Genomic DNA, 130749 nt, shown 5'->3' with positions numbered 1-130749 from the left:
TGTTTATGTTGCTGTGTGTGTACACATGTGCATGTGTGTTGTGCTTTGCATGTCTGTATGCTTGAGTGTGTGTGTGTGAGCTGCATATGTTAGAGCCTGTACATATGTTCTGCTTTTTTTCCTGACAGCAGCCTGCACAGTGGGTGTGGGGCCCGCGGCCTCCCTGCCCCTACAAGTCAATCCCCAAACATGGGGGATCCCACAGCAGCAGAGCCTCCCGCCTGGCACCACAGGCTGGGGAGCTAGCCCTGACGGGGGTCACATGGAATATGCAGCCTTTGGCCAGGACACCCCCTCTCAGCCCCCAGCCTGAGTGGGGGGTCCCCTTTTCATGCTCCCCTATGATGAGGGGTGAGGTGGGTGCTGAGTGGCAGGCCTGCCCTGCAGAGAAGCCTGCCCTGCGGAGAAGCCTGCCCTGCTGAGAAGCCTTCCCTGAGGAGAAGCCTGCCCTGTGGATAAACCTGCCCTGAGGAGAAGCCTGCCCTGAGGAGGATCCTGCCCTGTGGAGGGGCCTGCCCTGTGGAGGGGCCTGTCCTGAGGAGGAGCCTGCCCTGTGGAGGAGCCTGCCCTGAGGAGGAGCCTGCCCAACCACTGAGCCACGCCTGACTGGGCTCTTTGGTCTCTTAATTCAGAACAGTTCTCTTGCCTTTTTAAATTTGGTTTGTGGGCACATCCTCAGAATTGGGTAGATCTCTCCAGTGTTCCATTCTGTGTCCTTTTTGGGAGTCCCATCATGTTCATTTGTCTCATTACTATTGGTGTGACTTTTTACCTTTTGGGAGCTGCTATGTGAGGGCAGGGTCAGGCAAGGGTCAGCCCTGAGACTTGATCTGCAAGGGCAGTTTGGACCAGATTTGCATTTTGGAAAGTGGAGAATGGAGGGAAGGAGGGTAAAATTAGAGGCCACAGGATCTCCTTCCCTGATGAAGGTGTGGGCCGTGATACAGACGTATCTCTGCCCTGGGGCACAGGGCAGATCACGGCACCCTGCAGAGCAGATCAGGGCACTGGGAGGAGGCCAGGATTTGGTCAGGGCAGAGACCATTGGGAGATACTCAGGTTGGCAGACGTGTGGAGCTTCTCTCTCAAGATTTGGGGTTGTTGTGGAGCGGATGCGAGTGAATGACCACTGGAGCCCAGACCAAATTAAAATTTAGGGAGCCTTTATTAGCCGGGCGGCCGGGCCACCTGGCGACTGCTCTGCCATTCTCCATGCAGGGAGACCAGCGAGCAGCAGCGACCCTTTGTGTAGGACCGCTTTTAAGCACATTAACCACATCCGGTTTTTGCAGAACAAGTAACCCAAGACAAAACAGTTTTTCCCAAGCAACGTCAGGATCATGCCAATGACGACCATGTTATTCACAGGGTCATCCTGTTCTTCAGAAAGCTGACAGTGTTCTGTGAAAGAAGGCCTACGTGCTGGGAAGGGGCCATGAGACCATATCTCAAGGCTTGGCCTGGTTTCAGCACTGACATCTCTATCTGGGGCATAGTCCACGGCCTCAGTAGTGCTCAAAAATTCCCACTCTCCAACATTCCCCACTGGTTTTATGTACATGAGTCAAATCGTTGACTCTTTTGGGTCATTGTTGGCGAGGGAATTATATTGACCCATGAGGACTATAAGCTTGATAGAATTAATTCTCTGCTGAATAAAGTCAGTGGGCCTGTTTATAAGATAAGGGCCCAGAATGAGGGCCAGGACTAATCTTTAGAGGGTCCGAAGAGTTCTGGACTCTCTATTTTGCCTGGGCCATCTTAAGCTGGGTGTGATGAAGTCACGTTGGGATCCCGTCGACCTTGATGCTGTGGGGGTGGTCCTTTCCAGGTAGGAGTCAGTCAGAGTCACCAGGGTGGAAGGATGGACCGGATATGCTTCTGGACTGCTTTCTGGGTAGACTGTGAAGCCTGTAAGAACTTGAGTAAAGATTGGTTATGGATTTATTGGGTTTCCATGTAAGCTGGTGAGGTGGGTAGGTCAGGGTTTTTGGAAGAGTCACTAGAATCTGTCAAGGCCCTACCGGTTTTGGGGGCAGCCTCCTGGGCTGCTTCATCTGCAGCCTTGTTCCCTCTCGCTTCTGGGGAGTCCCCTTGTCTCATATAGGTAGAGATGGAAAGACTTAATTACATCTGGTAGTGCTAGTTGGCCCATCGTCCTTGCTCTGCTCATATCTGTCTAACTGCCTAATATATTACCTCAAGGATCCTGGCTCTGAATTCTTTTAGGGAAAATGGACGTCGTTAGGCTCTTCTAGCTACTTCCTGTTGAGGTGGGTCAGAAGTTTCTCTCAGAGCCAAGAGATCCTTGCTGTCTGTCAGAGGGACAATGAGGCCTGGGCACAGAAGGAGGTGGGCTTGTGACCTGGCGGAGACAAACTGTAACAAATGGTCTGGTGGAAGGGAAAGAAAACCCTTCAGTTTTAATAACTAATATTGAAGTAGAATTTTTCTCCTCAAAATTACCCCCATGTTTATCAAAAGAGCCAAATCAAGACTAATTTATCTAGTGTATTTAATTTGGCCTGATTGTTTGCATAAACATAACAAGAATGGTAACTGACTACCTTTGCCAGAATTTCATGATTGAATCTTAATATGCCCCATAGGGCCAGGAAGCCAAGCCATCCAGCTGCCATCAGGCCTGCCTGTAGTATCTGCTGAGTTAGGTGAATCCCTCACCTGCAGTGGCTCTACCCGGGCCCATGCCCTAGGCTTCAAGGCCCATCTCAGCCCTCCTACTCGTCGCGGCTCAGAGTGCGTGGGGGTCCCGCAGGGATGCAGAGGCGCCCTTATTGCTCCCCTTGTACTCTGACCAACCGCCAGTGATGGTAGAGTATGGGCCTGATGCTCCAGCACCAGCTATTTTCAGGGCTTTCTCCCTGGCACTCTTATTGGCTTCAAGTCTTCAGAGTTCAGGCAGGGCTCTCTAAAACATGATACTCCAGTCAAAGTTTCTGATTAATAAAACCACTATTGGAAACCGGTCTTATTGAATTTATGCAAAGAAATGTATTGCCATGATTTATTTATTATTGCCCAATTCCGGAGGAATTGTATAAGGAGAAAAATATACTGACCTGCTTTAAGATAGAATTTTTCTTGACAGTACTTTTTGTGGACTTTCCAAAATAATATTTTCTGAATGTATTATAACAAACAGTAACTGTATTCCTTATTCTTTGAAACCTCAATCCTTTAATGAATCCTAAAAACTAAACAGCCAGAATTTCTTAGATCAACATTTATGACTTAGACCTTCTGTGATAAAACTAAGAGCTGGTAAAAATATTTCCTTTTGAGAGACAGATATTTTTAACTTAAACTAGTTGTCAGCCTTAAAGATATTATATCTTAAAGTTCCTTTGCTGAATATTCCAACACCGCCCAAGAAGTACCCAGTAACCCCACCCTGCCAGGCTCGGACAGTGAGATTTTCTTTATGTGTATTGAAAGGGTTAAAGAGAAGAAAACAGGCAGAGGAAGATCCACTGTGTTTTGCCAGCAGAGTTCAGATAAGCAAGAAACCAAGGACGCCAGCAGAGCTGGTTGTACCCAGTAAAATCAACAAAAACCTATCTCTCCCTGCTCTCCCCCTTTTCTGCATTAACCATTTACTCTGTCCTTAGCAGGGGAAATAAGGCAAGCGGTCTGAGATTCTGTATAACCAGGCTTTTTACACTTAAGAAACTGCTGCTCTCCCTCCCAGATTTCACTGCTTTACTCCAAGGTCCCAGAGGATCTCAACCTTCACCACTTCTGATATCTCTAAACATTCTCTGTCCCCCAGCCTAGGGCTTCTCTATCTCAGCAGGCTGAGAGTGAATTCTACTACCTCTACCCTTTCTACACCTGCTCCGGAGAAGTTTTAACCCAACAAGCCTTTGCTTAAACTTCTCTGGAGTGACAATCTTCACAAATTAACCCTAGAATTCCAAAATTTCAATTTAATACAGCAAATTCACAAATCAGAGCAAACTGAAACTCTTACCTATACAAACATAGACAGAAATTTTTATTACTAAGTGGGCTGATTCCCTCTCTGACAGAGAACAAAAGACTCTGAGAAAAAGGTGTCTCAGCAGCTGCTAAAGTCTTTTGCATTCCGTCACAGCAGGTCCGCCCTATCTTTAAACAAATTAAACAACAGAAAGAGATAACAAATACTCTCACACCTACATTTATACACCAGACAGTCTGAGTTTTTGACCTAGGGGAGGTGATCAAGCTCCCCCTTCCACTCACTGGGATATGGGAAAGTTGGCCATTCCCGCTCACAGAATTTCTGTAAATCAAAAGCATTAACGGAGGCTCTGTAATCATCCGATCGCCGATTGAATTCCTGAAAATTTTTCAAAAAACATTGCAGGGGAGTACAGACAGAAGCAGACTGACCCATTCTGATGATAGAGGCAATTAGACCACAATAACACAAAATAACAAAGACAATGACAACCAACAGGATCTCCGGGCACCGTCGTGCACCGGGATCTGGTCTCCGAAGTTGCGCTGCGTCCAGCCTTCCAGAGACCCCAGATGGGCGCCCACAGAACAGAACCAGAAATAAGTTTCTTACCGGTAAGAACCAGATCCAGGTGGCTCCAATCAGAGTCAATCAGGAAATTTAGCAGGCAGGGTTTTCGACCTCTACCAGTCCCGGGGCTGAGGAACGTCTCTCAGAGATCTCCCCCAGGGTCGGAGAGTCCGGGGACCCCAGTGGGCTCTGGTCACAGGACCAGTCAAAGGCTGGTTATCTCGCTGGGGCATCTCCAAATGTTGTGGAGCGGATGCGAGTGAATGACCACTGGAGCCCAGACCAAATTAAAATTTAGGGAGCCTTTATTAGCCGGGCGGCCGGGCCACCTGGCGACTGCTCTGCCATTCTCCACGCAGGGAGACCAGCGAGCAGCAGCGACCCTTTGTGTAGGACCGCTTTTAAGCACATTAACCACATCCGGTTTTTGCAGAACAAGTAACCCAAGACAAAACAGTTTTTCCCAAGCAACGTCAGGATCATGCCAATGACGACCATGTTATTCACAGGGTCATCCTGTTCTTCAGAAAGCTGACAGTGTTCTGTGAAATAAGGCCTACGTGCTGGGAAGGGGCCATGAGACCATATCTCAAGGCTTGGCCTGGTTTCAGCACTGACATCTCTATCTGGGGCATAGTCCACGGCCTCAGTAGTGCTCAAAAATTCCCAGTCTCTAACAGGGTCTCAGGGCAGAGAGGGCAACATCGTGATGGCTACACATGAGCTCCCTTCCCAGCAGTGGGGTTGCCAAGACTCACTGCCCCATGGTGTAATGGCCTCTTTAGTGAGAAGATATCCTCAGACTGAAAGATGAATTAGCCAACTTCATAGAATATAATGGAATTTATTATAGGGTAATTTTCTTATGCGAAGATTAGGGCTGAAGCAGACAGAGGACCTAGCAGTTTTGTGCAAATTATACAACCCCCCCTCTTTCCCAAGACACCTGTTACTGCACTGTTTTTATAATATAACTCAGGTACTAATGATTGTCAAGACAAAGGGACAAATAATGCAGTGGCACCAGGAGCCATCCCTCCTGGTGGTTGACACTGTCACCATTTTGATATATATTTTGGTAGTCGACCTGGCCATTACTAACAAAAGTGTTTGTGGTTACATTTTAGGGAATACAGATAATCATTAACTAGAAGGCTTTGATATGCTTACTAAAGACAGGTTGGTCAAAAGCCACAGCATGAAAGGACACGAAAATGAAGATGGTGTTTGTTCACACCTACATCTATGCAACGGATTCTCTCCTCTCCCCTCCCATGTGACAGTGCTCAGCCTTTCTGTTCCTTCAGCCTCAGCTATATTAACATGGCTGACATCCCCTCCTCAGTCCTCCTCCTCCACCCATGTGAGTGGCATCTCTTGGTTCTACTCTTGCCCTGATGGCTGCCGCTCCTCATTCTGGGTTCCCTCTTCTTTCCAGCTTTCTTACATGGCCCACCTCCTCTCCCTTCCTGGGTGGTCTCATGCGGTTTGGTGGCTTTACCTACTGCCTTAGGGTCCTGGGGTTGCCATAACCAAGCCCTGCTCACTGGTGGATGAAAACACAGGAATGGATTCTCTCAGGGTCCTGGGGGCCAGACCTGAAATCAAGGTGTTGAGGGGCCACACTTCCTCTGAAGGCTCAGGCCTCCTACCACCTGGTGGCTGCGTGTTCTTGGCTTACGGCAGCATTGCTCCAATCTCTGTCTCCAGTTTACATAGCTTTCCCCTCAGCTACATCTCAGGTCCTTTTCTCCCTCCTCTTTTTTAAAAATAATTTTTAAAATACGTTTTTTTATTGATTTTTTTAGAGAGAGATGAAAGGAGAGGGGGAGAGAGAGAAGCATCGATGAGAGAAAAACATTGATTGTCTACCTCCTGCATGCCCCCTTACTGGGGATCGAGCCTGCAACCTGGGCATGTACCCTGACTGGGAATTGAACAGTGACCTCTTGAAGCATGGGATGACGCTCAACCAACTGAACCACACCGCTGGGCTTCTCCCCCCTCTTAAAGGATATCAGTCATGGGATCCTGAGCCTCCCTACAAACCAGGATGATCTCATCTCAAGATCCTTAATAATCACATCTGTAAAGACCCTGTTCCAGATAAGGTCCCATTCACAGGGCCTGGGGGTAGGATGGGTGTATCTTGGAGGGCACAGTGTGACCCCCTTTGCACATCTAAACCATACCCTGATGATTACTGAGTTTATATTTCTTGGATTTCTGAGAAGCATCTCACACCTAAAATGTCCTGACTTGCTTTCTCTTCCCAGGCCATAGAACCTGTTCCTCACCATCTGCTCTTTACCGGGACATGCAGCTCTGCTCTGCTAGTTGCTCAGGTGGGAACTTTGGACGCTTCCTTGACCCGCTCCCACACCCAACCCCAGGCCTTCTGCAAACCCTGTGCTCTCAGTCCCCCTTGTCCACATGGCCCCCTGCCTGTCCATGGCAGTACTTCCCCACCCTCTGTGTGTTCCCCAGTCACGTAGCCTGTCCTTCACAGTCAGAGGGACCCTCCTAAGACATAAGTCAAGTCACCCTTCTGCTCAGACCTTCCCAGGAACACCAGTCTTCACTACGGCCCATGAGTCTGTGTGAGCTGGTTCCGTGTCTCCCACTCCCTTACCTTCACTCCTCCTTCACCACTCTGCTCAGGCACATCAGCTGACCCATGTTTCTCCCAGGCACTATCAGTAGCCCTGCCCCCAGTCATTCTCTATCCCCACCTGGTTTTCTTCCTCTCAACATTTCTGACACTTACCTGTGTGTTGCCAGGAAAACAAACCATTATTCGCATCTCCGTATTATACATACAGATGTTAGAAGCGTGCCGGCTCAGCCTCCCTGACCACACCTTTGTCATTCCAGCCTGAGTTCCAGTCTCCCTGTCTCAGCCGCCCCGATCAAGTCATTGGGGTCTCAGTACCAGTATCTTCTCAGAGAGCCTGCCCTGTCACACGTCAGGGAGCCCCTTCACTCATCTCTGTTCTGACACCCTGTGTGCTGCCTGACCTTCCTCGTGTTTATGGTCCCGCAGCCCCTGGCCTTGTCTGCCAGGAAATCAGGTCCTCCCTAGAACAGTGTCCTTCCTGCATGTTTAGACATTCACTAGACACTTGGGCAAATGAATGAGTAAATCCAAATGACTGAAAAGTATGATAGCAAGTCAGGCCCTGTGTAAGAATAAATGTGATCGCCAAGTAGGGTGATGCTGAGTAGGATTTGGCGTAAGGAGAGGTTTTTTTTTTCCCATATAAAAACATGTATTTAAAAAATTACATGGATGTTGTGGAGTAGGGAGGGCAAAAAATGCACTGCAATTGTTAACTGATGCTTTTCTGCTTTTATTTAGGGGAGTCAAAATTACTAGCAATCTTGGTATTATTTAGAAAATAATTTGAACATATATTAAATGAATAATATACTAAAATTGAACCAGCAATCTCACGGAAGTTGAACTATTAATATGCAAAGCATTGCTTGTATTGCTTTGGCTGAGCTGTATGTGGGGTAGGTTTACTCTGCCTCCTCTTTCTGTGCAGTCAGTGTAAGAACACAGCCTATGGCCCTGGCCTGGTAGCTCAGTTGGTTAGAGTGTCGTCCTGATATGCCAAGGTTGCAGGTTCGACCTTGGTTCAGGGCACATGCAAGAAGCAACCAATGAATACATAAATAAGTGGAACAGCAAAATTGATGTTTCTCTCCCTTCTTCTCTCTAAAAGATAAAAAATAAAAAGAACACAGTCTGTGGTAAGCACCAGGAGGCCTAGGAATTTGCCATTTTTATGTCAGTGTTAGCAGGGCCAGTGATGAACCTGCAACCCAGGTACTTGCCCTTGACCGGGAATCAAACCTGTGACCCTTCGGTGTGTGGGCTGGAACTCTAACCACTGAACCACCAGCCAAGGCTGTGAGTGTGGTTTCTTCTTTTAAATATACACTGAGTGGCCAGATTATTATGATCTCTGAACACATAATAATCTGGCTATTCAGTGTGTGTGTGTGTGTGTGTGTGTGTGTGTGTATTAGAGGCCCAGTGCATGAATTCGTGCATGGATGGGGTCCGGCAGCCTAGCCAGGGGGAGGGGACATGGGTGGTTGGCTGGCCTGCCTCCTGGTTGAACATCTGGTCAAGGGGACAATTTGCATATTAGCCTTTTATTATATAGGACTAGTAGCCCGGTGCACGAAATTCGTGCACATTGAAAGGGAATTAATTAGATGAAATATTTTAATATTGCTATTTGCCCTTTATAATAAAAGTGTGAGAGATAAAAGGAAATGAGTACAATGTATATGAAAATAATACATAAATTTATTAATAAGTAAACAATAACAAAATGATATAACAATAACAAACTGATATAACAATAACAAACTCGTAATATAAAAACAACATTGATGCAAATAATGATTGATAAAGTGATTAAACTTATTCTAATACTCCCTGTATACCACATTAAGAGTAAAAACACTTTCAGAGTGCTTGACTAATTTCCCTTGAGATAAAGTATTAACAACTTTAACTTTAATGTAACATGCTCTTTGAACTCAAGAGAAAGCAACAGCCGTAACTGGTTTGGCTCAGTGGATAGAGCGTCGCCCTGTGGACTGAAAGATTCCAGATTCGATTCCGGTCAAGGGCATGTACCTTGATTGCAGGCACATCCCCCGTAGGAGGTGTGCAGGAGGCAGCTGATCGATATTTCTCTCTCATCGATGTTCCTAACTATCTATCCCTCTCCCTTCTTCTCTGTAAAAAAAATAAATAAAATATTTTTTTAAAATACTTTCAAAAAAGAGAGAGAGAAAGCAACATATAACTGATCAATGCCAAAAATGGGTTCAGGTAGGAATATTCCTACTCTGTCTAGAGTTTGTCCTTGTGATTTATTAAGAGTCATCACAAATGCTGGCATAACAGGAAAATATCTTCGAATTAATTTAAATGGGTGGCCAGTGTCAGATGGGGACAAATCAATTCTTGGAATCAGAACAATCTCTCCCTCTGCAGATCCTGTTAATATTTCAGCTTTGATAATGTTAGGTCGCAATCTTTTGATAATAAATCTGGTACCATTACAAAGACCCCATTTACTATTAAGATTTCTCAATAGCATGATGATTGCACCCACTTTCAATTTTAATTTATGACACGGCATTCCAGAAGGAGTAATACTATTAAGAAATTTGATGGGAAAATTTTCCTTTTCAGCATCATCTGTTGAGTCAATGGAATCATCACTCAAATAGGCGTGAAAATCTCCATCAAGTATATCCAAAATTTCTTCATTTAATTTTTGAACGTGCTCATTTTTTGAACAAAGAATTGCATGTTTATATATATTTTAATATTATCTATATATATATACTATTTCCAAAGGTGGCTTTAATAATAGATCCATTAAAAATCATTTCATGGGGAATTTCAATAATATCCATTCCTAAATGAAAACTGCTATCAAGTTTGCCATCTCCAAGTTTTACTAACCATTCACTATAAGCAGAATCCTCTGATCTCATATTTGTTTTAAGAGACAACTGTCTGAAGCATCCCCAAACACTACAGTACTTTAAAACTTATTTGTACTATGGCCAATCGTATAGCATGGCAACACAAAAATCCCCTCTGAAAAGAACTTTCCCACCAAATGCAACATTCAAATTAGCGCCAGCGAGAGCTTATGGCACGTGTGCGAGTCAAAGTTTATTTTTATATTTCCAGTGCGTCATATGTACCGGTTGGTCGGACGGATGGACAAATGTCGGTCACTTAGCCTTTTATCTATACAGATTATAAGTCATGATTTTAACTTTTTAAAAAATGATCCTTTAATACCTCCAAAGCACAATGAATAAGAATCTGAAGGTTTATGTGGCTTCTATTTGGTTTCTAGGACAAAGTTCTTTCCTTTACCCACCACTCACTTCTCTCCTTTTACTCTTGAATGTTAATTTCAACATAATTTTTGTAACACCTCTTGAAAAGGATCCCACCAAGTTTTTGATAGTCCACATGATAAAACTTACAGAATAATACAGCATGAGACTTTCATTCTCTCACTAAGTTCTTCATATAACTGTAATTCCTCAGCCTCTAAAGAATGAAAAAGGAAAATAAAAGTGCCTTCTCTCATTCCAAGGCCTTTCTCAGTCAGGCAACCACAAAAAGAAAGAATGAGCCTACAATTCATGTCATGTAATCTCTATCAGGCATAATTCAAATCAAATCCCATCATGCAAAGTCTGGGATAATTAAAATGTATAAGAGAACAGTGGTGACCTGGGGGAGAACTTATGAAACCTTGTCTCCTGCTTTTGCTGACTATTCTTTTCGTTATGCTAGACTCCAAGTCCCTATCGGGGACTTGGTCAGGCGGCTGTGGGTGCTAACCCACGCCACCTGGATTCGTGATCCGGGACCTGGGCAGGCAGCTGCGGGTGCTAACCCATGCCGCCTGCCATGGTCCGTGATCCATGATCGTGGACCTGGGCAGCCTGCTGCAGGCATTAACCCACGCTGCATGCCCTGGTCCATGATCCCTGATAAGGGCTTTGAGTCAGCTGCCACTGGCGATGGCTGACTCGAAGCCCTTATCCGGGACCTGGTCAGGCGGCTGTGGGCGCTAACCCACGCTGCCTGCCCTCGTCCGAGATCGGTGATGGCGGACCTGGGCAGGCAGCTACGGGCGCTAACCCATGCCGCCTTCCCTGGTCCGTGATCCCTGATCGTGGACCTGGGCAGGCGGCTGCAGGCCTTAACCCACGTCGCCTGCCCGGTCCGCGATCAGTGATGGCGGACCCGGGCAGGCGGCTGCGGGCCTTAACCCACGCCGCCTGCCCTGGTCCATGATCCCTGATAGAGGCTCGAAGCCCTTATCCGGGACCTGGTCAGGCGGCTGCAGGCGCTAACCCATGCCAACTGCCCTGGTCCATGATCGGTGATGGCAGACCTGGTCAGCCGGCTGCCGGAGCTAACCGTCTGCTCCAGTCCACCATCATGGCTTGGATCTCACTGGCATGGGTGCTGCCCTTTCCCCCGCCATCTTTGCTGGTTTAACATGTATATTTGCTCCTGATTGCCTGGTGGGCGTGGCTGGTGGGAGTGGCTTATGGGTGTCGCGAAGGTGCGGTCAATTTGCATATTACTGTTTTATTAGATAGGATATACACTGAGTGGCCAGATTATTATGATCTCTGAACGCATAATAATCTGGCCACTCAGTGTATACAGGCAGTCCCCAGGTTACGAAGGACTCGACTTATGTCGTTTCGTGGTTATGTCACCATCTCCCAATTATTTATATAAAAAAAAAAAAGTTCCGTCATTTCAGCGTATGTACATATGTGCTTTATGTTTTTTATTATTTACCACAAGTAAAGGTCAGGAATTGTTATCTCTCTTTTAATTTTTTTTTACTGTTTCACTTTATTACTGCTATGTATGTGCTCCATGTAGTGATGTAGGTGCTTATGTAGGTGGGTTCCAACTTATTGCGAAAATCAATCGAGTTACATTGCGCCGTAGGAACGGATCTCAGCCATAACCTGAGGACTGACTGTATTGATTTCAGAGAGGAAGGGAGAGGGAGAGAAAGATAGACACATCAGTGATGAGAAAGAACCATTAATTCGCTACTTCTTGCACACCCCCTCCTGGCATGTGCTCTGACCAGGAATTGAATTGTGACCTCCTTATTTATAGGTAGACACTCAACCACTGAGCCACACTGGCTGGGATGTGGGTGGCTTCTTGACAGCCCTCCCACTGTCTGTAAGTTGTAGTTTTACGTGAAGCTACCCTGGTGTTTTATGTTCTGTGACCTGAGGAATTGGGAAGGAGGGGCTGACTGAGTCCTGTGCAGCCTCTCTTGGGACACCTGAGGTTTGGGGAATGCTCTGTGTGCTTCCAGTGGGGCCATTCCCTTTTTTCTCAGGAGCTTGGGAGCTGGTTTCCATTGAAGACATTCAGCTCTGTCTTCGCTTCCCACCTACCTCATACTCAGGAGGAGGAACAGAATGCCCCTGCCAGGAGCTCTCTTCTCACCCTCCTTGAAGATTTTATTTGTTTGTTTGTTTTTGTTAATCCTCACACCTGAGGATATTTTTTTTCATTGATATTTAGAGTGGGAGGAAGGAAAGGGGAGAGACAGAGAGAGAAACTTTGATGTGAGAGAGACACATCAGTTGGTTGCCTCCTGCACACACCCCGACCAGAGATGGAGCCTGCAACCGAGGTACGTGACTGAAAGGGCAGAGCAGGACAGCACAAAATGTACTGTACCCTCCATCCCGTGTAACTATGTATATGACTCCTTTTTCTTAGAAAACCGCGAGAATATAACAGTTGCATAAACCTGCCAATAGGAATATAGAGAAGTAGACTCAGTCCAAATTAGGCAATCTCTGTAACCCACGTCACTTCCCTAAGCCCACCCAAATGACCAACCCTTTATAACCTACCGCTCTCCCGGGGTTCGCTCTCTTTGGTCTCACTGCTATGCCAGAAAGAGGCCGGGAGCCAAACCCGGGTTTGAATAAAAACTCTTTGCTTTTGCATCGGAGAAAAGGCTCCCTGGTGGTTGATTATTGGGGACCCTGAACTCTGGGCATAACATTTGGGGGCTCGCCCGGGGTTCCCCAATACCCACGAGGGACCCGATCCGAAGAGTCTGACTGCTGACTGACCGCGGTAAGTGTCTGTATTGTCTGTTCTGTGCAAGCTCGCTTCTGAAGCCAAGTCTGAAGTGCCCAAAAACGGTCTAAGTGGACGCACAGGTGGACCTTGGGTAGGAGGGTCAGAGGACGCTCTGATTCTCCATCTGGAGGGGCGTAAAAAACCCCCGTCTGGAGGGGAGTGGCTTCCCCTCAAACCTCTGGGACGACGCAGGTCGCTCCCACTGGTTGGCACACGGCCATCGTCCAGCTGTTCCTGGGTGTCTTTGTCTGTTTGGTTTCTGTGTCTTTCTGTGTACTTCTGTGGACTTACTGGATGGACATTATGGGACAGACTCAGTCCACTCCAAGTGAGTGGAAAGGGGAGCTTAATTCTCCCCCCCACAACCCCCGGAGGCCATAGAGCTTCCTCAGGCAAATTAATCAGGTGACTGTTTAAACTCTGGTAAATTTCTAGTAGGAGTCAAAAACTCAGACTGTTTGGTATATAAATATAAATGTGAAAGTATTTGTTATCTCTTTCTGTTGTTTAATTTATTTAAAGATAGGGTGGACCTGCTGTGGCAGAATACAAAGGTCTTTAGCAGCTGCTGAGACACCTTTTCCTCAGAGTCCTTTGTTCTCCGTCAGAGAGGGAATCAGCCCACTTAGATTATAAAAATTCCTCTGTTTGTATAAATGAAGGTTTCAGTTTGCTCTGATTTGTGAATTTACTGTATTAAATTAAATTTTAAAGTCCTAGGGTTGATTTAAAAGTATCCATTTATAACATTTCAAAGAACAAAAGAACTTTTATTTATAGCTTCCTTATCTCTTTTGGTGCTGGGAGACTCCCAGCTAACAGCTTCACAGGGCGGAGAGATTTACAGGCCCTGTCCCTGCCTGTGACATCATAGTCCAACGTGGAACTAAGGCTGAAGTTACTATTAACTCTTTATAGACCCCGTTAACTGTTTGTTTAACTGTTTTCAGTTATTAGGATCCTCATAGAGGACACAACCTGATCTTTCCCTTCCTCTCTCATTCTGATTCTAATAGCATCTGTAACTGGATTAAAAATCTTTTCTTTCAGGAGGCCATCCAGGCTTTCAGCTCACAAGAAATCTCCTCCTGCGAGAGGAGAGAGGGACCCCCCAGAAGGGGCTGGAGGCTCTCCCTCTCAACAGGTGTTTGTTTTGTGTTTTGTCATGTTGGTATCAGGACTGTTTGTTTTGTCTTTTTGTCTTATATTTTCTGTCATAATTGGGCCCTATATGTATATATTATTTGTTGAGTTTTGATTTGTCAAGGTTTTGTCAGTTTGTTATCAGTTTGTTAAAATCCTCTTAGAGGAAATTGAGTAGTTCTTCCCTTCCTGTTTAACCTTTGACTGTGTGATTGGATTACTGAGGGGTTTTTTTGGTTTTTTTTAAGGACATATTCTTATATATATATATATATATATATATATATATATATATATATATATTATTGATTTTTTACAGAGAGGAAGAGAGAGGGATAGAGAGTTAGAAACATCGATCAGCTGCCTCCTGCACAACCCCCACTGGGGATGTGCCCGCAACCAAGGTACATGCCCTTGACCGGAATCGAACCTGGGACCCTTCAGTCCGCAGGCCGACGCTCTATCCACTGAGCCAAACCGGTTTTGGCGGATTACTGAGCTTTTATCAAGGTTCTGCCTCTCCTGAAATAACGCTCTATGTGTAACCTGTCCCTCCCCAAGCCGGACTGCAGGATGACTTTTCCTTCAACACACTGGTCCCGCCCACTGGCCTATGGCAGAAGCCAGAAAAAGCGACGATAGGAAAGGGAGGCCCCCATCAGGGGACTTAGAGGCAGTGTTCCTGTTATCTGCTTAGATCCCAAGAATGTAAGAATACTTATTTACTGAAATGATATAAGGACAGATGTTTGTTTGATATTTTGTTGTCTGCCTGGTTATAATTATTTGTTCATATATAGAAGTCTGTAAAAAGAAATAAAAAACATTTAATTTGTTTAAGGCTGAGTGCTCTGACGGGTAGCAACCCCCCCGAGTGGCCACTGGGATTCTTTTTTTCCCAGGGGTGTTTTCTCTCCGTCAGAGGGGGAATCGGTCTGCCTAACAACATTTCTGTCTATATTTATTAATTTGAAGATATAAAGTTATAACAATTGTAGTCCAAAGAGATTTAAAGCAGGGACCACATTCTAAAATTAACTATAAGAAGGAAGCTGGAGCTGGCAAAGTCACCAACTCTGCCCAAGCTCAAAACCTAAATGAATCTTATTTCTGACACCTGCCACCACCCAGTCTTAATCAGTGGTGGAGGAACGGTCTCAGAAGTGTTTGTCTCAATTGGCCATTAAGTTTGATGTGATTAATGTACATTGTAAAACCTTTAAAAGAAAAGGAAAATATTTTGTAGGCCACTTGGTCCTTGTGTGTGTGTGTGTGTGGCAACTCTTAAGTTATAATTTTGAAATCAGTAATTTTTAATAGAAACACACTCAAGCAGAGTGGCTTTTCAGAAAGGTCAGGGAGTCTGATTACAGTGTAGGGGTCACCGGTTCCCCCATGCCACCTTCGTTAGCAGGAGGCAAGCGCTTTTCCCAGTGGGAACAGAGAGTGGACTGCCGGATGAAAACGCCTCGGTGGGACCTGCGCCGCGCTCCCTGCCTCCGCCCACCCGGTGTCCATCCCCTCCAGGGGTTGTTTTAAGTGGCTAGAGGCAGCAGCGAGGAGGGAAATTCCCTTGTGACCCCCTCCGCCCCAATGAGACCCAAGAACCCTTGGCGACTCCTTGGACACTTTTCACCGTGTTCTGTTAGGGGGCTTAAAGGCGGCAGCTAGAAATTCCCCTTTCCAGGTTTATCAGAATCTGAGATTCTTATCTGTAGGAAAAATATGACAGTTTGAAATTCAAGCGGCTGGGCCTGCCCCCTTCTCCCTCTGCCTTTTCTAAATATTTTAAAATAATAGAAGGTTTGAGGCATGGTTATACATTTTTAAAGGATATAGAAGAAGGTTTAAAGGCTAATTTAAAATTGTAAAATTTGTAAAGGTTTGTATATGTAGTAAGAAGGAGAACAGAGAAATGTTAGAAGGAAGAAAAAGCCAGCAGCAAATAGGAAGGAATTAATATGCCTATTGTAAGAAGCAGAGGCACTGGAAGAGAAAATGTCCTGGCTGGTTAGCTAGAGAAGCAGAAAGGGGAGACTCAGACTCCAAGGGTCTTTAAGTTAGAGGAAAAGGACTGACAGGACCGGGGTTCCTTTCCATTAAGCCCCCACGGTAACCTTACAAGTGGGGGGCAAACCTGTTAGTTTCCTGGTAGACACTAGAGCAGCCTATTCAGTCTTGACAGAGCCGATGGGACCCGTAACCTCTAAGAAGACAGCAGTCCAGGAAGCCACCGGACAAACTGCCTGTTTTCCTTAGACATCAAAAAGGACTATGGAGGCCGAAACCGGTTTGGCTCAGTGGATAGAGCGTCAGCCTGCGGACTCAAGGGTCCCAGGTTCAATTCCGGTCAAGGGCATGTACCTTGGTTGCAGGCACATCCCCAGTAGGAGGTGTGCAGGAGGCAGCTGATCGATGTTTCTCTCTCATCGATGTTTCTAACTCTCTATCCCTCTCTCTTCCTCTCTGTAAAAAATCAATAAAATATTTTTTTAAAAAAAAAAAAAGGACTATGGACCTCGGAAAGAACACGGTAACTCATTCATTTCTGGTCATGCCAGAATGCCCGTACCCCCTGTGTAAATGTGACCTCCTACAGAAACTATTTGGACTGCCATCATATCCTTTGAGGGGGACGGAGCGGGAATTCTTAGGGGCAGTTGGATACTACAACCTGTGGATACCGGGGCGGAGATTGCTAAACCTCTAGACTCAAGTACTGGGGGAACGCAGCCGCTGAACTGGACCGAAGTAGAACAATGGGCCTTTGAGGAGCTAAAGAAGGCTCTCATCTCAGCACCTGCCCTAGCCTTACCAGACGTCAGGAAGCCCTTCCACCTCCACGTGAGTGGGGTAAGAGGCATTGCCAAAGGGGTTCTCACTCAGACTCAAAGTCCCTGGAAGAGACCTGTTGCCTATCTGTTTAAGAGGCTAGACCCCGTGGCAGCAGGGTGGCCAGCGTGCCTCTGGGCAGTGGCCACCACAGCATTGCTGGTAAAGAAGGCAGATAAGCAGATTCTGGGCCAGGAACTAGCCCTGACAACACCCCATGGTGTGGAGGCCCTCCTTCGAGGTGCTCTGGAGAGATAAATATCAAACACCAAGATCACCCAGTGCCAAGCTCTTCTCCTGGACCAGCCCTGCGTCCGGTTCCATAAGACACTGGCCATCAACCCTGCCAGCCTGCTTCCAGATGATGACCCAGAGGAACCCATTCATGACTGCACGGAGGTAACAGATGCAGTACAAATGGCTCGCCCAGACCTGACAGATGCCCCACTATCATCACCAGACAAGGTACTGTTCACGGTTGGGAGCAGTTATGTTCAGGATGGCATCCGATATGCAGCGGTAGTCACCCTGGGCCGCACCATTTGGGTACAGTCCCTGAATAGGGGAACCACGGCACAAAAAGTCGAACTTTTGGCCTTAATCCAGGCCCTCCGATGGGGACACAGTGCCATCCACCGGAAAAGAGGGTTACCAACTGCAGTGAAAAAAGACATTAAAAATAAGGAAAAAATTTTAGCCTTATTAGAGGTCATCTGGCTCCCAAGGGCAGTAGCAATGGTGCACTGCAAAGGACATCAGAAAGGGAAGACAATTGAAGCCAGAGAAAATAGAGCCACAGACCAAACTGCCAAGGAAGCCGCCCAAAAACCAGTGGGGCCTTTACAAGTTTTAGTAACCCTGCCGGACCTGGACCTACGCAGACCCCCTCTTACACCAAATAAGAGGAGGAATTGGCAGAACAGAAGCAAGCCATTGAAGGACCGGATGGTTAGTAGACCCTACCAGGTGACAGACTGTTGGTCCCAGAGGCTCTAGGTCGGACGTTAGTTACCCAGTTACACCAGGCTACCCACTTGGCGTCACCAAGACTTCTGAACTTCTGCAAGGCAGGTACTCTTAGATAAAATAATTAAAAGCATAGTCACTAGAAGTACAGTTTGTGCACAGATAAATACTAAGCAAGGTAAGAAGGTCCCCCTTGGAAATTCAGGCCCCAGGGAAATTCCCCAGGAGAGCATTAGGGGGTAGATTTCCAAGAAATTAAGCCACCAGCATCAGAGTACAAGTACATGCTAGCTCTCATAGACACCTTCTCGGGTTGGGTTGAAGCATACCCCACTAGGACAGAAACTACCTCTATAGTTGCTAGGATATTATACCTAGATTCAGGCTGCCAGTAGTCATAGGATCAGATAACAGCCCCGCCTTTGTAGCCAAGATATCTCAAAATATAGCTCAAGCCTTAGGACAGGCATGAGCAAGACTCAAAAAAAGAATTTAACTAAATTTATCCTAGAAACCGGTGAAAACTGGACCAACCTCCTGCCCTTCAACCTCTTATGGGCCAGGTGTACCCTCTACCAGTAGGGGTTTCCCCCTTTTAGAGATCATATGTGATAGACCTCCCCCCGCCACTTCCTTTCCAGGGTCAGGGAGAAACTGAAAGCTGGAATTCATAACCATTCCCTTACTCAAGTCCTTACAGGCTCTGCAGTATACCCAGAGAGCCACCCATAAGCTTGTTCGTGATGCTCTGCCAGTGCCCACCGCGGACCCTGTACATCCCTTCCAGCCCAGGGAGTCGGTGTGGGTAAAGAAATTCACTGCCCAAGGACTCACCCCAACCTGATAGGGACACTACACTGTTATCCTGAGCACGCCCACAGCTATTAAAGTAGACGGCGTCCAGACCTGGCTACACCACTCCCAGCTCCTGCACCAGGAAACGGCCTGGATCCTGGCAACCACCCGTGAGATCCCTAGCCTGGGCTCCATGAAGGCCAGGAGGAAACTCGACACCTGCAGGAGGGGAACTGGACTTCAGTGTGGACAGTACTTTTGGGGAATGTAGTACTAGAGGCCTTAGCTAGAAATAGGAGACAAAGTAGAAATGCAAACCGTCTCATGATTGAGCCGGGTGTCCCAAGACAAGGGGGGAATGAAAGGGCAGAGCAGGACAGCACAAAATGTACTGTACCCTCCATCCCGTGTAACTATGTATATGACTCCTTTTTCTTAGAAAACCGCGAGAATATAACAGTTGCATAAACCTGCCAATAGGAATATAGAGAAGTAGACTCAGTCCAAATTAGGCAATCTCTGTAACCCACGTCACTTCCCTAAGCCCACCCAAATGACCAACCCTTTATAACCTACCGCACTCCTGGGGTTCGCTCTCTTTGGTCTCACTGCTATGCCAGAAAGAGGCCGGGAGCCAAACCCGGGTTTGAATAAAGACTCTTGGCTTTTGCATCGGAGAAAAGGCTCCCTGGTGGTTGATTATTGGGGACCCTGAACTCTGGGCATAACAGTGACCTTGACCAGAATCGAACTCGGGACTCTGCAGTCCATGAGCTGATGTTCTATCCACTGAACCAAACCGGTTAGGGCCTCCTAAAGCAGTAGTCACCAGCCTTTCGGACCTCATGGACCACAGATTGGCGACCACTGTTCTAGAGGATTTAGTGAATACGACCAATCGATCAAATCTGGGTAGGGTCAACTCACCGCAGGAAGTCACAGCCCCCCCATTGGTGAGGCTCCAAGTGGCTTCTGGTGGGCGGTTAACCTGAGTCTGGCCACCCCAGCCTTGCTGACTCTCGTGTCTTTTCCTTGGTGACCAGTTTTTGGTTTAGTTGCCGTTGCTTTTGTTTGCTTTTGTAGGTCTTAAAATCTTTTTAAGTGCTTTTTGCTTCTTATAGGAATTGAGGTAGAGAATTCTGTTTCAGCCTGCTCTTTTCACCTGTAAGTCCTTTGATATTTCCAAGTGACTAATCTAATGATGACTCCTCCCCTCTCCTTGCTGAGGCCTGACCTTAACACCCCCCTTCCTCATTGCCTGGCACTCAGATCCCAGGTGCCCCTGCAACCTCCCCTAGTGCACTCACCTCGGCCTTCTTTACTCCTGGGCACCTCTCTGCCCTGTGGCCCTGGCTCTTCCCTTCACTTTTCCTCCCACCTCCCTCGGGCAGCAGCTTGGAGAGCTCCTTCCTGTTCTGCAGATCTTTGCCTGCATCACCCCTTTCTTCGAAGACTCCTGCCTGCCCTAGTTACTTACCACTGCAACTTTCTCTGATCTTCTCTCCTTCCCAGCAATGATCACCTTCTGACATATTCTGTTAAGTGATAGTCTTCTGTGCTTACCCCTGTCTGTCTTCCTCCCTGTCTGCCCTGATGCAGCGAGTATGCAGTGCAGTGCCAGGCACAGTGGGGAGGGATGGGTAGGTGAAGGGTAGCGAACCCCTTGATTGTAATAGCTAAGCACTTCCCCACGACACAGAAAACTCTTTGAAAACATTATTTTTTTTTATTTTTAGAAAGAGGAAGGGAGAGAGAGACAGACATTGATCTGTTTCACCCATTTATGCACTCATTGGTTGATTTTTCTATGTGCCCTGATTGGGGATCGAACTATAACCTTAGCTTATTAGAATGACACTCTTAACTAACTGGGCTTCCTGGCCAAGGCGAGTGTGGAAGCCCCTTTCATGTCCCGCGTGTTTCAGGGTTCCCGTTCAGGTCCGGTTTCTGGAGAAGGCCGCACTCAAAATGAAAAGAGACTGGGAAAGAGTTAATTTAGGTAAATGGGGGGCCAGGCGGGAGTCCACCTCTAGCGGGAGGACTACCGCTGCTCTGGCCTTTGCCATCCCTTTTATTGGGGTTCTGAGATACAACCATATCCTTTAGGCAGGTAATTCCAGTAACAGGCAGATTATCTTATCAACAAGGATTTACATGATTATTTGGTGGGGAAGTTGCCTCAGTTACCATGTCTCAGTTAGGTAGGGAGTGGTTGGCTCTGACCTTTAGCTTCAAGATTGACCAGCCTTCCTGGATTCCCTTTTCACATTTAACTACCAAGTGACAATGTTCGGTTTCCGGCATCTCCCCTCAATTCCTTCCTTTAAAAAATCTTGCATTTACAGACCAGAAATAAACATATAAGAACAAAATATGTTTGAGTCCCAATTTTAATATCCAAAAGTTCTGAGTCCAAGTTTCAATGTCCAAAAGTTTCTCAAGTGTACATGTCAGCAATGATATCTGCATGGTGGACAAACCGCGGCGATGCAGGTCCGACCTCTGTGGTTTGGTCCTGGGCAACCTGCAGCAACGCACAGCTGCTGACTGCTAGTATGGCAAGGCATCGTCGGCGTCTTCCATCTCTGGACTATTTCTCCTCTTGTCTTCATGGCTGGATCATTCCTGTTAATTCCTCTCTATTACAGGAATCCACATGGTCTTAGAGTTGTTTTCTGAAAATATACAAACATATTCTCGACCAAAAGTTAATAAAGGAATCTTTTCTATAAATTTTTCTTGGGATCCTTATTATTTTTTGCCCAAACAATTTTCCTTTGGCTTATTTTGACACCATGTATGCTTTTCATGGGTGTCCTGCTGTATGAGAATTAATTTTCAAAGTAAAAAATTTTTTCTAGATGTAATTTACTTACAGGATATTTTTTCTTACATGGTATTTTTCCACTATCCCCCCTTTTTTATTTAATTTTTTAGGAGGCTTTTGGAAAATTTTTATAATGCAGTCTTGATAACTTTAAATTTTTTTACAAAAATATGACTGCTTTAGGTTCATTGCATGTTAAGCAATTTTACCATGAAATGAACTACCAATAGAAATTTTGGTTAATACTTTAGGAACAGCTTTTTGTACAATTAAATTTTCTTGAATATTCACTTATTTCTTTTTAGCCAATTTAAATTAATCTGAAAACGTGACTATTTTACTGTCAAATTTAATACTCTAACAACAATCTTAGTTTACCCTGTAAATATTAATGGAAAGGATTATTTGCATCCTTGAGAAATCCCTGAGCATTCCTGGATTTAGGCTGGATTTAGATATAGGGCAGCTGCTGTCAGCCACGTCTCTGTTGCCTGGGTCCTGGTCTGAGCTGGGCCACGTCTCTTTCTGTTATCTGGATCCTGATCTGAGCTGGGCCAAGTCTCTGTATGTTGCCTGGGTCCCGATCTGAGCTGGCATGGGAAATGGGAAGCAGCCATGGGGCAGGAGACCTCCCTCAGAAGGGGTGAGTGTTCAAGCCCCTGCAATGTTGGGGGGGGGAGGTGAGGATCTGTGCCCCACCTCTGTTGACCCCCAAGTTCTCTCCTGATGGCCCCTCTATGACTGTGCCTGTCTTAGGTTGTTCCTCCCTTGAGGAATCTTACCCGTCTTTGGCTAACCAGCCATCCTCCGGGGCCAAGCAGGGTGATGTGAGGTTCAGTTCTGTCTCCTTGGTAGCCTATGCCCCCGTGGCCTCCATGCCCAGCACCTGTCTTGGGATCCCCTCGCCGGCTGGCGGGGTCCTGGCACTGATCACATATCTTGGGGAACCCACGTTTCTTCCCCAGGGAGGGCCCAGCTCATGCCACTGGGCGAAACAGATCCATGGTACCAGCCACCATGAGGCTTCAACCTCAGCATGAACAGAAAGCTCAGGCAACAGCCGTGGGCAATTGGATTGTGAGAAGAGGGTCCCTCTTGGCCAAAACGGCAAGAAGGGCCAATATAGAATGCTCAAGTGCCTTCCCAGGGGGCCTTCCACACAGTGGAAGGGATTAAATCCTTTCATGTCCTTATTAAATTGCTGCCAAACATTCAAAAAATTAGATTTTTAAGTTTGTTTGGGATAATTGTACAATATGCTGTTGTAAAACATCAAAAATTATAATGACATTGTAGAAAAATATTATGTAAGGATATTCTTTGCTCTAGGCCATGGCAATTCAATTTCAAACTGGCTGTCAATTTCTTTTTGTATAGACAAAGGTCTTAGTTACATTTTCTGCACCCCTCTTTAATTTTACACACAAAGGGGCAGTGTTTTGATTTTGTGTCATACAAAAGGGAAGCGGGGTGGCGACACCTGTGTAATTATACTTCCTTGCCCCACCCATTTTCCTCCTGGATGATCAAGGTGTTTGGTATTATTGGTGACTACATTAGTCAGGGGATCAGCCCACGTAAGGGGTCTTATCCATGAAGGGTCAGGAACATAAGTCCAAAACACTTCCACATTTGTCCCAGGTAATATTACCGTACAGCATGGCAAGAAAGACGTTCTCAGGCGTCAGGCGTCTGTACCGTCTTCTTTACCATGCCCCAGGTGCTCTCCGGGCTGTTTGTTGTCCGGCTCGTTCTCCTCCTGCTTCTCATCTTCAGTGGACTGCTTGGAGTCGCTGCCCTCTGTGGCTGTGGTAGTTGATTATCTGCAGCTGCATGGTATGACTCCAGGCGCAAAGTCCTCATTAGTCTGGCTAGTTTCTCTCTTGGATCCCTGTTGCAGTTTAATATTTCTAGCAGGAATCCACACGCGTTTGGAAAAATTTTCTGGGAATATACAAGCATACCCTCTGCCAAAGGTTAATAATGGATCAGGTCCCTTCCATAAACCAGATTCGGGATCCTTCCATTTAACTAGACCATTTTCTTTTGTTTTATTCTGGCACCAATGTAGTTCCACAGGTGTCCTTCCTTCATCACCACAAGTGAAAAAATTTAAAGTAATTAAGGCTTGGTGCAGCCTACCCGCAGGTGATTTCTCCATTATCCCCCCTTTTTGTTTTTCAAGTTGGGATTTTAGCCGCTGATGCTATCGTTCAATAATGGCCTGTCCTTGGGAATTATATGGTATTCCTGTAATATGCTGAATTTTCCACCTTTTACAAAATTCCTGGAATTGACAACTTGCGTAAGCAGGCCCATTATCAGTTTTAATAATTTTTGGAACTCCCATGATGGAAAAAGCAGCTAGGCAATGATTAATAACCTGTTTTGCCGTTTCTCCTGTAGATGCAGTAGCCCATAGGACTTTTGAAAAGGTATCTACAGAGACATGTAATGCCCCAAGGTGTCCAAAGGGATTATAATGCGTTACATCCATTTAGTTTTAATAATTTTTGGAATTCCCATGACGGCATACTGACCAGTCATACTTCTGTACAAAGAATTGAACTAGAAGCTATTAAGGCTGCATTGCAGGATTCCCAAGAGCCTCTTAATATTGTCTCTGATTCCTTTTATGCTGCGAACTTAGTGAATAGAATTGAAACTGCTCGGTTGAAATGGCTTAGTGACCAAAGTTTATTTTTACTATTCAAACAAGTTCAGCAGATTGTACAACAGAGACAATATCCGTTTTATATCACTCACATCAGGGCTCATAGTGTCTTACCTGGTCCTTTAACAAAAGGAAATGCACAGGCTGATCAATTGGTTGCTTTATTAAAAGAAGCCTTAGAATCTCATCAGCTTTTACATCAGCCTGCCAAAATGCTGTCTAAACAATTCTCAATTACTCGACAACAGGCAAAACAGATTATTAAGGAATGTCCAACTTGCATGTTACATCTACCTCAAGGGCCTAATACAGGAGTCAACCCCAGAGGTTTGCTAAGAGACCATATCTGGCAAATGGATGTAACACATTATAATTCCTTTGGACGCCTTGGGGCATTACATGTCTCTGCAGATACCTTTTCAAAAGTAATATGGGCTACTGCATCTACAGGAGAAACAGCAAAACAGGTTATTAATCATTGCCTAGCGGCTTTTCATTTAGCTGAAAACCTTGATTATAATTTAATAAGCTAATTTTTTAAGTAATTAAAGTAGGTATCTTCATTTAAAAAATAAAGCAAATTTACGTCTGAATTCACAAGCCGCATATGTTGCCCCGCCTCTAGCTTAATTAAAAATGCAAGCGGCTACATAAAGTTAGGATTCAATTATTTATAAAAATATTGGCTTCTCGCCGAGACCGGTTTGGCCCAGTGGATAGAGCGTCGGCCTGCGGACTCAAGGGTCCCGGGTTCGATTCCGGTCAAGGGCATGTGCCTTGGTTGCGGGCACATCCCCAGTGGGGGGTGTGCAGGAGGCGGCTGATCGATGTTTCTCTCTCATCGATGTTTCTGACTCTCTATCCCACTCTCTTCCTCTCTGTAAAAAAAAAAAGAAAGAAAGAAAGAAAGAAAGAAAGAAAGAAAGAAAGAAAAATATTGGCTTCTCAAACAAAAAACATTGGCTTCTCATGTAATTTATATGAGACCTTGATTATATTTTATTTTATTATTTTTTTAATAAATCTTTATTGTTCAGATTATTACAATTGTTTCTCCTTTTTTTCCCCCATATCTCCCCATCACCCGGTTCCCTCCCCCCGCCCGTTGTCCTTATCCATAGGTGTATGATTTTTGTCCAGTCTCTTCCCATACCCCCCACACAGACACCCCTTTCCCCCTAAGAATTATCAATCCACTCCCATTCTATGCCTCTGATTCTATTATGTTCACCAGTTTATTCTGTTCCTCAGATTTTTAATTCACTTGATTTTTAGAATCACTTGTTGATAGATATGTATTTGTTGTTCATAATTTTTATCTTTACTTTTTTCTTCTTTTTCCTCTTTTTAAAGAATACCTTTTAGCATTTCATATAATACTGGTTTGGTGGTGATGAACTCCTTTAGCTTTTTCTTATCTGTGAAGCTCTTTATCTGCCCTTCAATTCTGAATGATAACTTTGCTGGGTAGAGTAGTCTTGGTTGTAGGTTCTTGCTATTCATCACTTTGAATATTTCTTGCCATTCCCGTCTGGCCTGCATAGTTTCTGTTGAGAAATCAGCTGACAGTCGTATGGGTGCTCCCTTGTAGGTAACTAACTGTTTTTCTCTTGCTGCTTGTAAGATTCTCTCTTTGTCTTTTGCCCTTGGCATTTTAATTATGATGTGTCTTGGTGTGGTCCTCTTTGGATTCCTCTTGTTTGGGGTTCTGTGTGCTTCCTGAACTTGTAAGTCTATTTCTTTCACCAGGTGGGGGAAGTTTTCTGTCATTATTTCTTCAAATAGGTTTTCAGTATCTTGCTCTCTCTCTTCTGGCACCCCAAAAATTCGGATATTGGTATGCTTAAAGCCATCCCGGAGGCTCCTTATGCTATCCTCACACTTTTGGATTCTTCTTTCTTTCCGCCTCTCTGGTTGGGTGTTTTTTTCTTCCTCATATTCCAGATCTTTGGTTTGACTCTATGGGTGCGGTGGTCTACTCTGTATATTCTTTATTTCAGACAGTGTATGCATAATTTCTGACTGGTCCTTTTCCATTTTTTTGGTATTCTCATTTAGGTCCTTGAAGGTCTCTTCAAGTTTCTCAGCGGTTTTTAGAAGATTCTTGAGTAACCTTATAAATATGGTTCTGAACACTGTGTCGTCCATTAGTTTGCTTTCATCTATCTCTCCTACTTGTGACATACTTCGATGTCTCCACATTTTGGCTGCCTCCCTGTGTTGATGGAGTGGCTTTGTGTGGTCGGTGACCTATAGGGGCCAGTAGCTCAGCTTCCCCAATCACCCTAGGTGGTCGCTCTTGGTACTCCCCTTTGTGGGCTGAGTGGAAAGTCTTGGTGTAGTTAAAAGCCCTGATTGCTGTTGGTACACTGGGAGGAATTGACCTCCGGTCCAATTGGTTGTGAGGGCCTGCTGTGTCTATAACGGAAGAATTGCTGTGCTGGAGACACAGTAGGGCTTTGGTGCTCACTGAGTCTGCCTCTTGAATGTGTCCCTTATGAGAGTGGTTGAAATCTGGTGTCATCCACACCGACAGAAAAGTCACTCTCACTCTCCGACCGATGACCGAGAGTCCTGTAGGCGTCTGGGTCCCCCACGTGTCCCCAGAAACTGGAGTTCAGAGTGGTTGGGATTGTTGGTATCACTGGCGGGAGTTGATCTCCAAGCCAGTTGGCTGTGAGGATCAGCAGTGTCTCCGCTGGGAGAGCTTCTGTGCTCAGCTTGGATGGGGCGGAGTCTCAGGGTGGCGCAGACAAGCTTTGGTTTCCCATCTGCTCCGCCCTAAGAGGGGCGGTTTCTCCGTGCCCGAATTAATGGCTGCATGCCTCTGAGAGAAGGCAGCTTTCGAGCCTCTCCCACTGCCTAACAGACCAGTTTCTCCCTAGCTGGGGCTTGATTTCAGTGCAGACCGGAGGTTTTGTTTTTCTCCCAAATGAGAAATCCAGCCACTGGGAGGGCTGTGCTCAGCTTGGATGGGGCGGAGTCTCAGAATGGCACAGACAAACTTGGTTTCCGTCTGCGCCGCCCTAAGAGGTGCCCTAATCAATGGCTGCGCGCCTCTGAGAGAAGGCAGCTTTCGAGCCTCGCCCGCTGCCAAACAGACCAGTTTCTTCCCAACCACAGCTGGATTTCAGTGCAGTCGGGAGGTTTTGTTTCTCTCCCAAATGAGAAAGCTAGCCATGCAGCGTCTGCTGCCCTCCCTCTTCGCGCGCTGCGAGCAAGCCTGCCACATATTCAGCCGCCTGCCCTTTCCACGCTCACGGATCTCCGCACCTCCACAGCTCCTGAGGCTTAGCGTCCCCCTCTCTTTTTTTCTCTAGTTGTAGGTTTTCCACTCTGCCAGCTTTCCGATGGTTCTGGATGGTGTGCACTCTGTTTTCCAGTTGTAGTTTCAAAATTGTTGTGGTAGGGAACAATTAGGTGTTTACCTTATGCCGCCATCTTGGTTTCTCCTTGACCTTGATTATATTTTAAAACGTCTAATTTATAAAGTAACTTAAGTAGGTATCTTTAATTAAAAAAGGCAAAGAAACTTATTCAGTAAACTTATTTGATACTTTATTGGTCTGATCTAAAAGCATACTTTTCGCATTCTTGAAATTCTACTGCTGTTGAAAATTTTGGCTATATTTAAGAAATATTGTTTTTTGCCCTTTTTTATAGGCGAAAACTTTCAAAACAAGTAAAATATATTAATTAATTTTTATTTGATAAAGCTTTCCATGCGATTTCAAGTATCAATCGGTTTAATTTAAAAAAATATTTTTTAAGAGAGAATAGACTTTTGTAACATTTTGGGGCCCGTGAAATGTCTAAAAGTTACTCTCAGTCTTGAAATACACTTGGAAAGATCAAACGTATAATATATAATATATACATATATGATTTAAAGATTATATACTTAAATTATCTTAAAGAATATCAATTACATTTAAACTGTATCACAGAATTAATCCTTCTTTTTAAATCAGACCAATAAGTAACATTTATTGAATTCCTAATCATCAGAGAAAACACAACATTTTATTTTCTCAAAAATTAAGTTGCTATACTCTAGGCATTTAGTTACCACATTTACATCATATCTCCCAGTTCAATCTGAACCTTAACCTTTCAGAGCCTGCAAGTCAAATATTTGCAGTTCTTGGATTAATAACACCTTTATAGTTTTAAGAATAAATTTTAAAATCTAATGATTAACTTTAAACCATGTTTTTTCTGCCCTGGGAAACTGAGAAGCAAACTCTCAGCCATTCATAAATAAATTTGACTACTTCCTGGTGGTTACTTGCCTCTGGCGGGAAATTTCAAAAGAGCTACTTTAGATGCCTTGGGAAACTAGCCTGTATTTCTTTCCCTGGTTCATATCAGCCATTTTTAAGGCCAAAACAGTCTCAGGTTTTTATTCTGTACACAGCAAAAGGTCAAGTTCAGCTCAAAACTATGTGCACTCGTTTTTAAACTGGCCTTTTCCCTTTACATGTGCACGGAAATCCCGGATGCATTTATGAATTTATAAAAGCTTTAAGTCATTAGCTGGAAAAAAAGTTTCAGCAACAGATCTGGCAGAATTTCTTTTCATGCTTAAAAGATAGACAGATCTTAAATTTTTTCATTCTTTTTTGCTTTCCAAAGTAATAACTAACACCCAATTTGGCCAAGATTTGCATATCCCTGTGAGTTCTTTTATAATTTTTAAACAAAGCATTGAGTAAGTAATCTCATTGCAGGCAAGTAGATAGCCTTGCCCTCTTCTGCCACCTTTGAATTTCTCTGCACCAGAGGCGGTTTCAGCAGTGGAGTCCCACTTCCTATTACAGACTTCAGACTCCAAATATCAATCAAGATTCCAATTTGAACAAGAAACCACATTCTTTAAGCATGCAAACCAAAAAGTCTATAATAGAGTTTACTTTATATTTATAACCTAATTCTTCCCCATTAGCCTGGCTGAAAAAGACGTTCCCTCCCTACTTACAGATTGCGACTCTGCAGCTGGCCGTGGGCTTTTGAGTGTGGTGAATTTCCCTCACCTTTTTCCAGTGAATTTTCCACACCTTTTCTCGGTGTATTTTTCCTCCTTCGCTCTAGGCGAAAACTATCATATCCTCCGTGTGGGCGCCAGATGTGGGAGCCGCTTTCACGTCCCACGTGTTTCAGGGTTCCCGTTCAGGTCCGGTTTCTGGAGAAGGCCACACTCAAAATGAAAAGAGACTGGGAAAGAGTTAATTTGGGTAAATGGGGGGCCAGGCGGGAGTCCACCTCTAGCGGGAGGACTGCCGCAGCTCTGGCCTTTGCCATCCCTTTTATTGGGGTTCTGAGATACACCCATGTCCTTTAGGCAGGAAATTTCAGTAACAGGCAGATTATCTTATCAACAAGGATTTACATGATTATTTGGTGGGGAAGTTGCCTCAGTTACCATTGTCTCAATTAGGTAGGGAGTGGTTGGCTCTGACCTTTAGCTTCAAGGTTGACCAGCCTTCCCGGATTCCCTTTTCACATTTAACTACCAAGTTACAATGTTCGGTTTCCGGCAGGCGAGAACATAAGCACTTAATATTATTCATATACCAAATTTATTTAACCATTCCTGTGAGGTTGAACATTTATTGTTTCACAGTCATTACAAAAGAAACCTTGAAATAAATCTCTTAAGGGTTTTTTATAATACTGTCAGATTTCCCCCCCAAAAAAGACTGTGTTTGAGTGGGCATTAGTGTGTTGCTTTAGTGTTTTGTTTTGTTTTTTTAAGAGAGAAGAACAATTTCCCAAGTATACTGTGCCATTTAAAGGCACCAGAATGGCCCTAGCCGGTTTGGCTCAGTGGATAGAGCATCGGCTTACAGACTGAAGGGTCCCGGGTTCGATTCTGGCCAAGGGCACATGCCTGGGTTGCGGGCTCGATCCCCAATAGGGGGTGTGCAGGAGGCAGCTGATCAATGATTCTCATCATTGATGTTTCTATCTCTCTATCCCTCTCCCTTCCTCTCTGAAATCAATAAAGAAATATATTTTAAAGGCACCAGAATGGAATTGTCACTCTGGACTATTGGAGAGCTGGACCTGAGGACTGCTTCCTTGGCCACAGCCCTGGGTGTCAGGGAGGGATCACGTTGGGGCTCTCCCGTCCCCTGGGGATGAGCCCCCACCCCAGTGCACCCAACAGGCTGCTTCCTTGAGGCCAGAGGCATGGCAGCCAGGGCTGCGCAGGGGTGGGAGGTAATCTGCTCATGGGTAATTACAAGTTTACTGCGGCAGTTTTGTTTTATATTTTTGTAAACTGAATTGTTTACGTTTAAGAATTTAAATACTTTTTACCTAACTTACAAACATCGCTAGTTTAAAGCAATGTAAATGATAGTATCTTAAAGACTTCCTCTTATATTTAATACTATTTCTTTAAACACAGCTGGTTTTTATTTCCTGAATAGAGTGACTTTTTAAAAGAATTATAGTTTATGTATTCCTGAAGTTTAAGCATAGACAGGGGAGAATTTCAGGCCTGTCAGAGATATGTAGCATATTGGATATGAGTTGTTTTTATGACAAGAAAAGCTTGGACAATTTTGTTTACTCTTCTCTTACTGCAGTATTATCCAGCATGAGGCTATACGGCAGGCGGGCAGACAGTAAGATTGCATATGGACCAATTCCCTTCAGGAATGTCTGGTTATTATGATTTTGAAAATCATAAGCATTTCACATATATCAGTCCTCTTTGTTTTTAAGTGATTTGGAAATTTGACCTTTGGCCTTTTATTAAACATTCAATTAGAAAGGAGTTTGTGGGTGGTATTTGTATTGTTACCAATCACACAGCTGGCGGTTACCCTGCCCATTGCATTCCTGTTTGATAATAGAACACTTACTAGCAGTTTGTTTCTTGTTTAGTAACAAAAAGTATCCTCTTCCTTTCACAGATACAAGTAGTAACAGAGTTAAAAACGGAGCAAGATCCCAACTGCTCTGAACCTGATGTGGAAGGAGTGAGCCCGCCTCCTGTGGGGTCCCAGACACCGATGGATGCAGACAAGCAGGCCATTTATAGGTAGCGAAGAGATGTGAAGCATGTGGGTTTTAAGAGGAATAATGAGAGTAGAAAACCTTGTTAAAGGGAACGTTAGGGCTATTAGCTAGGCAGAGTAAGATATGATGTGGTAAGTACTGGGGTGAAGATTTTCTCAGATTACGATGTTATTTCTAATATCTTTCTTTAAAAAAAGTTTTGTAACATAAATCACATTTTCGTTCACCTTGTAAAAAATAATAGTCAGGCCCAGATGATTTTACTGAGGCACACCGGCCAGACATGATGAATTTTCTTATGCTGTTTGCTTTTGGACGATGACAAAAAGGTAACTAAATTATGCAGGAAATAGAATAAATCCCTCAGGCTTGGTTCAGAAATCTTCTGGCTCTCTCGCTGTTGAGCACCAGCCCAGGCATCCTGCAGACAAGTCCACTCGGGCCCCCATGCCAAGGCGGAGGGCTGTTTTTGCCAAATGAGAGAATTCTCACACATAAAACTTTGGTGAGCAAATGCCTGAATCCCACCACCTGACAGAATCCCCCCATATCTCGTAGGGAAACAGCCCTTCAGGAGACATCACAACCCCACGGGCCTTGGCACCAGTTACGTGGAAATGTTCCAGGGAGCCTCACGTCTGTATAGAGAGTAAGCTAGTCATTGGCATTACCACCCAAGCTCAGAAATGGAAAAAACCTTAAGGCCCAAGTCAGGGCTTGATGCCTAGTGCCCTTCAGCAATGTGAATTTCCACCTGGAGCCCAGCCCAGCCAAGGACATACTCACTGCCTGCACTCAGGAGCTTGTGCAGCTGGGCAGACAAACAAGACTGCCTGATATTGCGCAAGAGAGCACAACAGAAGTAGAAACCGCTCTAGAGAGATGCTCTGCATAGCACTTCAGAGAGGGGGCATTTGATCTGGGTTTTGAAGGATGAATAGGAGTTTACCAAAGAGTGGATAAGTGACTTGTACACTCCCAGGCAACCAGGGAGAGCGGCAGTGAGGATGGGGCGGGGTTAGGGTAGACGCACACACCATCACACTGCTGCAGGATCTCCTCGGCCGTGCTGTCGTAGTGAGTCACGGGGTTGTTGATGTTGCGGTACTGCACGGAGAGAGCAAAGGGCAGTGAGAGGAAGTCAGAGACCCTGAAATGGCAGCAGGCACAGGGCATCGGGCAGTTTTAGGAGCCTCAGCAGACACAAAACATTAAACCCAGCTCTTCAGATGTGAATTTCTGAACTAACCCAGGAGCGAAATAAGTGAGACAGAAGAGCGTCCAGTGAAAAAGGCTTTTACACCTTCCGAGGGCCTCCAGGGTCCTCAGCCGAAGGCACGCCCACCCAGTGCGATGAACTGAGGCGCTGGCCGCACGCTGGAGGTTCCCCAACTGGGAGAAGCCCAGGACATGAGCCACCACTGTCAGTCCTCTCGGCAGCCCCCATTCCTGCTGCAAACGTGGCACCACCCCACCCCCGACACCCCCAGGAGCGCCCCCCTGGTCCACACTCAATGCACATTCACCCCAGGCCCCGAGCCTCACCTGGTCCAGGATGTGAGAATTGGGGATCTCATTCTTCAGCCTCCACGCCACCCCCACATGTGACTCGGGCGAGTCGAACCTGGCGTTGGTGGGTGTCCTCACAATCTCGGCCCCCAGGGCCCGCAGGACGTCTACCTGCAGAGCAACATCGAGCCTTGACCCCCCGCCGGGCCTCCCGGGCTGGGGGAGGGGTCCTGGGAGACAGGCCCCCACCGACCTACCTTCTCCATGCTCATCTTCTCTGGCATCACGATGATGCAGCGGTAGCCCTTCACCGCGGCCGCCAGGGCCAGCCCGATCCCTGCGAAGCACATGGTGAGCCCCGGGCACCCGCAGCCTGGTCTAGGCTGCCAGAGACCAGCCCCGAGGGCCCACGGAGCGGGCACTACAGGGTTCCCCCAAGCCCCACAGCCCCCTCTGTCCTCAGGGAGGAGAGAGAATGCGGAGACGAGCTAAAAGGGCGTGTGCTCACAGGGAAGGAAAGCCAGGGCGCAAACACAAACTCAATTCCTCCAGCCTCTGCTGGTGCCCACGGCTCCATGTGGGGCCGGGAACCGTAGCAGGAAGAGCAAACACTGTGGGCTGCGGGTGGGCACCCCGGTCCTTCCAGGAAAGGGAGATGGCCCTGGGGGCAGGCAGAGACCAGCACTCCCTGGTCACAAAGGGGTCAGGGCCACTGTCCAGAGGGCAGGGGTTCGAGCCGAAGAGGATTACTGTGGAGTCGTAAGACCCGACGGAATTTGCCCGACTGGGCTTCAGGCTTGCTGGGGACCAAGCACCCCTCCTTCTGTCTGGTTCCTCCCTTTGCAACAGGGGAGTCTGTCCTATGCCTGTCCCTCCACTGTATTTTGGAATCCCATGACCCGCCAGGTTTCGCAGGCTCACAGCTGGAGGAACCTGCCAGGAGGACTCGCCCCCACCCCTGATGGAGAGGAGACCTGGGCCTGCAGAGATGCTGCTGGAAGGAGCGGATTTGTTGGGGCCACTGGGATGACTTGCATGTGAGAAGGGCATGGATGCGGGGGCCAGGTGGCACGGTTAGGGGCTGAACTGTATCCTCGGAAATTCCTACACTGAAGTCCAACCCCCATCATCTCAGAAAGCAGCTGTGCTTGGGGGTGGTCTTTGAAGCGTGGAGTAAGGTTAAGTGAGGTCACGGGGTGGTTCCTAATCCGTAGACAGGTGTCCCCGGAATAAGAGAGGAGGACACAGACACGTGGAGAGGGGCGGCCGCGTGAGGACGCAGGGAGACAGCGTCCACACGCCAAGGAGAGGCCGCAGGAGGAACCAGCCCTGCAAACCCCTGACCCGGCCTCAACCCCCAGGAGGGGAGGGAGCTGGCGTGCTGGCTAAGCCGCCCTTGGAGCTATCTGTTAGGGCAGCCGGAGGGATCTAAGGTAAGGTGACCAGATTTTAACATTGGTAAAGCGGGACACCATTGACCAGGGGGCGGGGTTCTTGATTAAAAATTTGGTCTATATGGAGCAACAAAAATTTTCATAGAACGCAAAAATAGTAAAATTATATTATAAATTATTATATACATATTGCTTAAAAACACAGTAAGTAGGTACATAATTACATGAACATATTTTATTGTTAGTTTATAAATTAAATTAATTTGATTATTATAAAGTAACTACATTTTAAAAATTATTTTAATTTTAATCCTATATTTCTTTCTAAATAATAACAATACTAACTTGTATTATTTTTCCTCTGAATTTGCCGTAACGTAAGTCGTAAGTGTCACTTTCAAAGCCGGCGCTAGACTTCTTGCCGCCACTATAAAATATAAATAATACGAGTACTGTCTGCTAAATTCAAGAAAATTTATGTAGTAACCCTGCCCTGTGGAGGAGCCTGCCCTGAGGAGAAGCCTTCTCTGTGGAGAAGCCTGCCTTTGGAGTAAGCCTGTCCTGGGGAGAAGCCTGCTCTGTGGAGGAGCCTGCCCTGCAGAGGAGGCTGCCCTGCTAGAAGCCTGCCCTGCAGAGGAGCATGCCCTGAGGAGAAGCTGCCCTGTGGAGAAGCCTGTCCTGTGAAGGAGCCTGCCCTGCAGAGGAGCTTGCCCTGCTGAGGAGGTTGCCATGAGGAGAAGCCTGCCCTGAGGAGAAGCCTGCCCTGAGGAGAAGCCTGCCCAGTGGAGGATCCTGTCCTGTGGAGAAGCCTATCCTGTGGAGAAGCCTCCCTTGCAGAGAAGCCTGCCCTGTGGAAGAGGCTGCCCTGTGGAGGATCCTGCCCTGTGGAGGAGCCAACCCTGAGGAGAAGCCTACCCTGCGGAAGAGGCTGCCCTGCAGAGAAGCCTTATCTATGGAGTAACCCTGCCCTGAAGAGGAGCCTGCCCTGTGGAGAAGCCTGCCCTGAGGAGAAGCCTGCCTGCGGAGGAGCCTGCCCTGAGGAGGAGCCTACCCTGTGGAGGAGCCTGCTTTGCAGAAGAGGCTGCCCTGAGGAGATGCCTGCCCTGCAGAGGAGCCTGCCCTGTGGAGGAGCCTGCCCTGCGGAGGAGCCTGCCCTGAGGAGGAGCCTGCCCTGTGGAAGAGGCTGCCCTGTGGAGGAGCCTGCCCCGAAGAGAAGCCTGCCCTGAGGAGAAGCCTGTCCTGGGGAGGAGCTTGCCCTGCGAGGATCCTGCCCTGTGGAGAAGCCTGCCTTGTGGAGGAGCCTGCCCTGCGGAGGAGCCTGCCCTGTGGAAGAGCCTGCCCTGCAGAAGAGGCTCCCCTGAGGAGAAGCCTGCCCTGAGGAGAAGCCTGCCCTGCGGAGGAGCCTGCCCTGAGGAGGAGCCTACCCTGTGGAGGAGCCTGCTTTGCAGAAGAGGCTGCCCTGAGGAGATGCCTGCCCTGCAGAGGAGCCTGCCCTGTGGAGGAGCCTGCCCTGCGGAGGAGCCTGCCCTGAGGAGGAGCCTACCCTGAGGAGGAGCCTGCCTGTGGAGAAGCCTGCCCTGCGGAGAAGCCTGCCCTGTGGAGAAGCCTGCCCTGCGGAGGAGCCTGCCCTGCGGAGGAGCCTGCCCTGTGGAAGAGCCTGCCCTGCAGAAGAGGCTCCCCTGAGGAGAAGCCTGCCCTGAGGAGAAGCCTGCCCCGTGGAGAAGCCTGCCCTGTGGAGGAGCCTGCCCTGTGGAAGAGGCTGCCCTGTGGAGGAGCCTGCCCTGCGGAGGAGCCTGCCCTGTGGAGGAGCCTGCCCTGAGGAGAAGCCTGCCCTGCGGAGGAGCCTGCCCTAAGGAGGAGCCTGCCCTGCGGAGCAGCCTGCCCTGAGGAGGAGCCTGCCCTAAGGAGGAGCCTGCCCTACGGAGGAGCCTGCCCTGTGGAGGAAGCTGCCCTGTGGAGGAGCCTGACCTGCGGAAGAGCCTGCCCTGTGGAGGAGCCTGCCCCGTGGAGGAGCCTGCCCTGTGGAGAAGCCTGCCCTGTGGAGGAGCCTGCCCCGTGGAGGAGCCTGCCCTGTGGAGAAGCCTGCCCTGAGGAGAAGCCTGCCCCGTGGAGGAGCCTGCCCTGTGGAGAAGCCTGCCCCGTGGAGGAGCCTGCCCTGAGGAGGAGCCTGCCCTGTGGAGAAGCCTGCCCCGTGGAGAAGCCTGCCCCGTGGAGGAGCCTGCCCTGTGGAGGAGCCTGCCCTGCGGAGGAGCCTGCCCTGCGGAGAAGCCTGCCCTGAGGAGAAGCCTGCCCCGTGGAGGAGCCTGCCCCGTGGAGGAGCCTGCCCCGCGGAGGAGCCTGCCCCGCGGAGGAGCCTGCCCTGTGGAGGAGCCTGCCCTGAGGAGAAGCCTGCCCTGAGGAGAAGCCTGCCCTTTGGAGGAGCCTGTCCTGTGGAGGAGCCTGCCCTGTGGAGGAGCCTGCCCTGTGGAGGAGCCTGCCCTGAGGAGAAGCCTGCCCTGCGGAGGAGCCTGCCCTGAGGAGAAGCCTGCCCCGTGGAGGAGCCTACCCTGTGGAAGAGGCTGCCCTGTGGAGGAGCCTGCCCTGCGGAAGAGCCTGCCCTGTGGAGAAGCCTGCCCCGTTGAGAAGACTGCCCTGTGGAGGAGCCTGCCCTGTGGAGAAGCCTGCCCCGTTGAGAAGCCTGCCCTGAGGAGAAGCCTGCCCTGTGAAGGAGCCTGCCCTGTGGAGGAGCCTGCCCTGCGGAGGAGCCTGCCCTGTGGAGAAGCCTGCCCTGAGGAGAAGCCTGCCCTGTGGAGGAGCCTGCCCTGAGGAGAAGCCTGCCCCGTGGAAGAGGCTGCCCTGTGGAGGAGCCTGCCCTGCGGAGGAGCCTGCCCTGAGGAGGAGCCTGCCCTGTGGAGGAGCCTGCCCCGTGGAAGAGGCTGCCCTGTGGAGGAGCCTGCCCTGTGGAGGAGCCTGCCCTGAGGAGAAGCCTGCCCTGTGGAGGAGCCTGCCCCGTGGAGGAGCCTGCCCTGCGGAAAAGCCTGCCCTGTGGAGGAGCCTGCCCTGTGGAGGAGCCTGCCCTGCGGAGAAGCACTCCTGCGGAGGAGACTGCCCTGTGGCTGAGCCTGCCTGCGGAGGAGGCTGCACTGCCCTGAGGTTGTCTGTCCCGGCCTGCCCCTCAGCACCTGGGCTCCTTTCCCTCTCTCACTGCATCTAACATGTGTGCACAGCCTCTGGGGCTCAGCCCGCTCCAGGATGGACACGTGCAACATCGGGCTGGCAGGATATTTGAAACGTAACACTGCTGTCTGTGTTAGGCTCTGGGGCTGCCTGCCAGGGCTGATTCCCCGCCCCGCCCTGCCCTGCCCCGCCCTGCCCTGCCCTGCCCTGCCCTGCCCTGCCCTGCCCTGCCCTGCCCAGCCCCACACAGGCCTCTGAGGACAGGACAGACAGGAAGCTGCTCTGAGCGTTCCCAGGAGAGGCAGGGAGGGTGTTGTCCTCCGTCCTCTGGCACAGGGAGCCCTGGGGGAGCCTAGCACAGTGCTGATCTGCCAGAAGGGACTCCTCCTTTTTCAAATGATTTTACAAACAAGTAAAGGGAACACAAACTGCTCGTTGTAAGGAAATACCACTGGCTCCCTGTGCGGCTCTCTGTGTCTCCCTGCTCCAGTCTCCAGTGCTGGACCCCACTCCCGGGGGTCAGGGTGCGTCCCCCAGAGCTCCGCATCTCCAGCCCGGCCGCAGCAACCAGGCCCTCTGCAGATGTGTGCTGCTCAGCTTCCCACTGTCTGGACCATGAAGGTGACCTCAGTGACGGGCTCAATGTCTGCTGCCTGCTGGGTGTGTGGGTGGCCAAGGCAAGGACTCTGCTGCCACCTGGTGGTGAGTGTTGGAATCGCATGTGGTTATCTGCGCTGGTCACTTGCTCGCAAGTCCAGTCCACCACCCTCATGAACTGGGGAGGACGGCAATATGATCCTCAGGAACAGGGGTCCTCAAACTTTTTAAACAGGACAGTTCACTGTCCCTCAGACCGTTGGAGGTCCGGACTATAGTTTAAAAAAAACTATGAACAAATTCCTATGCACACTGCACATATCTTATTTTGAAGTAAAAAAACAAAACGGCAAAAACACCCGCATGCGGCCCGCAGGCCGTAGTTTGAGGATGCCTGCTCAGGAGGGTTGATAAATATGCCCGAGGGGTTGAGTCCTGCTTTGGGGTCAGGCAGATGGGGTGGGTCCTGGCCAGGCCATCGCCAGTGGGGAACACCAGACAAGGGACTCAGCCCTGAAATCTGGATCTCCCCCCTAACAGCTGAGCCCCATGCAGGCTTCTGGGGGGGCTAAGTGGGGGTACCAGGCTCCAATGTGATTGGCAGAGCAGCTGGCACACAGTAGGTGTGCAGTGAATGTTTTCCTACTACTGCTGCTTAAAGTGGTAACGAGGGTCCAGCAGGTGTTATGGCTCTTTCTTGCTCCAAAACCCGTGACTCCATTCAAGTCTCATCTTGGGTGGGAGGAGAGAGTGACCCTGGGATCAGAGAGGCAGCTTCAGAGAGACCTCTGCCTGCTCATTCCTGTGCCCAGAGAGGCGGCCACTGCTTTCCAGAATCTCCCAGGTTTGCTGGCCACAGGCATCACCTGGGGATTACTAAGAACACAGACTCCTGGCCTCCAGCCCTGCACACTTCCATCCGGGGGTCCGGGTGGGGCCTGTGAATCTGTATTTATAAGCACTCTGGGAGGGTCACAAGGGCCAGCGGTTTTGGGGGAGACTGGCCACCCTCATCTTTAAGGTTTTTGTAGTGGGAACAGCCAGGTACCCAAGAGTGGGTGGGGCCTGGCTCTGGTGGCCTAGGCCTGTCTGGGGTGCCCCTGAGGGGAGAGTGACAGAGATGGACGAGGTGAGGGTGAGCGAGGGCCGGCCAGCGGAGACCCGGCAGCAGCAGGTGTGCAGGCTCTGAACCCGCCCAGGGGATGCGCCCCAGGTCTCACAGGTAGACTAGCTGAGCTGAAGGAGGAGGGGGAGGGTGCAGACAGTCCTCTGGGTTCTTCCTGCAACAGCCCGAGGCCTGATGTTGGGCAGGAACCTCTGATGGTGTCAGACTGCCCCCTGGAGCTGGAAGGGCCAATGTGTGGGTCTGAGGAAGTCGGGGATCATTCCAGGATGGGGGGCTATCTTGGCTCCCCTGCCTGGGCTGGGCCCCGGCACTCCCTGCAAATCCCCAGGGAGCGTGATCCAGGATCTGTGAGCCTAGCGCCACTGTCACCAGAGGCCCAGTGTCTTCAGGCCCGCAGCAGTCAGCTCAGCCCCCGCACAAATACACAGGCGGGGCCTTACACAGCAGAAGTGTGTGGCCTCCCAGTCTGGAAGCTGGAAGTCCAAGACCAAGGTGTCTGCAGGGCTGGTTCCCCTGAGGCCTCTCGCCTTCAATTGCAGTTGGCTGTTTCCTCCCTGTGTCCTCACCTGGTCGTACCTCTGTGTGTGACTTTGTCCTAACCTCTTCTTATAGGGACACCCACCTGTTGGAACAGGGTCCACCTAGTGACCTTCATTTAACTGGAACCATCTCCAAATACAGCCACACCCTGAGGTGCTTAGGGCCTCAATGGGGGACACAGCTCAGCCATGACAAGGCCTAAGCAAGGACTGCAGTGACCACAGGACCACGGGCACCTAAGGACAGCTCGGTTATGGCTGCAGCCGCACCCAACAGGACCCCGAGCCCCTACTTTGGGTTCGATGACACGTCAGGCTGCGCAAAAGTGACAGCGTCTCTAAGGACAGCCGGTCTGAGGAGACTCGGGAGGAGCGAGGAGCTCAGAGACTCCGGCCCAGCCCCAATGCAGAGGCCACTTTTGCCTCCCACACGAGGCTCCCCATGTTCTTTGTGGGTATGGATTAACTGGCAGGAGTGGGGGGCCTTCCTGCAGGAAGGAGGGGTGGGTGGGGTAGGAGGAATCTGGGGAAACTCCCACAGGGGTGAGGGCCCTTCTTTGGATGGGGGCCAAGCCCAGAGTGATAGAGACACAGGGGTGTGTGCATGTGTGCGTGTGTGTCTGTGTGTGTGCATTGCTCTCCACTTAAAATGACAGCACACTGATGCGTGTGGAAAGGAATCACTTTGGGAAATTTTTTTTTCGTGTGTCCTCCCTTCTGGGGGTCTAGTTTGTATCAAAAAGAGGGGCACCGCCCGAGGGCAGTCCCCTGGGCTCCCCGGGAGAGGACCCTTTACCCGGCCTGACCAAAGAGGCAGAGTCCATCCGGCCACAATGTCTGCTGTCCCATCTGGCCACACACCTCAGCCTCTCTGTGGTCACTGCACCTGCCAGGGCCCCTGGCTGAGCCACCCCTGCCCTGAGGCTGTGGGCCCCAGGCCTTGTCTCGTGGCCACCTTAGGGAGTCAGGTGAACACTGAGCTCCTGCTCCTGGTGAGGGCGCTCAGCTCTGGTCTCCCCACACCCCCAAAGACCCCGAGCCTTTTTCAGGGGGAGGAGGCAGTGGGGTGGTGCCTCCCCTGGGGGAGCCAGGGCCTGGTGCCAAATAGAGGTGGATGCGTCCTGCCACGCCGGATGCTGTTTCTCATCCCTTAGGAATCCAGGGGGTAGGATCCCTAAAGCTCATCCCAGGGGAGCCCGGAGAGCAGCCCTCGGGGCGGGCATGGGGCGGGGCAGAGGGCAAGGCCCCGCCTGGCACCCAGTTCCCAGGAGCCCAGGGGACAGAGCCTCCCAGCTTCTTCCCTCCCCGCATTCTGAAAACCTCTCCCTCCTGTGAAGCCAGGCAGGGACTGGAAGCAGGAAGTGACAGGTCCCTTAGAAATGAGACAGAACAGGAACAGGTGAGTCATGTCCTCCCCCTCACACCCCCGCTCTGCGCTGTGTCGCCCCTTCTCCACGACTCCCCCCTCTGCCCGCACGGAGACAGCAGGGCCACCAGGCGGCGGGTGCTGTGTCACCTGCTCTTTATTGACTGCCACAGGCTGCCCTGTCAGGGGTGCCAGACGCCCAGGGGCGGAGTGCAGGGGGGAAGGAGGAGGGAGGGCGGTCTGAGAGAAGCGGGCTGCTGAGGGCCGGGCACACGGGCCTTCACGGGTCGGCCCCTGGGGGCCGGGGACACGTGGCAGGCCCACGCCGGGCCCTGACGCGGGTGCCCGCTGCCGCGGTCAGATGCGCCTGGCTGGGAGGCACCCGGGGATGGCCGGCACGGCGGTTCTCTGGCCTCCGTCAGCCGAGGCGGCCTGCGTCCCCCAGGAGGACGGGCACTTGTCTAACGGAGCTGGGATGGCTGTCACTCCCACCAACTGGCCGGTGTTGGGATCTGGGTCACCCTGAGGTCGCAGCACCTCCGACCGAGGTCCCAAACCCTCCAGGCTACGGTCTCAAACCCTCACTCCCTCGGAGAAGAGGAGAAGGAAACGAGAAAGAGGAAAGCGAAGGAAGACAAAGGCCCCGTTTCTGGGGCTCCCCATGGATGGTCGCAGGGGCAGCAGCGGGTGGCAGGGGCGCGAGGCCCAGCTCAGGACGAGGGGGCAGAGCCGGGTTTCTCCTCCCGCGACACGGGGATCGCTCGGTCGCTGTGGCCCGCATCCCCAGCAGATGCGACCTTGGGACCAGAGAAGGTCAGCATGCCGTCGGCAGACAGGGAGCAGGAGAGAGCCGACTGGTCCACGTTGGAAGGCAGGCGGTAGCGGCGGTGGAACTCGCGGGAGATGTAGCCATGGTCGTCCTGGGGGGCGAGGCGGGCACCGTCAGGGAGGCCACCAGCCCCTACCGCGGGGGCAGCAGCCCCACAGGGAGTAGGGCCTCCTGGACAGCACGAGGGTCAAGCCCATGGCCTCTCCCAGGCAGAGCGGGGAGGCGGGGCTCCTGCTGAGATCCGCCTACCCCCACCCCATCCCCTCCATCCCCCCAACCCCCATCTCCTCCACCCCCGCCTCCCTCCACAATGGTCCTGCCTGCCCAGGCCCTTCACTGCCAAGGAGTTGGCTCTAACTAACTTCTCTCTGAAATCTCATGACTGATCTGCTCCTGCCCCGGGTCAGGTATCCCTGTCCCTGTGACCCCACAGGCTGCTCGGGCTCAGGGTCCCTGGATCCACCTGAGGGTCAGAAAGCCCCAGCTAAGCACAGGAACCCACTCTCCTAGGCGCGCTAGCCCACATTCGGCCCCTGGGCCCCGTCCCTCCTCCAGGTGGGAAGGCTGAGAGCCCTCCGGGGAGGAGCATCCTGGGCTGAGCTGGCTAAACAAGTGGCATGGACAGTGGCCACCCCCCCCCCCCCCCCCCGCAACACCCACGGCTCCTCCAGACATCGACGGAACCCCTGGTCTCTGACCCCGGCCACGAGAAGCTGGCGCTGCCAGCATGGTGCCCGCAGGCCCCCCGTCCTGTCCACTTCACGTGGGGACAGTGCATGCCTGTGACCGCCCGTGGGCCTTCCCAGCTCTGCCGGAGACCCTGCCCCCCCCCCCCCAGCTCCAGTGCCCAGGCGCCCTTACACCCCAGCCCGCCTTGGCTGCAGGACTGGGCAGGCCAAGGGCCTCCCTGAGCCTGGCCGTGCCACCAGCCAACTCAAGATAATGGGGCGCTGGTCGTGAAGGGCTGCCGAGAGGTGACCGTGTAAACACACACAAAGCGTCTGCAGCACCGACGAGTGCCAGCTACGCTGTCGTCACCACTCGCCCTCCAAAGCTGGGCGCGTGACAAAACCTGAGCCCGCCAGCTTGGTGCTCGGCATTTCAGCGGGTCGTCCTAACCCCACCCCATCCACAGGTGGTCTGGAGGGAGCAGGACAGCCCCAGGCCTTCGCCAGGCTGCTGGGCCTGCGAGGGCTCAGATCCCCGCCCCCACTGGGCGGCAGCTAGGCTGAGGAGGAGGGACGCCCCCCCGCCCCCCGGAGAAGCCTGGATCCCGGAGCCCTGGGGCGGCCCTCTCACGGCTCGGGGCTCGGCCTCACCTGCCTCTCGCTGTGCTTGCCGTGGATCTCCACGAAGTCCTCCTGCACCTTCACGGTAAGGTCCTCCGGGGAGAAGTGCTTCACGTCCAGGAAGATGGCAAACTTGTCCCGGTCGGATCGGACCTGGAACCCAAACGCCCGTGTGGGTCTCCCTGGGCTGAGGCTCAGGGAGGGGAGTTGCTGCTGTGGTCCCTGCCGGGCCGGCCAGAGTGGCCAGGGTGGAGTGGCCGGCGGCTCCGCCCCCAACCATCAGGACAGAAACTGCGGGTCACAGCTCTGGCCTCTCCTTAGACACACGCAGGGGACCAGTGACCGAGGCTGTGTGGACACTCGGCTGACAGCCAGGCCTGGTGCAAGGAGTGGTGTCTGTGGATGTCTGGTTGGTAGCGAGCCCACTGGCTGGTTGCAGCCGAGCATCTGTTGTAGGATGGATGGCTGGTTGGCTAGTGGTTGGCTGGCTGTTGTTGGTTGGGTAAGGTTGGTTGTTGGCTGGCTGTTGTTGGTTGGGTAAGGTTGGTTGTTGGTTGGCTGGCTGGCTGGTTGGGTAAGGTTGGTTGTTGGTTGGCTGGCTGGCTGGTTGGGTAAGGTTGGTTGTTGGTTGGCTGGCTGGCTGGTTGGTTTGGGTAAGGTTGGTTGTTGGCTGGCTGGCTGGGCGGGTGGACCTAGCACCTGGACTAAAGCTGCATAAGGTAGAAAGGCCCAGGGCCCTGTCCTTTCCCATTGACTGGCCGCGCCCAACAGCCCACGAGGTGGCTGCCACCTGCACTCAGAACCTGTGTTTAGGCTGTTCTGGCCGCTGGGGTAGATCCGCGTGTGTCAGCTCTGGGCAGGCCTGCGTTCAACCAGGGTGAGGAGTGCCCAGCCCTCCGGCCACTTAAGGCCCCTGGAATCGCTTGGCCTGGCCCTGCTACTAGTAAGGCATCAGGGGTGAGTTAATGAAATGTCTGACCCAATAGAGCAGCTCATTTTTAAGTTGATCATTCCGTATGGCCACGAGTGATGTTATAAATACCCAATGGCCCTTGGCATTGGCAGGAGGAAGGTCCCTCCCCTGGCTTAGAGGGTGGGCAGACCTGGCACCCAGCACTCGGGGCCTGGGGTCCGTCTCAGGGAGGGAAGACGGGTGGCTCTCGCTGCCTTGGGCACCTGGGCAGGTGCGGGATGAGCCCACTCTCCACCTCTCCGCTGGCCGACCCGGGCTTCCCGTAGGCCCTCCGCTCGGGACCTGGGCAGCCCCCACACCCAGGCTTCTGCTGCTGACCACACAGCTCGCGTCGGCCATCGAACTTGCCTTGGTGGGGTTGCTCTTGGGGCTTCCAGCATGTGGTTGGTGCATTACAAACCACATATGGGTCATGAGCTGATGGAGGAAAAGACAGCGGTCGGGCCCAGGCAGGCTCCCTCTCGACCCCTCCCCAGAGGCACCGGAGGCTCTGCTGTAGGGGAACTGGGGCGAGGGGGAAAGTGGCCCCGCAGCTGTCGCCAGGCACTCCACACAGTAGGAGAGAGCTCGCAGCTCCGGGGCAGCCCTCAGAAACCCCAGCCGCTGCTCCTCCGGGCACCACACCCGGCCCTCCCCGGCCAGCCCTCACCTCGGAGATGCCGGAGTCCAGCGCGGTGCGGAACAGGGACTGGCGGTAGTAGGGGCTGACGGTGGAGGACAGGAAGGGCAGCAGGTCGCACTCGAAGAGGCCCTCGCCGAAAAACTGGTCGAAGAGGCGGCTGGGGAGGAAGGGGCCCAGGGCGCGCCTGAGCCAGGGGTGCTGGATGGCGATGTCCATGGTGGGCGTCGGGGCTGCAGGACCCGGGACTCAGCAGGGCCTCTGGGCAGCGCAGTGGGGAGCCGGGCGCGGGCCCTGCCTATATACACGCCCGGGACAGGATGCAGGCGTCAGGGGATTCGTCCGAAAGCGTGAGCTCAGGAGGGAGGCTGCCCAGTCAGCAGAAACGGGGCCTGGCTGAGAGCCCGCCACTCCCAGCCGGGCGCTGACCGCCACTCCCAGCAGCTCTCCTAGCGGCTCTCGGCCACCCCTCCTCGTCTGGGGGACAGTGAAGGCTCATCCCTCCCCCCGGATGCATTCCTGCTGTCTGCCTACGTGGTCCTGTGTGGTCATGGCCACCCTCCCTGTGGGCGCTCAGACCCGTGTCACAGACGAGGAAACTAAGACACAAGGCTAGACACGTGGCCCCCAACCCCACAGCTACCAGGTGAGGGCACACTGATTGTCAAAACAGAATTACCTCGCCCGAGCCAGTTTGGCTCAGTGGATGAAGCGTCAGCCTGAGGACTGAAGGATCCCGGGTTTGATTCTGGTCAAGGGCATGTACCTTGGTTGCAGGCACAACCCCAGTAGAGGGTGTGCAGGAGGCAGCTGATCAACGTTTCTCTATCATCGATGTTTCTAACTATCTATCCCTCTCCCTTCCTCTCCGTAAAAAAATCAATAAATTTTTTTAAAAAACCAGAATCACCTCTATTCTTCCTGCTAACAAAATTGATGCACATCTGTAGTTGTGAAATTTGTCATTTCTGTCTCAGGAAAGACAGAAAATACCGAGCAGTGAACAGGCCTGTCATTCCGGCACTGGGGGGCCCTGTCGTGGGGTCTGTGTGCATCCAGACGGGCCGGCAAGTTCACTGTTATGAACATGGAACAGCCCTGGACCTTCCCCCGTGGGTTCACCCTGGTGTCGACCCTGCTGCTGTGTCCTTCCTGGGCACGCCGTCCCTTCAAGCAGGCGCCCCGTCCGGCCTGCCACCGTCGTGCGGGCACAGTGATCGGCAAGGCCTGCTCCTTCTTGGCTTCTCTCCTGTGGCCTGTCCGCTTATCGCTCCCCCGAGGGGACCTGCCACCCCTCAGTTTTTAGACGTTTGATGTGTCCCAGGGTTAAGGCTTTTGGAGTTCGTAGGTAGCGTGGCCTCTGGGGAGCGCTGTACTCACTCACACCCACCCACAGCAAAGGAGAATGCCGTTCCCACCCCCGCGAGCGTGGTGATGGGCAATCAGATGGTGAGAAGTTTCTTATTCATCTTTGTGCCTCCCCAGTCAAACCATGTGTGTGGGACGCACGCACCCCCACAGGCACCCTCACAGCCACCCCCACAGCCACCCTCGCGGACCGTCCCACTCGCAGTGTCTCCGAGCCCCGCTCAGCCTGCCCTCAGCAGCTTGGCCTTCTGCAGCCGGGCGCTGACCCTGGCCCCTCACACAAAGGCCGCGATGTGCTTGGTCTGCAGGATTCCCGTGAGGCCAGCAGTCTGCCGCGCAGGCACAAAGCCCAGCACCTGATTTTCCGCTCCAGGGCGCAGCAGGGCTCCGGCAAATCCGCACTGTGTGGGCGACGGGCATTGCTGTGAGTCAGCAGGAATGCATTCAGCTCACCGACTCAGTGAGGTCGGCGGGCTGCCTGCACAGCCCACTGCCAACCCTGCCACGACCCACCATGTCCTGGAAGCCGGCCATGGCCTGCCAGCCCCTTCCATCTATCTTTCATCTATCTATCTATCTATCTATCTATCTATCTATCTATCTATCTATCTATCTATCTATATCTATCTATCATCTATCTATCTATCTATCTATCTATCTATCTATCTATCTATCGTCTGTCTATCCATCTGTCTATCATCTATCTATCTATCTATCTATCTATCTATCTATCGTCTGTCTATCCATCTGTCTATCATCTGCATATTCACCATTTATCTATTTATCTGTCATCTAGATAACTAGCTGTCATCTGACCTCCTTCTTTGAGAAACTCGGTCTTTGTTCTTGGCCTTCCGCTGATGGACTGAGGCGCACCCGCCACACAGATTATGGCGAGGAATCTGCTTTCCTTGGAGTCGCTGACTTACACACACACCTTCTCATACACACACCTTCACACGGCAGCATCTAGATCAGTGTTCGACCACACAGCCGGGCCCCACGGCCCAGCCACGGTGACACGTAACATTAGCCGTCACTCCTGGGGGCCCTCGTTGCTGTGCTCAAAGCCGTGGGGACGGTGAGTGCTAGAGCTGAGGACAGGCCCCCTTACGTTACAGCTGCTGAGAAATCGCCGGAACCCACAGCAGCTGCAGAGAGATGACGGTGGTTTCCGGAGTCGGTGTCTGTCAGGGACTCTGTCAGCTTACACCTGGTCTCAAACAGGTGTCAACCTGCTGGAGCTGGAAGCTGTCCGGAGACTCCCGTGTGAGGAGGAGAAACACAAGCGGCTCTGACGTCTGGAGCCAACCTGGCCCTCATGACCAGACCCAGTGGGTTCCCTGGGATGAAACCTCCGAGATGCAAGCCCAGACAAGGCTGGTCCGGACATGATGGAAGGAGGCATAGCTGGGCCGCTGGTATTGTGTCCAAGCCCAGGTCGCTGTGCACTCACAAACCCCGCCCACCTCCTCCCTTGCTAATGACGACCCACACTTCTGCTTTACCCAAAAACTTGCCACCATCCACGTCAGGTCCCCCAAACGTCTCTCCATGTTGCTAAGTCCAGCGTCTGTTCTCAGGCCTCTCCTGGTCTGGCCCCTGTGCAGCTGACCAGCTGGTCACTCCCCCTCCTCAACGTGCCATCTCCACCAGGCTTCTAGGGCCCATGGTGTCCTGCTCCTCCTCCCACCTCAAAGCTCCCTCCTCAGGCTCTTCTCCTAGTCCCAGCCATCAATATCGGGGCGCCCCAGGGATCAGTGCTTGCACCCCTCTCCTTTCTATCCACACTCCTGCCAGGTCAATCTCATCAAGTTGAATTCTCCAAATGCTGCTGGATTTTGCGCTCCGCCATGTGTGTCTGCCTGGGGTGTTTGTTATGTAGCATTACCACAGCAATAGCTGACTGATACACAAGGACTTCCTCCCATGACATTTCACATCCTCCTTCCCTGTTTTAAGTTTATTCCCTAACATGCATTATACTTACTGTCTGCCTTCCCTACCAAGAGGTAAGCTCCATGAAGACAGCAACTGTTTTGTTCACCACCAGATCTCTGACACTCCACAGAAGGAGGCATTGAACAAATACGATTGGATGGGTGACTAAATGGATGTGATGGGTCTGACATAAAAGTCCTGGGTGCAATGGGAGCCTATAGGGGAGTCATTAACCAGGCCCTCGAGGTCAGGGTGGGCTTTCCAGAGGAAGCAACAGCAATCTCAGGCGGCCTCAGGACCAACCAAGAGGAGGGTCCTAGAGATTATTCCTGTCACCAAAGTGGGTAAAGCCACTGGAAGAGGTAGGAGTGGGTGATAGTCATAAGGAGAAGGGGAAACAAAATGATCCATGTACATTATCAAGGCTCATTCATCAGGCCATCAGCACAGCGGAATAGTTCTTTCCCATGAGTCTGCCTCTCAAGCCACTTCTGTGTAAATACTGATGTAACTACATTTTTATTAAGCAGCTACTATGTGCTATGCTAATTGAACACAACTACAAAAAAGGCAGCTCCTGCCTTCGGAGAGCCTATAGCCCCAGAGGAGGCAGACTGTCAGGGAGAAACAGAAGCAATAACAGAGACAGGACGAGACAGAGAGGTGGGTGCCGGGTCCACTCTGCAGGGCGGGCCAGTGGGCCAGGAGCTCAGGCTGGGTCCACGCTGCAGGCTTGAGGCAGAATTCCTTCTTCCCCAGAAAAACTTGGGTTTTGCTTTTAAGACCTTTTTCTCTTTTTTAAAAAAAATGTATTTTTTTTAATTTAAGAAAGGAAGGGAGAGGGATAGAGAAAGAGAAACATCAATGAATGATGAAAGAAAATCTTTGGTTGGTGGCTTCCTGCACTCCCCCTCCTGGAAAATCGAACCTGCAGCCCGGACATGTGCCCTGACCAGGAATCAAACCATGACCTCCTAATTCATAGGTCGACGCTCAATCATTGAGCCACACTGGCTGGGCTTAAGACCTTTTTGGCAGATTGAATGAGGCCCATCCAAAGCACCTAGATTCGTCACTTTCACTTAAAGATGGTAGATGTGCCGAAACCGGTTTGGCTCGGTGGATAGAGCGTTGGTCTGCGGACTGAAAGGTCCCAGGTTCGAGTCCGGTCAAGGGCATGTACCTTGGTTGCGGGCACATCCCCGGTAGGGAGTGTGCAGGAGGCAGCTGGTCGATGTTTCTCTCTCATCGATGTTTCTAGCTCTCTATCCCTCTCCCTTCCTCTCTGTAAAAAAATCAATAAAATATATTTTAAAAAAATAAAGATGGTAGATGTTAACTACATCTACACAAGAGCTTCCCAGCAAACCCAGCTGATTGATTGAACCACTGGGGATGGTATAGCCTGATCCTCCCGTGGTGGTGATGGCCACACAGCAATGTGACTGCACTTAGTGCACAGAACAGTACACTAAAAAGGGTAAAACACTGCATTTCATGTCATGCATATTTTACCACAGTTTTGAAAAGTGACCATCACAGCTCTGATCCATGAGTGTGGATGCCTGGGGACCGCCCAGGACGCGTGGACAAACTCACCAGGAGGCCCGGAAGACGCCCTCGCACCAGGGAGGGCTGTGGCTAAAGTTGGTTGCATGTTGCAAATCTCACTTTGGAACAACTGCTGATCTGTTTTCAGGAAACACGGCGACGGGTGCCGGGTGCCGTAGCCCCACGTGTCCCCATCTTCCCCTCACACACAGCCACAGCTGGGATGGTTTCTGGCTCTCCTTCCCATGTTTAACCAGCTGTTCAGCAGACTTATGCCCCCTCCAAGACTGTGCCCTCATCCTCCGAACCCTCAGATGCTGCCTTATAGGGCAGGAGGGACTTGGCGGTGGGCCCAGTGTCATCAGGGAGTCATTCTCAGGAAAAGGGGGAGGCAGGAGGAGGTGATGAGGGAAATAGAAAACAAAGGCCAGAGTCCTGCTAGGCCAGGAATGTGGGCGGAGTCTAGAAGCTGGACAAGGTGGGGTTGTCCCCTAGAGCCCCCAGAAGGAATGCAATCCTGGAAACACCTTGATGTGAGCCCATTTGGGACATCTGACCTCCACTGTAAGGCAATAATTGTGTTTGTTTTAAACGCTAAATTTGAGGCAATTTGTCACAGCAGCCATGGGGAACTGATGCACTGTGTGCGACATGATGTTAATTCAGACCCCGCGCCAGCCCCACCACCTGAGCCAACGTCCCTGTCTGCAGGGCTGCGGCTTGGCGGGAAGGGACCTCGGTCACCCTGAGGGTCTGTCCCCAGAACCGGAGGAAGCACAGTCGGGGTGCTCTCCACCCGCCTCATGAAGGCCACGGTAGCTCTGCAAATCATCGAGGTGGATTGAAAAGGCGGTCGGACCACAATGCAGCCTAAGCTGAGGACGTGCAGAATCACTGACACCATCTAAACTGGGGCCAAACCTGTCGGTGAACCCGGTCCGCTCCGGCGGCCTGGCGCTGCCTCGCTGCTCTGCCGGGCACAGCTCAGCAGTCATCACACTGCCCTGGGACACGGAGGGGTGCATGCTGCCAGCAACTAGACGTTTGTGTCCCCCCCCCCTCCCCCGATGTTCACTTGGAGACACACAGAGCTCCCTCGTCCCGTCATCATGTGAGGACACAGTGAGAACATGGTCCTCCATGAACCCGAAGCGGGCTCTCACCAGACACCGAATCAGCAGCCACCTCGATGCGGATTTCCAGCCTCCAGAACTGGGAGAAACCCAGGCTTCAGATCTATTGACACAACAGCTGACCACGCACTGTCGCCTTTGTGGGACCGCAGCTCACAGACATGCCTCTCTCTCTCTCCCTCTCCCTAGGAGCCGATGGAGATGCCATGTGCAAGTGCACAAATATGCCCAGGCGTTGCCTTGGGAACCCCGCATAGGGAGCCTGCGATCGGGCTTGCTATCAAGTAAGGTCCCAGACAGCACCTCTACCACTCAAATTCCCAGAAGCGGAAGTGCTGAATCAGATCCTCGGGTTCAGGCGAAAGGAGAAGTGCAGCTTCCTCCCAGCCCTGCCAGTGAATTCATGTAAGATTTTCTTTTGCCCTGGATGCTCTGTCTCAGTGGACAGAGCGGGGGACTGCAGACTGAAGTGTCCCAGGTTCGATTCCGGTCAAGGGCATGTGCCTGGGTTGTGGGCTCGCCCCCCGGGGGGTGACCTGCAGGAGGCAGCTGATCAATGATTCATCATTGATGTTTCCTTCTCCCTTCCTCTCTGAAATCAATAAAAATATGTTAAATAAATAAGAAAAGAAAAATGTTCTCTTGTTCCTCTCGGGGACTGCACAGGCGAACGTCTCTAAACCTGGTTTGACCCGCGTGATGAATCCTTCATGTGTCGAGATAGACAAGATCACCTCCAAGACTTCTTAGGGCAGTGATGGTGAACCTATGACACGGGTGTCAGCACCGACACGCGTAGCCATTTCTGATGACACGAGGCCGCTGAGGCGGCCGCATGCCGAGGATGAAACATTTGCTCCAAGACTCTAGTCGCAAATGTTTCATCCTCCCCTATTAGACACTCTGTGCCGGAGGTCTGTAGGCCAAAACAACAGAAGTCCGGCACAGAGCATCTAGTTCTGGGACTTCCGGTTAAGCCGGGATCTTTGCCCTCACTTCCGCCGGCAGAGCAGGGAGCAGCGGAACGCAGCAGGGGACGCATCTCTGGGGGCCCTGCCATTACCAGTAACCAAATAACAGTTAACCACAGCAACCATTATCTACTGTTCTGGGGTGTCATGGATTTCTAATCCATCATTACTGAGATAAGTGAGGGGGAGGCTGGGAGAGGTGAGGGTTTGTGGCGTGCTATGGGTGCCGTTTCCCGCCATTAGAAATAGCAGCAGCCATTTTAATTCACATAAGGAACACTATCTTGCTCCATAGTGCAGACTCCATTTCACCACTATTACTGTTGTGCATCCTTATTAACCCCTATTTCTGCTTATTAACCCTGCCCTTTCCTAAAAGACAGTTATATGCACCATTTTGTGGTTAGTTAGGCTAGTTAACCCCTAATTGCCTGCAGGCCTAACAAGCTATCTATAATTCTATCTTCTGTCACTGCCCCCCTGATGGAGAACCCAAAAAATAAAAAACTAAGGTTAAGTAAAGGAAGTGGTAGTAGCAGTGGCCGACCCTTTCAAGAGACATGGACCGAGATGTATGGCTTTATAGAAAAAAATGGCAGATCATTTTGCGTTCTATGTACTGAAACGGTAGTAAGCAGAACGTGGAATGTAAATAGACATTTTGAAACTAATCATTCCCAGCTCTTGGAAAAAAGTGAGGATGAAAGGAAGGAATACATTTCCAGGCAGCTACACCTTTATAAGAGCCAATCTAATTCCATCCTTAAATTTATGAAAGGCTCTACAAATTTAACATCTGCAAGTTTGAGCATTGCTCACTCTATAGCTCAGCATGGAAAAGCGCTCAGTGAGGGAGAATTTATTAAAGAAACTCTCCTAAGATGTGCACCAGTTCTATTTCACGATATGCAGAATAAAGATGCAATTATTAAGAGAATATCTGAGTTACCACTCAGTAGAAATATCATAAAAGACCGAATAATGAGACTGAACACAAACGTACAACATCAATTAAAGAGAGACATAAGGAAGTGTAAATATTTTTCGATCTCTCTTGATGAAACTACTAATGTCACATCACATGCTCAGTTGGCCATTATTGGTCGATATTCTGATGGTCTCACAATGAGAGAAGAGTTGATAAAGTTAGTATCAGTGTCAACAAGTAAATCAGGAAGCGAAATATGTAAGGTTGTTATACAAACATTTCGTGACCTAAGCATTGATATCTCTAAAGTTGTGTCAGTGACGACAGATGGGGCACCAAATATGGTGGGGGAAAAAGTCGGATTTGTCAAATTGTTTACAGAAGCTATTGGACATTGGATTGTGCCTTTTCATTGTATTATCCATCAGGAGGCTTTATGTGCCAAGGCAGGATTCACCGACTTAAACGACTTAATGTCAGTTGTTACAAAAATAGTTAATTTAATAGCTGCTCGCCCCCTTCACAAGCGAGAATTTTTGGCACTTTTACTGGAGGTTGATTCCACTTATAGTGGACTGCTGGTGTACAATAGTGTAAGATGGCTGAGCCGAGGCAAAGTTCTTGAGCACTTTGTGGATTGCTTTGAAGAAATTAAGGTATTTCTTGACGATAAGGATCTGGGAAACTTTCCTCAGCTTAATGATGATAAGTGGGTCAACACCCTGATGTTTTTTACAGATCTCTCTGTTCATATTAATGAACTGAACTTAAAGTTACAAGGTTTTGGCAAAAATATTGACGTTATGTTTGGATACATAAAAGCTTTTGAAAGTAAAGTTAAAATTTTCAAGCGAGATGTAGAAACTAAAATTTATAAGTATTTTCCTCGAGTAACAAAGTATTTTGAGAAGGCCAGTGCAGCTGTACAAAATGAAATGGAACTCTTGCATATGAAGTACCAGCATGTTTTAGACTCGTTACTTGACCAGTTTAGTGATAGATTTAGTCAATTTAGAAGTCTAGAACAGACCATGAAAATAATTAAGTATCATGATGTAGTAGTCTACAGTAGTTTGGAATTAAATGGTTTCCAATGGATGCAAATTGATGATTTGGAGATGCAACTTGCAGAATTTCAAGACAGTATCTGGGCTCAGGTGTTTGTCGACTTGAGGTCAAAGCTTGAGAATCTGGAAAGGTGCCGCTTGGAAAATCAAGAGGAGTGCCACTACGAACAGGAATTTTGGAGTGCCTGGAACCCACTACCAGACACTTTTAGCACCCTGAAAAATATAGCAATGGCTTTACTCACAATTTTTCCCTCTACATACTTTTGTGAGGCCTTATTCTCAGCGTTAAATAATATCAAAACCAACAAAAGAAACAGATTGACAGATTAAGTTAGTAGCGCTTGCTTGGGCCTGAAGTGTACAAAATACCAACCTTCAATTGAAGATTTAGCCAATGAAATTCAGCAACAAAAAAGTCACTAATAGGCAGGTTAGTTAAAGAATTCCCCCTCCCCCTCACTTATCTTAGTTCACGGCACCCCACACAAGCTAAATAATATCAAGACCAACAAAAGAAACCGACTGACGGATGGACAAAGAAGTCACTAAGCAGGTAAGTTAAATATTTATGTTTTGGTTTATTAAATACAATTATATATAACAATTATACTTTTATGTTATTTAAACTATAAAAACCACACCACCTGGGGCACTTGTGACGGCAGCCCCGAGGACACGAACACAAGCCCCACTCCTCTGCCTTCTGGGCCCATCAACTCCTGTCCTCCCGGAGCGACTGCCCTGACAGGTAGGTCCAGCACGGTGAGAGGCTGGCTCTCCCAGGACACCAAGTCCTGGCAAGTTGACAAGGTGCCCTGCTGTGGGTGGCAGAGAGCAGGGCAGCTGCAATGATGTCATCACACATGCGGACCTGGGGTTCTGGTTCCCTGACTGTCAGGAGTCCTGGGAGGGGGAGGGGGAGAAGCCCACTCTGCTGGGGTGCAAGACAGAGCTGACGGCCTGGGACCCACACAAGAGGTGGTATGCTGGGTGGAGGAGCTGCCTGGGGAGGGCTGGGTGCCATTACTGAGGAGGCCTCCCTCCATCCTCAGCCCAGGGGCCCACCGAGTGGGACCCCCACCAGCCTCATTGCAGCCCCACCTCTTTGCCACTCAGCCCCCCCAACCCCAGCTCTGCACCAGAACCTCTCCTGCTGGCAGCCCCCTGACCCCACTCCCAGCACCTCCAAACACCTGAAACCAAGGAGTCCTGGGTACCTAGTGTGGGAAGGCAGCCTGCACATGTGTGGCAGGAAGACCCAGCTGTGAAGACCCAGGTCACTGACCCCTGACAGGCAGGGAGGAAGGACCTGGACCTGCCCCTCTGCAGCCCCCCTGAGCCTAACCCGGAGCCAGAAGCTGCCCTACCAAAGGTAGGCAGGGCGAATGCCAGCCCAGGCAACGGGCTACAAGGAGCAGATGTGTGCTCAGCAGCAGGGCCACCGTGAACTGAAGGCCAGGCCACTGGGCTTGGACAATAATATGCCTTCAGCTGTTTTGAAGAAATGACTAGCAGCAACCTTTGGGCCCTGTCTCCGTGGGACAAATACATGGTGCCGGGAGAGGCAGTGGGCAAAGAGCAGGCGCTGGACTGGACGTGACAAGGAGTCCCCAGGCCCCCCAAGTCGGGTTCCATCGTCCACACTTGCTGTCTACCAAAAGCCACACAACAAATCCTGTGTCTTCAGGAAACAGCAAGAGTTTTTCCACAGGGCATCCTAGTAACCAGCGGTGGCAGAAGTGCGAATTGGCCTGCGCCTTCTCGGCCCAAAAGCAGGACAATCGCGCCCCCTGGTGTCCATCGCCCAGCAAGCGGGGCGCTTCCGCTTCCAGGCTGTCTGAACTGTTCTGTCCAAGATGCAACCCCAAGGGCAGCAAATGTCTGAAATTTGCAAAGTCAGACCAGGACTACTGCCTGTAAACACCCACGCCTCGCACCAGCTGGCTCGTCTGAAACCAGCTGCCAACAGCTGCTATGATTGAGAGAGAACCCGCATGCCATAAAGTTCACTCTTTTAAAGTGTACAATTCTGTGATGTAAGAGTTGTACATCTGTCTCCACTATAAATTCCAGAACATTCCCTTCACCCCAAAAAGAAACCTCACACTCAGCAGCAGTCACTCCCCATCATCCCCTGGCCCACTAATCCACTTCCTGTCCCTCCAGATCTGCCTGTTTGAATACTTCCTAGAACTGGAATCATACAGTACGTGGTCCTTTGTGCCTGACCTCCTTCACTCATGGGGTCATGGCGTGGATGAGAGTCCCTTCCTTTCTGTGGCTGACCCTCCCACTGAAGTGAAGGACCACAGTTGCTTATTGTCCCAAGTAGATCCCAGGAAAGGATCTGGGGCGTCATTCTAAGGCGTCCCTTGAGATAAACTAACTGTGCAGGTGTGGGACATTCAAGTAGTTGCTGATGGAGAGACTGCTCTGCATCAGCAGGACCAGAGTGGCAGGCTTAGGACCAACGAAGACCAAAGGCTTTAATTTTAAGTTTAAGCATACGCACAATAATTCAATTAACTGCCGGAGGAATTACACCACATGAAACAGATGCAGTTGCAAATCACACATCTTTTTATTACACAAATTCCTGAGCGGCTTTGGGTACAAACTTAGTTAGGGATCCCTGTGGTATTGTCCTCTGGGGTCCGGCAGCTGGGCTGGGCTGGTCCGGGTGCAGGGGGGCCGGCGTTCTTCTCCCAAGAGTTCGGTCGTGTCTCATTGGGGATTGATGGCCGTTCTTCTGTCATCTGGCAGGAAAGGGAGAGTGGAGTGGCGTCACCTGTCAGACCAACAAAGGGACGGGCCTTTGTAATGTCTCGACAAGACGAGCATCATTGGCTGGCAGGGGTCCATATTTAAAGCTTGTTCGTAGCCGTAGCAGCTCAGGTGGCTATCAATGATTTACGTCAATGCACATATGTTAATCTTAAACACAGCGAGGGGGCTAAGGAGAGTATGTCACTCACGCAAGTGTTTATCTTGACACAAGTCACTCTGCGTCAGTTCAAGTCCTTATCTCTGGGGTACATACGCTTCAGGGCAGTGGGGAATGTATCTTTAATATCAGACTTGAAGTTTTAAGGGAAGTTAAACATTTTTTAACTTTTCTCACATTCTTTAAGCATTTTTAAACATTTCTATATTTTACTACACTTATCCATTCATTTGTTGATGGGCTTTGAGTCGTTTCCACCTTTGCTACTGTGGGGGATGCTGCTGTGAACATTCCCATACAAGAGTGTGTGCGATTGGATGTCATTCTAAAATCAGTAGGTGCCACTGATCCATTCCCCTTTCAACACGACGTCCTTCACTTTTGAGACATTTAAAAACATAAACCAGGTCTCAGTTCTCTTCTTGTTCAAACTCCTCAGTGGCACCTGTTGGTTTTAGAGCAACAATCCATCTCAGTGCTGCAGCCCTCCTGACCAGCAGGAGCACCTGTCCACACTCAGCCAGCCTCACCTGCCCTCAGCTCCGTCCCTGGATCCAGCCTACTCCTGCTCCCTCCACTTGCCACGCTCTTCCCCCTCCAGCCTTTGAAGTCCCTGTCCCTCCACCTGGATTGTCTACTCCCCACTCCACATCTGTAAATCTCAGCTCAAAGTCCATGACCTCGAGTGTCCTTCCCTGGTCATCGGCAGGTCCCCACACGGTGCTGGGCCCCAGCTCTCAGGAATCTTAGTGCCCGGTCCACCTCTACTGCATCGACTTCCTGATGTGTGTGCCATCGGCTCTGGCCTGGCTGATACTCACCCGACAGTCCAAGAGATGGCTGTTGAGCGGTCACTGGGTGGCACTGTCTTCACCACAGTGGAATGCCGTCTGAAAGTCACACACGACAAGGATCCCGTGTCTGCTATCTACTGTAACAGTCGATGCCACATAACAAACCACCCCAAAACAACAACCCTTTTCTTAGTCCATGGTTCTGGGGGCCGGCCACTGACGCTGGCCCAGCTGGGGCTTGTCCACTCTCAGCTGGGCGCCAATGCTGCTCTTGTAGGTCCTGTCCCAGATAACTCAAAGCTCCAAAGCCCCCCTCCTTGGGGAGAATCTTGCATTAAGTTCTCTGTATCTCTTTACCTGCCCCCCCCCCCCGATCCCTGCCCCCAGGCGACCCCGTTTCCCCTCCTAAACCCAGAGACTTGGCTCCCCATTTTCCTGCAGCCAGGGGGCGGGCGTGGCGGGTCGTAGTGAAGCTGCTACATGACAATCACTTCCAAGGGACAGCCAGTGATCCCGGGGTCTCGGTGAGGCCTGTGGGCTGCACTTGGAGATGCTGGTCAAAGGGATGATCCACGGCCCAGGCAGGACAGGGCAGGGCGGCTCAGGTTTCCTTCATGCTGCTCAGAATGGTGCACAATTTAAAACTGATGAATTATTTCTGGAATTTTCCATTTAATATTTTTGAATCACTACTGACTGCACGTAACTGAAACCACAGAAAGGAAAAGTGCAGTGAGGGAGGGCAGGTGTACTTTTCAGAAGACATCCCGCATGCAGTTGTGCGGAAATAGGAAATGCTCCTTTTCTTCCTGTGGAGGCTGTCTGCAGTGAGTGTAAAAAAGGGATCATCAAACCAGGCAAAAGACATTGCTTGGGTCACCAACATATGTTCACTTGCATCACAGGGCACAGGGACACGCCACGCGCCATTCCCACCTGTGGCTTTATCCAGTCACGGCCGGCGTGGTCCTGAGTCAGCCTGTGCTTTGGGTCCTGAAGCCCTGCCTGCGCCTCCTCCATCATCCTGAGGCCCCTGGAAATGGAGCTCAGGGCCCAGCTGCCTCATCAGCCCTGAAGGCTGGTTCAGGCCAAGGTTCTCATCCGACCCAATCTGTGCAAATCCATCAGCATGATCCTCAGATGTTTTCTGATCCAAAGTGTTTCCTCCACTTACATTCAGATTCTTTTACAACACAAGACTTCTTTTTTTAATCTTTATTTTATTTTTTCAAGAAAAAATGATTTTAAATATAATAATGTTACATGCAATAAACACCAATTGTTCAAGAAAAAAGAACTTAAATATAATAATATTATATGCAATAAACATTAATATTTCAAGAAAAAAGGATTTTAAGTATAATAATATTACCAAAACTGTACTAACATAGTATGATATCACAAAAGTTGTAGAAAATATTAAAAATCTGCAAATAACAGGATTACTTCTATTACATTCTAAAATATTTTCCCCTCTGGCTCTATTTTTGTTCATCAGTTTATGTTGTTTATTATATTCCACAAATGAGTGAGATCATATGATATTTATCCTCCAACTTGCTTATTTCGCTTAGCATGATACTTTCCAGATCCATCCATGCTGTTGCAAATGGTAAGAACTCCTTCTTTTTTATAGCAGCATAGTATTCCATTGTGTAGATGTACCACAGTTTTCTAACCCACTCATCTGCTGATGTGCACTTAGGCTGTTTCCAAATCTTAGCTATGGTAAATTGTGCTGCTATGAACATAGGGGTGCATATGTCCTTTCTGAATGGTGCTTCTAATTTCTTGGGATATATTCCTAGAAGTGGGATTACTGGGTGAAATGGGAGTTTCATTTTTAATTTTTTGAGGAAACTCCATACTGTTTTCCACAGTGGCTGCACCAGTCTGCATTCCCATTTCTGGGTTTTCTGTTTGGTTCCATTGGTATATGGCTGTTTTTGTGCCAATACCAGGCAGTTTTGAGAACAGTGGCTTTGTAATATAGCTTAATATCTGGTATTGTGATCCCTCCAACTTTGTTCTTCTTTCTCAGGATTGTTGCAGCTACTCGGGGTCTTTTTTTATTCCAGGTGAATTTTTGGAGAGTTTGTTCTAGATCTTTGAAATATTCCGTTGGTATCTTAATGGGGATTGCATTGAATCTATAGATTGCTTTGGGTAGTATGGACCATTTAATGATGTTAATTCTATCAATCCATGAACACGGTGTATTCTTCCATTTGTTTATATCTTCCCCTATCTCTTTTTTCAACGTCCTGTAGTTTTCTGAGTATAGGTCTTTTACCTCCTTAGTTAAGTTTATTCCTAGGTATCTTAATTTTTTGATGCAATGGTAAATGGGATGGTTTTTTTAGTTTCTCTTTCTGTGAGTTCATTATTGGTGTATAAATAAGCCATAGATTTCTGGGTGTTAATTTTGTATCCTACTACATTGCCGAATTCATTTATTAAGTCTAGTAGTTTTTTTATGGGGTCTTTGGGATTTTCTACATACAATATCATGTCACCTGCAAATAATGACAGTTTTACTTCTTCTTTTCCAATTTGGATACCTTTTATTCATTCTTCTTGTCTAATCACTATGGCTAGCACTTCCAGTACTATGTCAAACAGGAGTAATGAAAGTGGACATCCCTGTCTTGTTCCTGTTCTTAGGGGAAATGGTTTTAGTTTTTGCCCATTGAGTATAATGTTGGCTGTACTTTGTCATATATGGGCTTTATCATGTTAAGATATGCTCCCTCTATTCCAAATTTGCTGAGAGTTTTTATCAAAAATGGATGTTGGATTTTGTTGAATGCTTCTTCTGCATCCATTGATATGATCATGTGGTTTTTGTCTTTCAATTTGTTTATGTGATGTATCACGTTTATTGATTTGCAAATATTGTACCAGCCTCGCATCCCTGGAATAAATCCCACTTTATCATGGTGTATGGCCTTTTTAATATATTGCTGGATGTTATTTGATAATATTTTGTTGAGGATTTCAGCATCTATGTTCATCAGGGATACTGGCCTGTAATTCTCTTTCTTTGTAGTGTCTTTATCTGGTTTTGGAATTAGGATAATGCTGGCTTCATAAAAAGAGTTTAGAAGTGTTCCTTCCTCTTGGATTTTCTGAAAATGTTTGAGGAGTATACTAGTAGGTGTTAGTTCTTGTTTGAATATTTGGAAAAACTCCCTTGTGAAGCCATATGGACCTGAGCTTTTGTTTGGTGGGAGTTTTTTTTATTACTACTTCTATTTCATCAGTTATTATTGGCCTATTCAGGATTTTTTATTCTTCCTGATTAAGTTTTGAAAGATTGTATTTTTCTAGGAATTTGTCTATTTTATCCACATTGTCCAGATTGTTGGCATATAGTTGTTCATAGTATTTTCTTACCATTTCTGTGGTGTCTGTGGTTATTTCTCCATTTTCATTTCTGACTTTATTTATTTGGGTCCTCTCTCTTTGTTTCTTGATGAGTCTGGCTAATGGTTTATCAATTTTGTTTATCCTTTCAAAGAACCAGCTCTTGGTTTCATTGATATTTTGTATTGTTTTTTCAGTCTCTATATTATTTATTTCTGCTCAATCTTTATTATTTCCTTCCTTCTACTTACTCTGTGCTTTTCTTGTTCTTCTCTTTCTAGATCAAGTTGTAGGGTTAAATAGTTTATTGCTGATTTTTCTTGTTTTTTGAGGTATGCCTGTAGTGCTATGAACTTCCCTCTCAGGGCGGCTTTTGCTATGTCCCAGAGATTTTGGATTGTTGCGTGTTCATTTTCATTTGTTTCCAAGAAGTTTTTTCTTTCTTTCTTAATCTTGTTGTTAATCCGTTAATTGTTTAATAACATGCTATTTAGCCTCCATGTGTTTGAATGTTTATGGGTGTTTTTACTGTAGTTGATTTATAATTTCATTCCACTGTGATCTGAGAAGATGCTTGATATGATTTCAATCTTCTTGAACTTGTAGAGACTTGTTTTGTGTCCTAATATGTGGTCTATTTTTGTGAGTGATCCATGTGCACTTAAGAAGAATGTATATTCTGCTGTGTTGGGGTGATATGTTCTACTAGAGGCCCAGTGCACGAAATTCGTGCACTGGGGGGGTGTCCCTCCACCCAGCCTGCACCCTCTACAATCTGGGACCCCTCTAGTAGGATTGGGCCTAAACAGGCAGTCAGATATCCCTCTCACAATCCAGGACTGCTGGCTCCCAACTACTCGCCTGCCTGCCTTCCTGAAACAATTCAGTGATGAATGTAGCTATTGTTAAGTGAACACCTACTAAAGTGCCAAGCTCTGTACCACTCTCAAAGGCAGGTGTTACTGATCCAATTAGTAAACTAGAGGCCTGGTGCACAAATTCATGCACGGGTGGGGTCCCTCTGGGTCATCTGCAGGGATCAGGCCAAAACCTGCAGTCCAAAGCCACCTGCAACTCCCACCTGCCGCTCCCACTCATCCCAGCCCCACTGTGCCTGCTGCGGGCTCACACCCAATCAGTCCCAATCGGGAGAGGCTCATGCTGCTGCAGCAGCACTTGCCAACCATGAGCCCTGCGTCTGGCGCCCTCCCAAGAGAAGTGGCCTGTGGGGTCGGGCTGAAACCAGCTCTCTGACATCCCCCGAGGGGTCCCAGATTGTGAGAGGGCACAGGCCAGGCTGAGGGACCCCACCGGTGCATGATCAGGCCAGGAAGGGACCATGGCAGGGCTCCAGGGCATGTCTGACCCATCTCGCTCAGTCCAGATCCATCAGCCGGACCCCAGCAGCAACCTAACCTACAGGTTGAAGCATCTGCTCCTGTGATCAGTGCACGTCATAGCGACTGGTTGACTAGTTGACTGTCTGCCCCCTGGTGGTCAGTGCATGTCATAGCGAGCAGTTGAGCAGCCTTAGCATATCATTAGCATATTATGCTTTGATTGGTTGTTTGGTTGTTCTGCCGTTCGGTCTATTTGCATATTACCCTTTTATTATATAGGATGAAAACTAAGTCCAGAGAAGTGCATAACCATGTGCTACAGACTGAATGTTTATAGCCCCCAAAATTCATTTGTTAAATTCTAACCCCCAATGTGGTGGTATTGAAGGTAGAGCCTCATGAATGAGGTTACTGCCCTTGTAAAAGAGACCCAGAGTGTTCCTTTGCCCCTTGTCCCATGTGAGGTCACAGTGAGAATAGGAAGCAAGCCCTCAGCAGACATGAAATCTGCTGGTGCTTTGACCTGGGACTTTGTCCAGAACTGTGAGAAATAAATGCCTGTTGTCTAAGCCCTCAGTCTACAGTGTTTTGTTAGAGCAGCCTGAGCTAAGACAACAGTAGAGAGGAATGGAGGGAGAGAGAGAGAGAGAGGAAAAACAAAAACATCCATCAGCTGCCTCTTGCACATCCCCTTCCGGGAATCAAGCCCACAACCCAGGCCTGTGCCCTGACCAGGAATCAAACCAGCACAGGTGCTGCTGTGGTCATGCAGGACACCCAGCATGGCCAAGAGAAGGAAGAAGAGCAGAGATGGTTGACGAAGCCAAGGAATTAGAATGCGTGAGAGAGTAAGGGAGTCAGAAACCCAAGGACAACTCACATGGCTGAGGACCTTGTCGGGTCCTCAACACAGCCCTAATCTCCTCTTCAGGATGCTTATGGTGTGGATGACTGACATTCACTCAATGCCCGAGCGGGAAGTCTCATTCTCCATCTGTTGTCAGGTGATAAGCAGTCAGCATCCCAGCTGCTGAGAGCCCTCACTGGGGCTCACTGATGAACAAGTGGAGAAGCAACTGTGACAAGGAGACACGGAGACCCCAAATACTGAGAGTGTGTGAAGACCACAGGAGAGTTTTGATTTGGGTGAGGACTTTTTGCTAACTAAAAACTCTCCTAAGACCGCTGGGCACTCATTCCTGTCCTGGGGAGGCATTCCTCCTGAACTGTGGTGATAAACCTCACCGAAGCCCCGGAAAGAGATCAGCCCGCTTACTGACACTGGCATTTCTGTTCCCTAGCAACGTACTCTACCAACAGGAGACTGTGACTTTTGCACCGGCAGCTGGATTTCAGCTCTTTGGTTGGTCGCCTCCTGGTATAAAAAGGTATGTTTCATATTAAATTGGGACTTTATTCCTTCATCTCCCCTCACCTGGAACAATAGTGCCATTAAACTGTCAGTCGTTTGGAGTACGTCTTGCTTATTAAGAGATATCATCCTGCATGCTATTGGCTTGTGACATTCCCACAGTGAACCTGCGCTAAATAAATTGCTGGCGAAGACAGATTCGGTTTCTGAGCATAACATTGACTGCCTCCCAAAACAAAAACAAAACAAAACAGGCTACATCCGGGACCCTGAGGGGTCCAAGGAATCCTCTTAACTTTGGAGGCTAAGACCCCTTTGGGAATCTGACAAAATTATGGACTATATTTGCCCCCAGAAAAACAGACATACACTTAAATCTTGTATACATGTGCCAGGGTTCCATACATACTTATATATGTTAACTCTACACTTATTCACGAATCCCAAATATGCCATTCCACTGAGCCTCTCCCCTGAACTTCAGATGCCCCAATACGGTAGCCATATGTGGCTATTTAGATTTAAATCTAAATTAATGAAAAGTAAATGACATTTAAAATTCAGTGCCTTCATCATACTAGCCACATTTCAAGTGCTCGAGAGCCATATGTGGTCAGTAGCTATCATATCACTGGACAGCACAGATATAGAGCATAATATCATCACAGAACATTCTAGTGGACACTCTTATATATGAATGGTGGCCTGGTCACTTCTATTGGAATTCTGATAGGCCATTCACACCCATGCTGTATTAGTCAGAAGAGCTACAGTGAGGACCCTAAATAACTTCGTGTCAGGAAGCACATGAGACTTGGTTGGGAAGTTTGTAAGGAGGACATTCTGAGAAAAGAGAAGAGTGTGGAAGGCCGCCTGCCCTGTTTATCGGAATTCCGACTCAGGGGAGTGCCAAAGGCATGCCCCTAATTATTAGTTGACCTTTCCAAACAGGTCTGTGCACGTGCAGACCCCCGGTGTTTTCTGGAATCCTTATGCTTAATCCCTGGATGCCCTTGCCTAGAGGACAATGTAAACACAAGTGTCCTCCCAAGATTACTCACTCTGCTGATTGTATCTAAAAGATAAAATGTTATCTCAAACTGCTGCTACAATAAAAGCCTAACAAGGCAGGCAATGGATGCTGCCTAGTTACTATAGCCAGGCCGTCCCTTAGCCTCTCTTTCACAGCAAACGAGTAATCCAGTCATCCGTCGCTCAGGGTCTGTTGGACAGCCCCAGCATCTTCCCAGCCCCCTTGTCTGCAGGGCAATTCAGGGAGCAGACACTCAGAACCTGCTCTTTCCAGAAGTTGCTTACATAATGTTGCCTCATATTCCACAGGTCAAAGCAAGGTGCAGGGCCAAGTCCCAAGCAGTAGGTGGGTCATCACACACCCTCTGTCTGTGGTGACCCAGGGGCAGGCAGGACAGGAAGGAAAGGCTGTGAAAAAACAACATGTTCTCACACAGAGGCCAGACTACCCCAGATTAGTTGCTCCTCAGCTATTTCTTGCCTTGGTAGGTGCTGACTCTCCCCTCGGCCACTCAAGGAGCACAGGCCAGGACCTTGCCAATGCATTGCCGCCCTGCCAGCAACACTCAGAGGCAGTGACGGCGAGACCCCACTCAGGCAGCAGAGGTGGGCAGCCACACGGAGTTCCTAGTGTCACTGGGGGGGGGGGGGGGGAAGGGGGTCAGAGTGCAGCAGCAGGGCCAGCAGGCTCCTACCCAGCCCCGTGCAGCAGCCATCTCAGCAATTTCCTTGTGAAGGGACCAAAGTTTTGCCACCGGAAGCTGCCTTTTGGGGATATTGATTTAAGTTGTTTATTGTTGAAAGTATTGCATAGGTCCTCCTTCCCCCCCCCCCCCCCATTAACCTCTTCCAGCTCGCTCCTGTCCTCCCCTCCCTCTACCCCATTGCCTGTGTCCTGGGTTAGGTATATATGCATACAAGCTCATTGGTTTATCTCTTCCCACCCACCCTCCCCTGCCTTCCCTCTGAGATTCAACTGTCTGCTCATGCTGCTATGTGTCTGGGTCTATTTTTGGTCATCAGTTTACTTGGTTCATTAGATTCCACATATAAGTGAGATCACGTGATACTTGTCTTTCTCTGACTGGCTTATTTTGCTCAGCATAATACTCTCCAGTAAGCAGTTTGTAGAAATAAGCTTCACTCTCCCCCCTTTCCTGCCCAAGAACTTCAGAGAAACCTGCTTCAGGAAGGAGTTGTTAGGCTGCTGCGTAGGCTAACTTGAATTAAATATGGCAACTAAGAGGGCGTCAGGCAGGTGCCTGTTAGCTGGATATCCCGTGTCCCATTGTTTCTGAGTTGCCTAGCAAGGATTTGCCTGCCGCGTGTGTTCTGCTCTTCAGCTACCTATAAATCCACCACTCTCATTTCTGAAATCTAATCCCCCCTTCACCACCCACCCCCCTTTCTCCTTTGTCCAAATAATGTCTTATAGATGCTCTACAACTAGAATAAAAGAGAGGGGATGATGCTGATGCCAGTGACCCAAAGATCACACTTTAAGAACTACGGCTCTGGCGACACAATGGCAGCCTGGAACATGCTCGGCGCGGTTCCCCCGGCGGTCTCCGGCTGAGGGGACGGCTCCGCTCGCTGCCGAGCATGGACAGACGAGCCCCTGGGGGACATGGGGTGGGAGACTCCGCGCTTGCTGACCTCCGAGTCCTTCAAGAATCTCTGCACCCCGGAAGCGGCCAGATGCGCACGCCCGGTGACCGGCCGCCACTGCAGACCCGAGGGCGTCGCAGCGACCTCGGACCAGCCCGCTGCTGCGCACTGGGCGCACCAGAGCCTCGCCGAGCCCACCGCCCAGCGAGTTCCGCGGCAGCCGCCCCAGAACTTTGAGAAAATAGCCGGAGGAATTGCTGAGAAGGAATTGACCGATGGGAGTTGGGATCGGGAAGACGAGGCCCCGCTGGGTCCCGGATCCAGGTGCGCTCGCCCAGCGACTGGTCGCCGCTGCAGACCTGAGTGCCACCGCAGCGACCTCGGACCAGCCCGCCGCCGCCCACCGGGCGCACTGGAGCTTCGCTGAGCCCGCCGCCCAACGAGTTCCGCAGCAGCCACCCGGAGTTTTGAGAAAATGGCCGAAGGAATTGCTGAGAGGGAATTGACCGACAGGAATTGGGATCAAGAAGACGAAGCCCCGCTGGGTCCCGGGTCCGGGTGAGGCTGGGACCCGGGTCAGGGTGAGGCTGAGTCCCGGGTCTGGGCGAGGCCACGCCCCTGGGTCCAGGAGAGGCCACGCCCCTGGGTCCAGGAGAGGCCACGCGCCCCTGGGTCCGGGTGAGGCTGGGTTCCGGGCCCGGGTGAGGCCGCGCACCCCTGGGTCCGGGAGAGGCCACGCGCCCCTGGGTCCGGGCGAGGCTGGGACCCGGGTCAGGGTGAGGCTGAGTCCCGGGTCTGGGCGAGGCCACGTGCCCCTGGGTCCGGGTGAGGCCACTAGCCCCTGGGTCCGAGTGAGGCTGGGTCCTGGGTCCGGGTGAGGCCACGCCCCTGGGTCCAGGAGAGGCCACGCGCCCCTGGGTCCGGGTGAGGCTGGGTTCCGGGCCCGGGTGAGGCCGCGCACCCCTGGGTCCGGGAGAGGCCACGCGCCCCTGGGTCCGGGTGAGGCTGGGTCCCGGGCCCAGGTGAGGCCGCATGCCCCCGGGTCCAGGTGAGGCCACACACCCCTGGGTCCGGGTGAAGCTGGATCCCAGGTCCGGGTGAGGCCGCGCGCCCCTGGGTCCAGGTAAGGCTGGGTCCCGGGTCCAGGTGAGGCCGCGCCCCTGGGTCCGGGAGAGGCCACGCACCCCTGGGTCCGGATGAGACTGGGTCCCGGGCCCGGGTGAGGCTGCACGCCCCCGGATCCGGGGGAGGCCGCACGCCCCTGGATCCGGGTGAGGCTGCGCGCCCCCGGGTCTGGGTGAGGCCGCGTGCCCCTGGGTCTGGGTGAGGCTGGATCCTGGGTCTGGGTGAGGCCGCGCGCACCTGAGTCCGGGTGAGGCCGCGCCCCTGGGTCCGGGAGAGACCAAACCAGAGGGAGTCGGACCTGCATTACCACCATTTGTCCACCATCCAGAACTGAAAAGTCAGTGCTGACATGTACACATAAGGAACTGGTGGACATTGAAATTGGGTCTCAAAAGAACTGTTGGTCCAGAAAGAAACTCACTACAGACTGATTCATTTACCTGTCAGCATAACTATTATTGCTCGTCTCACATTCGGTTCTTATAAGTATATTTCTAGTAACACATGATCTCACTCATCTAGGGGAAATGATGAACAACATAGACTGATGAACAAGAACAGAACCAGAAACAAGGAGGCATTGATCGGACTATCGGGCCTCAGAGGGAGGATAGGGGAGGGTGGGGGGAGGGGGGAGAGATCAACCAAAGGACTTGTGCGCATGCATACGAGCCTAACCAATGGTTAAGGACAACAGGGGGGTGGGGGCATCCGTGGGGGAGGGGTGTGGGATGGGAATGGGGGGATTAGGACAAATATGTGACACCTTAATCAATAAAGAAATTTTAAAAAAATAATAATAATGTCTTATAGACCCAAGGTCGCCTCCCTGTCTTTGGAATTTTCATGGAATTATCATGCCTAGGAGAATTCCCCATGGGAATGTACATTAAACTTTGACTTTCTCCTGCTAATCTGTCTCTGTTGATCTGATTATGAACCCAGTCTAGAAGTTAAAAGGTGGGAGGAAAAGTATTAATATTTTAATATTTTTTCCGCCCCCACGATTTTAATGTATTCCCTCACAGTGCTGGAGCCTGGCAGCGTGAGATCAGGGCGCCTCAGGGCGGGTCTTCGGAGGTCTCAGTAGATTAGGACCCGGTCCTCACACCGCCCTAACCTCCTCTTCTCAAAAGGACAGGTCCGGTTGGCTAGGTCCCGCTCCATCGGCCTCTTTCTTTCCTACCAAATCGCCTCTTTCCTACCAAATCGCCTCGGTGAAGACCTCACCTCCAACTGCAGTCACAGGCTGAGGTGCTGGGAGTCAGGGCTTCGGCATGAATTGGGGGGGACACCGGTCTGCAATCAGTAGGGGCGATCCCCCAGGACCCTGAGCACTACACCTGCCATCCGGCCCCAAATCAGGCCCCTCGTTTCTCAGCACCAAAGCTCCTCCTCTAAGCGCCATCGCCCCTCCGGTCTTGTTCCTCTCAAACCCAAGCGGGACTCTAATGGTGTCCCCGCAGGCTCTCCTCCCTCGCCATGGTCGATCAAACACTAAGCTTAGCACTGCCAGGGAGAGACTGTCCAGACCACCCTAAAACACGATTATCCCGGTCACCCAGGCGGGCCCAGCTCAGGCCCCACGCGGCGCTCCTGCGGAGACCGGGGCGGCCAGGGGCTCCGCTACTCCATTCCCCGCTGACCAGGGCAGTGGAGGAGGGGCCTTCGCGGCGGAAAGGTTCCAAAGGCAGTGCGGGCCCCCCAGGGAGGTGCGGGGAGGGAGGCGCGCCTGCACCTCTCCGCGCTCCGCGGACCCAGCCCCCACGCGACTGCGTGGAGAAGCCTCGCCCAGCGCCTTCCCCTCCCGGCCCCGGTTTGCCCGCTGGGCTTGCCTGGGCTGGGGTCGGGGTGGGCGCGAGACCGCAACCCGCCGACAGGGGGCGCCGCAGGCAGCACGCGGGCTCCGGGGCCGGGAAGACAGGCCCTCCCCGCGATCTCCAAGCCCCGCCCACACGCAGGCAGCGTTTCGCCCGATTGGGCAGCGCCGACATAGGGTCGGGGCGGGGCTAGCGTCGTCGCGTCAGGGTGACGTCTCCCGCGGGCGTCGGGCAGTGTCGGCGGCGTCGGCAGCGCTGTCGGCGGCTGCGGGTAGGAAATGGCGGAGTATTTGGCCTCCATCTTCGGCACCGAGAAGGACAAGTGAGTGAGAGCCGCCTTTCGGGGCTCCGGGCCAGGGAGGCGGGCGGGCACGGCGGCGGGCTCCGGACGGCGGCGGAAGGCCTGGGCGGGGGGGGAGGGGCGCGTCGGTCCTTCCGGCCTCGGGAGCCGCGCGCCGCCGCCGCTGCCTCGTGGGCGCTCGGGCGGGCGGGCGGGCGGGCAGGCCGGCGATGGGCCCCCGGGCGGGCAGCGGGCTTCCGGCCGGGCGGCGCGACCTTTCCCGCGCGGCGCTCCTCCGCGGCCCGCCGGTGTTCCGGTCTGCGGGCCCCCCGGGCCCCCGGGGCTCTCGGAAGCCGTCTCGAGTTGTGCTGAAGTCACCGTTAGACAATCCCCCCCAACTTTAGTCCCTAATGTGTTGGGCAAGCTCTAGTGCACGTCTCGCCCGTGTTTGTCCTCGGATAACGTAGGTCTTAATGGTTGAGGTCTTTAAATACTTGAAGACGCAATTCCAATATAAGGGAAAAGGTGGGTCTTTTTCCTCGTTTTTAAGGTTGCATGCTTCCCTAATCAATTGTTAGGTTAAAAGTGAAAAATTTAATTCTGACTTTGCCACGTTTGCACGTATTGAGATTTAGACTAACGTAAATGTCTTCAGACATTGAGGGGATAATTCTTTGAAAATTCAAGACGAATGTCTGGATTAATGTACTCTTAGAATAAGTAGTTATTATGTGGGATTTTTCAGGGTTAAATAGGCTTATGTGAATGTATGTTTTTAAGGGTCAACCCCTAAGTTGGTCATACATGTTTTAATACCACTTTTTCAGACACTATTTGAATTGTTTCTGTTTTCCAGGATACATCCTGTAAAATGTCTTTTACACATGATAGAATTTCCTGTGTTTGTAAGAGGGGGTTAGTTGTATTTTTTCCTACCAAAATTTGCAAGACAAAATGACAGTCATAGTCACTTGGGTGTCAACCCAAAGGCAATCTCTGGAGACTCAAAGATGGATAAAGTTTAGATCTTGTTCTCAAGGAGGGAGGGGTGCATGCATGTAAAGGGTCGTTAAAGTAAAATGCATCGAAATGTCTTAAATGCAATGGGAGAGGTGTGCACCCTGCATGCTTTGGGCTCAAGGAAGAGCAATGTGGGGGACTTGCCTTTAAATATGATCTTGATTGAATGGGCCAGCTCTTCTTGAAAAAGAGGCTTCTCTGAGTGCATGCTAAGAACATACATCATTAATATCATTCTTTAGCTTATATCACTGTGGTCCATGACTTCTGTGTCATGCAATTTTATTTTTTTTCCTATCATTTGATGTCTTCACTGTTACTCTTCAAAACTTTCTTCAGCCGAAACCGGTTTTGCTCAGTGGATAGAGCGTCGGCCTGCGGACTGAAGGGTCCCGGGTTCGATTCTGGTCAAGGGCATGTGCCTTGGTTGCAGGCACATCCCCAGTGGGGGTTGTGCAGGAGGCAGCTGATTGATGTTTCTAACTCTCTATCCCTCTCTCTTCCTCTCTGTAAAAAACCAATAAAATATATATTTTTTAAAAAACTTACTTCAGGGGTTTATTCCAATAACCACCTATCCGAACTGTTTTATAAAAGCCATGGCTTTAATTCAAGAAATTTGATGATTTAGATTAGTCATATTCTCATTTCAGAGAGACTTGGGAGGTTTTATTTTAACTGGGTATCATCAAATGAAAGCCATCTCTGGAAGTTAAGGGTAAAGATTAATTATAGGATGGTTGGGTAGTAATTGTTCAGGCAGGGGTTTTGCCCATTCTGAGATTTATTTAAAAATAAGCTCTTCATTTTCAGGTGACTTTCTGAAGATAAAATTTTTTTGTTTGTTTTGGGGTTTTTTAATATATTTTATTGATTTCAGAGAGAAAGGGAGAGGGAGATAGAAACATCAATGATGAGAGAGAACCATTGATCGGCTGCCTCAGCCCCCTACTGGGGATCAAGCCCGCAACCTGGGCACGTGCCCTTGACCAGAATCGAACCTGGGAGCCTTCAGGCCGAAGGCTGCTCTATCCATTAAGCCATACCGGCCAGGGCTGAAGATAAAATGTTATATATTCAAGTTAGAAAATCTAAAGTAAGACATAAGTTTGCAAATATGTATAGTAATGTAATCATTTTCCTCCCCTGGTAAGTTCACTCTTTTTCAACTTGATTGCTACCTAATAGTAAATCACTGGCTAATCAGATTTCATTGAGGTCCTTTAATCTTAACTCTTGATTGGCTGTTTAAATATATGGCACTTTTCCAAAAATATGCTTTTATTGATTTTAGACAGAAAGGGAGGGGGAGATAGAAACATTGATGAGAGAAAATCATTGATTGGCTGCCTCCTGCACACCCTCTACTGGGGATGGAGCCCGAAACCCAGGCCTGTGCCCTGACTGGCACTGGAACTGGTGATCTCTGGATTCATGGGTGGATGCTCAACCACTGAACCACACCAGCCAAGCAAGTCTAAATTTGAATGGGACTTATCTAGTAAGATTTCATAGTTCATCACAGATCTGCTAAGCCACCTGGCATTGCTATCCTGCTGGCTGGATTGCTAGTTTTAATTTGATCTGAGTCATTCAATATTTGATTAGTATTAAGGGAGAGCTTTGCCATAGGGATAGAGGTGCAAGTTGAGTTCCCCAATAGCTTGTTTTCAGTATATGGAAACCAGAAGAATTATTTACTTCAGACCTGTTTTTGGAAATTTCCTCTTGGTCTGGTATCATGGGTGAGACACCATGGACTTTGTTTTGTTTTATTTTTATTTTTAAATATATTTTTATTGATTTCAGAAAGGGAGAGAGAGATAGAAACATCATTGGTCAGCTGCCTCCTGCATTCCCCCTACTGGGAATCGAATCGTGACCTTCTGGTTCATAGGTCAATGCTCAAGCACTGAGCCACACCAGCGGCTTGGCTGGTTTATTTAGATAATGATTGCATTTAATGAGTGCTGTGTGGCACATACCTACTTTACAGCTGATGCTTGGAACAGTGCCAGGTTGGCCTTTTCCTCATTTTTCAAATGAGACCCTGAAAGGTGGGGTGATTTGCCCAAGCCCAGGCAGCTAGTAGCAGAGTCGGGATCTGGACCTTCACCTCACTGCACTGTCAGTGTCCTCAAGAGAAGTCATTTCATTGTGGAAAACTAAAGAACACACATTCAAGTTAAATTTAGTTTTAGACTAATATTTCATTTACATGAGAACAGGTTGAAAGTGGAAGGGATTTGAATAAGGAGGAGTTGGGTCTGAGTGTTCTTCACTGAAGGAGTTTACAGAGGGGCAGATTGAAACTAGTCCTAAAATAGTGCCAGGGAGGGGAGGGGTACCTGCTACCAATCAAAAGTAATGTGCGTATATTTTGGGGAAATCATTTGATAGCATGTCTCATGTTGATGATGTAGTTCCATCTGTTTGATGTCTTCCCAGCAAAATAATCTGCTCTTATTTTTCATTACAGAGTCAACTGTTCATTTTATTTCAAAATTGGAGCATGTCGTCATGGAGACAGATGCTCTCGGTTGCACAATAAACCAACCTTTAGCCAGGTTTGTTTATTTTTTCTTTTTTTTTTTCTGTTTTCATGTAAATTATCAAAACTTGTACTTTACAGAGCCAGTTAATAATTTCCATGTATAAAGGGGACCTTTATTTCTCGTTTTATTTTCTATTTATGTTCATAAGTGAGCATGTTCGTTTGTTTCATTGAGGATGAGGCAGGTGAGTCACCCCAGTGGAAGGTCTGAGAGCATCATCCCCTGCTTTTATCACTAGAGAAACCTGTTAAAAAGATTTTAGTGTGTGCGTGTTGGCTAGGACAGGCCCTTGACCTTCCACCCACCCTAGTCAGCCAACACTGACGGAGCCTCTTCCGGGCACGGGAGATGCAAAGCGGCTTTCTGTTCTTTGCTCTCCCTAGACAGCACCTTACAGGAGAGGCTGGGGTGACTGCCATGCACTCGGGTTCTCCAGGCCTGGTGTGTTCCCTTTCTTAGACCCTTAGTCAAGGCCATAGCAAGTCGCATCATGACCTAGAAACATTAAAAATGAAACTTAACACTAGAAGATGGGCCACAGTTCAATTATTTGTGGCCAGTTTTATTCAGTTAATTGAGAGATGCGTGTTAATCTTGGATTTAGGTCTGCTATGATTTGGTTTAATTAAAAAAAATTAAGATTTTTTATATTTTTGGTTAACTGAAGAAAAGGCAAGAGTTTGTACCCTGGAAGTGATCACTGATGTATTAAAGGGAGAATGCACCTCTAATACTAACAGAAACTTATGCCCATGTTTACCAGAATGTTTGGAATTTGAAAATTTTTTGATCTTCTTCTGACCGTCCATGAAGTCTGAACATGCAGCTTCCATTTTATTACTATGGGGTAACTATTGTATCTACCTCTGGAAACTGCTAGACTCCGCTTTGAGCTCACATCTTTCTGTTCACAAGTTTAAGTGTTTAGAAAAAGCAGCCAATTGGTGTAAGAAAGAGACATTAGTATTTTCTAATTTAAGCCCATAGAACACACCACAATTTAACTTGCTTTTAGAAGGGGGGTGTGATGGCTTCCCTTCCCCCATCATTTCTGATTACCAAATGGTTAGTATAATAAAAATCTATCTTAATAGCTTTGAACATGTCTCAAGTTTCAGAATATTGGAGAATTTGCTTTAAATTTTCTGTTCTAATTTTTTTTAATGCTTTAATTTATAATTGAATTTTGCCCTAAGTCGGTGGCCATAGATTGGGCAATAACCAAGCACTTTAAGTGTCCCCTTAGTTTTTTATTTTGGAGGGCTACTTATAGATGTACCAAGTGTTGGGTTGAGAAAGAAATTGTCCCCTGTTACAGTTTTCTTGAAGCTACCAAGAGACAGCTGGCTTACTCTCTGAATCGCTGATTGTGGGGAAGCTAGGACTTGTTTGGAAAGTCAAGGCAGGGGTTGCCGCCTTTGGCCATCTCTCCCTGGAGACCCCTGACCTTTTGGAGATTCTTCCTTACAAACTTTCCAACCAAGTCCCCTGCTTCCCCACAGTTGATTACCTCAGTATGTTAATGTAAGTTAATTTGAGCACTTTGGATCAAAACAAGGCAATGATTCCATTAAAGTTTGGTGGGGTCAGCTGTATTTGTGAACGTAAGCGTCTTATTTTGATTTGGTTGGTTGATTTTCGGTAATCTTAACCACCCCTAATCTTAGTCGAACTGCATTGCCCCTTTTAAATGACAATTCTTATTAAACAGCCACTGCCAGGTTACCTCAGTGAAACTTAATATTAATTTTCCTGTTGAATAATTGGGCTCAGGATAGCTTTCCATTATTGTCATACTCTGGTAATTCCAGTTGAAAATATTAACTTGGCTTTGGGAAACATTCGAGGCCCGGGATAGGTTGTCTTGGGGAGGGCTCCATGGCTTGGGGAAGATGCCAGGCCCTGAGTGGAGGGTCTGCATGTTACAGGTGTGTTGCCTGCTGTTGGGAGTTCTTGCAAGTGGGTTTTCCAGCAGCAGGCCTTTGACTGGGGAGTGTTTACACAATCCCTCCCCTTTAAACATAGCTAGAAATGGAACTGGCTCATTCTGCAAAACCACTTACAAAACTGCTTTGCACATATGTTGAAACTGAACATTTATTTTTCTAAATCATGTGTTTTATTGGTTCAGCTTGTAAATATCTAGCATAATTCGGTGTGGGTTTCTTTTTTACGCTTCTTACAGTGATATGGACATTAAGATTCATGTAATATATTAGTCTACTAACTTAAACATGGTTTGTTTTTTCAGACAACTTGATTTTAAGAAGAACGGTACAATGTAAGGTTTCAAGTCTGCCTGATCCAGTTTAAAGCAGAAGGGCTAAAAAGGATTTTATTCCCTTAAGAAGGATCGGAAAAGAGCAAATGTTTTAAGCTATTGTATTATGTAAACAGAGATCCCACCAAGAAAATGTAAATCTGATAGTTGTCCGTGACAGTTAGGAAACCATTTGGTGTGCCTGTTTCCTATGAGACCAGAAAGCTGGATGGACTGCATATAGTTCGGTTATGCATTTGGTTTTTTAAAAGAATTTTGTATGGGGAATATGATTATAATGTAAATTTTTCAACATCTTAGTGTCTCCTAACTTGAAGTGTAGGAAAATGCTAATGTTCTGTTATTTATCGTGCATTAAAACATTTTTAGAATGTGGGACTACTCAAAGTAACAATTATAATTTCTTCTTGGTTGCTGGCTGACTTGACCTAAGTCACTGCTCAAACTCTGTTTTCATAATATGATGGTTTGGGTGTACTCAACAGAAGACAATTGTGTGACTTGCGGGAAACAAACAAGTGTTGAGCCATTTGCAAACAAGTTGTCTCTTTGCAATTGTCTAATACATGCACAGCAGCCAGTAGAATTCCCCTTTTTATTTTTTTTTCCCCGCAGACCATCTTGATTCAAAACATCTATCGTAATCCCCAAAACAGTGCACAGACGGCTGACGGCTCACACTGTAAGTCCCACAGTTGGAGAAATTTTTTTAAAACAATGGTGTTAAAGAGCCCACTCTTAATTGAGACACATAATGTTGGCTTCTGAGCTGCTGACATAGAGCTGTTGCAAACAGGACAAGGTGGTGGAAGTCCTTGAAGCAAGAACTTGATACTTGGCTGCGTTCAGGAGGCTGTCCTAGGGAAGGTCGCTGACCAGGTCTCTTCCTTTGACATTTGTTAACAAGAAGGGATCTGTCCATGTGACATTTTAACATTATCAGCCGTCATTGGTCTTTACAATGACTGAACCCTGGCACTTATTAAGTTCTTTCTGTAAAACTAATAATTTTAGGAATATTTAGGAATCAATAAGGTAAGTTGCCCAATAAGTGTGGGTTTATTTCAACTATGATTTTTCTTCTAGGAAATGGAGATTTCATGATATGTAATTATTGTATTTCTCTAATACAGTAATTGTGTCATCAGTTCATATGGGCACTTTTTTCTTTCCCGGTTGTCCATGAAAAGTTTTTCTAAGAATGTTTTGGCAGTAGCCTGCCAAGTGCTTTGCACTCTTACCTGGCTTGGAACTTTGAAATGGAGAATGTTTACGCTCTGTGAACAGAAATACAATACTGGCATATCATGAGATCTCTGCATTGCAGTGCTAGGGTGCTCCGAGACCGCCATCAGCTACGAAAACATCTCTCCATCGAAAGAAATAACTTGCTTTTTTTCAGCACTGATCCTGACTGGAGCGATCGCCGCAGGAAGCCGGTTAAGTGTTTACATTTAATTTTCCATAATATAAAGTTGTTGCGTTTTGTATTTCAGACCATTGCCCTCTTGAACATTTACCGTAACCCTCAAAACTCTTCCCAGTCTGCTGACGGTTTGCGCTGTAAGTTCATACAAGTTCCTTCCCTGGTTCCCTGGGCTTGCGTGTCAGAGCTCAGCGTCCACTCCACCTGGTCGGCCGCTAGTAGTGTCAAGGACCGCTTCCACTAGAAGAGTCAAGAGCTTTTGTCCCACTGACCCTGACCCCGTGGAAACCTCTGTCAGAGATTTGAACTCCTGCCCGCTTACTTAAAAAGCAAAAAGATGACTGTGAAGGGCACCCTTTACCATAGCTTGGAGCTGCCTCTCTCACCTTGACTATCATCCCAGGGGAGAATTTCTGTGGAGTTGTGTTCGTCCCCCTGAGAGCAACAGTATTTGAAAGTTTCTCTCAACTAAAAAAATGGTTCTGAAATTACTTTTCAGACTTTTATTTCCTATTAGACTTCTTTCCCTTACACTCCAATTTGGAGCTCATGCTCTAACTGCGAGCATTTTTCTGGGAATGTTTACCAAGTAAGGGTCCCAAGTTGAGGTGACTCCTGAGTTTCCTTAGCATCAGCCCTGTGCTCAGTCTTTAACCAGAATACTTTATGTAGGCATCTCCAACTTCAGGAGATAGTTCACTGCCCTTGGAAAATATGGGGTACTTGGTGGGGAAATAGATCTAAACTGGGCACGCAGTAGACATTACTGATTTCTTCTTGTTTTGGTAGACATTAAGTTTTGAACATTATTGAGAACAGGATACATAATAGAATCATTGGAAAATTCAAAAAACTAAAGCAGATTTTAGAACTGTTGAGCTGTAGATCAGTATAGTCAGTCACCTGTGGGTAAATTGAAATGAACATCCTGGACTCCTGTTAAAATCAAGGAGTCCAAGCCAGTTTGTTTGAAAGCTGTAAACATTAATAGAAGATGCTATCAAAGGTGACCTGGTAGCACACCCTAACTCCAGTGCAGCCTTGGCCCAGAGCCGTCAGTTTATGGGTGGCCTGCACTGGGTGGGATGGTCCCAGCAGCCACCACCCACGCTTCCTTGCCCCACACTGGAGGTCTCCCAGGTAACGCACCTGCACACACAGGAGCACCCATGTCTGCGGGTGGGGCTATCTTGTCAAGTTTTTCTTCCCAGACACTAAACGTTTTGAGTTGCTAATACTGACCTGAGAGTAGAGAAGTCTTTTCCCTTATCTGAGGGTGGAGGGATTGATTAGTAGCCAATGGTTTAAAATACCTGGTTTTTGTTTTCTCTTTCTTAAGATCAATTAGATGGAGGGAAATGTTTATATATGGACTTAACTTAAATGAGTGAAAAGTAGATAACAGCGTAACAACAATTCACAGTTCTTTGCCCTACTTGCTTGCTTGGGGACTGCGGGTTCTTTATTGGCAAAAGAATGTTGTGTTAGTTTCCTTGGTGTCTATATGTGATTCACAGGGCTCTTGTTCTGCATATGCTACAAAATAAAAGTTTAGCTATATCTAATATCCATTCCAGTTCTGGGATCCAGATTGTATAAATTAAATGAGATTCTGATTCTGCAGTTTTAAAAAAATCAATTTAAGTTGATAAGCCTGAAATATTTGGCATCAGACCCTTTCAGTAAATTTCAACCAGCTGGGTTCATCAGTTTCCTAAAACTAATGGTTCTTTTGACCATATCCTTTCATCTGTAGAAAACTAAGTTTTCTGTGCTTTGGTTACACTTAATAATGAATCCCAGTTTAGAATGTTTCTGTACGAAAATTGGGTATTTTTCAGGTTGTATTACTTAAATATATCGAGTCATGTAAATTACGTTTTAGTTTATTAGTTTTTAATCACTCATCTCTGCCTTTCAAGTCATTTTGATTGACTCAAAAATTTTAAGCAGAGTATAAAATATAAAATATGCCCACTTTCAAGCATTCTCAAATAGTTTTCCAGAAGTTATGGAAATATAATACTCCATGTTGGAAAGAACAGAGTAGGACTGTCATGATACAGCTGGTAGAACTGCCACCAGACTCGATTGTCAGTACTCCTCAAACAGGGGTAGAGCCTTTTCCCTCTGTTCTCACTTGTCTTGATGTGGGACTGGAAGCGAGTTTAAACACTACCTGCCCTTTGGAATGGGCTTGTCTGCCTAGCTCCTCTATTTGGAACTTGGCCTCTCCTCAGGGAGGAGGTATGTTCTGATTGCCTTCCACTTGGGATGGGCCATCAGGAGGAGGAGTTGTGCCTGTGCTCAGGAAGTTTGGGTTCTAAAACTAAAATGCAGGGAGGCTAAGTGTTAGAAAGTAAACTTAAGTCACTTTCAGAATCAAAAGATTAAAGTCTTATCATTAAAGATAAGGTTTTCAAGTCTTGTAGGAAACGGCTAAAAGACAGCAGTCTGGATAGAGAGCCCTGCGCCACAGCTCAGGTCCCTCAGGGGTTTCACCGGGGAGGCCATTTGCCCAGGAGCCTGGCCCCTGGAGTAGCGTTGGAGACAGTCGGCCCAGCCTAACAGCCCCGGCCTTCCTGGCTCCCTGGTCCAGCTGTTTGGAATATCAGTTTATTGACACACCAGCTTTGTGACTTCTCAGGTTTAGGTTAGGAGAGCTTTAAAATTTGATAAAAGAGGTGATAATGGAGATAGAATGGAAATTTGTAAAATCCACCCACAGAATGTGCATGATTTCACTTAGTGCATGTAGGTTATGAAAAAGTAAACGAGGAAAATAGAAATTAAGAATGTTTTCTTCAACAAAGTATTGTAATTTTCCATTTATTCAAGGGGCATTCAAAATACTGTAATTGAACTTGGTAACTGTCCTAAGTATTTATGGTCATTTGGGTTTTAATCGCATCAGAAATAATTACATAGCATTCTGTGTGGCTGATAACCTGTGAAAGTAACGAGTCAGGAGCATAAGCTTTTAATCACTTGCCCTGATTCAACTTTCATTGTAACCTAATGGGGGGGGGGGGGCATTAATTGGCCTCTTTTTTAAATTTTAAGAAGAAATTTTTCATTAAAAAATTTTTTTGAGCATCAACTTTTTCCTTATTCTTTCTGAAAATGTGACCCTTTGATGCTGATTAAAACTTGTGTGGTTTTAATAGCCAGAATGGAGACTGTCATGGGGCATTTAAAAGTCTCCCCACACTTTAAGATTTAACACTTGGCCGTGTGCTGCAGCCTCGTCAGTGCTCCAGTAGAACGCACTTCTGTCGGGTTCTCTCTCTAGATAATCTAATGTGTCACTGTAGCAGGTTGATTTAAGCACAAGCATTCTCTCGGTCACAGCTAACCGGCAAGATTTCTGTTGTTTACAGGTGCTGTGAGCGATGTCGAGATGCAGGAACACTATGATGAGTTTTTTGAGGTGAGATTGACTATTTGAAACTGATAGACCTATTCACCTTTATTTGTTTTGGGGGAATTAAAATCTGTCTATTAATAAAAATACTAAAAGGTTCGTTGTGTTCAATTAGTCTTGTATCTTTAACATTATGATCCTTAAACCACCATTTCTCTTCCAGGAGGTTTTCACAGAAATGGAGGAGAAGTATGGCGAGGTGGAGGAGATGAATGTCTGTGATAATCTTGGAGATCACCTCGTCGGAAACGTGTATGTGAAGGTATGTGGAAGGTGACAAGTGGGAGTTTTGTCTCCTGGCTGCTTAGGGTGAAGAATAAGGAATGCTCACCTTATTGTTTTAGCTTTTAACCGTGGCCAAATGCTCCTTGCTATTGAACTTGCATGCACGTGCTGGAGCCGGCCTGTGGGTATAGGGAGGAGGGCAGACTGCCAGGGTCCTGCATCATCTTTTCAGGTCGGGCACCTTCATAGCTGTTGGTTAGAGGCTGTTTGAACTGGGGAGAAGTCGGTTTATATGGTTTCTTTTTTTTATTATTACTGATTTTAGAGAGGGACAGAGAGAAACATCAATTGGCTGCCCCCCTGCACGCCACGCCCCCCACTAGGGATTGAGCCCACAACCTGGGCATGTGCCCTGACCAGGAATCGAACAGAACTGGTGACCTCCTTGGTTCATGGGTCAATGCTCAACCACTGAGCCACGCAGGCCAGGCTTCTTTTTTTTTTTTTTTTTTTTTTTTAAGTTTATTGCCTACACAAATCATTACATTTGCTCTTTTAACCAATTGAATTGGAAAATCAAGGTAACATATTTGGCATGATTTTGGACCATCACAAGGTTAAATAATCGTAAGTAGAGGGTTGTCTGCTTTTAATTGCACTACATTATTCCACCTTAATTACTTTATCTGCATGAGCGCACAGCATGTATTTGGATCAGTGGTTGAAAATGTGTTATTAAAGTGTGGCGGCAAGCATTTTTGTTTTGTCTTTTCAGTTTCGCCGTGAAGAAGATGCGGAGAAAGCTGTGATTGATTTGAACAACCGCTGGTTCAACGGGCAGCCCATCCACGCCGAGCTTTCCCCCGTGACCGACTTCCGGGAAGCCTGTTGCCGCCAATATGAGATGGGGTAGGTATGGACAGCCTCCCGCTGGGGAGGTAGAGGAAGGGCGTGGGTACGCAGTGTGATGTTCATCCGGTTCTCCCCCTCAGAGAGTGTACACGAGGCGGCTTCTGCAACTTCATGCATCTGAAGCCCATTTCCAGAGAGCTGCGGCGGGAGCTGTATGGGCGCCGGCGCAAGAAGTGAGTGTTTCAGTGTGTCCATTGTGTCGCTTTCTAAGTAAAGCTTGGCCTGAATGTCATCTCTGTTTAAAAGGCACTGCTTAGGCCCTAGCCGATTTGGCTCAGTGGATAGAGTGTTGCCTTATGGTCCAAAGGGTCCCAGGTTCGATTCCGGTCAAGGGCAAGTACCTTAGTTGCAGGTTCCCAGCTGTGGTCAGGGGCAGGCAGGAGGCAACCAATCGATGTTTCTCACATTGGTGCTTCACTCTGTCTCCCCATCTCCCTTCTACTCTCTAAAAATCAATGCAAAAAATATCCTTAGGTGAGGATGGTTGGGTGGGTGGGTGGGTGGATGTTTTTGTTGATTTCAGAGAGGAAGGGAGAGAGAGATAGAAACATCAATGATGGGAGAGAATCATTGATTGGCTGCCTCCTGCACGCCCCACACTGGGAATCGAGCCCGAAACCCAGGCATATGCCCTGACCGGGAATCGAACCATGACCTCCTGGTTCATAGGTTGATGCTCAACCACTGAGCCACACCAGCCGGGCATGTAGTATATACTGTAAATTACAAAAATGTACTCTATATAAAAATGTACTCTTTGAAGAATATTCTGTGTGCATATTTTACTGCTTAAGAAGAGATCGAGCCTCAGCAACTAACCAAGGAGATGGCTAATGGGATCGATGAAAATTAGTTCCTCTGTGTAGTGTTTTATTCTCTCGTTGGATACCATAACTTCCTTCACATACTGCATGTCTCCAGTGGGATGCCTTGGTTTTTGTGGATTGCTAGGTTTCTTGGCATTGCCCTGTGGACCACTGGCAGAATCTAGCAGTCATGTCTGTCTGGTCCTGGTATTTAAATGCAAGCGGACATGTCATAAAACAGAACCCCAATGTTAGAGGGTCACTTTAACCCCAATGAGTCACTTTCCCTATGAAGATTGAGTTCTGACCCCAGAGGGATTTTCACCTAACGTACAATAGGAAATGCTGACATTGTGATTCTGTCCTATTAGCAACACAAATAAACGTAGAAGAACCCTGCCCTCCCCATCCAGAAATCAGCTTGATGGCCACCGCACCTCTCAATTCTGAGATGCCCTTTTTTCCCCAGACACATTAATTTCTGAAATTAGGGCTCATATTTTAGTTGCAGCTTGCAGTTAAATTAGCAGCCATTTTTCTTTTTTTTTTTTCCATTAACGTCTTCGATTCTGTGGGATACAGTACTTGAAAGTGTTAGTCGCTGTCGTTTTCTGTTGCGTGTTTTTATTTTGATGCCAAGGTTTTGTTTCTTTTCCTTTGTTTCAGGCATCGATCGAGGTCCCGGTCCCGGGAGCGTCGCTCTCGGTCTAGAGACCGTGGTCGTGGCGGTGGCGGCGGTGGTGGCGGAGGCGGTGGGGGACGGGAGCGTGACAGGAGGCGGTCAAGAGATCGTGAGAGATCTGGGCGATTCTGAGCCAGGCCATTTTTACCGTATGTCTGCTAGAAAGTGTTGTAGTTGATTGACCAAACCAGTTCATAATGGGAATTTTTTTAAAAAACAATTTAAAAAAACAAAGATGGGTTTCTGAATAAAATTTGTAGTGATACAGTATTCTTGTAACTTTTTTCTCGTGGAAACTCCACTTTAAATCTCTCTTCCTTTACAGACCTGCACATCATCAGCCCTTGAAGTGAAGATTAATCTACATCAATCACTTTGGGTAGAAATGAAAACATTTTTTCTTTTTTTTTATGTTTTTATTTAATTTTTAAAATGTTTTTATCGATTTCAGAGAGGAAGGGAGAGAGGACTAGAAATATCAAAGGGAGAAAATCATTGATCAGCCGTCTCCTGCACACCTCCTACTGGGTATCAAGCTTGCAACCCAGGCATGTGCCCTGACCAAGAATCTGACCGTGACCTCCTGATTCGTGGGTCAACCCTCAACCATTGAGCTACACCAGCTGGGCTGTTTATTGATTTTAGAGAGAGGAAGGGAGAGGAAACGAGAGATACCTGGATGTGAGAAACATTGATCAGTTGCTTCCTATACCCATCTGACTGGGTATTGAACCCACAATCTGGGCCTGTGCTCTGACTTGGCATCAAACGGGCGACCTTTTGATGCATAGAACGACGCTCAACCAACTGAGCCACACCAACCAGAGTTGAAACCCTACTTTAAATTTAGGTTCTGAAACAAAACATTCACCAGTTGAGGTAAAATTCACACGGGAAAAGGCCAGATTTGTTTCTAGTTATGTACAACCCAGAATTGCTCTTCGAGGCTGAGTAAAGGTGAGGAAAGCCTGTGAGGCCCCTTTACTCACTAGTAAGTAAATGCTTAGATGCCATTCTCCGTAGAGTACACGGGCGTTGATAGGGAAGCTAATGTTGGGATGCAGTGCAGTCAGCGTTCTATCTCTCCATTGAGTTTTCTAGTGTTACTTTGAGAGCCCGCGTGCACTCCTCTAAAACGTGGGTGTGCATAAAACATGAGCGTGCTTGTGCAGCTCAGGAGCTGGTGATGGGCCACCTGTCACGTCACAGCTGACTACTGTGTTGTTAAACGACTGGATTCACGTGGACTCAACAGCCTACAATGCAGACCTGCTTTTCTGCGTGCCCAAAGGGAGCAAGATGGGTGAAGGCCTCGTCAGCACTTAGCATAGTCCAGCTGGCGTTTCAGGACAAAAATAAGGCCTCTCCCCTTGAGAAGTGGACACTAAGTAGGAGAGGTGTTCAGAAGACCAGGCCCTCTGTGAATTCTTAGGTCTGGACAAGCAACTTGGGAAGAAGACGGGGGTCCATCCAGGGGTGTGGGCTCAGAATCGGAAGTCTTCGGAAGTGGCCAGATGAACTGGACGGTGGAGTTTCAGCTCCCTTGCCAATCCACACACAGGCAGAGGGCCTTGTAGCAGACAGGGAACAAGGGAAGGAAAGGGACCTCGGGATTGGGCTCTTTTTCTCAGTTAACCCACAGGCCTTTGGAGAAATAGGAGCCAGCTTGGGAAATAGCATGTCAGTGGACCAGGCTGTCCCGGTGCCGGTAGCATAAAAGGCAGTGAAGTTGCAGCAATCACAAAGATGTGTTGACTATAATTAGAAGTGTCCCTTCACACTGGTCAGAATGGCTAGCACCAAAAAATAATGTGATGGCAATGTGGAGAAAGTAGAACCCTCGTGGAATTGTGAAACACTAGATTTCTCAAAAATATTAAAAATATAAAGACCATACAATGCAGCTATAACTCATGTATGACTGTTTGTCCAAAGAAAATGAAAACACTAATTTGAAAAGATGTGTGCACCCCAAGTTCCTTGCAGCAGCATTTACAATAGCCAAGAAATGAAAGCAACTTGGGTGTCCATAGATGAATGGATAAAGATTGTGATACATATTAATGTGGAATCTAAAACAAAACAAAACATGAATAAACAGACTCATAGATACAGAGAACAAACTGATGGTTGCCAAAGCGGGGAGGGGTTGGGGGTGCTAGGTGAAAATTGCAGAAGATGAGTTCAGTTTTAGAATAGGTGAGGTGCATGTGAAAAGTAGCCTACAGAGGTGTTAGGTCGTGAAAGTAAACACAGTATTCATTGGGAAACAAAGGCCCACACAGTTCACGTTGACATAAGTCCAGTGTAAGGAAGAGAACATCCCAGTGAGCACTGCCAGAACCCGGACCAGCCTGGGCCAGGAAGCCCTCCTGCTGGGAACCAGGCAGCGTTTGTCATTGGTTTCACTTCTATTTTATTCCGAGCTACATAGACTTCACTGAACGGTCTTTCCTGTGTGTGAATTTTTATGTAGATGGGTTTTTTATATTATTTGGCCTTTCTTTTGCTCAGCTTGTTTATAACAATCAGTATGTTGTTGGACACAGCTAACTTGAAATTTGCAGCTTGAGGTACAGCAGTGTGGTTAGAGAAGTGTAGAACAGTTAATAACGCAGTGCTGGCATAACTGACTACTCGGAAAAACAGGAGGAAGGAGGAAGAGGGCCCTCCTGGGTGGCCAAGGGAACGGTGGAGGCAAATGCCACGGCTGGAATGAGCTTGGGCGTGCATAGAGCAGGATAGGCTGGCACAGGGCGCCTGGTGGGGCAGCCCCTCTGGGATGGGGCCTCAAGCCTCTAATCAGAAAGACAAATTTCCTGCCACACTTGATTGGTCAAAGCAAGTCAGGACCGCCTAGGACTTCGGGGCAGGGGGGGTCGGGGGGGGGCAGAGAAAGGAGTCCTGGGATACTGGGCAGCAACAGCTTCCATAGTCCATTCAAGGCTCAGTTCACCAAAAAGACATCTTGGCGGGCTGGCGAGAGACCTGGAGTTCTACCCTGAGTTGTGGGGAGGTTTGAGCAGGAGAGTGATGGCTGATTTCTACTTTTAAAATAGCATCTCTGCAGAGTGGAGACTAAAAACAGACTAAGATGGGAGAAGGGGACACCATGGAACCTATTGCCGTGGTCCCTGCAAGAGATGACGCTTGGACCACGGGAGGATGGATGAGGCGGTTGGGTCTGGGGTAGACTTTCAGTTTCGCTTTTTCAGTCTTTTGGAGTGGGAGGCTGGTCACTCAGGTTTTAGATCAGTGGTTCTCAACTTTCCTAATGCCGTGACCCTTTAATACAGTTCCTCATGTTGTGGTGACCCCCAACCATAAAATTATTTTCGTTGCTATTTCATAACTGTAATTTTGCTACTGTTATGAATCGTAATGTAAATATCTGTGTTTTCCGAGGCTCTACAGCAGCGGTTCTCAACCTGTGAATCAACATTATGATTCATAACAGTAGCAAAATTACAGTTATGAAGTCGCAACGAAAATAATTTTATGGTTGGGGGTCACCACAACATGAGGAACTGTATTAAAGGGTCACGGCATTAGGAAGGTTGAGAACCACTGTTTTAGATGAACAATGAAGTTGGGAACCTTGTTCTGCTGGCCATTTGTATGTCTATGAGGCCCTCTTCAAGTCTTGGCCCATTTTCTTCCCCTAATTGAGTGAGTGGGTTGTCATTTACTTCTAGGAGTTCTTTACATAGTCTGAGCTGAGTCTTCTGTTGATGTGTATTTATCCCAGTCTGTGGCTTGCCTTCTCTCTCTCTCAATGGTATGTTTGATGTGTGTCCTTAAACATAACCTGGTCCGACTTCCGCATCTTGCCCCTGTGGACAGCTTTCTGGGGCCTGTTTCAGGAGAGAGGGCTCAAGGCTGCCCCCAAAGGCTTTAACCTCAGTGGATTTTTTCCCCTTTATCAACTTTATTACTGATAAAGCTGATCGGAGAGCCTGAATTTGGATTTTAAGGTCCAAAAAATTTGTAATGTCATCTCCATTCATGGTTTGACCTTGGAACAACCCATCTGAAGGACAGCCTGGGTCTGCAGAGCAACACGGCCCATGGCCACCCTGGGGAGGGGAGAGAAGAGAGCACCTTTTGAACAAACCAGAGTCCTGCAGTCAGGAAATAGGGACAAGTTAGTGTCAGAGCCTCGTCACCCACCCATCACACTGCACACCTGGCGAGGAGGGGACGCGTGCCTCTGTGGTGGATGTTGCTTCCTCTTGAACGAAAGGAAGGCCCCTCCCACCTGTGTTCCCCGGGGTTCTCTCAGCCCACCGGATGGAAGCCAGGGTGGGCTGGGAGGGGACCAACTCTTGCCAAGACCATCCCCTCACCCACTGCTCCTCTGTGGCTCCTCCTGGTTCCATGACTTCTGGCTTCCACCCAAGAAGGTTCTGAACAGCTGAGAACCATGCAATAATTAACCCAAGGTTCCATCTCACTGGCCGGGGAGGCTCCCCAGCAGCTGTGCAGGAGATCAAATGAGAACAAACCAGCCAGCTAAAACTGCTGGGCTTGGGAAAATGTAACTTCTAGGTTGAGCTTCTGAGACAGAACGTGGTCCCTGTCTAAAGCCCAGGTCTCTCCCCCTCCTGAGGCCAACCAGGTGGCTGCCTTCCCTTGCACCTGTTCAGGAGTGGCAGGACAGGTGGTGGAGAGGCCACTGAAGTCCACGTAGGCATCAGGAGAGGTCCCTGTCAGAGATCTGTCAGCAGTGTGTGAGGTCACTCGGGGCCTGCCCCTGTGGCTTTTGTCTGGCTGGATGACTCGGGGAGATGGGGTAGCATGGCTCTTAGGGAAGGGACCTTCCCTTTCTGCCTCGTAGGACTTGCTATTCCAGGGAGCACAAGAGCTCTCACCCTCCCACACATGGGGCCCCCATCTCAAGGCAGACTGCAGTCTTTTTTTAAAATATATATATATATTTGTATTGATTTCAGAGAGGACGGAAGGAAGGAGAGAGAAACATCCACAATGACAGAGAATCATGGATCGGCTGCCTCCCACAAGTCCCCCACTGGGGATCGAGCCCACAACCCAGGCATGCACCCTTGACCGGAATTAAACGTGGGACCCTTGGGTCCGCAGGCCGCGCTCTATCCACTGAGCCAAACCAGCTAGGGCCAGACTGCAGTCTTTTGCTCAGAAAATGCCACGCCATCCAGGTGCACTTGGCTCCCCCACTGCTGGAGTGTCCTTGGGAGCATGTTCAAACCTGACACAGCAGAACCTGAGAAAACCCCCATCTGAATCTGGCGACAAATATTCAGGCACCTGCTTCAAATCTCAGGTCTTTTTTTTTAACAAATTGAGTCCCATGAAGACCATTTTTTGTAGGTCACAAAAGTTCATTTTATATGGTTCAACCTAATATATCCCAGGATTGGGCTGATTGCCATTGCAGGAGCGGTGAGAAGCTCAGTGGGGGAGAGGCAGGGCAGGAGCCGAATCCCAGGTCTGAGTCCTGGCTCTGCTCTTCGCTAGCTACAAACTGGCCTCTGTGCCTCATTGTCCTGCCCTGCAAAGTGATGATCAAATAGCACCCACTCCTTGGATTGTTATGAGACTACTATACAGGTGAAGTTTCCAGAGCAGTGCTTGGCACGTGCCTAGTGAGAGCTCAGTAATGGTTAGTTGTTGTTTGTGGTAACAGTATTATAACGGAAGGCAGGTATGGGTGGTGGAGAGGACAGCAGAGGAATAAGTAGCCACCCTAATAGTCCTGTCTTACACAGCAAGTACTTGACAGATGGTGTAAAAAGTTATTGAGTACAAAACTTGTATTATGAAAGTGATAAAACCATTGGAAAAATAAAGTAGACCTGCCCTAGCTGGTTTGGCTCAGTGGATAGAGTGTCAGCCTGCGAACTCAAGGGTCCCGGGTTTGATTCCTGTCAAGGGCACATGCCCAAGTTGGGCTTGATCCCCAGTAGGGGGTGTGGAGGAGGCAGTGATCAATGATTCTCTCTCATCATTGATGTTTCTCTCTCCCTCTCCCTCTCTGAAATCAAAAGTATATATTTTTTAAAAAGTTGGAAGACTTCACTTTCTGATTTCAAAACTCAGTGCAATGTTAAAATAATAAAAACATGGTGTCACTGGCACAAGACAGGCATATAGGTTCATGGAATAGAATTGAGGGTCCAGAAAGAAGTTTTTACATCAATGGTTAGTTGATTTTTGACAAGGGTGCCAAACCAGTCCATGGGGAAAGAGTGTCTTCAACTAATGGTGCTGGAACAGCTGGTTATCTACATGCAAAAGAATGAAGTGGGATTCTTAACCTCACACCATCTACACTGCAGTTATTCAAAATGGATCAAGAACCCAATTATAAGAAATAAGACTTATTTAAGAAATCCTAGGGGTAAATCTTGATGACCTTAGATTTGGCAATGGTTTCTTAGATCTGAGATCAAAAGCACAAGCAACAAAAGAAACAAATGGAAGTTCAGCAAAATAGAAAGCGTTTTGCATCAAAGACACAAGAAAGTGAAACGACACCCCACAGAATGGGAGACAATACTTTCACATCATCCATCTGATGTGTCTAGTGTCCAGAATATATAAAGGACTCCTCCAGCCAAGAGGCCACCGGTTCGATTTCCAGTCAGGCCACATGCCTGGGTTGTGAGCTCAATCCCCTGTGAGGGGCATGCAGGAGGCAGCTGATCAATGATGTTTCTCTCTCATCGATGTTTCACTCTATCCCTCTCTAAAAAAAAAAATCAATAAAATATATTAAAAGACTCCTCCAACTCAACAACAAAAAGGCCACCCAATTTAAAAATGGGCAAAGGATCTGAATGTACATTTCTCCAAAGAAGATACACACTGGACAGACAAGCACATGAAAAACACTCAACAGAACTTGTCAGGCAAATGCAATCAAAACCACAATTAGGTCCCACTGCACACCCACGGGGATGGCTGTGAGCCAAACAACCAAGTGAGAGCAAGTGTAGGCGAGCATGCGGACAGCCCGGGCTCTCCCGCATTCCTGGAGGGAGGGAATGTAAACGGTGCAGCTGCTGTGGAAAGTCTGGCAGCTGCTCACCAAGTCAAACAGAATCAGCATGTGCCCAGCAGTTCTATTCCTTGGCATGGACCCAAGAGAAAGGAAAACGTATGTCCACACAAAAACCTGCCTGAGTGTTCGTTCACAGCAACATGAACCATAACAGCCAAAAGGTGGGAACAACATAAATGTTCACCAACTGATGAATGGGTAAATAAAATGTATTTCACACAGTGACATTTTATTTGACAATAAAAAGAAGCAAACACGTTACTACATGGATGGACCTGAAAACATGCCAAGAGAAGGAAGCCAGTCACAAAGGACCATGCATGATATGATTCCATTATAGAAAACTAGAGGCCCGTTGCATGGGATTCGTGCACTGGTGGGGGGTGTGGCCTGCCGGGATTGGCCCGCTGTGGGAGCGCCTCTCATCCTGGTCAGCTGAGCAGTTGTGCACCTGTCCTGTGAGTGGCGCTTCCACTGTGGGAGCGCACTGACCACCAGGGGGCAGATCCTGCGTTGAGCGTCTGCCCCCTGGTGGTCAGTGCAGTTGTTCTGGTCGTTCTGCCATTTGGTCACTGGGCTTTTATTATATAGGATGTCTAGAACAGGCAAATCTAGAGAGACAGGAAGTAGATTAGCGGTGGTTTTGGGGGGGCTGGGGAGCATGGAAGGATTGACTTGGGGGCTGATGGCTAAGGGGTGTGAAGTTTCTATGGTGATAAAAATATGTTCTAAAATTGACTTTTTGTGAATGTACTAAAACATATTTTTTAATGATTTTAGAGAGAGAGAAACATTGATGTGAGAAAAACACTGATCGCTTGCCTCCTGCAAGTTTGCAAACCAGGCATATGCCCTGACCAGGAATCAAACTGGTGAACTTTTGGTGCATGGAATGATGCTCAACCAACTGAGCCACACTGGCCAGGGCTGGATTGTACACTCTAATGGGTGAATTGCATGCTATGTGAATTGTATCAATAAAAACTGTTACAAACAAAAAGTTACTTAAACAAACAATAGATTTAATTTTATTGTATTACATAGATATTGTTTTAAAGGTCATAAATCAGAAAAGAGAAATGTAAAATACTGCCTGCATTATGCAGACAAACACCATCCATGAGAATAAAAAGTGAGATTGCCTCTGAAACCTGGGCCTGGGGTGGGGAGAGGCGGGAGGCTGCTCTCCTCTGGCCATCACTTTGTCAGCCTGTGGATGACAAGACGTTTCCTCCCAGTGATCTGGACCCAGAAGACCCACCTGCCAGTCCCCCATTTCCCAGACTCGCCCCCATTGTCTGTCGGATCACGTGCCAGTACCTGAACTGCAAACCCTCTGGTGGCTTCGGGGACTTGGTGAAGCGACAGCCAACTTCTCCAAAGCAGAAATGTATTTCCTCACAGTCTGGAGGCTGAAAGGCAGAGACCCAGGTTGGGCAGGGCTGGTTCCTCCTGAGGCCTCTCTCCTTGGCTTGTAGATGACCACTTTCTCCCTGTGTCCTCACGTGGTCTTTCTTTGGTGCAAATGCATCGCTGGTATCTTCTTATAAGGACCAATCATACTGGGTTTGAACTTGCTATGGACTGAATATTTTTTGTTTTTTAAAATATATTTCTTTATTGATTTCAGAGAGGAAGGGAGAAAGAGAGAGAGATAGAAACATCAATGATGAGAGAGGATCATTGATTGGCTGCCTCCTGCACACCCCCTACTGGGAATCAAGCCTGCAACCCAGGCATGTGCCCTTGGCCAGAATTGAACCTGGGACCCTTCAGTCCACAGGCTAATGCTCTATCCAGTGAGCCAAGCCGGCTAGGGCTGGACTGAATATTTGTGTCCCCTCACCCCCACCACACACAAAAATTTTGTATGTCTAAGTCCTAACCCCCAATATGATGGTATATGGAGGTGGAACCCTCATGATGAATTAATGCCCTTATAAGAAGAGACAGGAGAGAGCTTGTCCACCCCCTCCTCCCACTCCATTGTCTACAAGCCAGGGAGCAGGCGGTCACCTTGAACTTGGATTTCCAGCCTCCAGAACTGTGAGAAATATGGGTCTGTTGTCTAAGCCAGGGCCCCACTCACATACAATAAAAAACTTATTCTGAACCCTGGCCAGGTAGCTCAGCTCAGTTGGTTAGAGCGTCATCCCAATATGCCTAGGTTGCAGGCTCAATTCATGGTCAGAACACATACAAGAATCAACCAATGAATGCATATATAAGTGGAACAACAAATCGATGTCTACCCACCCCTTTCTCCCTTCCTCCCTCTCTAAAAATCCATTTTAAAAAAATAAAATAAAAAATAAAAATCCATTAAAAAAAATTTTTTTTAAGAAAAACTTGCCTTGCCGAAGCCGGTTTGGTTCAGTGGATAGGGTGTCGGCCTGCGGACTGAAGGGTCCCGGGTTCAATTCTGGTTAAGGGCATTACCTTGGTTGTGGGCACATCCCCAGTGGGGGGGGGGGGGTGCGGTAGGCAACTGATCGATGTTTCTCTCTCATCGATGTTTCTAACTCTCTATCCCTCCCCCTTCCTCTCTGTAAAAAATCAATAATATATATTTTAAAAAAAGAAAAGGAAAAGAAAAACTTGCCTGGCCGGCATGGCTCAGTGATTGAGTGTCAACCCATGAACCAGGAGGTCATGGTTCAATTCGCAGTGAGGGCACATGCCTGGGTTGCTGGCTCGATACCCAGTAGGGGGCGTGCAGGAGGCAGCCAATCAATGATTCTTTCTCATTGTTGATGTTTCTATCACTCTCTCCCTCTCCCTTCCTCTCTGAAATCAATAAAAAGATTTTTTACACAAAAAAAGAAAACAAAAAGAAAAATTTATTCTGACACTTGTTAAAATAAGAAAGACATTGCAGACTACTGATGGGAATAGGGGAGAGCGATGGCGCTCAACTCTGGATACAACTAAGACAGCTGAGGAGCAGAGTGTACGTGTGGTGTCACACAGGCTGGACAGATTCTTGCTGAACTCACCTAACCTGATTCTTGCCTAAGGCAGGCCAAAGGGGGTGGGGGGTGGGTTGTCTCTAAACTGACTTAGCAGGAGCATTCTTGCTAAAAGTTGGCTAGGCAGGCTCAAGACAAGGAGGTGCGTGGAGGCCTGTGGAAAAGGGGGCTGAGGAACCTGACCAAAGTTTAATCCAGGATAGAGTCTTGGCCACCCTAATAGCCTCATATTCACTAAGACTCCCCTTTAAAGACCTTTATCTACAAGCACAGTTACATTCTTAGATAGGGAGGTTGGGACCTCAACATAAGAATTTGGGGAGGACACAGGTTAGCCCATTACAGGAACCTGTTGTAGAATGTCTGCTCCCAAGTCCCTAGTAGGGAAAAGGAGCCAGAAACACCTGTTGTGCCCTACATAGGAGGTGCTCAAAGAATGTTGGGAAAGTGACAAAAAGACACAGGATCCAGCTTGAGACCTGGCCTAGGGCCATTTTAGCATCAAAATAATGGTAGTAGAAGATGATGACCTATTTCATAAGGCAAGTATAAATATTCCTCTCTTTTCCACGTCCAGCGGGGCTAGAGAGTGGTCTGGTTCCTGAGTAGGGGCTGCTGGGGATTGAGAAAACGAAAGAAAGAGACAGACACAGAGATGGAAGGAAAAAGCTGGGGCGAGGTGGGACCACTGTCTTCTGATGGAGAGACAGAGACCCAGAGCCAATACAGCGTGTTTATTTTATACAGCAAAAACCAGGAAGTTTTACTAAAGGTCAAGACAAAGGAGATTATGTGCATTCTTTTTTTAAAATGTAATTTTGATTCCTAGGTGTGTGTTTTTTCATATTTTATTGATTTTTTTACAGAGAGGAAGGGAGAGGGAGAGTTAGAAACATCAATGAGAGAGAAACATCGATCAGCTGCCTCCTGCACACACCCCACTAGGGAGGTGCCCACAACCAAGGTATATGCCCTTAACTGGAATCCAACCCGGGACCCCTCAGTCCCCAGGCCTACGCTCTATCCACTGAACCAAATGGTCAGGGCTCTGTGCATTCTTGAGTGGGCTCGAATGGTATTCATTCCTGGTGCTTGGCTGGATTTAGATAACGAAATCCACCCCCTGGCACCTGGGCTGAAGGTCAAGCTGACAACACTCCTGCCTCTGGCAAGGTGTGTTTCCAGGATGTGGCTCTGCCAACGCCACTGGATTCAGCTGACAATAATGAAAGAAATGCTCATGTGCCTTCCCAGGCGCTCTCTACAGGCAAGACTCCATGAATCCACCTGACATAAATGAGGTAAAGGAGTGGTTTACCCACCGCTGCAAGGTTGTAGGGGGATGGTCAGGGACTGCTAATGAATGCAGGGTTTCTCTTTTGAGTGACAGAAATGTTCATGTATATTGTGATGACTGCACAATCCTGAGTACTAAATATCATCTGCATACTAAAAACCATTGGATTGTGTATTCTTTTTTTCAAAATCTATTTATTTTAGAGAGAGGAAGGAAGAATTATAAAGAGATAGAAACATCAATTGGCTGCCTTTTGCATGCCCCCTACTGAGGATCGAGGCAAAACCTGGGCATGTGCCCTGACCAGGAATTGAACTGATGACCTTTCAGTTCATGGGTTGATGCTCAACCACTGAGCAACACTGGCTGGGTGGATTGTGCACTTTCAATGGTAAAATGTACGCTTTTAAAAGAAAAGGATCTTGGATCCTCACTGGTATGAATACATAATTAGATAAATGAGTGGGTGAGAAGACAAAATCTAGTGGAATGCCAAATAATAAAATGTGGAAGGAATGATGAGATTGGAAAAATCACCTTTTGGCCACCAATTTAATGGAAATTGATTCAGGCCCACACAAATCATCAATGGCAGCTAACACCGGAGAGGGAGAGTTTGAGAAGGGTATTTCCATAGTCTCAAAGTATCTCCCCACAAGATTCTTGTTAATTACGAAGGGTAAATATAGTAACTTTACAGGGGAGAAAGCAAATGTTCAAAGTTACCGGTGCCAGAGAAGGCACACGGATGGCATGTGCCCCTGACAGGTCACAGACACTAACTCAGCATGGCTCTCACGCGCATCAACAAAAGTGCACCCCCCCCCCCCCCCCGAGACTAATCATGAGGAAACATTACCCAAATATCTGGCCTGGGAACTGAAAAAACGACCATGTCTTCAAAACTATTCACCTGGGGCGGCACCTGCGTGGCTTTGTGGTTGAGCATTGAAAAAAAAAGAAAAGAAAAGAAAACAACAACAAACAATGTCTTCATACATAGAGTGGGCAGGTGCAGGGACTTGCTAAATAACGGTGGTTCCGTGTGCCCACCTGTGTCCAAACCTGGCGGTACTGCCCTTGACTGGCCCGGTGCTGAGAAAGTCAGGGTGAGGGGTGCTCCATTCAGCCCTGGGGACTCCAGAGCACACGTATTTGCAATATTGTTAGACGTGACCTCCCAGGGGCCTCCAGGCCCCTCCTGGCCGGCAGCCCCACTATCCATGGATGGGGACCGCCTGCGTGACCTTTGTTTTAAGAGGCTTCTGTGACTTCTGGCCAAGGCTCAGCGAGCTGGGGTGGCTTCCCGGACCAGGGGAGAGCCCCCGGCTGGGTGGACAGGGAAGCCTGTGTGTCTGAACAAGGGGGGGGGGCGGGGGGGGAGAAAGAATCCCGATCACCCTCCACCTGTCCATCCAGAGCCCAGGCGCCTGGCTGTGCGCGCGGGGCAGCCTCAGCTTCCGGCCCTGCAGGCCCCCAGCGAGGCGGCCCCAGGCCGCGGGGACCAGGGCCGGATGGGCCCCCAGGCGGGGGTTTGCTGAGGCTCATCCTCAGGGCCTTCCCAGTCCTGCCCCCAGCAGCCCGCACGCGTAGCTTTCATCCACGAACGTGTATTACGCCGGCAAAGCGAGCAGCTACCCAAGAAAACGCCTCGGGACAGCGGGGACTGAGCGTCCGCCGAGCCCGGAGGGAGGCCGCGGTTCTGGGAAGGGCCCGGGCCGGGAGCGGGGGGCCCGGGGTCGCCGTGGCGCCGCGGGGAGTGGGCGATGGGGCGGGGCGGCGGGGAGGCGGGGTCCGCCCGCGGGTGAACAGTGGGAGTGGGTGGGGCGAGCGGGGCCTGGGTCGGGCGTAGGGTGGGATCCCCACCCGCGGGGCTGCCAAGGGGGCGGATGAGAGGAGCGGCCCTGCCCCCTCCCGAGGGCGGGGGAGGTGGGGGGGGAGGGGAGGTGGGGTGGGGGAGGAAGGGGTGGGGCGGGGGCGTGGCGGCGGGCGGGCGCTCCGCACTCGGGATTGGTCGGGCGCCGGCCCTCGCCCCCGCCTTCGGCCAATCGTCCTGCAGCCACGCTCGGCCGGGGTCAGAGCGCCGCCCGCTCGCAGGGGGTCCCCGTCTTCCCGGTGCCGCTAGTCTCGCCGCCGCTCGCCGCGATCGGACGCGCCCCACTCGCCTCCTTCCCGCGCTCGATCCAGGTGGGCACTGCTCGGCCCAGCCCCGGCCCAGCCCGGGGTCCCGGGTCTCCACCCCGCGCCGGAGTTGCATCATCTGCAGCCGCTCGCGGCGGAGCTGAGCCGGCGACCCCTCCCCGGTCCCCGGGACCTCCCTTCCGCGAGTCCGGACCTCCCTGGAGCCGGGGTTCAGTGCCCACGTGGCCCCGGCCCGGACCCCAGCTCCGCCTGCAGAGGGCGCGGGGCCGCGAGTCTGGGAGCGCCCCGCGGGGACCCGGGGGCGGGGGGGACATTTTGGGGAGATGAGCTGTAATAGTGCTCATCGTTCATCGTTGGTTTTTCGGGTGGGAAATGGCTCCTTCCTGCCGCTGGCAGGGGGTGGGGGTGAAGTTGATGTAGTTGCGCGGGGCCCAGCCCGGGCGCGGTGTCGGGTGGGGGCGGGGCGAGAACGCAAAACTTTTAGCCTCAGGATTGGTCGGGCGTATGTATCCCAAACTGTGTCCCCAAGAGCCCCCCAAGTCCGGTGACCGGCGGTGTCCAGATCTGCTGAGGGGTCGCGGTCTCCCACCTGGAAATTCTCTGTGATTTCCATCCGCGCCCCGGGCCCTAACCCGCCCCCTTGGGGCCGACGGGTGCGCGAGTGCGGATGCCCCTGCGGGCACGGGGACTGTTAGGTGCCCGAAGGAGGGACGCAGGAGGCCGGGATGGTGGGGGATTGCGGATTTATTCCACCCTCCGCACACCAGGTGGCTGAGCCTGGGTGGCTCCAGCCCCTCGGGACCGGAGTCAGCAGCTGTTAAAGGACGTTTGGCGGGCTTTTTCTGGCGGACAGTTCTCTGTGCGCCCCGGAGTGTGGGCGCAGCAAGTGCAATGTGGTCTCAGCAAAGGGAATGTCCGTAGTGAAATGGCCTGAAAAGCCAGTTCCCGGGGGGAGGGGTACCCTTTCAATTACTTGATCAGACCTAACGGTGAGCCCGAAGGGTCTCAGGTGTGAGAGGAGTGGCGGCCGGAAGTGAGCCCGCCTCCCCACCACGCACATGCGTCCCCTCCCCCCCCCCCCCCCGCATCTGCAGCAGCCCCGGGGAGCCAGGCCCTGCAATGCAGGGCAGAGCCTGCGGGTTCAGACCCTTGTTGCCAAGCTGAGTGCCTTTGGGTGCTGCGGACCGGATCGATTTCAATTCATTTCCCATCAGCCCCTTACCTTGCTGGAGGTTGCTCCAGGGTGAGGCAAGTTGCCAAGAAGGAGGTGCCTGTATATGCCGGGGCCCGGTCTCCGTGGGGTTGTGGCCAGTCCCGGGACCCAGCCAGCGCCCACCAGCCAAGGCGCTGCAGGCTGTGAGGTGGGGAGGGAGGTCTCCCACAGGGTTGGGGAGCCTCCTGCAAAATGGAAGAACCACGTCCCCACGCGCCAGGTGCAGGACAGAGGGAAGGAAGGCTCTGTTCCCCTTATCAGCCAGGGCTTGGCCAAATAATACTTCATTGTATGAATATGCCACGTTTTGTACCGCCATTCATTCGTTGACGGCCACTTGCTTTGTCTGCACATTGTGGCTATTGTGCATAGTGCTGTTATGAATGTGGTGTGCAAATATGTTTCCATTTTTTTTGGATAGATGCCTAGGAGTAGAATTGTGGGGTAGTTAACCTTATTTATTTATTTATTTATTTATTTATTTATTTATTTGATAATTGATTTCAGAGAGGAAGGGGGAGAGAGAGAGAGAGAGAGAGAGAGAGAGAGAGAGAGAGAGAAGAGAGAGAAACATCAGCGATGAGAGAGAATCATTGATTGGCTGCCTCCTGCACGCCCCACACTGGGGATGGAGCCTGCAAACCCGGGCATGTGCCCTGACTGGGAATTGAACCGTGACCTCCTGGTTCATACATAGACCGACTCAGCCATGCCGGCCAGGCTAGTTAACCTTTTGAGAAACCACCAAACTGTCCGAGCACTTGGTGCCTGTTGTTGCTGAGCCCCTGAATGTGTGGAGCCACCCAGAGCGGGCGGGCGGGCGGGCGGGCAGCAGTCCCCGGGCCCAGCCGCATCAGAGCAGGCTCTTCTGCAGCGTTTGGGAATGGCCTGAACCGATGACTTTCCTTTCCCATTCCTCTGATAGAGCGAAGCATGTCTTCTGAGACATTCCAAGCAGAAGGGGGGGTGGCAAGGTGCCCCCACCTCTCAGGGACACACTCAGCAAAAGGGAGCCTGGAGCAGGGGCCCGCAGGGGACAAGGACACCAAGGATCACCAGTGGATCCGGCCTGATGCCCCCAGCAGGTGCTCCTGGAAGCTGGGCAGGCCCATCACGGACTCTCCACATCACCACACCGCCTTGTAAGTCCCTGTCCCCGCCTGGAGGGGAGGAGCCGTGTGGACTTGGGGTGTGACCATCCCCCTTGCCCTCACTGTGCGGGTGGTGAGCTGCTGGAATGGGGCGCTGTCTAGATCAGTCCACCAAGGCTCAGAGAGGCCAGGGCCTGTTTGCACTGCAGCCAGCACCCGGGTCAGTGCCCGACACGAGTAGGTGCTGAGCTGAGCTCCCACGTCGCACACTCTGAGGGAGGGCGAGGTGAGGCTCCTGACGCAGGGCCGCCGGCTCACACTGGGGTTGGAGGTGAGTGTTCCTTTTCAGCATTAGGTTCACACCACACCTCCTCCTGAACTCTAAGTCGTAAGCATTGCTCCGGGCCATCACTACTTTTTCGATAGTGACCTCTTTCTGAGGCTGGACAGAGACAGCTGGGTGAATAAACCACAGTTTTTTAAGCCCTCCAATGGGATTTAGATGTAGCCATTATCTCGTTCCGAACAACTACAATAGAAACCATATACATTCATGCTGACAGTCCATCTTTATTAAGCACCTACTGTATGCTGTGCCCTGTTCTAGGTGCACGAGATCTATCCGGCCAAAGGGAAAAAAGACAAAGCCCCCCACCCATTGGGAAACTTAAATTGAGCTCACTAAGTTTTAGGATTATCTTTATTTCCGTAGTATAATCTTTCAGAGTCAAAGACTATGTTTGTTAGATGTTTGATTCTTCTTTTGTTTTTGCTTTTGTGTGTTTTTTTTAAAATATATTTTTATTCATTTCAAAAAGGAAGGGAGAGAGAGAGAGATAGAAACATCAATGATGAGAGAGAACCATTGATCGGCTGCCTCCTGCATGCCCCACACTGGGGACTGAGCCCACAATTGAACAGTGACCTCCTGGTTCATAGGTCGACGCCCAACCACTGAGCCCTGCCCCCTGGGCTTTAGATATTTGATTCTTACTCCGTATAACCTGCTATACCAACGTTCATGGTTATTGATTTTAAGATCAGAACTGGGGGGTGGAGAAAGGGGTGTACTCCTCGGTGGGGCCAATAAATAGGAATGGAAATTTACAAACCCAGAAGCTCGAGCACTAAACATACCTCAGTGCCGGGTGCTTAGGAGGCCAATGGGCCACTGGCCAAACAGGATGAGCCCTCGGTGCCAGAACAAACGAAGCAGTGGGTGAAGGGTGGGGTGTGGCTGCTGGGGGCAGGCAGGGAAGAGACCAGGTTCCTGAGGGTGGGGGACCTCCCTCGGGGTCCCGGGGCGGGAAGGACACTCTTCTCTCCAGGTTGAGAGACAGCATGACACCTGCCCCTCCCTTCCTGGCCTAGTCACCCCTCCCGAAAAGCCCTAAGGGCTAATCCCACCTGGAAGCTGAGCCCTGTGCCCCCTGTCCTAGGTCAGGTACCCGGTTAGAAGGGAGCTGGGCCTGGGCCCAGGTCAGGCGGGAGCTTACCTGCCAGGGGGGACACCAGACCAAGGTCCCCGAGAGGAAACAGCCCTTGGGGTTCCTGACTGGGAGACAGAGGTGACCTGGCTGGGGGAAGGCCCTGGAGCTGGTACTGCATAGGCCGAAGGTGCTGGAAGTGTGGATTTCTGGGAAAGGGGGTTCCAGGTGGTTCCGAGGTGGGTGGGCTTACAACGAGGGCCAGAGTGGAAGCAGCCTAGTCAGTGGAGGGGCCTCAGAATTGGGGGGGCAGGCAGGTCCCTGGCCCGGGTAAGAAATGGGGGTTTTCTAAGAACCGGTGGGGTTGTTCTGGAGGCCTCGGGCTGTCACAGTGCAAACCGTTGAGAGAAGGTGACCCAGGGCCACCCGCGGTCATGCTCTCCCCCGGGCCTGCCCTGATGACCGCAGGCAAGGTTCTCAGGTGACGGAGGCAGGAACCCGGGTTCTCTGCCTGCCCACCCCCTGCCTAGCGGGGGGTGGGCCACAGCCCGCTCTGGCCGCCCCAACCCCGGCTGGGCTGGTGTGACCTTCGCCACCGCCACGTGACGGTACAGGTGTTTACCTCTGTCCGGCCTTGGCTTTAACTGGTTAATGAACCAACCCCGGCGTGGCCCCAAGAACCTGGCCTCCAAAGTGGTCAGGAGCCCTTTGCCCCCAGCCTAGCTCTCCCCTCACCCTGGCACCTGCCTCAGGCCTGGCTGTCCCTTTCAGCTCCTTCCACAGTGGAGGGAGCGGCTGGATGCCAGCTTATCTGCGTGGATGGCAGCAGGTTTTACCAGTCTCAGGGCCCCTGGGGGTTGAACCCACAACCTTTTAAAAAATATGTATAATTTAAAAAAATGGTTTTCAGAGAGGAAGGGAGAGGGAGAGAGAGATAGAAACATCAATGAGAGAGAATCATTGATCGGCTGCCTCTTGCACGCCCCTCACTGGGGTTTAGCCCGTAGCCCAGGCATGTGCCCTGACTGGGAATCGAACCATGACCTCCTGGCTCATAGTTTGATGGTCAGCCACTGCGCCACACCCACACCAGCTGGGCCCCATCGGCAAACCTTTTGATATATGAGACGACACTCCAACCAACTGAGCCACCGGCCAGGGCAGTTCTTTGATGTATTTAGAAGCATGTGCCGGCCTGCCACGGCTGGTATCCTCTGTTTTTCTGAATAATCATGGGCTCTTCTGTTTTAGGGCCAAAGCGCCCAAAATCTTGCCAAATATCCTGAAGAAAATCGGGGATACCCCCATGGTGAGAATCAATAAGATCGGGAAGAACTTCGGCCTGAAGTGCGAGCTCCGTGAGTACCTGCTCCCCCCTCCTGCGCTCGGCCCGGGGGGGGGCTGGGGGGCTGGGGGTGCCGTAGGCTGGCCCGGGTCTTCAGATCCCTGTTGGGGCAGCTCTTCCTCTTGCAAACACTACACCTTTTAGGAGGTGGGAGGTCGTCCTGAGGAAAGAGCAGGGCAAAGGCCTGGGCCCGGGAAAGGACGGCGTGTTTGCTGGGCAGCGAGAGTGGCAGAGATAGGAGAGCCGGGCGGTGGGAGGCGGGGGGTGGAGGGTTTGGGGGCCTGGTCCGGGGTGTGATCCGGGCCCAGTGGCTTCGGGGCATCAAGTTGTCTGGCAGGGGCCACTGGGTATGGCTGGGCCTTACGGGTGTGTGGGGCTCAGGTGAGGCGACCGCTGTGTGCCCAGCAAGCTCCTGTTGGGACTGCGGGCGGGGTCTGACCCAGCCACCCCGTGGGGGCTCCTCGAGGCGCCTCTGTCTCCTTCCCTCGGAGGTGCCACGTGGTCCTCTGCATGGCACTGCCAGCTGTGGGGTGGGTAGGCGTGGAGAGGGGGCCGATGTACGGGACCAGCGAAGACCAGGCCTAGCCCTGCATCGAGATGGATCAGGTAGCGGGGGCGGGGACAGAGAGGGACCCGGGGCCTTCCCGTCTCATGATTCGTCTCCTCCGGCTCCCAGTGGCCAAGTGTGAGTTCTTCAATGCGGGCGGGAGCGTGAAGGACCGCATCAGCCAGCGCATGGTGGAGGAGGCCGAGCGGGCCGGGATCCTGAAGCCCGGGGACACCATCATCGAGCCGACGTCGGGGAACACAGGTGAGCGCTGGGAGGCCCCGGACCCCGGGCTGGGGTGACCCGCGGCTGCTGCGCTGGCCTGGCTGGCGGCCCTTCCCCGCAGTTTGCTCAGCACGAGTGCACGCGAGCAGCTGCATGTCGCGCCACTTCCTCCGACATCTCGCGGTCAGGCCTGCGTCGATGACGTCGGGTGCTCACCTGAGAGTGACAGTCTGCCTTAGATCCCTCCGGCTGCCGTAACAGAAACCTCCGAGGGCGGCTTAGCCAGCACGCCAGCTCCCTCCCGTCCTGGGGGTTGAGGCCGGGTCAGGGGTTTGCAGGGCTGGTTCCTCCTGCGGCCTCTCCTTGGCGTGTGGACGCTGTCTCCCTGCGTCCTCACCCGGCCGCCCCTCTCCACGTGTCTGTGTCCTCCTCTCTTATTCTGGGGTCACTGTCCTACGGATTATGAACCACCCCGTGACCTCACTTAACCTTACTCCCCGCTTCAAAGACCACCTCCAAGCACAGCTACTTTCTGAGGTGATGGGGGTTGGACTTCAGTGTAGGAATTTCCGAGGATACAGTTCAGCCCCTAGCTCTGCCACTTGGCCCCCAAATCCATGCCCTTCTCACATGCAAATCATCCCAGTGGCCCCAACAAATCCGCTCCTTCCAGCAGCATCTCTGCAGGCCCAGGTCTCCTCTCCATCAGGGGTGGGGGCGAGTCCTCCTGGCAGGTTCCTCCAGCTGTGAGTCTGCGAAACCAGGCGGGTCATGTGATTCCAAAATACAGTGGAGGGACAGGCATAGGACAGACTCCCCTGTTGCAAAGGGAGGAACCAGACAGAAGGAGGGGTGCTTGGTCCCCAGCAAGCCTGAAGCCCAGTCGGGCAAATTCCGTCGGGTCTTACGACTCCACAACAATCCTCTTCGGTTCGAACCCCTGCCCTCTGGACAGTGGCCCTGACCCCTTTGTGACCAGGGAGGCCGCCCTGCTGGTCTCTGCCTGCCCCCAGGGCCATCTCCCTTTCCTGGAAGGACCGGGGTGCCCACCCGCAGCCCACAGTGTTTGCTCTTCCTGCTACGGTTCCCGGCCCCACATGGAGCCGTGGGCACCAGCAGAGGCTGAAGGAATTGAGCTTGTGTTTGCGCCCTGGCTTTCCTTCCCTGTGAGCACACGCCCTTTTAGCTCGTCTCCGCATTCTCTCTCCTCCCTGAGGACAGAGGGGGCAGTGTAGGGCTTTGGGGAACCCTTTGGGCCCTCGGGGCTGGTCTCTGGCAGCCCAGACCAGGCTGCGGGTGCCCGGGGCTCACCATGTGCTTCGCAGGGATCGGGCTGGCCCTGGCGGCCGCGGTGAAGGGCTACCGCTGCATCATCGTGATGCCGGAGAAGATGAGCATGGAGAAGGTAGGTCGGTGGGGGCCTGTCCCCCGGGACCCCTCCCCCAGCCCGGGAGGCCCGGCGGGGGGTCAAGGCTCGATGTTGCTCTGCAGGTAGATGTTCTTCGGGCCCTGGGGGCCGAGATCGTGAGGACACCCACCAATGCCAGGTTCGACTCGCCCGAGTCACATGTGGGGGTGGCGTGGAGGCTGAAGAATGAGATCCCCAATTCTCACATCCTGGACCAGGTGAGGCTCGGGGCCTGGGGTGAATGTGCATTCAGAGTGTGGGCCCAGGGGGCGCTCCTGGGGATGTCGGGGGGGTGGTGGTGCCACGTTTGCAGCAGGAATGGGGGCTGCTGAGAGGACTGACAGTGGTGGCTCATGTCCTGGGCTTCTCCCAGCTGGGGAACTCCAGCGTGCGGCCAGCGCCTCCGTTCATCGCACTGGGTGGGCGTGCCCTCGGCTGAGGACCCTGGAGGCCCTCGGAAGGTGTAAAAGCCTTTTTCGCTGGACGCTCTTCTGTCTCACTTATTTCGCTCCTGGGTTATTAATTCAGAAATTCACATCTGAAGAGCTGGGTTTAATGTTTTGGGTCTGCTGAGGCTCCTAAAACTGCCCGATGCCCTGTGCCTGCTGCCATTTCAGGGTCTTTGACTTCCTCTCACCGCCCCTGTGCTCTCTCCGTGCAGTACCGCAACATCAACAACCCCGTGGCTCACTACGACAGCACGGCCGAGGAGATCCTGCAGCAGTGTGACGGTGTGTGCGTCTACCCTAACCCCGCCCCATCCTCATTGCCGCTCTCCCTGGTTGCCTGGGAGTGTACAAGTCACTTCCCCACTCTTTGGTAAACTCCTATTCATCCTTCAAAACCCAGATCAAACGCCCCCTCTCTGAAGTGCTATGCAGAGCATCTCTCTAGAGCGGTTTCTGCTTCTGTTGTGCTCTCTTGGGCAATATCAGGCAGTCTTGTTTGTCTGCCCAGCTGCACAAGCTCCTGAGTGCAGGCAGTGAGTATGTCCTTGGCTGGGCGGGGCTCACAGCTGGGACTTCACGTTGCTGAAGGGCACTAGGCATCAAGCCCTGACTTGGGCCTTGAATTCCACGTTCAGGTTTTCCCATCTCCGAGCTCGGGTGGTAATGCCAATGACTAGCTTACTCTATACAGACGTGAGGCTCCCTGGAACATTTCCACGTAACTGGTGCCAAGGCCCATGGGGTTGTGATGTCTCCTGAAGGGCTGTTTCCCTACGAGATATGAGGGGATTCTGCCAGGTGGTTGGATCCAGGCATTGGCTCACCAAAGTTTTATGTGTGAGAATTCTCTCATTTGGCATAAACAGCCCTCCGCCTTGGCATGGGGGCCCGCGTGGACTTGTCTGCAGGATGCCTGGGCTGGCGCTCAGCAGCGAGAGAGCCCAGATGAGTTCTGAACCAAGCCCGAGTGATTTATTCTATTTCCTGCATAATTTAGTTACCTTTTTGTCATCGTCCAAAAGCAAACAGCATAAGAAAGTGCATCATGCCTGGCCGGTGTGCCTCAGTGGTTGAGCGTTGACCTGTGAACCAGGAGATCTCAGTTCGGTTCCCGATCAGGGCACATGCCAGGGTTGTGGGCTCAATCCCCAGTGTGGGGCGTGCAGGAGCAGTCAATCAATGATTCTCTCTCATCATTGATGTTTCTATCTCTCTCTCCTGTGGAGAGCGGCTGCAGTGTTTGGACAGGTTCAAGCCTCGGACTAATGAGAGGGCACAGTCCTCTCATGGGCACGTGCAAGTCCCAGCTTGGAGGGCAGAGCCTCCCAGCACAGTTACAGCCAACAGCTATAGCTGTAAGCTTGAACCTATGGTCCAAACACGTGGCCCCACGTGTCTGAGTGATGTGGGCTTGATAGAGTTCAGGTGCATGTAATTGAGTAGGATCGAAACCCTCGAGAATGTGGTAAACATCTTGACCACGCCCTTCCTTTGCCTCGTGGAATCTGGCTGTAAAATAAAGACATGGCTTGTCCATGGCGCTTTCGCTGGCTCTCCATCAGAGAGAACAGCGTCCCACCCAGACCCAGCTTTCATTCTCTTGTCTGTCTTTTCTCAATCCTTCACCGCCCCCTCTCAGGCTCACCGAACCTGGCTGAGCTGGTGCGGCACATAAGGCGCTCAACGTGGGGCTGAGTATGCCATGGCTGTGCCAGCTCGCCACACTCTCCCTCTCTCTTCCTCTCTGAAATCAATAAAAGTATATTTAAAAAAAAAAAAAAGTGCATCATGAGGAGCCTCCCTGCGCCCCGTCCCCCGCAGGCAGCCTCTGCATCTGTCCTTCCTGCACCTCCTCACGGGCCTTACACCAAATAGATTCCATGGCCGAGACTTAAATGAAGCTGGCTGGCCCCTGTGGCCCAGTGATGAATGCTTCTTAAGGATAAAGGACTGTGAGGAGAGCCCATGGGAATTGAAGTTTGACTTTTTTTTATCTTTTTTTTTTAAAAAAATACCAAGTCAGTCAAATGTGGTTGTGTGGAGGGAGACAATGTTAATCAGCTTAACAATAACCCACAAGGGTTTGACCTTTTTTTTTCTTTTTTTAATATATTTTGATTTTTTACAGAGAGGAAGGGAGAGGGATAGAGAGCTAGAAACATCGATGAGAGAGAAACATCAACCAGCTGCCTCCTGCACACCCCCTACCCCCGGGGATGTGCCCGCAACCAATGTACATGCCCTTGACTGGAATCGAACCTGGGACCTTTCAGTCCGCAGGCCGATGCTCTATCCACTGAGCCAAACCGGTTTCGGCAAGGGTTTGATGACCTGCCTTCATCTTGGTCGAGTGGGTTTTCACTTATTAGAATGTTCTTCCTGATTCGGCTTCTCCCCTGCAGGGAAGCTGGACATGCTGGTGGCTTCAGCTGGCACGGGTGGCACCATCACAGGCATCGCCAGGAAGCTGAAGGAGAAGTGTCCTGGGTGCAAAGTGAGTGCCCAGGTGGCCAGGGGGGTTGCGGGCCCCGCCCGGGAGCAAGGAATCCAGCGACCAAATGACGGGGGGTGGGAGTCCATTTGGGTGGCCCCCAAGGATCACTATGAATCTTTAAGCTTTTAGGTTCAGGTCCTGCACCTGCCCCGTCTGGGGCTCTGAGAGGGAGGGCACTGGATTTGGAGTTGAGGGGCCTGGGGTGGGGCTCCTAGAAATACCTGGCGGGTGGTGCTGAGCCCACTTCCTCCCTCTGCCCAGGAAGAGGTCAGCGCCCAGCACTGCTCCTTGTTCTCCAGGCCCCACTGCCCCCCAGGGCGTGTGCCAGGCTGTCCTGGGACGTTCTGTGCGGGGGAACTGCCCGGAACCACTTCCCCAGCTGCCCCTGAGTGGCAATCACTCTGGCTCCCAGGTCTCTGGGTTTCCAGTCTTGCCCCGGAGCCGGGAACAAGACCTGCATCCCCCGGGCAGATCACTAACAGGTGCCCATTAGGGGTGGTCTTGGCCCCGATGATAGCCGGGAACATCCACATGAGACTTGCTGGGCACGAGCCCTAACGGTCTCCCCGCTGTAGATCATTGGGGTGGATCCCGAAGGCTCCATCCTTGCTGAGCCTGAGGAGCTGAACCGGACGGAGCTGACGGCTTATGAGGTGGAAGGGATTGGCTATGACTTCATCCCCACGGTGCTGGACCGGACGGTAGGTGGGGCTGCAGTGTTCGCGTCCAGTCCTCGGGGCTCGCCCTTGAACCAGCTTGCACGTCTGCATGGCTGGCTGACCCTCGGCGCTCGGCCTGGCTTTCCTGTGGGGGCAGGAGGAGAAACACAACCCTATACAAGCAGGTAGAGGAAGGGTAGAGTCCAAGGTCAGGACCAGGTGGCACGCTGCACCATGTCCAAGTAGTGACATGAACCCACTGGGCAAAGACGCCCAGGTCGTCAGCTCTGGCCGTGCGCACAGATCCGGCCCCTGCAGAGGCGGGAGCTCTGGCGGGTTGAGTAGGGGAAACGTAAGAGGTAAGGACCCCAGAACAGACTCCGAAGGACCCACAAGGGGCTTCGTTCTGAGGGACGCAGAGTCCAGCCACGGGACACACGGCTGGGCCGCGGGAGCCGGCGGGCAGTTTAATAGCCACGTGCACATGTGTTGGACCAGGGAGAGGTAGAAAGTTCCAGGTCTGTAGACGTGAGTCTCAGAACCCCGGAGCAGGGGCCGGGCTGTGCCCGTTGAGGGTCACAGCTTCCTGGACGGAGGGCACCGTGAGGTTGTGAGCACAGATGTGGGGCCCCCACCCCCACTGCACACCTGCCCGAGCGCCTCCTGGAGCCGGCAGTCTGGTCCTGCCCGCAGGTGGTGGACAAGTGGTTCAAGTGCAACGATGAGGAGTCCTTTGCCTTTGCCCGCATGCTGATTGCGCAGGAGGGACTGCTGTGCGGTGAGTGGCGGCCGGGGTGCAGAGGACACAGGGGCGCTTGCCTTCTGCCGGCTTCCAGTCCAGATCTGTAAAGGCTCCCTCATCCTGGGGCTGCATGGCGGCTTCCCCGGTGCCGTCCGTCCACGCCAACCCCTAGGAGGTCGGCTGGCCTGTCCTCAGATCGGCGGTCGGTCACTCCACAGGCGGGATCAGAGTGCCCCTTCACCGTGTGGCCAGAGGTCTGGGTCAATGTCCTGGGGCCCTGGGGTCCCTGCAGCGCATGCTTTGTCTCCTGTTTAACCGCCGGAGCGTGGGGCGTGGCAGGAGGTCCTGGAAAAGGCCTGGGGAGCCGAGAGCTTGACGGAAAGAGGAAGCAGCTGTTGGTTTCGCACTCCACAGTCACCAGTGCGGGCGGGGTGGCCGCCGAGAGGAGGCGGGCAGCACTGTGATTGGTGTATATGTTTTGGGGCCAGAATGTCCCACCTGGCTTTTTCAATCAAGACCAGCATTGTCCTTGGGTGGGGGGAGGACTCCCCATCAATGGGGGTCCAAAGCAGGGCAGGATGCTGGGAGAGGCCGGAGGGTGTCCATCTCCAGAGCTTCGTGGCGAGGAGATGGGACCTGGGTCTGACGCCGGCGCTCTCGGCAGGTGGCAGCTCCGGCAGCGCCATGTCGGTGGCCGTGAAGGCGGCCCAGGAGCTGCGGGAGGGCCAGCGCTGCGTGGTGATTCTGCCCGACTCTGTCCGCAACTACATGTAAGAAGCCTCCGTCCTCCTCCCGCTTGCAGGCCTGTCCCTCCCTGGCACCTCCTTGGGGACGCTGTGGCTGCTCCACTGGATCTCCCCCGAGACCTGACAGTAGGGATTCGGGGTGGGGCCAGGGCCCTGCAAGCTCTGCACCCCCCTCTCAAGCGCATCTTGCTCACAGGGGCGCAGGGTCATCTGCTCCCCACTACGTGGGTCCTCAAGCCACCTTTATATTTATTTATTTTATTTTATTTTTCTTCTCCTTTTCCACTCTTTGAGTAGAGCGTCATCTCTGCCGCATCCTCCACCTTGCCTTCTGGCCTATTGGAGGATGCAACATGTCGCTTTATTTTTATTTCTTTAAACTTGTTGGGGTGACATTGGTTAATAGGATCATATGGGCTTCAAGTGCACATTTCTATGATGCATGATTTGTATATTGCATTTTGTGTCCACCACCCAAAGTCAAATCATCTTCCATCACCATATACACTGAGTGGCCAGATTATTATGATCTCTGAACGCATAATAATCTGGCCACTCGTGTGTGTGTGTGTGTGTGTGTGTGTGTGTGTGTGTGTGTGTGTGTGTATTAGAGGCCCGGTGCATGAACTCGTGCATGGGTGGGGTCCAGCCAGCCTGGCCAGGGGGAGGGGACATGGGCGATTGGCTGGCCTGCCTGCTGGTTGAGGGGACAATTTCATATTAGCCTTTTATTATATAGGATATACACTGAGTGGCCAGATTATTATGCGTTCAGAGATCATCATAATCTGGCCACTCAGTGTATATGGCTGCCCCTACCCTTTACAACCCCCTCCCCTTTCAGTCCACCTTTTTAGAGCAGGTCCCTGGCAGCCCCCAAGGCCTGGTCTGGAGGCTCTGACCCAAGTAGATCCGGCTCCCCTGCTCCCTCTGGCAGAGCAGAAGTGAGGAGGGGTGGGGGGAGGCGCCCAGGGAGCACGAGGGGGCCGATGGCAAAGGTTCCAGGACAGAACCGTCTGTGCTGTGAGCTCCTCCTCCCTGGTAGACCAGATGCCCCCTGGACATGAAATTCCCACGGGCTCTCTGCAGTCCGGTTCCCAGGCCTCTTCCTGGAGCTCCAGCCAGCCACGTGGGGCTCTCCCCTGGACCGGTGGGGTCTGGGAGGGGTCCTGGGCTTTCTGTGGGAACTGTGCCCCTTGGTGTGGGCAGAGACGGTGGTGAGACTCTGCCAGGCCCTGCTGACCTCCTGACTCCTGCAGGTCCAAGTTCCTGAGTGACAGGTGGATGCTGCAGAAGGGCTTCCTGCAGGAGGAGGGCCTCACAGTGAAGAAGCCCTGGTGAGGACATCTCTGAGCAGGGCCACACCCAGAGCCCCAGTGGCTGCAGAGCGCAGGTCCCTGGGACCTGGGTGCCTGTGCTCTGTCCCACGCCTGGCTGGTCATCCCCACGGTCTCCCTGTGTGATGTTGTCCTTGACTCCCACCTGCCGGCCCTCAGCCCTCCCTGCCCTGCCCTCTTCCCTCAGGTGGTGGCACCTCCAAGTCCAGGAGCTGAGCCTGTCCACTCCACTGACAGTGCTGCCCACGGTCACCTGCAAGCACACCATCGAGATCCTCCGGGAGAAGGGCTTCGACCAGGTGCCCGTGGTCGATGAATCGGGGTCAGTCTCAGCCACACCCCAGGACAGGGCGGCTGGCTGACCTTAGTCCCTGCATAGGGATGTCCATTGGACATGTTCCTGAGCACTGGCTGGGTGGGGGGTGGCCGTGTTAACCCGTGTCCCACCACTGCACTGAGACGTCTCATAGTCCCATGACTGACACTTGTCAGATGGAAATACCCAAAGGACTCAATGGCTTACTGTCTGCCACTGGATGGGCAGGTCCAGGGCAGGGCATCTGATCACTGTCTTCCTGCCACGTGTGGGCACTCGGCAGGTATCTGTTGAATTCTAAGAGGAATTCTGCATTCTGGTGCAGAGGGAGGACGGCTGTGGGCGGGTCCTGCTGTCTCAGGGAGGGCCCTGCATTGACCCTCCCCCCACACCCCTCAGAGTGATCCTGGGGATGGTGACTCTGGGGAACATGCTGTCATGCCTGCTCGCTGGGAAGGTGCAGCCATCAGACCAAGTTGACAAAGTCATCTACAAGCAGTTCAAGCAGGTATGAGCTCCCATTCACTGGGGCCGTGGGTGCCACGACCCACTTCTGTCCATGGAGGCGGGGCACAGCACTTCCTGGGCAAGGGGGCCAGGTCCCCGACCCTCTGCACTGCTCCCGTGCCAGCTGGGCCAGTGCTGGCTGCCCCTCCTCGAACCTATACATCTGAGAATTCGCCCCAGCTTTGCAGGGAAGCCGGTGGGGAAAGGCCCATTGGTGAGGGCTGAACACGCCCGCTGTATTTTGGCCACGCCTGGGGGTCGGTTTCATAACATTGGGCCCTCATTTCCCCCGTGAAGCATTCGTTTGAGAACACCTGGCACACACAGTGATTTAATAAATAGAATGTCCTGGGAGAAGCCCGCTTCTGAGACAGTGTTGGCCACCCTGACAGGTTGGGCAGAGCTGACTGGACCCTGCTCTCTGTGTCCCTGAGGGCAGTGCCATCGGGCGCCCCCTCTCCCTGGTCCCCATTTCTTTATTATATTGATTTTTTACAGAGAGGAAGGGAGAGGGAGAGAGAGCTAGAAACATCAATGAGAGAGAAAACATCAATCAGCTGCCTCCTGCATGCCCCCCACTGGGGATGTGCCCGCAACCAAGGTACATGCCCTTGACCGGAATTGAACCCGGGACCCCTGAGTCCGCAGACCGACGCTCTATCCACTGAGCCAAACCGGTTAGGGCTCTGGTCCCCATTTCACACCTGCCTTCTCCAGCCTCCCAATGAGTGGGACTGAGATTGAGCCCAAACCTAGGAGATAACTTGACCTTCCTTACCCCTCCCCCCCCCCCCCCCCCCCCACACACACACACACACACACACAGCTGACATGTCACTGGAATCCGTATATTTGTGCCATTTCATCCCCAATGCCGTCACCTGTCATGTGGTTCCTGCAGGCCCTCTCCCCTCCCCACCCCCCCTCCACCCCCGTAACAAGGAGACCCCAGGAGAACATGCTGTCCAAACAGTTGAGGTTCCATTGCGCTCCTCTCCGCCGAGGGCCTGGCCGGGCTGCCCTGGAGAGCGCTGACTGCGGCCTCTCTTCCAGATCCGCCTGACGGACCCGCTGGGCATGCTCTCACGCATCCTGGAGACGGACCACTTCGCCCTGGTGGTCCACGAGCAGATCCAGTGTAAGTGGGGCTGGGGAGCCCTGAGGGCATGGCCACTGAGGCCCGGCCCCAGGCCAGGCTGCCGAGTGCCTGTGGGGCCGCGAGGTCCTGGTGCCTCACGGGCTTCTGGAGTCAGTGGTGATGACCTTCAGCCATCCTCAGCCTTGGGCACGGTTCTTAGAGGAACCCCTCTGTGGGTGCCCACAAGGTTAAGGGTCGTAATCAGAATTGGGAGTGCCCTGGAGCCTGCCCCCCACCCAGCTGAGGGCCGTCTCGGGGCCTGGGTGGCCAAGCCTAACCCCTCTCCCGTCCTTGGCTCCACAGCACGGGACCAGGCCTTGGCAGGAGTGGTGGGGGGGCCTGCAGGTATGTACGCCCGCTGTCCGGGGTTCCAGACCCCAAAGCTTGGGTGGGAGGGTTCTCCCTCACCTCACATTTACTCGTACATGAACACGCCCCAGAACGAGTCCCAATTTCAGGGTCCATAAAGGAAGCGTCCTTGGGCACAGCACGCCCGATACCGTGTCCACTGCTGCCTCCGTGCTGTTGGCAGAACTGCGGGGTCATAGCGGACTCTGACCCTTGGCAAAGGTGGCCAGCTCCACTGTGCTTGAGGCTCCGAGGTTCTGGGGGGCCAGGCTGCAGAGGCTGCACAGACCACCCTCCCCTGCAGGGGACACACTTCTCCAAAGTGCCACTGTGCCTCCAAGTCCCTGAAATGTGGGGAGCTGGTCTCCTCTCTGCTCCCCGTGTTTTTTCCTGAGGTGCTCAAATAGGCCAGCAGGGTGCCTGGCTCCTCTGTCCCGCTGCACCCCCACCCTAGGGACAGATGGCCACAAAGTTGCTGGGATGGGGTCTGGCGGGATGACCTGGGCACTTCTCACCCCCTCCTCAGCTCCACCTGGCTCTCTGTGCTTCGTGATGACCGTGTCAAGGGTCTCCAGAGAAACAGAACCAGTGGGATGTGTGTAGAGAGAGAGATTTGTTACCAGGACTGGCTCACATGACTAGTTTGGCAAGTCCCATGATCTGCAGGGGCAGTGGGCAGACTCGAAACCCAGGAGAAGCCAATGTTTCAGTTCAAGTCCTAAGGCTGGAAAAGTCCCCTCTTACATGGGGAGCCTTTTTTTCCTATTCAGGTCTTCCCCTCGTTAGATGAGGCCCACCACTCACACCAGAGGGCAATCTGCTTTGCTCAGTCTACCAGTTCAAAGGATGATCTCATCTAGAAACACCCAGAATAGCGTTTGACCAAATCTGGGCATTCCCCGGGCCAGTCAAGTCGAACCACCTCAACATCCTCACTGCTCTTAGCGGGGCCGGGGCCAGCATTTGTTCTAAGCCCCAGAGAAAAGCATGGATTTGAAGATAATCACAGGCCAGAGATGTGAGCTGATGTAGCTTGTGGGTGTGCTTGGTGTTGGAATTTCATGCCAAGACTTGAACATTGGGCACCCAGACAGACCACAGTCGTGTGGCCAGTGGGCGTGGCTTGGCGAGGTGAGCACCTTGCTCTCTGCAGCTTCGCCCAGATGGCTGTTAGCAGAAGGCATCTGTTGGTGGGCTTCCGTGGGTGCTGCCTGGGTTCCCACAATACACAGGTGCCTGTAGGCACTGGGGCAGGCTCGGCTGGTCCCCCAGGGCCACACTTTGTGGTTGAGCCTCTGACAGTGTCTGGGAATAGGGGCAGCTCCATGTGGAGGTGCCTTTAACCTACTGCCTTAATTCCCTCCTCAGACCACAGCCCTGGGAAGTCCAGCAAGAGGCAGATGGTGTTCGGGGTCGTCACCGCCATTGACCTGCTGAACTTTGTGGCTGCCCGGGAGCGGGACCAGAAGACAAAGTCAGCAAGTGCCTTGGAATCCAGAGTAGCCCAGCTCTGACCCTGCACATGCTGCCTGCTCTTTTGCTCCCACACACTAAACAACAAGCCTGTGTGCCTTTTAACTGCCCAGTGCTGGGCACTGCCCCATTGCTATGGGCTGCTAGCAATGAGCAGGTTTAGGGCACTTAGCCCAAGGGCAGCGTAAATGTTAGTCTCCCTTTTATTAACACCTGACACTTGGATGAATCTATGGTTTATTAAAATGTGCTTTTCTTTTTAACTTTCTCTTGAAAAATGTTTCAACAAGGAAATCTTATTAAAAGGGAACTCAGCCAGGTGGATGAACCCATGCATGATGGGGGCAGAGTGGGCTGGAAGCAGAAGGAAGTGCCTTTTCCAGAGGAGAATCCAGATGGGGAGCAGCAGCAGGGGCTCAGGAAGTAAGGATCATTCAGTGACCCCCACACAGCAGCGCTGTCTGTGTGGGAATGGGCTGGTTAGAGTGGCTTGAGTATTTGGGTTTTTAATTGAGGTGAAATCCACATACCTAAAATGAACAAATTTTAAATGTACAATTCAGTGGCATTTATTACATCTACCTCTGCCAAGTTCAAAGCATTTCCATCACCCCCAGAAGCAGTCATTCCCCTCTCCCCCTTCCCGCCTGGCAACACTAATCTGCTTTGTCTCCATGTGGTTTACCTATTTGGGATATTTCAGATAAACGGATCATACAATCTGGCCTTTTGTGTCTGGCTTATTTCACTTAACACGTTTTCAAGGTTCATTTTGTAGTAGGTATCAGTACTTTATTCCTTTTTATGGCTGAATATTTCATTGTGTGGATGTGCCACATTTTGTTTACCTATTTATCATTGATGGACACTTAGGTTATTCCCACTCTCTGGCTATTGTGAATTATGCGGCTATAAACAGTCATGTATGAGTATTGGTTTGAATAACTATTTTCAATAATTTTGGGTGGATACCTAGGACTGCAGTTGCTGGGTAGTATAATTCAGTGGTTCTTTAAAGACCTGCCAAACTGTATCCCATAGTAGTTGTACCATTTTATATTCCACCACAATACATGAGGTTCCAGTTTCTCCTTGTCCTTGCCAATACTTAATTTCCTTTTTTTTTTTTTTTTTTTATTGCCCTGGTGGTGGGTGTGACATGGCATCTCATGGTCTTGATTTGCCTTTCCCTACCGGCCAGTGATATCAGGCTTCCTTTCATTTGTATATCGTCTTTGGAGAGAAATGCCTAGTCAAGTTCTTTGCCCATTTTTAAATTGTCTTTTATTCAGTTATAGGAGTTCTAAGAATTTTATATTTTTAGCTCAAAGTTGGCTCATTATGAGTTAATTTTTATACATGGTGTGAGGTAGTTGTCCAACGTCATCCTTTTATGTTGATATCCATTTGTTGAAGAGACATTCTTTCCCCATTGACTGGTCTCAGCACTCTAGCAGAAAATCAATTGGCCATAGATGTATGGGTTTACTTATGGACTCTCAATTCTATTTCATTGGTCTATACATTTATCCATATGCTGGAGCCACACTGTTTTCATTATTGTAGCTTTTTAGTATGTTTTGAAATCAGGAAGTGTGTGTCCTCCATCTTTGTTCATTTTCAATATTGTTTTAGACATCGTGATGCACCATGATGTACTTTTCTTCATGTCTCTTGTGCTTGCAATTCTTTGAACTTCTTGGATTCTAATATCTTACCAGTAATAGCTCCAGAAAGGAAAAACAGAAGGCACTAATTCAAGAAACTGTCCCAGACTGAAAGACATGATTTCGCAGATTGAGAGGAGCCACACAGGGAACATGGTGAACATCACTTGGGACAAGATCCAACTAAAGCTTCCAGAGGTGGGGAAACCTGGCTCAAATAGAAAATCTCAGAAAGAGAAAGGCATCAGACTTCTGCATCTCCAGCACATGGAGGCTGGGAGGCAAGGGAGCAGCTTCTAAAAACATCAGAAAGGAGAAGGGATGGCGGCCAGATTCTTGAGGCAAGCACATTCCTCTCTTAACAACAGAGAGGTGTGTAGGTGTCACCGAGGCAAGCGGCCTTCTTGCCGAGGAAAGCACTGGAAGATGCACCTCACCAAGATGAGAAAGTACAACACGGGAGGGAAAACTGTCTCCACCAGGAGAGGTCGTGGCGGGCCGGCAGCCACAGGTTGTGGTTGAAAGGGCCCAGGAGTGATGCTTTGAGGGGCAAAATAAACAGGCTATTCACGCAGAGTCCCAGCCGTGGGGGTGCGGGTGGCCAGGCACTGCTTTCCTTACGCTCCTGCTGGGATCTTGAAGCCCCCATGGCACGACGACGCTGCCCAGAGTTGGGGTCACTGTTGATCTACTTGGCATCCACCCCTTCCTCCTCTCATTAATGTGGCCTCGTTGCCTTCCACACACAGCCATGATGGCTGGGGCAGTGTGGACTCACCGCTGCCTGGGCATGGCCTGAGTGGACTGAAGCGTCCCCTGGGTGGGGCCTGGATATGCAGCCTACCAGACCTTCGGCTCCCTGAGCCTCCTAGGCATGCAGCCAGTGCTCGGGGCTCAGTGGAGAGTGCTGGTGTTCTTGTGCTGTTTGCTTAAAAAGATAAAGGCTTGCTGGGCCAGTGTCTACCAAGAACGGCAGTGCAAGATCCCATGTACCCTACCTGAGACAGCAAGCTGCCCAGACTGAGTAGCACACTGATCGGAAAGACAGATGCTGCTCATTACCACTGAGTGGGCATTTAAATCAGGCCCTGAAACAGTTTTAGGAACACTGGTTTGCAAAGGAGTCATTTCTTAAGCATTTTAATAGCAGAACAGGTATATAACTTTTATGGTTCAATCTGGCTTCTGTGATTCAGTTCAAAACAATCTGGCCCTTCCTCCTGGGACTGGGCAGGCGTCTCCTTCATGACTGCCTCCCTGGCTGACTAGGAGCACCTCAGACATGACCGGGCGTTTCTGCGGCCCCTGATGGGGTTGGACTATAAATATGTTAAGTAGGCATGCAGAGCCGCCTTGCTGCCTGTTCCCGCTGAGGATGGCCCTGCACCCTGGATGAAGCGGGTGCCTTGACTAGCAGTGGGCTCTGAGCAGCCTACTCCCAGACTCTGAAATGCCTTCCCTGCACCCAACAGCAAAGTGGGGGAATAGTGACTGGATCCAGAACCAGCATCAGGCTCACTGTGCTCTTGTGAGTCCACAGGTCAGCTTCCCCTGGAAACTGCTTGCTTTCTCGGCTTCCCTGGCTCCTTTCAGCCGCGTCTCCTCCAGCCCCCTGCCTGTTCTCTGACACACACCCTAGTCTGCAAACTCAGAGCTACACTAACACCCCAGAACATAAACCATCAAGGGCTTCACGACTTCTGACATGGATTGCTATGTTGAAATAATATCAGAAAAAATTGAGTTACTAGTAACATACAGCAAAATATTTTTAAAATATACCTGATTTTATCTACTAGCCATTTGCTAAAAAAAAAAAAAGTCTAACAACTAAAGTCATCAACCTAATTAAAATGCTCCTTTCGAACCTGCTGGGGTAGTGTTTCTCCCCATACCGTAGCCATTATTGGCTTTTATGGGCTCAAATAGAAAATCCAAATACATTTCTTATTTTCAGGATTTGCTATATCATTACTTATTGACCGTTATCTTTCAAGATAGAATTTTATTTATCATAAACAGCGCTTTTGACCTAGAATGAACCTTATAATATAAACCAATTTATTTCCTTTTACAAACCAATTCCTTCCCTTTCACAAACGAAGCACTTGAAGCCTGGAGGTGATGGTCAGGGCTGGACTTACCTGGGAAAATTTCACATCCACCCTCTCACCTCTGACATAAAGGAGTTGGAGTGACAACACAGTGACTCCCTTTTCTGTCAAATCTATCAACACTTCCTGAAACAATATACTTCATCACTGTGAGTGCTAATCTCCAGCAAGATTGGAAATTTTAGCTGCACTGATTAAAAAGTATTTAAAGTCTGCTGACTCATGTTAGCCTCTGGCATACAGCTTTGGGGAGTTAAAACCATTCTGAAATGTTCTGCCTGGGCATGTAATTTACAACAGGAATTATGAGAGGCAATACCTTACTCATCCATCATAACCTTCTCATTACTATTGAAATAATTAGATTTATGATAAAATACTAACTCCCCCTCCCCACAAAAAACAGTCACAGCCATTACTGGTTTTTATAGGCTGAAGTTGGGCTCATTTTTTCCTGGAAAACCAATGACTAACTGAAGTAATTGAAGATTCTTAAAAATAAATGGCTCCAGTGAGGGGTAATTCTAATTTTTAAAATGTGCTGGGGTCACCACAAACCCCAACTGTCACCAGCAAAACATGTCAACAACTTGAATGTATTACTTAAAATATAAAAGGAGCTTGCAGTGACACGGGCTTTAGAAAATGAAACATCCAGCCCAGCCAGTGTGGCTCAATGGTTGAGCGTTGACCTATGAACCAGGTGGTCAGGGTTCAATTTCTGGTCAGGGCACATGCCCGGGTTGCAGATTCAACCCCCAGTAGGGGGCATGCAGGAGGCAGTCAGGCAATGATTCTCATTGATGTTTCTATCTCTCTTCCCTCTCCCTTCTACTCTGAAATCAATAAAAATATATTTTCTAAAAAGAAAACATCCATAAAGTGTGTTTCCATTTTTAATTTTTTTGCTTTGATAAATCAATTGCTTCACAAAAATCCCTTTTAAAGACAACAATCCAAGAAAACATAGTTACAGTATTCACGTTTTAAAGATTGTCATTCATAGACCAAACATAACTAAAACAAAGGAAGATTGCTGAGTCATTTCTGTCACTAACTGCCAAAAATGGGCCTGTCACACCTTCCAGGTATGTCTAAGTTTGAAAAAAAATGTGCCTCAGCACTTTTCACACAGGTCAGAGTCGAGTCACCGAGAGGTGACACAGAACTGATTCCCTTGCATACAGAATAAATGCTGAAACTTATCTTGCCATCTGGAACCAAAGGCTGAAAGCTGGGTTAGTCCATCAGCTGGAGTTGTCTGGGTGCAGCGAAGCCGGTCCAGCTATCTGCTCAACAGCTGAGCAGCAGGGACAACATGCTTACCTGGGGTCTCAAAACATTCAAAAACATCCTTCATAAGGAAAGAATTGGACAACAAAGGATCTGTTTGTTGACAGTGAAAATTCAATGGAAGAGGTACTTTCACAGGTTCTCTCCAATGGTGTTGATAAGGTGGAAAATGACAACCAGGTTTTTATGATCCAAACAGCCACCTCAGGTGGTTAAATAGGGGAAGATGTTAAAAAAACAAACAAAAAAAAACACCTTAAGGCTATGCCTGTCCATGCCTGCACTCTCTCTAAATGACCTTTGCCCTAGCCCCCTGAAGGCAGTGACAAGAGCTGAGGGCTAAGAACACCACTTCAGCAGCAGAGGCCCACGCCTTGTCATTGGCACATAAGCCGAATTCAGGCCAATGTGAACCCTGACATGCCGCATCCAAACTGACGGTGGGTGCAGCCCTCGGCGAACAATCTGCTGCCACGGTGGCCATGGTTTCTGGTGGGGAGAGAAACGATGACCTATAAGGAGCCTACATTCTCTGAATGTTTTTCCTCAACCAAAGAGCAGGGTGGCCCAGAGGGACAAAGGGTCAAAGGGGGTGGGGGGAGGTGGAGAGGGCTGGCCTCCACAGATCCTCATTTTGAGAAGTCCAGCAAAGTTAGAATGCAAGTAAAGCTAAAATGATCTTTGAAAGTTATGTAGACTTAAAATATTAAAAACTGTTTATAAATAAGAAATGCAAGTTACTTTAAAATAGTATGCTCTCCCCAAAGAGTTGACAGTCAAGCTTTTCTTTTTAAAGCTGCTGAAATACTTTAAAAGAAATTTCTATTATTTCTTTCTGCCTTCTAGGTTATCTAGGAAGTACTGTCCTATGATTAACTTTAATACATTTTTAAGGAGAAGTCAGTCCCAGAAAAAAATCTGCACTAGCTCTGAATACCGTTCAAAGTAAACCTGGTCCATAACCAGCTACTGCTGCTGAATCTCAAGAACTAACGACCTTCCCAGCCATGAGACCCTCGTTTGGGAACACACTGAACTCTGGGTGTCACAGGTAAGATTCCATACAGACTTGCTCTCTAAAACAAGGCGCCCTGTTTTCTCTCTGAGAAAAACCCCAATGGCAAGCGAGCAAATGAAAACCACCAAAATAAACAAAAAACCTAGTCTACAATTTTGATTCGTCTTGTCACCAGGAAATGGAAGTCCTAACATTATTCCAAATCTTGGGAAATTCCAGAGGAACACATACCAGGAGGAAACCTCGGCCCAGGACCAAGGGCAACGTGTGTGGCCAATCGCAGGAGCGTGCACCGCTTGTCAGCACGGTCCTGGTCACTTCATGGCTATCTGCTAACTATGAAACGAAGCTGAATGTTTCTGATTTACCCTAGCTCTGAGCCAGTGGGACAGAGGGCATTTTATATTAGTTTACAATAAACATTCTATGTATAACATATGGCTGACTAAAAAATTCTAAAACAATGCACAGCTAACATGGTATAGTCACCATTTAACTGTAGTCAAATTTAAATTAGACTGAACCATGTATGGTAAGAACTAATTACTGGCTACCATTTCGTTTAACTAAGTCCTACTTAGCAAATACCTTTAGATATATGTTTAGATTAAGTGGAAAATGAAATCTGAGCATTTACATGTAAACTAAAATTTGACTACATATCAAAATTTCATTAAATAGTTGTTTCTTTTGTAGTAGTAAATGTAAATTACTACCCTAGCTATCTTGGGGCAGGTTCATTAAATTTGGTCAATTCATAACACTCCAAATTGAAATAGTAAGCATGTATGATTTCTTCTCTAGAAATTTTATCCTCAATATAGTCATAATCCAATTCATAACGAATTTATAAAAATAGCTTTTTATCCAATAATTCCAGCAAGGTAAAAATAGGAGTTTCTTTTTATATATAGCAAACGAAACAGGCTCACTGACTATGAGAGAACGTAAAGGTACGGAAGTTGCCATACATTCACCACAGAGTCACACCAGTCTACGGCCGCGTCTTGTCCACCTCGCACTGGCGGTTTTAAGGTGCAGAAGCTTCTTTCAAACCTGTGGGCTACACAAAGGAGTCAGCCCACGGGGACCTGCTTTAACCACAGAACGCATTAAAACTGCATAATTTTTTTTAAAAAAAGTTCCTTAATCTACTTAGGGGCTCACAGGGGTTTGTCATTTGTCACATACTTAGCGTTAAACCTTTAAAGAATGTCCTTGAAGACCCACACGCACGCGCACTCACTTGAAAGAAGTCGCTGCACCGGCACAGACGCCCTTGAGCTTGCTATGAAATACAAAAGTGCACTCTTCTATATCTACATATAAAACAGATCAGAAATAAAACTGTGTAAAATGTTTGCTGTGCAAACCATAAAAAGCCAGGCCCGCCGCCCTGGGTCCTGGCACCGCCCTGGGTCCTAGGCGCCCTGGGTCCTGGCCATGGCCTACTGCAGGGAGTCGCTGTTCTCCAGAACCAGCCCACTGATGTGGGTGGGGGTGAGCGCGGCCCCGCCAGCCCCTGGGCTGTCCACGGACTCGTCCTCACTCTGCTCCGCCATCATGACCTGCTGCACGGCCAGGGTGGCGCCGTCTGAGGACAGAGACTGGAGGCTGTCCACGTTCATGCTCACGGGCGTGGTGATCGTCACAACAGCTCCTGTGGCAAATCGGCAGAACGTGGTGGTCACTATTCAAATTAGTGCTCAGTGGAGGAAAACACTGCTAGCCAACTGGGTGCTGTTTGCTCATGTGACCTCTCATTAAGACCCGTGTGTTTCTGGGATGCTCAATGGGGTTTCAGAAACTCTAGAATTGGCCTTAGTCCTTGCTGAAGGTCTCAGGGGTCGGGTGGAAACAGTGCCACAAGGAGAACAAGAGAGACCAGAGAAGGCAGGAGAAAGGCCCACACAGACATAAATGGGAAGACAAAGAAAAGGCGCATAGGTTAGGGTGAGGAGACCATTTTGGAAGGAAGTGCTAATCCCTGCCTGTTTTGGAAACTACAGTGATCTCACGTGCTCACCTGTAAAAGTCTCCAGTGTATTAATATCCAGTGTATTAATAAGTGGTGGAAGCAAGAGGAAACATCACTGTGTATGTTAAATTTGGGGAAAGAGGTTCACTCATTCGTGTCTGTGCACAGAATACCTCATCACAGTGCAATGGGAGCACGTACAGGAAACTGGAAACAAGGGTTGTCTCCTGAGAGGACTAGATGCCAGGATGGACGGGAGATTTATTTCACAGGATATTCTTGTTTGAATGTCCCCCAATAGACAGATACTGCCTTTCCTTTTGGAGGAGGAGAGGGAGAGAGGGAAAAAATACCTTTCTAATTATTGGATTAAAAGAGAAAATAAAAACTGAAAATAGGAATTATTTGAATATGGATGTAGGATCACTACATACCAAAACCCACACGAGGAAGCCAAAGGTTTAAGAGCATACACTACAACTCAAGAGGAGTTCAGTGGAAACCAAATAAGCCTGACTTAGAGCCCACTGTGAGGGTCGTCCCAGCCTAGGCCAGCACGGCTGGGAGTGCATGCCTTGAGCACGGGCAGAGGATGGACCGGCATGTGCATGTGGAGAAAGGACCATCTGAGATTATAGAGCGGTGTCCAGCACTCTCTAGCCAGAGTGGACACATCCAATGCACGGGGGACTGGGTAGAGCACTCCTAGGTCTTGCATGATTGTAGGGGGTGATCAGCCTGGGGCTGAGCACTGGTGGGAACAAAAACCAATCACAAAAGCAAGACCCAGAACTGACAGCGGATGGAATCAGTGATTGTAACTATACGATTCAAAACGTAGGCAGACCCATGAGAGACAGAAAGACTCAGACGGAACTTCTAGAGATGAAAACTACAATGTCTAACACAAAAAGCACACTGGATGGGATCAGAGGAATTAAACACAGCAGAAGAAAGAGACTGGTACAGCTGATGGGTAGGAGCAGAAACAATCCACAATGAGGCAGAGAAAAGAATCCAAAACTTGAAAGACCATCCGCAACTGTGTGATCTTTAACCACTTAACAGAGGGGTGCGGGGATAAAAATATATTTTAAGAAATAATGGCCCAAACTTTCCTACCTTAATAACAGTTATGCTGCTGAGTGAAAAAAAGTAAGATGGAGAATGAAAAGATAACACCATCAATATACATTTAAAAATACACGCATACTAGACAGAAAGTTGTGCATTAAACACATCAGAGAGGTTGTGACGGGTCAAAGAACCGAGGGGACTAAAAGGGTAAATAAAGAGGGCGGAGTGCCAGGTGGTGAGAAGTGAGTGGGAGGAAAAAGAAAGACGAAAGGACACAGGACACAATGCACTGTGGACGCGGGGTCTTGGTGTGGGTCATGTTTCATATGGGCTGTGAGTGTCTTAACACATAGGCCCCAGGATGATGCTCCCTGAGTTTCAGATGCAGAAACAGACAACTGCGCACACCTTGGTTCCTGTTCCCTAAACTCACAGGAAGCGACAGTGCTTAGGATTCACCACCCACCCTGCGGTATCTCTGTACCTTCTGACATGGCGAGCTCGTTGGGTGGTGGCTGTGTGGCTCCGGATGCAATGGAGTCGGGCCAAAACCTCTGAACTGGTCTGTTCTGAGCAGTTTTCTTCTTTGTTTTTGGAGTTTCTGAACAACTAGAATCCAACATCGGCTGAAGAATTCGTCTTCTAGCATTGATGAACCTGAGCATTGAGGTCGACAAAGGAAGCACTGTCATCAAAACAGCCTTTTAAAGACCACTGCAGAAGCAACAAAGTCCTTCCAGTAAACAAGCTGCTTTGTAAATCACACAAAAACGATCAGAGTAACTCATATTCCCTATGACAACTGGTATTTAGAATAGTGGCACACATATTATCCAAGTGTCCAGAAAAACAGGGCATGCTGTTTTTAAGATAATTCATTTAAATAAAGACCAACTCCCCCATGGTACCCCCTTTTAAAAAATGTTTTTATTGACTTGAGAGAGAGGAAGGGAGAGGGAGAGAGAGATAGAAACATCAATGATGAAAGAATCATCGATCGGCTGCCTCCTGCACGCCCCCTCTACTGGGGATCAAGCCTGCTCCTAGGCATGTGCCCTGAGAGGGAATCAAACCGTGGCCTCCTGGTTCACAGGTCGATGCTCAATTACTGAGCCATACGGCTGGGCAAAGGTTACTTAACTTTAAAATCCTAAGATTCAAGAACATGTAAATTGCCTTTGAACACATTCTAATAAAAGCAAACAGACTGACTCTGCAGAGTCAGTGACAGTCTTCAGTCCCTTTAGCACAAGCAGGACTGGACTAGGAGACCGCCCGACAGCCCTGCAGTCCCCCGATTCCAGTGGCACCTTGGATGGAACCCCGCTGTTCCTTTCCAGTATCCCCTTCCTTATTCTTATTCGAAGTTGCTATGAGGCATAAAATTAATCATGGGTGTGCTTAATTTTTGCGAAAAAAAAAAAAAAAAGTAAAGAAGTCACCAAGAGAAAAAGTAGCTATAAATATTAACTAAAAGGCTTTAGAAAATTTAGACTTTACAAAAGTCATGTTATTTAACTGTTACTCTGTGTCTAACATTCACCTCAATCAACCAATCACTATCATGACTACATCACAACAGGAAGTTTCAACACAAGGCTGCACAAAAACAACAGGGCACATGCAAGACATTACAAACACCACAGCAACAATATATTTGAAACCTTCAGAGTTTTGTTAGCATTCTATTGAAAAGAATTAACAAGAAATAACAAGAAATAGTATGGCCTACTGTTGCTACCCAGATAACAAATAATGGCTCAAGTGCAGGATAATTAAATATTTAATGCAATGCTAAAGCATACCTCCTGAATATTTAATCACATAAACTAGATTTTATCATCTACATTAGAACTTAAATGACCTTCAAGTTTAAGTTTTAACAATTAAAATAAGAATATAATCATGTTTACAAGTGGTAGAATTTTTAAAAAATATATTTTATTAATTTTTTACAAAGAGAAAGGGAGAGGGATAGAGAGTTAGAAACATCGATGAGAGAGAAACATCAATCAGCTACCTCCTGCACACTCCCTACTGGGTATGTGCCCGCAACCAAGGTACATGCCCTTGACCAGAATCAAACCTGGGACCCTTGAGTCCACAGGCCAACGCTCTATCCACTGAGCCAAACCAGCCAGGGCTACAAGTGGTAGAATTTATGCCATTTCTTTTTTTCTTTTTATTTTTTTAAAATATATTTTTATTGATTTCAGAGAGGAAGGGAGAGATAGAAACATCAATGATGAGAGAGAATCACTGATTGGCTGCCTTCTGCCCGCCCCCTACTGGGGATCGAGTCTGCAACCGGGCATGTGCCCTTGACCAGAATCGAACCTGGGACCCTTCAGTCTGCAGGCCAACACTCTATCCACTGAGCCATACCAGCTAGGGCGTCATTTCTTTTATGCATGTCAATTTTATTAAGCTGAAATGACTTCTTATGTCTGAATAATAAGTAAATAAACATGAGATGAGTGACTGACAAACAAAATCTAAGTGCACCCTAGACCTTAGTGCCACTTAGTAATGTGAACAGCTCTGACTGAAGGGAACACATGTGGTCATGGTCCAGGTATCCCTAGTCACATGTGACACAAAAACCAGAGCAGAATGTCTCATTAATAATCATCATCTTGGGCATCTCCCCCACCCCAGGTGCTGTTGTGGGCAGGACCACCAAACACACGGCGAGGACTGCCTTCCCCAAAGGGACACAATACAGGGTTTCAAAAGGTTGGAGAGCTACAGAGAGGCCACCAGAGGTCAGGATACCTCATCTCGGCTATCCACCATCTGGAAGCTTAGCCATGAAAACCACATTTCTGAATGAATTCGGGGGCTTGGGAGTAGTAACGCAATAGAGAAACACATTTCTAATTGGGCAAGCAGGATATAAGCAAAAAGCCCACAATGAGATGTTGATCATGAAAAATGTAAGTTGAAAGTGTGTGCTGAGCCCTGGTCAGGTGGCTCAGTCGGTTAGAGTGTCATCCCAATACACCAAGGTTGAGGGTTCAATCACTCATCAGGGCTCATACAAGAAGCAACCAATGAATGCATAAATAAGTGGAACAACAAATCAATGTCCGTCTCTCTCCCTCTCAAATCAATAGATTAAAAAAAAAAAGTGTGTGCTGATTTATTCTTAAGTATCTACCACTAATTCCAGCGCTCTGAAAACAGAGTATTGCTAGTTAAAAGAACTCATATTTTCAACCAAATTTTACTAGATATTAGTGTCAGTGTTTCCAAGTGTTCTATGATGTTTACAGGCACAATTTTGGAAAGCGGGCGTGTCTTACCAGTTGTTAACTTGGAGTAGTGTCAAATTTGTCTGAGCAGCAATCTGTTTTTTCTCGTCTTCTGTTGGGTAGGGATGCTAAAAATAAAAAAAGGGTCACTATGAACTTCAATTTTTAAAAAGGAACTCAGGATTTTCTAGGTAAAATCCAGGCATACAAATAATCATTTATAAACAACCGACAAGTACCAATCAATACTGCTTTCAGTTAAACACTTTAGTCTCACAGTTTTTTTTAGAAACATCCAAGCAGAATGAAGTGTTTCTCCTGGCCGCCCAGGAATACCCCGGAATGGCAGCTGGTTGAAGCCCACGCTGGTCAGATGCGTCAGCCTGAGGCTCAGAGATGACAATGGTAACACTGCCAAGCGCCACCACTTTGGGCGCTGTTCTAAGCACCTGATATTCCTATAGCTTTTGTATCAACTTGACTGAGGTATAATTTATGGGCCATAAACTGCACCCATTTAAAGTGGATAAATGGTGGGGTCTGGACCCACAAACCTCTGACACAGCAGGCACAGCAGGTTTCTCTCACCTCCGCACATTCTACAGTAACTCACTGGTGCCTCACCATCACCTCTGAGACAGACACTGTTGTCACTTTCACTCTACAGATGGGGAAGCGAGGCATGGAGAATTTAAAAACTCCTCCCACTCCCCCCCCCACCCCTCCCGCCTACAGCTGGCTATGTGAGGTGGCAGAAAAGGAGCCAGGTAGGCTGCTCTCTGCCGTCACTTCAGGTGGCAGGTCTCTACGTGGGGACCTTGCGGAGAAACCAACAATGGATGCACTGATACCCTCTAAAGCTTTTTAAGAACGATCTCTGATAGGTTCGTGTGTGCTGTCGATAAAGAAACCAAACGGAGTGGGGGCATTTGTTATATTTCTCTTTCTATTACATATGATTAAAACATTTCACGAATCAAAACAGAAGTGAATTTCAAAATTCAGAGAAGTACCAAAAGAAAACAATTTCTATCTATGGTGATAAACCATTTCTCCAGGACTGATTACTGTCCACGTGTAGAAACCAATTAAGATATTTACTCTAAAGTCCAAATTGGAGAGGAACCAAGATGGCGGCATAGGTAAACACCTGAACTTGCTGCTGCGCACAACAACATCAAAACTACAACTAAAAGACAAAACGGATATCATCCAGAACCACGGGAAGGATGGCTGAGTGGAAGTTATACAAATAGAAGGAAAGAGAAAAGCACACTGAAACTGGGAGGAGGTGCGGAAGTGAAGTATGGAGGTATGGAGGCATGCGTGCACGGAAAGGGGCTGGCAACTTGATACGCTATTGTCTTTTTCAACCAGGAGGGAGATACAAGCTCCCGACTGCTCTGAACTCCAGTTCCCGGTGAGACTTGGGGACCCAGACTCATACAGGGAGAAACTGGTCTAGCATCAGGCCGGAACATGAAGGCGGCTTTCTCTCAGAGGTGCTTGCAGCGATCATTCTTCCTGCATGGTGCCATGGGACACAGAGACCCGGGGATCTCTTCTGGGCAGGGCTGATGGTCAGCCATTGCTGTTTGCTCTGCCCTGGTGATTCCCTGAGACCCCGCCCCACCCAATTTACAACCCCACACAAGCTGTGCCCAGAGGCATTTGCATATGAATGGCCTGGCCTTTTGCAATCTAAAACCTAACAAACTGCAGCTGGGTCAGAGAGTCCCAGAGCCTCCAAAAGAAGGCCCAAGGTTGGACAGCAGCTTACATTGCTTCATAGCTGGGACTCATCTGGGCACCTCCAAACCCTGAACAAAGAGGAGGAATCTGCAGATCTCTCTGTAGCTCTTGCTGGGTGGCCTCAGGCAGTGGCTGACTTTGCACCTCCTTGGAGATCCAAGAGCCAGTGTACCCAATGGTCAGAGTGAGACCATCCAGATTACAACTCTGCACATCCATAAGATACACACTCAGGGGGCAGACTCAGTGAGCGCCAAAGCCCCACTGAAGCAAATCTTGCCCCATAAGGGTGTCTCCAGCACAGAAGTTCTCCCACTGCAGACACAACTGATCCTCACAGCCAATTGGCCTCGAGGTCAATTCCTCCCAGTGATACCAACAACAATCAAGGCTTAACTACAAGACTGTGCACACAGCCCACAAAGGGGTGCACCAAGAGTGTCCACCTCAGGTAATTAGGGAGGCTGAGCCACTGGGCCCTATAGGACACCTAGCACACAAAGCCACTCTATTAACACAGGGAAGCAGCCAAAATGCAGAGACAAAGAAACAAATCACAAATGAAAGAAATGGAGGAAAGCCAACAACTGGATATAGAGTTTAAAACCACGGTTATAAGGTTACTCAAGAATCTTCTAGAAACCTCCGATAAATTTAGTGAGACCCTCAAGGATATGAAAAAGGACCAACTAGAAATTAAGCATACACTGACTAAAATAAAGAATAATATACAGAGATCCAACAGCAGACTAGAGGATCGAAAGAATCAAGTCAAAGATTTGAAAAACAAAGAAGCAAAAAACATCTAACCGGAAAAGAAAAAAGAATCCAAAAAATATGAAGATAGTGTAAGGAGCCTCTGGGACAACTTCAAGCGTACCAACATCCGAATTATGGGGGTGCCAGAAGAAGAGAGAGAGCAAGATATTGAAAACCTATTTGAAGAAATAATGACAGAAAACTTCCCCCACCTGGTGAAAGAAATAGACTTACAAGCCCAGGAAGTGCAGAGAACCCCAAACAAAAGGAATCCAAAGAGGACCACACCAAGACACATCATAATTAAAATGCCAAGGGCAAAACACAAAGAGAGAATATTAAAAGCAGCAAGAGAAAAACAGTTAGTTACCTACATGGAGTACCCATACGATTGTCAGCTGATTTCTCAACAGAAATTATGCAGGCCAGAAGGAAGTGGCAAGAAATATTCAAGGAATAGCAAGAACCTACAACCAAGATTACTCTACCCAGCAAAGCTATCATTTAGAATTGAAGGTCAGATAAAGAGCTTCACAGATAAGAAAAAGCTAAAGGAGTTAATCACCGACAAACGAATATTATATGAAATGCTCAAAGGTATTCTTTAAGAAGAGGAAGAAGAAGAAAAAGGTAAAGATAAAAATTATGAACAACAAAATGACAACAAATACATAAGTATCAACAAGTGAATCTAAAAATCGAGTGAATAAAAAATCTGACGAACAGAATAAACTGGTGAATATAATAGAATCAGGGGCATAGAAAGAAAGTGGACTGACAATTCTCGGGGGGGAAGTGGGTGTGGGGGGTGTGGGAAGAGACTGGACAAAAATCGTACACCTCTGGACGAGGACTGTGGGATGGGGTGGGTACCGGGTGGAGGGGAGCTATGGGGGGAAAAAAGAGGAATAACTGTAATAATCTGAACAATAAAGATTTATTTTAAAAAAAGAAGCCCCCCCCCTCCCCAAAAAAAAGATATTTACTCTAAAACCTACATGCACTTAAGTCTCTTACTTCAGACCAAGTGGGACCCCAGAGAGTAAATGGCACCAACAGTCAGGAGGTGGGTTATTCAGTTTTGTGGGGTTTTTTCCGTTTTTATTTTAAGTGAACACTCAGTCTGTTGGAAAAGTCTGTACATGACAGTGATAATGGAGCAGCATCAGGGTTATCTCAGCAGCCGTCTACCTGTTCCCTCCATTCAACTGGCAGCAACTCAATTTGATTTTATGGATGAGCGTATGGCCCCGAGTGAGATGTTATGAAAATGTAAATACTGCTCTTGCCCTTTAAAAAGCTCATAAAATAAAGAGGGGACAGGAAACAAAAGTACACAAACCAGGAAACAAAAGTGCATAAACTAGCCCAGCTGGTGTGGCTCAGTGGTTGAGCCTTGACCCGTGAACCAGGAGGTTATAGTTTGATTCCGGTCAGGGCACATGCTTGGATTGTGGGCTCGATCCTCAGTGGGGGTGTGCAGGAGGCAGCAGATCAATGATTCTCTCTCATCACTGATGCTTCTATCACTCCCTCTCCCTTCCTCTCTGAAATGAATTTTTAAAAATATTTTTAAAAGTGTACAAACCAGAAAACAAACACCAGTAGTAAATGCTGTCCTGGAGTGTTAGGAAAACTGTTAGGATAGGACAATATTTCTAAAAAACGAAGGCAAGCAGAGATAGAAAATACTTCATAGGAGGAAAAATGTGGCATTTTAACTGAATATCTGAGCAGGGTTATTGTTTTAGAAATTATTAAAGGAAGCTTAACCTTTTGCACTGGGATGTCGAGTGTGACTCGACACGGTTAGCATTAGAATAAAGGAATCGAGAAAAAAGCAAGCGAGTGCAAAGGGTTAATAGGAAAACCAATCACAGTTATATTTATTGGTTATAATAATCACAATATATTTAAAAATGTCTATTCCAGGGGTCCTCAAACTACGGCCTGCGGGCCACATGTGGCCCGCCGAGGACATTTATCCGGCCCGCCGGGTGTTTTTGCCTCTGCTGCCTGTCCTGCTTAGCAGCCGACTCGTCCCGAG

The 130749-nt window shown here is 49.5% G+C and overlaps 5 protein-coding genes across 22 annotated transcripts in view; 2 read left to right on the top strand and 3 right to left on the bottom strand.

Moving 5' to 3' along the window:
- Positions 1 to 32419: 32419 nt before the first annotated feature.
- LOC307096082 (cystathionine beta-synthase-like) lies at positions 32420 to 87139 on the bottom strand. The gene is made up of 4 exons (XM_079765656.1): positions 87134 to 87139; positions 33271 to 33350; positions 33050 to 33184; positions 32420 to 32611 (listed from the first exon to the last, which is right to left on the bottom strand). Exons 2-4 carry the CDS (start codon positions 33295 to 33297, stop codon positions 32450 to 32452), a joined length of 324 nt encoding a protein of 107 aa, XP_079621782.1. The 5' UTR covers positions 33298 to 33350; positions 87134 to 87139; the 3' UTR covers positions 32420 to 32449.
- On the bottom strand, positions 40300 to 45750 carry CRYAA (crystallin alpha A). Of its 3 annotated transcripts, none has more exons than XM_079765639.1 (4): positions 44932 to 45750; positions 44613 to 44699; positions 43340 to 43462; positions 40300 to 42111 (listed from the first exon to the last, which is right to left on the bottom strand). In XM_079765639.1, exons 1-4 carry the CDS (start codon positions 45118 to 45120, stop codon positions 41902 to 41904), a joined length of 609 nt encoding a protein of 202 aa, XP_079621765.1. In that variant the 5' UTR covers positions 45121 to 45750; the 3' UTR covers positions 40300 to 41901. The 3 variants fall into 3 exon arrangements, 2 of the variants coding, with proteins under 2 accessions (XP_079621765.1, XP_079621764.1); XR_013813241.1 differs by having other exon boundaries at positions 42087 to 42111; positions 43340 to 44699; positions 44932 to 45199; positions 45581 to 45750; XM_079765638.1 differs by lacking the exon at positions 44613 to 44699 and having other exon boundaries at positions 40302 to 42111.
- Positions 69446 to 86189, top strand: U2AF1 (U2 small nuclear RNA auxiliary factor 1). Of its 3 annotated transcripts, XM_079765625.1 has the most exons (9): positions 69446 to 69586; positions 73044 to 73131; positions 76897 to 76963; positions 80207 to 80256; positions 80414 to 80512; positions 81251 to 81384; positions 81468 to 81560; positions 82860 to 83024; positions 83201 to 86189. In XM_079765625.1, the coding sequence occupies exons 1-8, from the start codon at positions 69543 to 69545 to the stop codon at positions 83005 to 83007; spliced, it is 723 nt and encodes a 240-aa protein (XP_079621751.1). In that variant the 5' UTR covers positions 69446 to 69542; the 3' UTR covers positions 83008 to 83024; positions 83201 to 86189. The 3 variants fall into 3 exon arrangements, with proteins under 3 accessions (XP_079621751.1, XP_079621750.1, XP_079621752.1); XM_079765624.1 differs by lacking the exon at positions 83201 to 86189 and having other exon boundaries at positions 82860 to 83144; XM_079765626.1 differs by lacking the exons at positions 76897 to 76963; positions 83201 to 86189 and adding an exon at positions 76016 to 76082 and having other exon boundaries at positions 82860 to 83144.
- A 9060-nt stretch (positions 87140 to 96199) lies between the features above and the next one.
- Positions 96200 to 114510, top strand: LOC307095937 (cystathionine beta-synthase). Of its 2 annotated transcripts, XM_079765557.1 has the most exons (17): positions 96200 to 96370; positions 98464 to 98680; positions 101308 to 101414; positions 102078 to 102212; positions 103499 to 103582; positions 103669 to 103799; positions 104243 to 104312; positions 106433 to 106524; positions 107100 to 107225; positions 107877 to 107961; positions 108590 to 108695; positions 109931 to 110008; positions 110196 to 110330; positions 110724 to 110832; positions 111885 to 111969; positions 112273 to 112314; positions 113686 to 114510. In XM_079765557.1, the coding sequence occupies exons 2-17, from the start codon at positions 98472 to 98474 to the stop codon at positions 113829 to 113831; spliced, it is 1740 nt and encodes a 579-aa protein (XP_079621683.1). In that variant the 5' UTR covers positions 96200 to 96370; positions 98464 to 98471; the 3' UTR covers positions 113832 to 114510. The 2 variants fall into 2 exon arrangements, with proteins under 2 accessions (XP_079621683.1, XP_079621684.1); XM_079765558.1 differs by lacking the exon at positions 112273 to 112314 and having other exon boundaries at positions 96203 to 96370.
- Positions 114511 to 114632: 122 nt separating this feature from the next.
- Positions 114633 to 130749, bottom strand: part of PKNOX1 (PBX/knotted 1 homeobox 1) — a 61813-nt gene continuing 45696 nt past the window's right edge. For all 13 annotated transcript variants that reach the window (XM_079765585.1, XM_079765589.1, XM_079765580.1 and 10 more), the window contains 3 exons: positions 126243 to 126319; positions 123422 to 123594; positions 114633 to 121542 (listed from right to left, as the gene is read on the bottom strand). In XM_079765585.1, coding sequence (XP_079621711.1) covers positions 121331 to 121542; positions 123422 to 123594; positions 126243 to 126319 — 462 coding nt within the window. In that variant the 3' untranslated portion in view covers positions 114633 to 121330. The remainder of the gene's footprint in view (positions 121543 to 123421; positions 123595 to 126242; positions 126320 to 130749) is intronic.

The sequence above is a fragment of the Cnephaeus nilssonii genome (genome assembly GCF_951640355.1).
Source record: "Cnephaeus nilssonii genome assembly, chromosome: 3".
Taxonomy (NCBI): Eukaryota; Metazoa; Chordata; class Mammalia; order Chiroptera; family Vespertilionidae; genus Cnephaeus; species Cnephaeus nilssonii.
Note: the sequence above shows the minus strand (reverse complement) of the source record. Positions and strands in the feature narration are given on the sequence as shown.

Excerpts from the sequence above, each read along its gene's own strand:
- LOC307096082 (XM_079765656.1), bottom strand. The coding sequence starts at position 33,297 with ATGCCAGAGAAGATGAGCATGGAGAAG. Across the intron at positions 33,185-33,270 it reads AGAAGATGAGCATGGAGAAG|GTAGACGTCCTGCGGGCCCT; the intron begins GTAGGTCGGTGG and ends GTTGCTCTGCAG. Across the intron at positions 32,612-33,049 it reads ATTCTCACATCCTGGACCAG|TACCGCAACATCAACAACCC; the intron begins GTGAGGCTCGGG and ends CTCTCCGTGCAG.
- CRYAA (XM_079765639.1), bottom strand. The coding sequence starts at position 45,120 with ATGGACATCGCCATCCAGCACCCCTGGCTCAGGCGCGCCCTGGGCCCC. Across the intron at positions 43,463-44,612 it reads AGGCAAGTTCGATGGCCGAC|GTCCGATCCGACCGGGACAA; the intron begins GCGAGCTGTGTG and ends TTTGGGTTCCAG. Across the intron at positions 42,112-43,339 it reads GCAAGCACAGCGAGAGGCAG|GACGACCATGGCTACATCTC; the intron begins GTGAGGCCGAGC and ends CTCGCCCCCCAG.
- U2AF1 (XM_079765625.1), top strand. The coding sequence starts at position 69,543 with ATGGCGGAGTATTTGGCCTCCATCTTCGGCACCGAGAAGGACAA. Across the intron at positions 76,964-80,206 it reads GTCTGCTGACGGTTTGCGCT|GTGCTGTGAGCGATGTCGAG; the intron begins GTAAGTTCATAC and ends TGTTGTTTACAG. Across the intron at positions 80,257-80,413 it reads ACTATGATGAGTTTTTTGAG|GAGGTTTTCACAGAAATGGA; the intron begins GTGAGATTGACT and ends TTTCTCTTCCAG.
- LOC307095937 (XM_079765557.1), top strand. The coding sequence starts at position 98,472 with ATGTCTTCTGAGACATTCCAAGCAGAAGGGGGGGTGGCAAGGTGCCCC. Across the intron at positions 98,681-101,307 it reads CCACATCACCACACCGCCTT|GGCCAAAGCGCCCAAAATCT; the intron begins GTAAGTCCCTGT and ends CTTCTGTTTTAG. Across the intron at positions 101,415-102,077 it reads CGGCCTGAAGTGCGAGCTCC|TGGCCAAGTGTGAGTTCTTC; the intron begins GTGAGTACCTGC and ends TCCGGCTCCCAG.